At 42.0% G+C, this 144,179-nt stretch overlaps 5 protein-coding genes across 6 annotated transcripts; 2 read left to right on the forward strand and 3 right to left on the reverse strand.

Annotated features, from left to right (window-relative positions):
• Nucleotides 1-2,996: 2,996 nt before the first annotated feature.
• On the forward strand, nt 2,997-7,380 carry ddit3 (DNA-damage-inducible transcript 3). Its single transcript, XM_070840446.1, has 4 exons — nt 2,997-3,118; nt 4,579-4,640; nt 5,147-5,355; nt 5,569-7,380. Exons 3-4 carry the CDS (start codon nt 5,200-5,202, stop codon nt 6,349-6,351), a joined length of 939 nt encoding a protein of 312 aa, XP_070696547.1. The 5' UTR covers nt 2,997-3,118; nt 4,579-4,640; nt 5,147-5,199; the 3' UTR covers nt 6,352-7,380.
• On the reverse strand, nt 7,378-25,338 carry mars1 (methionyl-tRNA synthetase 1). The gene is made up of 21 exons (XM_070840458.1): nt 25,125-25,338; nt 23,108-23,198; nt 22,483-22,561; nt 22,062-22,193; nt 21,308-21,383; nt 20,980-21,164; nt 20,031-20,140; nt 19,614-19,730; nt 18,636-18,839; nt 16,973-17,174; nt 16,596-16,670; nt 16,173-16,343; nt 15,609-15,704; nt 13,190-13,307; nt 12,773-12,986; nt 11,191-11,322; nt 10,851-10,955; nt 10,312-10,507; nt 9,475-9,546; nt 8,726-8,857; nt 7,378-8,136 (listed from the first exon to the last, which is right to left on the reverse strand). Exons 1-21 carry the CDS (start codon nt 25,225-25,227, stop codon nt 7,987-7,989), a joined length of 2,760 nt encoding a protein of 919 aa, XP_070696559.1. The 5' UTR covers nt 25,228-25,338; the 3' UTR covers nt 7,378-7,986.
• A 421-nt stretch (nt 25,339-25,759) lies between these two features.
• arhgap9 (Rho GTPase activating protein 9) lies at nt 25,760-68,887 on the forward strand. Of its 2 annotated transcripts, XM_070841310.1 has the most exons (22): nt 25,762-25,933; nt 34,122-34,207; nt 38,755-39,101; nt 40,087-40,285; nt 40,390-40,784; nt 45,788-46,060; nt 47,402-47,491; nt 51,170-51,235; nt 52,932-53,078; nt 53,239-53,337; nt 54,264-54,325; nt 54,469-54,556; nt 55,182-55,277; nt 55,714-55,812; nt 58,144-58,249; nt 58,649-58,768; nt 60,314-60,412; nt 62,024-62,101; nt 62,449-62,502; nt 63,323-63,457; nt 65,258-65,363; nt 67,335-68,887. In XM_070841310.1, exons 3-22 carry the CDS (start codon nt 38,880-38,882, stop codon nt 67,519-67,521), a joined length of 2,721 nt encoding a protein of 906 aa, XP_070697411.1. In that variant the 5' UTR covers nt 25,762-25,933; nt 34,122-34,207; nt 38,755-38,879; the 3' UTR covers nt 67,522-68,887. The 2 variants fall into 2 exon arrangements, with proteins under 2 accessions (XP_070697419.1, XP_070697411.1); XM_070841318.1 differs by lacking the exon at nt 62,449-62,502 and having other exon boundaries at nt 25,760-25,933.
• A 3,795-nt stretch (nt 68,888-72,682) lies between these two features.
• Nucleotides 72,683-98,079, reverse strand: LOC139218267 (zinc finger E-box-binding homeobox 2-like). The gene is made up of 8 exons (XM_070849834.1): nt 98,019-98,079; nt 78,867-79,154; nt 77,222-77,431; nt 76,080-76,273; nt 75,805-75,916; nt 74,018-75,537; nt 73,700-73,883; nt 72,683-73,323 (listed from the first exon to the last, which is right to left on the reverse strand). Exons 1-8 carry the CDS (start codon nt 98,077-98,079, stop codon nt 72,683-72,685), a joined length of 3,210 nt encoding a protein of 1,069 aa, XP_070705935.1.
• A 5,317-nt stretch (nt 98,080-103,396) lies between these two features.
• On the reverse strand, nt 103,397-112,386 carry gli1 (GLI family zinc finger 1). Its single transcript, XM_070841211.1, has 11 exons — nt 112,347-112,386; nt 111,414-111,515; nt 111,124-111,322; nt 110,601-110,754; nt 110,338-110,445; nt 110,024-110,164; nt 109,737-109,886; nt 109,437-109,601; nt 108,887-109,129; nt 108,383-108,695; nt 103,397-108,202 (listed from the first exon to the last, which is right to left on the reverse strand). Exons 1-11 carry the CDS (start codon nt 112,378-112,380, stop codon nt 105,627-105,629), a joined length of 4,185 nt encoding a protein of 1,394 aa, XP_070697312.1. The 5' UTR covers nt 112,381-112,386; the 3' UTR covers nt 103,397-105,626.
• Nucleotides 112,387-144,179: the final 31,793 nt, after the last annotated feature.

The raw sequence follows: 144,179 nt of genomic DNA on the forward strand, positions 1-144,179 counted from the left end.
AACAAAAGAAAACAACGGCCAAAATTTGATTTAGGGGGATAAGAAATCAACACGTGAAGTGTGGATTTTCCTTTTTTCCCCCCATTGTTAAATGTTGGTTAAATTTCAAGCATTTCTTCTAAATCAATGAGGCAGGACAAAGAGCAAGCAAACATTCAAAATAAATCCAAACAGTTTTAGAATTAAATTAAATTAAATTTGTCAGCATCATAGCAAATTTAGGTTGTTTCACTTGTTTTCTAACAGATATCTATGACATGTATCTGTCATGTTTGGTAAAGTTGTGTGGGTATAACGGGACTTTGTTGTTTTCTTCCACATGATGTAACATATAACAGTAGAACCTATGTGGGTCTGCTAAAAATATCAATTGAAAAAATAATTACATTCCGTTATTTATCACAAGGCAGGCAAAAAGGGCATTTAGTGATGTTGAAAAATTACAGCAACGCCACAACGACTGATGTCTCCAAAAACAACCTTCAGTAATAACGACCACATCTCATTTAAAACCTGATCCACATGACCACAAAACGCTCCGCTTGGAGAACTTGTTTACACTCTGTCAGCCGGCTCAGGGTTGGCTGACAATACACAGAAAATAACAAGAGAATAACAGAATACAGCATTAATAAAACATCTCGTCCACAACGCACTGGATTTTTTTTTTTTTTTTTTTTTTTTTTTACTGTTATTTCAAACTTGTTTTCATTATAAAAGCTCTCAAAGTGAAAAGACAATCAGTCGGGAAACAGGCACCATTATGACCAGACACGTGTTGAGGAGCTGGGAAAGGAGGCAGCCTGGATGTGCGCTTGTAAACAGTGTTTTATAATGAATACAACACAGACGACGGGACTGACAAAATAAACAGACGGCAGGGCTGGAGAGGGAGGGGGGTGCAGAGAAAAGTGTGCTGAACTACTCAGCAACAGCCACTCAAGTCGTGACGTGTTCACGGTGCTTCCTGCAGCGCTTTAACCCGGGTCCTAGAGACAGTATTTGAGCTTTCTATTCGCTGCTTGGCGCTGTTGCTATGGGGGGCTGTGCATGTTGAGCCGTGCATGGAAAACAGTTTGTGTGTGCTGAGTTTGGGATTAGGGCAGAAAGTGTCAGGAGCGGGGTGAAGAGCCCGCATCAAGAGTGCAGCATGATGAAACGTGGCTCTGTTTTAATGTCACTTCTCTTCTTGTTGTTGTTGTTGTTGTTTACCTTATTTGTGGGCATCATCCAACACTACAACCATCGCAGGAGAGACACTGTGGGGCTCCTGGTGTGTCTGACCTTGCTGAACTTTGTAATCTCACATCACTATACATTTATATATACATTTATATATACACACACACACACACACACATATATATATATATATATATATATATATATATATATATTAGAGATTTATTTTAAGCGTTGTATTAAATGTAAGTTTATTGTGACTGTCAATCCTGTGTTGTCACAGAGCTGTAATGTTAGTATGAATAATCCGAATAGTGGATCTATGTTGACGGTATCATCTCTCATTGGATATTTATGTCTGTAAATGTGACGTTAAGGACGTTTCAATAGGAAAGGCGATAGCGATTCTTTAAAATAACAACTTTACGTTGAGTTTTGTTGTGACACAAAACTATGATGTAAGTGTGGACCTTCTAAACAGTGAAATCATTTTGACAATATGGTCAATTTGACTGTAAAGGTGGTCTATATGTGATGATCTATATTGTTTATACCTACATGTGTTATAATCACCATACTGCAAAGCACTTCTGTGCTGCTCAGTATAATACAAAGTATAATCTATCCTAATATGCCCGTAATTTTTTTTTATTGCTGTATGCTGTCGTCTTATATTGCTGTTTTATGGTGATTTAAAGGAAAAGGAGCCAAATAAAAACATGATAACACACTCATCACAGATAATAACGTGTAATAAAAGTTTTTCTTCTTCTTCTTTTTTTGAAAACCTCGGATTAATGAAGAAATCTGCTGGATTTCGTCGCCAGCAGCTGAATTAATAACCGGACCCTATGAAGGGGGACAGCGTGCTGCTGGATCACACCCAGCACCGCCAGCACGCGCTCGTCCGGGCGTGTGTTCTCATGTCTCGCGGAGCTGCGACAGAGCGCGCGGTATGAAATGAATGAGAATGTGACACCACAGCGTGCACGCGTGTGTGCGTGTGTTTAAAGTCTGCTCTGTGGCATATTTACAAACAGCCGACAAATAAAGAGACACCTTGTGTGCCCGAGTCAGTCTGGCCCGGTGGAAAAGTGTCGGATCTGCTCGTGTTTTTCTTCCCCGTGGATCATGGAGAGGAGGGTGTGTGAATGTGTGTGTGTGTGTGTGTGTCAAGTGTCACCGACAAACTTCAGACAAGCACCTGTAATCAAAAGTTAAGTGAAAACAGCAGTGATACGAGGACTGAAAAAAAAAAAAAAAAAAACATCAGCATAGGAGCGCTAAATGGAAACACATTTTTTTTTTACTACGATAAAACAAATCGGAAGAAAATCGATTCAGCTTTTGTGTTCCGGAAACAAACAATTCTTCGACATTAGATATCCATGCATATATGTATATTTTTAGATTTTAGTTAGAGCCAACACTGTTTAATAAAACATGTTCTGATTCTGCTGGTGTTATCCCCAGCTAGAAATTGGTTGCCAAGCATTGCATCATTCCTTTCATGTGACTCCCATACGCCCCAAATTCGTCCTGGCCGTCTTATGACTGCATCACAATTGCCGCTCGTACAAACTATACAGACTGGAGAGAGAACAACCAGCCGAGACGACCAGCCGAGCCCCGCCACGGCACCCGTTCCGAGCCACTCCATTGGATGTCGTCAAGGGAAAGATCTTGACGACGCTCTCCTGATTGGTCCGCTGGAGCGCCAGTCGTCGCCGTGAGGCTAGGTTGTGGCCCAACTGCCTGCTCCGCGCATAGTTCGGTTGACGTCTCCCTCAATATAAACACCGCCGGGAGTTTCCGAAAAATTACATTCAGCCGTCCAGACTGAACAATGGTTAACATGAGCTATCACCAATTTTTACTAAAATATCCACATTCGAGTTCACGACAGTCGAGAAGGCGAGCGAATAAAAGAAAAAGGGTAAGTGGAGATTCTTGTCGATAGTTGTGCTTGTTTGTTAGTCGATGTTTTTTCGGTCTTTCGGGGGAGTAACGTTACTTAACTTGAAGTGGTCTGGTGTGCTGGAGAGAGAAAAACAAAAAACCAAATGCATGTTTATGGCATGTTTCCCAGTGCCGCTTTTAGAAAAAACAGTTGTCTCAATTAATCACAATTTCCATGCAGTTGTTTTAATGTGTTGTCCGCTTCGTCCGACAACTTGTCGACACGGACACAAAGCTGGGAAGTTTTGAGCTTTCTGCTGTTCAGCCTGCGAAACGGGTTAAAATCATTTTGTAGCCACAAAATCCAGGACTTCTGTTTGTGAAGCTTGGTTAGATTTTCAACAATATAGCAGACACTGGCCCATCCCATACTGACAGTGTTTGGTGGGGCTGTTGACTCTAAACTGGACGGCTTTAATTTGTGACAGCTGTATTTATTCGTTTCTCACACTTTTGATTAACCAGTTTAGGGTAAATGCAGAATGAACAGATGTTCATATTGATTTTTCTTTTTTTCCTCCAGCCCACTATTTTCCCCTGTCTGTCCGTTTCCTTTTGTTTCGCCTTTTCCTCCTGCTGGACTTGCATTTCCATGACGTAATTGTCTTGGCTCACAGTGGACATGTAGCCCGACTAAAAAACAAAATACTCCTATTTTTAATATAAAATAATTACAGGAGAATATATTAATCGGTACGTTTTGTTTTCCAAAGTTTTTATGCCGGTGTGGTCGCGCCAACACGGGACGTTTAACATTTGACATCAAGTTAAAGATAATTACTTTACAATTTATCAATTTGTAACTCTGTAATTCACATCACTGCCAACGCTACATCTATGTGTGAATGTTATTATAGAAGATATTTTTTTTATTTTGGCACATCAAATGAATTAAAGCAGATTTTTAAAATGAGAAATGTTTCATCCATAAGCTTTGTCTACAGTAATTCTTATGGCTTTTCTTTGTTTTTGTTCTTTTTTTTTTTTTTAATTTATCTGGCACAGCAGATGGGAATTAATAAAAGCACTACACCTGACTGTCAGACCTGAACAGGTCAATATAAGGAGTCACTCGTCGTTTTTAACCACTTGTTTATCGATCCCAACGTGTTTTGAGGACCGTAGAAAGCAGGGGGCGCAGTAGAGAAGATTTTGGTCTTTGTTTACAGGAATTTAGTCACAAGGATTTTATTTTCTCCATCCTTGATTGATCATTTGAAACAGTTATTTGCGCATTATGTATTTGGATCATTGTTTAAATTTTTGAGAATTTCTCAGAGCAGCCATTCATGTTTCATTTGAGACACCCTTTGTTCCCAGACCAAGCTCGGTTTTTGTGCAAATCATCATTTTGATTCTGAAATCTCAGCAAATTTCAGCCATCAGAGGGGACACGTTTTTTTTAAAACTAACCTATTAAATATTTGTGTCTTTCAGAATTGTTGGGACAAGCTATCTCCAACAAATTGGCAGACTTGATTAACAGAGACTTTCCAAAGGTAAATTGGTCCTCTCATATTTGACTTTCTGAATGCTGCATGTTTGTGAAGCTAAGATTTTGAGTAAATCAATTTGTTTATTGCTATGTCAACCTAGTATTGTTACCAAGTTACCAATTATGATATTTTTATTCATATTCTGAATCTTCAAATTCCTCTCATCAGCAATTTTGGTGCAGTACAGTCATTTCCTCACTTAGTGTCACTGTTATTCCATTTCACAATTAAGTGGATTACACTGTACTTTGATCTAGTCTCTGTTATCATGGTGTAACAGATTGTTAAGGCTTCTTGAAGTATTCTCAGTACTGATATACGCCACCCTTTATCCCTGCATATCTACAAACCATAGATCAACTGGTTGCATAACAGCAGAGATTAAAACGAACACGGCTGAGTGTCTGTGACGTGTCAGTCATCTAACGTGTGGCTGCTCTGCCCTCTCCCCTTTTACGTTTCGCCTCTTCCCAACCCTCCACCCCCCCATGTCCGGCCCCCTCCTTCAGGTCCAGTGTGAACCGTGTGGCCGAGTATCTGTGTGTTGCGACTGACTGGCGAGATGACTGCCGAGTGGCTACACCTGCCCCCGCCGTACCCCCCTGGCGTGGGGCCGTTGTGTGGTGCAGAGTTGGAGGCGTGGTATGAGGACCTGCAGGATATTCTGGGCTCCGACACGGGAGGGGCAAAACTGGCACGTGCCCCCACATGCACCGAGGTCAGTAGCTTGAAGAATGCAATGGCAATCACACCCATGATGAGTGTGAGTGTTTTCGTCCATTGTTCTTTCATTCATATTTCTCTTTCTTGGGTTTGTTTTACTGCTTTATGAAAAAGTTCCATTCACATACTGAGTGATGTGAAATTTATTCATACTGAGATATTTTAGATATTTTTTGAGGTATTGACGTTTCCGTTTTGTGCTTTGTAGAAGGAGCCGGAGTTCCTGGATGTTCTGGAGAGTTGTTCTCTGACGTGGCTGACGGACGGAAGCCAGTCATGGGGCGAGGGTGTTCAGAGGGCAACAGAGGAGATCCACAACACCCAGCCTCTGCATCACACCTCCTCTTCATCCTCCTCTTCCTCTTCCTCCTGCATGAGTCCAGCTGTTGCAGAAGAGCGGCGGGCGGAGGCTGAGAGTGGGAGAAGTGGTGATAGCTCGTCGGGAGGCGGCAGTGACCTGCTGCCTCCTGAGTTCTTCGAGTTGCTGAGTGAAGGAGGAGTGGGAATGGTGGATCCGAGCGGAGCAGTGATCAGCGGCGGTTATTATTACCACCACCATCAACACCATCAGGCTAATAATGTCCATCCTGCGTCTCCCTCAGCCAGCGAGGAGGAACTGCCCTGTGTCCCCGATTCTCCGTCCTGCTCCTCCTCGGCCTCTCAGTCGCCGTCTCAAAATTGTTCTTCTCCTTCCTCACCTGTCTCGTCCCCCTCTGCCTACCCGCCCTCCCGCCTGGGAAAACGCCGGAGGACCACCAGCGAGAGGGCCAACGGTGCCTTGTCCTCTTTCGCCTCCTCCACGCAACGCACATCCTCATCCTATTCGTCTGCCAAAAAGAGTCGCAAAGAAAGAGAGCAGGAGAACGAGAGGAAGGTACAGGAGCTGACGGACCAGAACGAGCGTTTGAAAGCGGAGATTGAAAGGTTGGGAGAGGAGGTACAGAGGACACGGAGGGCCCTGATAGAGAGGCTAGTCAACACCAGGAAATGAGGGGGGAAAAAGACAGGAAAGACAGGATGGAAGAAAGGAATAAAAAATGACAGGTCCTACAGAATTGGATTAAGCAGTAGCAGTGGTGGGGAAAGGTGTACTATGGTGGTCATGAAATGCCTCTTAGACAGGAAAGGACGGAAACCAAAGATATATTTTAGGAGCAAGAGGATTTTGGGGAAAAGACAGAGAGCTTAAGATGGCAAGAAGTAGGAAAGTGATGACAGGAAAGACAAGAAAATGCACAAAGAAGGGGCTGCAACAGCATTGCGGCAAATAAAAAGACACAGCATGTATAAAGGAGAAGGAAGAACAGACAGCTCTAAGTAAGCAGACGATGCAGTGGTTTTCATGAATGTTTGTCATTTTAAAGAACGCGTAACTCTAAATGCCATCAAATAGCTATGAGCATTTGATGGTTTGTATGTAGGACGAAAGGAACTTAAATTCAGAGTGCATTTCATCGTCATCCGTTCCCACCATTTTGCAATAACTGTAACTCCTACGTTAAGGGCTGCAATCTGGCTAGCAGAGATTATTTGCCCCAATTTGTGGAGAGTTTAGGAGCTCAGGAAATGTTTGAAAGTGCCCAGTGCAGTGTGAGTATGAGAGAATGAAGTTTGTTTGTTTTTTTTGGAGAGAATTCATACTCTTTCTTACTTTTTTTATAACCCATGGCTTGTGAGTATGTGTATTTAGATAAAGCAAGTAGGACCCGGCTATACTTTCTAAGCTGACCTTTTCTATCAATATGGGGATTTGTGGTAGATTTACCGCAGTTTGTTCTACCCTGATTTTACTATTTTTATATAGCTCTGTAACATATACATATATATACACAACTGTACTGTAATGGCGTGTACTGTAAAATGCCAACATATCCACTGTTATTTTCTCATTGTAGTCACAAATTGTTAATTGTAGAATAATATGCATGGCTTTTATCACTGATGTCATCAACTACATGTATTTTATCATACCATTTATTTTATCCTTCATTGTAATCCCAAATTTCCAATAAAAGAAAATGTGCAGTTTTTTTGTGTCATGTAATGTTTATTTGTTTTGCCTTTTTATGACCTGGGTTTGAATGATTTTTTTTTTTTTTTTTGGTAGAAAATAGTGTAAATTAGAGGTGATTAAGAAAGGGGAAGGGGGAGAGTACACAGATCTTATTTCCCTTGCTTAACTTAATTCATTTTCTGGATCCAAAAAGGGTATTTGTAGCAAATGGCAAAAAAACACAAATTTCCAGAGGATATAAAAAAAACATCTTTAAATGCGCAACACACCTTCCAACGCTAATATCGTATGCTGACTTTATCACGGGGAAAGTATAAAATCAGTTTCTTTTGGTGTAGGGATTTTTCCAAATCCCTCCATTCTGTAGATGTATTCATTTGACTCTCTCTTTGTGTGTTTTCATTTCCCCGTCGGCCTATCCAGCATTTCATTAGTCCTCGGTGCCAATAGCACATTGTCTTAGATCCTGTCACGGCTTTGCCTTAAGCTAATACCCTCATCTCTCTCTTAGTGTACATCTTGTTCCCATTCTCCACGATCATACCTCAAACCATTCTGCTCTTCCCTTCCTCTGTCAAATCTCCATCTTTTTGCTTTCACTGTTTTTCTGTCTCACTTCTTCTTGCCCTTCTGAGGTGCAGGTTCAGGACTCTTCCCCTCAGCCAGAGCCAACTGTTTCTTCAGGTCCAGCAGTTTGGCCACCTCTGCTGTGATCACGGCCTTCTCTGCCTTCTGGGCTTTTAGCGCTCGCACTTTGTCCCCCTGCGATAGATAAAAATCACAAGGTTTAAAAGATCGCTCGCACCTAAATGCGTCTTTTTAATGAAACACTTCAGCTTAAATGGACAAAGAGGTCGGCAGCTTTCTTGTCAAATAATTCGCAATTAACTGTGGCGACAATTTGTGATTTTTGATTGTACGCATCTGTCGGGGTTTTGAAATACCGAGAATGAAACATTACATTCCCAAAAAATGTAGCCGCCGCATTTATAAAATGAAATATTAAATCTAATCCGAAAACACAAAAAATAATAATTCTGCAAATGAAACAAATTTGATCAATCAATTTCAAACTTAAGCATTGCCTTATAATTCATGTAGTTTAAATGTAGCTTTTAAAATTAGCCGTTACTTATTTCAGCGGCCAGTCGTTTGTTGCGGGCGTGATTTGATTTTTGGAGATCGTATTCATTCCTTACTGAAGAATAGTCATTTTAATATTCTTGACTATTTTTAAGACAAAATAATGCAATCAAAATAAACATATATATTTAAAAAAAACAGATTCCAAAATGTCTAGAAATGTAAGAATTAGCTTAACGGTGTATTTGCCACTCGCAACCGATCTCACCTGCTCCGTCACAGCCTGTGTGAGCTGCTTGGCTTTTTCTGGGTCCACCCCGTTTACCGTCGCCACCTCAGCAGCAGCAGCAGTCGCTGGCACAGCGGCAGGCTGAGCGCTGGCAGCTTTCTGAGCTGTCGTCTGAGGGTGGAAACAGACAGATGATGGTTTGAATTTGATGCGTTTTGATGCTTATTATTTCAAGAGATTACTTACTTCATTTCAGACAATAACACTCATCGTTCAAAACGTCAACAGGATTTTATGAGTCATGAAGTGTGAATGGATGGTGAATCAAACCGGACGTACGGAGATGAGTAAAAATTCCAAATCTGAGGATGTTAGATGAGCTGCTAGTGTTGGTGGAGGCATGCAGTAATCAACATTGACACAGCAGCACCAGTGGAGATTTCACAAACAAATACCACTCGATACCTTTTTTTTAGGTGGTTCATCTTCAGGCTAGAGGCAGGCAGTTGAGGAGAGCATTTACAGAACTATTATTTTGATCTGTATGATGGATGCTTGCTACATAATTTAAACAGTTATAGTGTGTTTGCCCTGCATCAGGTTTCATAAGACAAATACTCAGATTAAGTGCAAATTCTTCTTCGTGATGACAGTCTGACAGAGTCCTGTGAACAGCTATGCATTATCAATTGTTTTTTATTCCATTATTTATAAATAGTCAACCTATATTGCCACAAGACCTCACTGAACTCAAGCACAAACCATTAGGCATGATAAACATCAAGTACCTGCTGTCCAGCAAATCTCTTCTTCAAAGCCTCAATATGGTCCGCCTCCAGTTTCTGGAACAGAGGACTGACCTGGGAATAAAACAGGTTGGCAGTGGGAACAAGGTAGAAATTTAAAAATTTATATATATATATAAATATATATATAGACGAATATTTAACAAGTCTGCAATTGTGGATCCAGCCCAAGGCCAGAGTAGCTGGAAGATTTAACCTGGAGGCTCTGTGCTCGTATTTGAACAGAGAGGATTATGCAACTAAGTAGATAACTATATATGTGAGAAATATGCAGAGTTTCTATCATGATCACCACTCTTCAATGCAGCATTGCAGTTCAAGCATCGCAGACAAAAGATGTCAGAAGACGCGTGCACATAAACGTTGTGTGTGACTTCAGGATAGTGCTGCCTGCTGCTGCTGCTGCTGCTGCTTGCCTGGAGACCTCAGCCACGAATCACGATAGCCTTGGAGATCGAATGCAGCGTTGGCAAGCTGCTGCAGACACAGGTCTCCGAAATTAGGCCTGAAGGGACAAGTGGCCTTAGAGAAACTTGCTGTTCGAAGGCTAAAGCCTCGAAGCACCGTCTAAGCTATTATTGTTGAGTGAGTGTGTGTGTGTGTGTGTGTGTGTGTGTGTGTGTGTGTGTGTGTGTGTGTGTGTGTGTGTGTGTGTGTGTGTGTGTTCACGTGACTACAATGCCCTCCACTTTACTGAAATATTGACAGACTGTTGCATCCTCATTGTATCACCCAGTCAACACACAGGAGGTTCCACAGGTTAGTGTGTCTACACACACATGAACTGGGTGTGTCAGACAGTTTTCAGGTCATACTCACAGTGCCAACGCGGTGACCGGCACTCAGTGTACATACAAAAGTGCCAGTGCCTTGCAACATGGTATTGATGCAAGACTGAGGTGCGTTGAATTGATCCCTGATGGTCTGGCTGACCGCTGGCATGTATGGCAACAGCATCACTGACAGCAAGCAGGCGATATTCACAGACACGCCGGTCACTGTGCCCGCACGCTGCCTGAAGAGGAGAATCACCAATCAGTCAGTCCAACAGATCATGAATAAAAATGTTTTGGTTAATCTTACAATGGTCAGACAAACACATCTTTATTTTTTCTAAGACTTTTATCAATCTGTGCTAAATAAAATGAACTTTTCCTGTGCCGAGAGATGCATCACCTGAAAAATATCTTAATATTATCTTTTTTTCTTTTTTTTTTTTAAATGTAACGATGCATGATTTTTCTAATATAAAATGAGAATTTACTCCTTTGAGTCACAGCCTACAAAGTAAGCACCACAGATCCATCCACCTTGATGGTGTAAGAAGGACTTTGTCAAGCTGGTCAAGACCATCTCACCTTTCTGTGTCTCCTCCCTTGATCTTCTTCCAGGGTTCATTAACCTGAATGTACTGGTTGCCATGGCGAGAGATGTTGAGGATGTGTTTCAGAGCATCACGGATTCTGGTGGAACATTTGATGACAGCACGACAATGGCAGAAATGAAATAATGACTGAAACTAAACTGAGAATTTACATAATACTTTTCCTAATTTTAATTATTTCAAAGCACTCAATTTAACTAATTCTAGGCAAGCTGCATTCGACTTTTTAAGAGTAATGTTAAGTAAATGAGGATGATTTCTGTCTTAATCCCAACATCAACCTTTTGACAGGTATGTGCCTTGAGTAGTCTTACTTGACTTTGTCCATGAGCTGGATGTACTGTTGCAGCTCCCAGCCCACCATAGCCAGGAGCTTCTTATCTTCCTGCTGAAGCTCCATCACAGGCACACAGCCATCAAAGAACTTGGTGACAAACATGCCAGCTCTGGAGGAGAGAGGGAGAAGGGCATTTTAACAAGACAGATAAAAAAAAACAAATGCAGGTCAGGGACAAATGTGGGAGAGAGAAAGCCAGCGCGGGGAACAGGCAAAGAAAAAGAGAGAGAGAGAGCAAAATGAGAGAGGGGCACGTTACTTGACTTGCTAATTGTTTATAAATTATAGATTTTGTTGCCAGATGTAATACAGTGCTTTGCTGGTGTAAACTAAAACAACAGTGTGCTGCATCGAGCCTCTTCATCACCTCTACATTCCAGCTGTGTCTGAAGCCGGGCATTTTAAAAAAATTAGTTTTATGTGTACATCAGAGAGACGTTCCCAGTGAGAAGGTTTTTGTCATATGTGATGCGGTCTGATGCTGATGATCTCTCAGCCTCAGACCAGACCAAAATGCTTTTGACATGACAAATCAATTCAATCATATTTACAATTAACTATGATTTTGATGTGTTAGCATGAACTTTATGTAACCTGCATTCCTAATTGGTTTTAGTCTTTTGATTAGTTAAACTGGCAAGCCCCAAGGTTTTTTTTAATCCTGGCAACAATATGCTTATTGTCACGATGACTGAATCATCCTAATCAATAGAGAAACATTTGCCGCTGGTGCGTATCAAGCAAGGATTTACCCATTTCGGTTTGTCAAGCTGATTATTTGTGAAATTGTCAACAGTCGATGTTTCAGCTGAACAGAAATTAGCTGAACACCTCACTGCCGAGAATCACTTGCGATTTTGAAAAAGCGGCAGAAGATGGACACACTGTCGCTAATGATGTAGTGATTTAGTGACTGGATCCAGGCAAGGACAGAATTTCTTTTCTAAAGCAGAATACTTTTCTACCTCCAACACCTTAGGCTGGATGCAATCTACAAGTTATTTTTGAACCAATTAGGCATCAACGTTGCTGCCCGAGACCAATTTTGAAGATCAAGGTACTTTGAAAAAAAGCTGCTGAGAAAAATCTTTGATGTGGGATTTAACCCTGATCTTTTAAAAATCATTTGAGGCGATGTAATTGGGGCTAAATTACGCCATCCCAAACAAATTTAGAAAACTAGGGTGAGCCTCTTGTAACAGTGCTCTAACAGACTTTTTTCAATGAGTACAACAATGTGAAAACTTAGTTGTTAATTGGACTGGATGACAGTTCTGCTGCGTATTTACTTTGTGAGTGAAACTTGTTATGCACAAAATGTGAGCAACGTGAGGTGGATTGCCCCATTTTTTATTTCACTGGTGACTGATCAAAACAATTAAGATAAAAGAGAAACAATAGCACACAGAAAATGTCACAAAGTCAGATACCAGGCAGACAAGTATGATAAGGAGATGGGTGCAGGTTACCCTGTTGAGGTGATTGGGGAAAGCTTCTACTATTGGCCAATCACATGTGGAGAGCGGGAACTCATTTTAAAACACGTGACTGTTACCAACCTGTTGATGAAGTTGCCCAAATTGTTGAGCAGCTCAGAGTTGTTCTTTGTAGCCATGTCAGTCCAGGAGAAGGCTGAATCCTGTCCCTCTGGACGCACATACAGGAGGTAGAAGCGCCAAACATCAGACGGGATGCCTGTGTCCTTGGCCATGTCTCCGAACACACCCACACCGCGGCTCTTGGAGAACTTAGTGTCCTCGTAATTCAGATATTCTGTGGGGAAGTTACAAAATAAGTTAAAGATAAAAAAGTTAAAGATTTCCAGTGTGACTGTGATCATTCATGTCATCCGCCTTGCAAGACCGCCAGAGTTTTGAGAGCCATTTTATGATGTGCTATAAATCCAAATTAGTCTAATAATATAAGATAATAAATTAATCAAAAGGTGGTATCAGTAAATCAAAGTAAGTGCTTACCGGTGGCAACAAGGTGGTTGACCAGAGTGTAGTTGTCCTGAGCTCCCAGTAGAGAGCAGGGAAACACCACACTGTGGAATGGCACATTGTCTTTGGCCATGAAGTTGTACAGCTCCACCTAGTGGCAGAAGCACAACACTGCACTTTGAGGATGACATCATATTAGATCATCATGAGATCATCCAGTTCAAAGAGGACTTATCAGCTCTCCCCAACCCCCATCTCTCCCTCTCTCTGCAAATACGAGCCATCACACACACATAACAGGAGCTCAACCCTGGGATTTTGGACGGAGATGAGGTGAGTCAGTGAGAGTGAAGTAGATAAGTCTCCTCTTTAAAGAGCTAGCAGTTAAATGAAATGTAAATGAGCAAACTAGCCAACTAGCAGATGTTTTACAGCTTGGCACCGACCTTTCACATCACAGCTAAGTGACATGAAAACTTAAAATATCATCTCATATATGAAATCTCAAGCAGTAAAGCATCATGAGCGACAAAAATCAAGAAGGTTTCTACATACAGTGGGGCAAAAAAGTATTTAGTCAGCCACCAATTGTGCAAGTTCTCCCACTTAAAAAGATGAGAGAGGCCTGTAATTTTCATCATAGGTACACTTCAACTATGAGAGACAGAATGGGGGGAAAGAATCCATGAAATCACATTGTAGGATTTTTAATGAATTAATTGGTAAATTCCTCGGTAAAATAAGTATTTGGTCACCTACAAACAAGCAAGATTTCTGGCTCTCACAGACCTGTAACTTCTTCTTTAAGAGGCTCCTCTGTCCTCCACTCGTTACCTGTATTAATGGCACCTGTTTGAACTGGTTATCAGTATAAAAGACACCTGTCCACAACCTCAAACAGTCACACTCCAAACTCCACTATGGCCAAGACCAAAGAGCTGTCAAAGGACACCAGAAACAAAATTGTAGACCTGCACCAGGCTGGGAAGACTGAATCTGCAATAGGTAAGCAGCTTGGTGTGAAGAAATCAACTGTGGGAGCAATTATTAGAAAATGGAAGACATACAAGACCACTGATAATCTCCCTCGATCTGGGGCTCCACGCAAGATCTCACCCCGTGGGGTCAAAATGATCACAAGAACGGTGAGCAAAAATCCCAGAACCACACGGGGGGACCTAGTGAATGACCTGCAGAGAGCTGGGACCAAAGTAACAAAGGCTACCATCAGTAACACACTACGCCGCCAGGGACTCAAATCCTGCAGTGCCAGACGTGTCCCCCTGCTTAAGCCAGTACATGTCCAGGCCCGTCTGAAGTTTGCTAGAGAGCATTTGGATGATCCAGAAGAGGATTGGGAGAATGTCATATGGTCAGATGAAACCAAAACAGAACTTTTTGGTAAAAACTCAACTTGTCGTGTTTGGAGGAGAAAGAATGCTGAGTTGTATCCAAAGAACACCATACCTACTGTGAAGCATGGGGGTGGAAACATCATGCTTTGGGGCTGTTTTTCTGCAAAGGGACCAGGACGACTGATCCGTGTAAAGGAAAGAATGAATGGGGCCATGTATCGTGAGATTTTGAGTGAAAACCTCCTTCCATCCGCAAGGGCATTGAAGATGAAACGTGGCTGGGTCTTTCAGCATGACAATGATCCCAAACACACTGCCCGGGCAACGAAGGGGTGGCTTCGTAAGAAGCATTTCAAGGTCCTGGAGTGGCCTAGCCAGTCTCCAGATCTCAACCCCATAGAAAATCTTTGGAGGGAGTTGAAAGTCCGTGTTGCCCAGCGACAGCCCCAAAACATCACTGCTCTAGAGGAGCTCTGCATGGAGGAGTGGGCCAAAATACCAGCAACAGTGTGTGAAAACCTTGTGAAGACTTACAGAAAACATTTGACCTCTGTCATTGCCAACAAAGGGTATATAACAAAGTATTGAGATGAACTTTTGTTATTGACTAAATACTTATTTTCCACCATAATTTGCAAATAAATTCTTTAAAAATCAGACAATGTGATTTTCTGGATTCTTTTTTCCTCATTTTGTCTCTCATAGTTGAAGTGTACCTATGATGAAAATTACAGGCCTCTCTCATCTTTTTAAGTGGGAGAATTTGCACAATTGGTGGCTGACTAAATACTTTTTTGCCCCACTGTATTATTCTCTATGTCCATTGTAGCTGAATACAAACTTGAATGCGCATTTTCTGCATAATCAAAGAGGTCATGTCTTCCTCTGTTTCACATTAGGGTTACATGGGGCCAGGAATTACACTGTGCTTTTTTGTGGAGAGTGAAAGAGACCAGATGGGCAATGAAAAAAGCAATCAAGCCCATTCTGTGTTGTGAAGACAAAAAATAAAAATCTGTGCCAAGCCTGTGCTTCAGTACTCGGCTCATAAATTCTGGCGACATGTGTGTTGGGGAGCAAGGGTGGGATGGGGTTACCTGATGAGGATTCTTCCACCACTTTTCCCATTGGTCCGTGTAGTTGGCGGTTATGGACACATAACCAATGGGGGCGTCAAACCACACATAGAACACCTGCGGAGGCAGCGAGACTCATGAATGACAAAGAAAGCATTCTTGGCATTGCTTTGTGTTACAGAAATTAAATATGGATCGCATGAATCGTAAATAGGGCACATGGTGAATGTGACTTCAGTCCATCTGCATTAGTGTTAGGACAAAGTCTTGGAGGTGTGTACCCAACATGTTTAGACATGCCAAACATTGAGATTCACCTACTGAAGGAGAGAGGGCACTGCAGTACCATCAGTCACTGGAGCATTTTTAAACCCTTAATGAAGTGCGTAGTGATTTTTAATGTTTAATGCTTAGATATTAAGTGTTTGCATTCATTATCCTCTCAGCAGGTAATTTAGCTGAGTGGTAGGGTTTCATTATCATTATACTTCAATAAAAAAAGAACAAAGAGTGGCGTGTACATCTTTTCTAATGTATAATCTATAAACAATCCAATTTTTTTTTAGTCTAGTGACAACAGCAGACCTTGTCTTTAAAGTCAGGATGAGGTACTGGTGTTCCCCACTTCAGATCCCTGGTGATGCAGCGAGGCTTGAGTCCATCTTTCAGCCAGGAGCGGGTGATTTGTTTTGCATTTGCCGTCCAGTCTCCTGTGTTCGTCGTCTTCTCCAGCCACTGCTCCAACTGAGGCTCAAGCTGTATGAGAGAAAGAGGAAGAAAGAAAATGCTGAGATGTCTTAACTCTAAACAACAGCTCTAAGAAAGAGAAATTCTGTTTATATAAGAAAATTACCACAGGGATAACTTCCAAAGGCTGTCTGACTTTGAATTCTACTTTACATTTGATGCTTGTGCTTTCAAACAGGCTGACTCGATCCTTTTGACCATAAAAGCACCATCTGCAGAATGGATAGCCCAGGCCTTTACAAGGCAGTGTGAGAAACATACCTTTGGCAGGTCCAGGAAAAGATGTTTGGAGGAGCGGATGACTGGAGTCTGCCTGCAGACTTTACACTGGGGTTCCTGGAACGGACGGCCATCAACAATGATCAACACTAGTTAGGCTAAATGTAACCTCATTTTTACCTTAAATTGTAATTTAGGGGAATTATTCTTTATCCATGAATATGGAAATAGTTTCAAGTTCCACTGTGGCAACTCAGATTGTGATTTTTCCTTCAATATAACGAAGAATGAAAACGGTAGAGAAATTGCTGCCAGCATCATTCTATTTCCAATAGTAAATGAATGGCAACGATCAGCAGAGATTCATCATGATTCTCCTCCTGTTGCCTTTCATCATCAGCGTGATCCTTCCAACTCACCCTGAGCTCCACAGCATTGATGAGCCGCCCACATTTGTCACACTGGTCACCACGAGCTTCTGGGTAGCTGCAGTGGGGACAGACGCCTTCTACGAAGCGGTCAGCAAGGAATCGCTGGCAGTTTTCGCAACGCAGTTGCTCCACTGTGTCTTCCACTAGGAAACCATTTTTGTGGATTTGCCAGAAAATATTCTGGGCTATCCTGAAACAAAACAGAGGACAAAGATGGTTGAAAGATACTTTGGGGGTCTGGGATGCAACAAGAAACCTTTTGTCTTTTCTCATATGTTAAAGGTGTATGAACAGTGACCATTGTGTCATTTAACTCTGACCTAATTTTTATTTTCGAGCTCTGATTGACACTGCTCTTCCCCGCTGGCTATGAAATAGTGTAAATTTTATGGATCAAGAGAGCAATATAGAAAATACAGCAATGTACTGCAAGGAGAAGCTGAAGAAAAGAGAGTCTGTGTCATTGGTTTGGTTAAAAAAAAAGTTCAATGAAAACAATATAATTGTGATGGTAATCTTTGGTGGTGGATTTGTAAATCTAAAATGTAAGGACTAGCGTCCAAAGCACTTATCCTGACTGAAGGACTTTAATCCGTGGGCTGTTTTCATTTTTCAAAGAACATTGTTCTGGTGCACGATGTTTGATGCCTTTTATGTTGGAATCTATCAAAGCAAAGGCCCCAAAACAAGTTTTTTTTAAATCTTTGTAATCTTTTTCTGTGTACAAGAGCTCATGGGCTTTCATCTTTACCATGGAAAAGTGCCTCTCTTTTCTATTCCACTTCCACATGCAAGTAGGTAAAGCCAACAAAAACCTCCTTTCCTTGTTTTATTCAAACACCTTTACAAACAAAACATATCATACACACACTGACAAGAAATCTGACCCACTACATTGCTGTCATTGTTTCAATAATCCCTTTGTGCAACAATCAATAACTGTGAAGCAACTAATTTCACATCCAGATTTTAGTCATCAATATTATAAAATGGCTAACTTTATTGTAGGGTCCTATTCATTTTTCCTACATCGACTCTGTCGATGCCTTTCCTTCCTGCTGACATTTTAAAAAGTTCAGCTATGAAATGTGATATTGTTGCCTGAATAAATACATCATTGTATCACAATGGAGCTTCACTGACACACAACTCTCATCTTAATTAACGTGCCAGCGTTTGACTGATTCACAGGTGACAGGTGTCAAACATGAGAGCTGTAGTGCCACACATACTGCTGCTTAATACAAGAATGAATTCCCTCGTACTAGGATTTATTTTTTATTTAGTAAACGCTGGAAATGTAAGACATAACCTACATTCTACAATCACGCTCAATAATCTCTGAGATTAAATAGTGTGGAATTTATGCCTGAGAGGGCCAGACATCCACACCAGTATCTTCTGCAAGATTAAAGTAATCCTATGTTACGTAATTGTATAGTACTTGTATGGAAACGTGTTTGCCCTTTTATATCAGAACAGCATCCAACCCAGGAGAGGCCCAGTGGTGAAGTAAGCACTTGATTATTATTTGAAGCTTCTCAAGTAATTAACTTTAACTCTGTTGTTTACCTTTAATCATAATGAAGAAAGGCCATGTCTTTCAATTCTCACACAACAGCAGATTACATTTTTTCCTGCTTCTACTTACTCTGTCTGCTTCTCAGTGGTGGTTCTGCCAAAAAAGTCAAAGTCGATCTGGAACCACTTGTAGATGTTGGAATGAATGGCATGGTACTTGTCACAGATCTGCTGCGGCGTCAGGCCCTCCTCTCTGGCCTTGTTCTCTGTAGCTGTGCCATACTCATCTGTGCCACATATAAACAGCATGTTCCAGCCTCTCATACGGCCGTACCTTAGAGGAGAAAATCCACCGAGTCAGTACAGTTACAGAGGAAACACCCAGAGAGACGGGTGGCAAGCAAGGTTAAGTTGAACTAAACTAAAAACTAAAACCAGGTGTGAAAAAAACATTTTAGTTATTTGAAATGAAATAAAAACTCAATAAAAAAAAAAAAACACAGAACAGATGATGTTGTATGCTTTCAAAACTAACTAAAATAAAATTCAAATATACAGGAAATGTCTTTAGTTTTGGTCTTCATCATTTTGGTAAAATGTGTCAACACAGAAAACATGAGGAGGAATTGGTGCATCTGTTTTTTGAGGCTGGGATATCTATTTGACTGTGAGTCACTAATCTTCACAAAGTGTTACACTTCACATATACCCCACATATTATAATAAAACTAACACAGAAACTAATAAAAACTAGAATGAAAAATAATCAATGTTAAACAGTAAAAACTAAACTGAACTGAGGACAAAACTTAAATTAAAATTTAAAAAAAATAAACTAATGAAAAATAATGAACTATAATAATTCTGGTGGGAGTGAGAGAGAAGGATGTAGAGAAGAAAAAATGCAGATTTGACGATGAGGAGTTACACTGACTGAAGAAGAAAGAGCAAAAAAGATGAGCTGGAAAATGGGAGAATGGTCACCCTGTTGGTGACGAGGAATATTATGAACAGCTTTCATTGTGATGCTGAGAAGGCCTCCAATTTAATTTCATTTTGTTGTCACCTCTGCAAGCAGAAAAAAGGAATTGCATGATAAAATTCCCACCTGCTGAAGACGTCAGCGCTGAGGACGCAGCCAATGATGTTGCCCAGGTGGGGGACGTTGTTGACATAAGGCAAGGCACTGGTAACAAGGAGGTTCCGCTTGGCCTCCTGTGGCAAACTGATTAAACAAGAAACAGATTAAAACCCAGATCTGTTTCTCAAAAACTTGAAAATCTACATCTACGTTTGTTCTTTTGCTGTTGAATAATGACTTGACAAATGCACAAGAGTGTAGAAAATTTGGTTGTATTTATTGAGGCTGTGTATAACAGCTGCTGGGTAACGTTTTAGTCTGTGGGACTGTCCCACATGAAGACAACCACAACATCATATAACATCCTAAACTGAAACACACACACTCTGTGTATGAGTATCTGCTTAATGTCTAGAATGGGAAAAAGCAGTTTTAATTGCTTACATGGGGTGTTGTCTTTCTGTAGCCACTGGACCGGGGTTCAAACCTTTACTCCAGGTGAGAGCAGCTGCCTCCATCTCCTCCTCTGAAACCATGCGCTCACCTTCCTCACTCTAAACAAGCAAATACACGTAGAAAATCTCTCACAGATGAATGAATGAATTAAACTAAAACTGATTTGTTAATTAGTAGCCCGAGTATTTTCATGACCTATAAACATGGTGTACAGTACTTGTTTGCCTGACTAGCTGGGGAAAAAAAAAACACACCCAAACGGTCAGTGTTTTTTAGAAATGGTATATTCAATAATAACACTTGTCTCACATATCACAGACTCTCACCTGACCCTTTGACCTCCAACTCTAACCCCAAAGCTAAAAGCATTTAGCAGTTTGAGATACACTCACTCTGCAACTTCCTCTGACAGGGAGCCATAACTTCTGCTGCTAAATTTGACTGACACCTGTTCAAATCCTCCCACGACTTAACAAGAAAGAGAATGGAGGATAAAGAAATGGTGATGTAACCTCCACACGCTGCATGTTCTATATCCTAACAAGGGTGTTAATTTAGCTTTCATAGAGCCAGGTTAACTTTCACATGGAGACTCCATCTGCTTTACATGAGAGCCTGGCTTAGTTTAAGTGAGGTGAATTCGAGCCTAGCAACCCTTTGAATGCTTTAACTTTCTTCCAGGGTAAAGAAGCTACAGCGAATAAAGACAGAAAATGTGGGAAAGGAAACCAGTGACATCATGTGTGTTGTGCAAGTGTTGTTTCTGTAAGTGCATCTACAGCATGACAATACATTCTCTTGCAAACCTCACAGGGCGTACATATTTCCTGAGGCTGAAGCAACAAATGTAGTTAGGCACTGAAGCACCTCTGAATGCTCCCCTTTTTCAGTAAGAAAGCTTTAAGTCTAATAGTTATCCTGATGATCTGGCTGATACCTCAGCAGGATTGCTGTTGGATGATGGTGTGTCTCTGCACTGGCTGCTCTGAGGGGCAGGCTGCCTTTGCATGTAGCTCTTCATGCCCTGCAGGCCTTTTCCCTGCAGCACTTTCTGAGCAGCAGATTGGAAACTGTGTGTAACAGCCCCACGGTCAAACCAAGTCTTCACAGACGTGTGCTTACCTGTAAAAAGAAAGAGAGGCAGGGAAAGGGTTGGGGGTGATAACTGAAAATAGGAAAGAGGTTAAGATATTTAAAAAATGATAATAATTATTTCATGGGTGGACAAGTTAATCATGGCCAGATTAAAGTCAAGTAGTACTTGCCCAATGCTAGTGAAGAGTCAGATAAAACAGGGTACAGCGCAGCCCACAAAACAACATCGGCGACTGAAGCGGCTTCCTGAAACACAACAGTTTAATCAACACTATTTACTGAACTCGTCATGTCTCCTTGCTGTCATCACGCCAAAAACCTAAATGCTTGTTGTTTTAAAAGCCCTAACCAATGCAAAAGAGGGGACCACCTGACCCCCTGCGACTTTCTACATACAGTAGAGCCCCAGAGAAGATTTTCAGCATGATTGTTTAATGCGCAGGTATCTCGCTAAACATGCCTATATGTATCGCTGTGACAGCCTCACTGTGTGCTCACCACAACTTCACACAGGGTTCCTCCAAGCCATGCCAATCACCAAGAGATTTAACAAAACATATTTCTGTACACATGAAATATATGACAGACGCAGATGACTTGTTGCCACAGGGGCTGCAGATACCACAGAGAGCTGATCCCCACCCACACTCAGGCACATCTGCAACATAAGGGACCTCCTCCCCAGATAAATCGTTTTAACTTAAAAATGCATCGCTAGCTCAGCATCAGCAGCCGAAAAAGGCAAAGAGGAAAAGGAAAAGTTGCCGGAGGAGCCTGATGTGGCACACAGGAGACGCTCAGTTTAGCTCAGCTGAGCTTCCAAAGAGGCATCATGAACATTTGACTTGATCATATATTATATAGACTAAAAAAAGACCTCGATTTAGTGTGTTTATTGCTAAACAGGAGATGTTAATGCCGTACCCCGGTTAAATATGGCGTGTTCCCCTTGCTCAAGTTTTGCTCCAAGTAGCCTAGGGGCCCCTGGAGGACCTTGGACACCTCTGATCCTTTTCCCTGCAGCACTGCCTTGTGAAGGGCCTGTAGCAGTGCAGGCTGCACAAATAAGACAAAACAGAGATTAATTAGAATTGATTGAATTACATTAGACCAAGCAGTAAACCTAAAAAGCACCACTGAGGTTAAACAATTAATTTCCTCAAACCCAACATGCTGATAGATTTCTTCTGTACATTTGAGAGGTTTAATCAATTAGGTGCATGGATCTTGCTGTACAAAGGCTAAAACTTAGTACAGAAAGATCCATGTTTGCATCTCGAAGAGATTTAGCATTTTAAACAACAGATTACCAGCAAATTAAAAGGTCTGTTTATGTAGCGCTTACCTGAAGGTCTGTGGCCTCCCATTCAAGCCACTGATTGCAGAGTTCACTGGATTCTTGTCCACTTACTTCAAACAAGTATCTAAGGTGATAAAACGTGGGAAACAGAGGGAAGTCAGAAATTACGTTATCTGCCACAGATGCGCTCCATCTTAGTTACAGTGTGCCTCAAAATGTTCTTCTGAAATGTAATGATTGTCTTACTGGCATTGCATGATAATTTTTGATCACGAGTATTTTCAAAACTTTACATAACCAGATCTGTTTGATTTATCGCCAATTGCATAGGTCATGGAAATGAGCGTTAAAGGTGGTATATAGCCATGCTGACAGATTTATTTGCCCAGCTTTTGCGTTATCTATCACATAGATTTCTGTTGCAACACCAATGCAGTGGAGGTAATGGAAATTTCATTGGTGGGACTCACAGGATTAAAACCTGAGCAGTTACGGCCAAAGCTAACTGACTGAGATGAGTGAAAATATATTTTTGTTGTTGAACTGACTCTTTAGGATTTTGGATATGTGAAAATGTATACAGAGGTAGTGATTAACAGCCTTGACATTTATGCCAACTTGGCACTGGCATTCATACATGACAAAGCAGGACGGATTAGAGTCCACTGACCGGCAGATGGGATTGGGGCTGAAAAGGTGCAGTCCATTGGGCAGGAGTAGAGCTGGCAAGGTTGGACGGCTAAGGAAGGGCACCACTCTCTCTAGAAAAAAAAAAAAGTCACATTGTTTGGTCAGATGACATCAAATAAAATGAGCACAACTGCAGAAAGGATTGTTATACAAATGAGCATGACTCATAACCAGTTTGACTAGCAGGTGAAACGACTGGTCGATTCAATGATGAGATAATCCTTTAGATCTCATTTACTTCAACTCTTCCTGGGCAGAGATTCTCACATTTGAATGAAAGGCTTCATCTTCAAGGAGAACTAATAACACACGACTCCTCAAATGCTTCAAGGATAATACTCATCAGTTAGGTCACTAGAATGATTTATGAAGGTCACGTAGAAAGTCAAGGATTTGATCTTCTTAGTCTGGAATTTATCAGAACTCGTGGCAGATCACCACATAAGGGGATACTGGTAATACATTTTTCACTGATGTCTTCACTTCGACAATACAATGTGATGTATTATGTTGGCACTGGGATTCAATACAGCAGCAATGAATCAGTTGATAAACAACAAACAAGAGGGTGGCCGTCTTAGTTCAACCAATATCACTGTATTGTTCAACATATTTTGAACATATGATGCAAATCCTCTTTCTGAGGTTCCTTTATTTCTTCCAAGTTAAAGAGTTTTTTATGGAGCTTTTGCTTTAGAGAATCAAGGGTCTAAGGATGGAGGGTGTCGTATGTAAAATAAAATTGTCTAAATACATAATGTATTTCTAAGCGCAGTTCACTTCATTCACAAACTATGAATGCACAACAGATGGTTCGGTTACTCATCTCTGTGATCCAGCCCCTAAAGAGGACTAGCTCACATCTGGGACTGGGAATGAAACCTCTCTCACATGTCTGAGACAATCAGACCATAAGCCTGAAGCTGGGATGTGATGGGACCATTTAATTTGAATCTAATTCCTGTATACAGCACCATGTAGAGGATGTTCCACTGGACCAAGCCTTGATGAGAATATACCTCGAGCCTTCACAGTAGCTTAAGCATATCCAGGCATTACGATGCAGCCATACTCGACTTGGTGTTGGCAACAGTGGACCATGTTAAACTCATTGTTGAACTTAGTCTATGGAGGACTACTTGCATTTAAGTAGCCTTTCTATTGTAAATGTTTTAACTGCAGGTTATCCCATTAATGACTATAACTCGTCCTCCCATCCTTGGTGGATTTGGTTAAAATCAAGATCATCATACAGACTTTTGTCACCACCAACACACGTTATGACACAACTTAGATGGGTAAAGTCACACAGCCAACCTGGGTTGCCATGTTGGCCTTTCTGTATCTGTTATCTGTAAATAAGCCAGCCTCTTTTTTTGTGGTTCAATCCAGTCTTCAGGCTCCTGGCTATCTGTCAAGGTTTTATGTTGGGTGCAGCCTGCCCTGCCCTGCCCTGACCTAACCTAACCTGGAAAAATATTTTCTATTTTTAGTCTAAAAAACACACACAAGAAAATGATTTTTGAAAAACATGGTATAAGAAGATAAAACAAGACATTAGCCTGTATGACAAAGACCTTCATCTTTACAATATAATCCAATAGGAGTAAACCTGGACTGTTCCAGGTGTATACTGAGGTGTGCACTGTACAGGTAACAGCCCAACACCTGAAGCTATTCACAGCTAAACAAAGGCTTCGTGACTGAAACAAGACAAACAAAGCAGTGATGTTCAGTAAGAGAGTTTTTCTAGCTGCTTCTCAGACGCAGACTACATGCACACAGCTCACTCCATTCATCACTGCCTGACACATTAGGACTACAGCTAGCTAGCTAGCTAGCTCCCACTGTTAGCTACAACCGCCTGCTAACTAACAGCACAAACTCAACTCAAACTTGACAAAACCTCCTGTAAATATGAGCCAGTTGGCAGCTGTAATAAACTACCACTGTGGGCACACTGACAGACCGATGTTAAGCTAACCACGCTGTCTTACCTTCGTGGTTGACATACTGGACTTCACACTGGAGTCCGGTCACTTCTAAGGCTGCTAACACCTTCAGGCAGTGCGGGTTGCCTTCACTTACGAAGAGCTTCATCTGGCCGCTGTGCTCCGCTGTGCTCCGCTGTGTCTGGACTGGTCACTGGCACTATTTTTTACTTTAAAACAAGACAATGAGCTCCTGGTAGAAACTTTGCCAGTGAGTGCCGACTACACGCTGATGCAAGCAGAGCTGGCCCTGTGACAAATGGCGGAGATGTAGTTCTGGAGCGGTGCCTGTGTCGTTCACAGAAATGGTAGCTGCCTGTCAAATGGACTACACTTCCCATGAAGCGTTTCCGACAGTTGAACCTTAACGTATGCGGATGTGCTTGGTTTTATTTTCAGTTTAGTATGGCCGGGCGGGATCCATCTCTTTTCATATGTACGACACACCGGCAGACGCCTTTTAATTAAACGAGCGCACCACCGCGCAGCCTGCCCAGTCATCTCATTGGCTCTGCGTAAAATCATATTGCTCGCTTGTAGCCAATCTTTAGCCACCAAACCCCAAACAGCCGAAGCTATTTTTTATCCACTTAAAGCGCCAGGAGGATGTGTCATCATGGGCTTCACCGGTCAACTTAGTGCCAATGTGTGACTGTAAATTTGCTTAAGTGCACGAGTTTGTGCTTCCGGCAACCACCTTGATTATGCGAAGTTATCATTTTTTCCAAATTCAACACACGTGAATAGACGCAACTCCTGCTCTGTCTGCAGATCACCCCGAAACCACAAGTGAGCTGTCATCACGCCGCTGAGAGGTGAGTGATGTTGCGTCTCTGCACTAATGCAAAGATGAGTTTTCTGCTGAGTTGTTTAGTCAGACAACTTTTCTGTTTTCTCCTGTTAACCATCCCACCAATGCAGCAAATACATCCTGCAGGATAAAGCGCCTCTGTTGTTCTCTCCCCATCGGTATTTTAATCCACTGTGGGGTTAGTGCAACTATGCAAAAATATTAACCAGACAACGTTATGCTTTTTTAATTAATCAGTTGAATATAGTGAAACATAATGTAAATCCTAATAACATGGTTTCCAAGTTGTTATTTTATCACCACATCTGACTGCAGGCTTTAAAAAATCTGTTATTCTCACTCAAACTAACCACTCACTGTGACCGAAGCAACTCTTATCAGCATGAATCATGGCTTTGTTGATGTTTTTCCTTATTTATCACCATCCTTTACATTTATGGGAATTGTTTATGCTTCATTTTGAAAAATAAAGTTGGGTCTGATCTATTTTAGAGCTGTTTAAAAGTCTTGATTCGGTTGATTACATTACATTGCATTTATCACAGTGCTCCCATCTGCTGGGAAGTTTGTGCAAAAAAGTTGTAAACCAATGCCTCAGCTTTAACATTCAGCAACATAGACACAAATAGGTTGTATGATTTGCTATTAATAAAGTAACAGGACTACTTTTTCCAAAACAACTTATTCGTCCACATCATAGTGTCACACACATGCGGCCTATACTCAGACTCAGCTGGGGCCCTGCAGGAAAGCCTCAAAGGGCCAACTTATATAGACACAACATCCACTTAAAGCACTTCAACCTTCATAAAGTTCTTGTGGAAGATGGCTTTGTACTCTTTAGGGCTCCTAAACACATTTATTTACATGCTTTTTGACATCTAATGAGAATATTTCTATTGATTTATGTACGCCTAGTCCTTCAGACAATGGCCCATTCTCACACATTTCATCACTACAGTGGTGCTTGTCTCTATTGCTCTGTTTTTAGTCATCTCTATTTCCCAGTCACGAAATGCCACACTGATAAGAATCGCTTATTTCACTGCTTTGCATCTGACAGATCTTTTTTCATGCGGAAATATTTGCTTGCAACTGCAGGTGAGTTTTAACTCACGCTTCACCGAAAGTATGTAGATGGACGTGTTAACCACAGAGTGTGATGGAAACAGTTTGACTAACGCATTGCATTTTTACTGTTTCATAATCTTTCTTAAGTCCATGCAAAGCAGGAGATTTTGCTCCCCTTTTCGCCAGCCTGTGACGACACAGGCTTGAAAGATTATTTCTCCAGTTGCAACATTGCTGATTAAAAGTGCCCTGTACCATGTGCAGTATTAACGGGGTGGGGTGGGGTGGGGTGGTTACAAGATCGCTGTAATTGCTCGTGTGCTTCACAGACTGCTGCTGTGGATGTCAAAGGCAGATTGAGAGACTGAAGTGTTTTACAATGTTACTAGTCAGCTTATTCTGCTGCTTCTCTCTCTCTCTCTCTCTCTCTCTCTCTCTCTCTCTCTCTCGCTCTTTTCCTCAGTGTGTGAGATGTGTGTCTGCTTGCATGCACGTTATCAACTGTAGAGCAAAATGCTACAGTAGCAGATCACAAAGTGCAGTAAAACCTCATCCGACTTATCAGCTTTGCACAGTGCAGACCAGGTGACACGATACAACTGTCTCTCCGCATGCAGTTATGTGACATCCTTCAAAATCGTCTTCACCTCCCACATCTGACAGATGGACATTTCTGATATTCATATAGTGATTTGACTTTTGAAGATCCTGTAGTTGTAATTAGCTTGTTGTCATTTTTACCTTTCTGACAATGAATTCCAGCCTTAGAAGGGTTTCTCGAACTTTTTTACCCTTTGGCCCCATTTAAGTGTCTTTAAAACTCCCATGCAACATACTTTTAAGAGCAAAAGGGAGCCTCAAACAGATAGAGGATGTTAAGTTTTGACATGAAAATATCAGTAAGTATGCTCAGTTGTCTGTTTGGTCGGTACACGTAGATACAATAAATCATACCTTCACAGTATAATACCTTACAGTGTTCAGTGGTTGTTGAAACTGTGGTGAAATAGTTGTGACTTAACTTAGTGGTCAATTTGGAGGCTGCTGTTTTTAGTGCTGCTGATCTGTCCTGAGCTATACTACTGTATTTTGTCTACTCTGTTATATCCCTGAGGGGAGACTAAACCGAATGCACATCCCGAGGATCCCAAGTTTGAAAAACTCTCAACTAGTTTAACACATGGTGTCCAGTATAGAAATGGTAAATTACAGTGGTATGTGGCTGGATGTTAGCACTGACTGCACTGTATTGTCTATATGAGAGCGGCTTTTCAATATCGCAACTACTTTAAAGTACAGTTGCTCCCCCTACATTCACATCTGTGCTCTGTTTTAATCCACTTTAATCCTGCGTTTACTTCCAGTGTCTGTGCAATGATCTGTGCTTTCACTAGCTTGCAGCATGCATAGGTAAGGCACTGTCAACATCACCATCTCCGACAGAAAAATAGATGGCAACTATTTTGATAATCCAAAGTAGTTTATCAGAATAGAATATTTTTCCAGCAGAGGTAGTGGAAAAAATTCTCTGATTTCACCTCCTCAAATGGCAGGATTTCTTCTACTCATAAATTATTTTCAACTATATATCTCTGGGTTTTGGACTTTTTGGGCTACTTGTACTGTTGGCTGACATTTTGTTGACAAAATGATTAGATCAATAATTATGATGACAGTAATCGTTAGCCCCAGTCCTCGCACATATATCCAATGAATTTTAAGAAACACTGGAAGGAAAGTTATTCTTAGAATAACCAAACTGCACCAAACTGACCTGAAGGCACCACTCCTCTAATGTCTGATACATTGTATTTTGTGTAATGTTCCTTTATTGAACAAATATCCCCTTTGACCCTGTGAAGGCATCAAAGCAGCGCCTGCCTATGTGCCTCCTCTCTCTGGTGTTTGCCTTGGGAGGTTTAGCTGCTCTTCCTTGTGCCCCAACAGTATCGTGCTCACTTCAGCTGCACAGGGCTGAAAGTGGGTCTTTGACTTGCCTGATAGCTTTTGACAGCTCACTCTCATCCCCGGTGGATCAATGGAGCTCAGCGCTCTTCATTAGAAACATCAATGTACTGCACATTCCCACAGGCTCAGCAACAACCCATGAGCCCAGTCAGAGAGCAAAGTTTTATTTTGTTATTCTCTTAAGGATCATTCCTGACTCCCGCATGCCGTTTTATTTTCTTCCATTATAGAATATTCTGGGAACAAAGTGAAAGAGCTTCTCAAATAAGCAGTTGTGCTGCGTTTCTGAGAAATCATTATAATCATTTTCACTATTTTAAGATTTTTGTTTTCGTCTTGACGATGAATCAGTTATCTGAAATAATGATTGACAGATGAATCGACAACTAACTGCTGTTTCTTGTGGACATTTTCTGTCACTGTGCAGCAACACCATGCTGTAATACTAATAAATTCATGAAAGCAAAGTGATGACAGTTAATTGTGTGAAACATAATACCTCAATGGTACCTCAAAAGTAAAATCATTAGGTGACACAGATATTTTATAGTGTATTTTCTCATACGTGAGAAAAGCTGCTATTTTCATGAGCTTATTTCTCTTGCTGAAATAAGCTTATTATGATTTAACTAGGAGTATACTGGTGGTGTATTTTCACCTTGCATTTCTTTATATAAAATGCATGAGCTAATTAAAAATGTGATGCTTGAATTAATTCTTTCAAGAGTTTAAAATGCCCCCGGAGCAATCCCGCGCCACTGCGGCTAACTGGAAAGCACTGGTCTGGTTGTTGTTTATATTCAAATGGGTGAAATGAGAGCCTCGATATTTTACAAGTAAATCCTCTGAAGAAGTTTGCTATGTGTCGATGCAGGCTCCAGGGTTCATTGTAAACACAAGCATTGCGTCAGCAAACGCTTGAAATGATGGCATCACACATACGAAATGTTTTTATGTGCAACAAGAAACAAATAACACACATAGTGGAGACCCTGGAGATGGCAGCTGGTCATAGATGTTGTTGTCATGATGATAGTACAGAGCATGAGCCAATGGCTGCTTTACTGTCATCATCTGCATTTTGATTGGCTCCCTGATTGAAAGAATCCAGCTCACCTGTTTAATCAGATACACACACACACACACACACACACACACACGCATCCATTCATGCACACGTTCACGCAGGCTGCCAGCCGTCACACTGGGAAACGCAGCGTGTATTTCAGTGTCTCTCTCTGGTCTAATCATCAATAATGCATGGCTCTGGGAGGATGAAAGGCTGTTTTGGCTTGAGGCGTGTGTGTCTCATATGGAGGGAGAGACATCGGCACTAGCAGTTATAACTGTACGTTCATAGACAAAATGAATGCTCCTTCACATCACTGTCCTTCAGTGGAACCGCTCATCAGGCTGAAAGTGGACGGATTTCAGGCTAAACGTTTAGATTGGTTCGTTAACTAATACCAGGAAGGTGTTTATTTTTCTGCATTTAGGTGTCGTGGGGATGTTTGTTGTCTGAATTGAGGATCTGAGGATCAACTATCGTAAAGCATTCTGAGATGAAGATGTTATTTTGGGCAATACAGAAAAAAATGTGACTTTTGATGCATTCACACCAAATGTATTGATTACTAATTTCTAAAACTAAGCATTAAATGTTAATGGTCATCTTGAGTCATCAAAGTTTAAAATTCCACTTTGTGATCATTTAATCTGTTTCAGGTGTACTTTAGTTTTGAGCCTCCTAACTCATGGTTTGGTTCAGAATTGATTTTATGAACATTTCAAGGCACCTCTGTGCTTATTCTAAGATATACTGCTGTGTTACAACTCCTTTTACCCATCATGCATGATGTGGATGTGTGATGCAATACTTTACCTCACACAGCCTCACCTGACTCTAAGTTAGGACTCTAACATCCAGCTGAGTGGACAAACCTCTGGATGCTGCTTTGCATGAAAAAAACAACAGAGATGAAGCAGAGGCTCACGTCACTGTAAAGAACAAAAAGCTGTTCACTGTTTGGTTGACACAGATATTAATTCAGCAGTCCTGTTAACTTTATGTGTCACACTTTTTTTTACTTATTTTCGTGGTGATTAAAGTTGGAACAGTATGCATCATGTGGACCAACTTGTTCTTCTTTCTCATTTTCCTGTGAAGCCTTTGGTTATAGACATTCATATGTAAATACAGTACAGTCTGAGTGTGTGTGTGTGTGTGTGTGTGTGTGTGTGTGTGTGTGTGTTTGCTATGTGTATACGGATGTGGGTGTGCACGCAAAAGCCCTTTGAAGTTCCTCATTCACTATATACTCCTCTTCCCCATGTCTCATCTCTCTTTGAAGACCATGTAGCCATGATTATTAAAGCCGCCCTCTTTCGACTTCAAACGTATGGAATGAATATGGATATGATATGATACCAAACTTTCCACCAACACCCATCACTGCACTCCTATCCTGCCGTGTGGGGAAGCTTGATAGCCCCTCTTAACCAACCTCTGTGGGAGCTGAACTTGTTACCCAGTGGCTTGTCTTCGAGTTGGAGTAGTTATGACATATCCAGAATGATATGGAGTAGCAGGGGAACTTCTTTATTTCATTCGTAAAGCTTGTGACGCCATCCTTTTCTGGCATCATCTCACGTGGTCTGTATTAGGGATGTTAATGATCAACCGTTTAAAGGCACAGTCTGCAACGTTTTAGAAACTTGCAAGAGTAGCTAGTTTTTGAAAGTATCCAGCTGAAAATATCCCACCCCCTCCCTTCAGGCTTTGCTCCAAAGCCCCTCCCCCACAACACATGAACCCGCTGCCTGATGAATGTTACTGCTGGAGTCCATGATAGTGATGAGAAGACAGTTCGCCTCCGCCGCCGGGTCCCTCATTCATTCTGTACACAACTGCTGACTGACAGCATCTTTTAGTTTTTTTAATCTAACAAATAAACAACTCTGTTAAAAGCCACAATCATATTAACACAAGCAAAGCAGTGGCATCACTGTTGCAGTTTCACAGTTTGGCCACTTTTCTGGCTTCAGAGCCAGGCGTACTTGCTGGGGGCTGAGTGCGTGCAGACAGGCACGTCGCCCATCCAATCATTTAATTTGGCCTAAAGGAAATAAACTGAGGTGTTTATTACAGTACAGGCCTGTGACAGCCACAGATACCAAATTGTTTTCTTTTTTGTCAAACTATTTCATTTATTGATTACTATCAGAATATAGGGAATTTCAACAAATGTGACAAAGAGTGCATCTAAAATAAGTTGCGGACCCTGCCTTTAATTGTAATTTATATCTTTATACCAAGAAAACAAATGACTGATTTCTATGATTCCAGCCTCCCACAGGTGTGCCAGAGGGTACCTGTGTCACCCAAAGAGGCAGCTGGCACTCCCAAACATCAAATGCAACGTAGTAAAATGTTTTGTTCAAAACCATGGAGATTAATAGATGGTTATATCCAGTCCTTATTTTCTAAAACAGGACGTCCTGGGCCACAGGGTGTTATAGAGGAGGTCAGTTGGAAAGAACCTAACGTAACCTATTTATTTACATTTATTAATCAGAGCATTCACAATAATCTCTCAAAATCAGCAGCGGGAGGCGCATAGAAAAGCTGTTTACAGTTTGTAGCCTCTCTCTTTCAACACAAATGTAGGCAATAACTTGAATGAATGTTAAAGTAAGTAGCAAGTGGTAACCAGACCCTCTATCTCACGTGTTAATTTAACTCCTGTTAATTAACATTGTACTTTTGCTTTTTATTATTATTTATTTGTATATTTTGTACAAACACCTTGCTTATTTCATATCCGAACCATATCATTTATTACTCTGTAATTTGCATTAATTGTCTCTCTCAGCCTGCTCTCCAGACTCAGGCTGTTATCAAGGGTGCCACAATAACATGAACTTCAGGTGGTTTTTTTATGCAACCATAAACTACATAGTGTTTATACTTGACTTTTTCCAAAGCACACCATACGTTTTCATACCTCCTGCAGATCTAGGTGTGCCCCTGAACACACCAGCAAAGAAAGTTGGTGGTGCCATGTGCTGATGATGCTATTTTAACAAAAAAAGATTATTACTTCTGATAGATGTTTGACCTTTATTCAGCAGAACAGTAACAGTATTTTCATATTCATAGATTTTGTATTTTGAGTGTGTTTATATATAGGCAAAAAAAAGAGCGGTCTCGAACGGATCTGGAGAGGATCTGGAAGCCTTTAAATAACTAAATATTCACTGTGATGATGGTCAACCTCAAACAAGCATCAAATAGATTTTCGTAGCATTGTGGCCGAGCTCAAATCCACAACTGCCTGGAAGTAAAACTAAAAATGTATGCATGCTTCAAGAATTTGGTTGACTTAAACATGCAAAACCACCAGGAGGGCCTATAATAATCCCTGAATGGCCTTTCTGGATTGTTGATTTGACTGAAAATGTAAAATGCTGGTGGTGTAGCATCACATTAAAACTTAAAGCCAGATGTCTCCCCTTAGAAGCAGTTGGACACCCTTCAAATCCTGAGATGGTTTGGATGAACATAGCTGCTCCACTGCTGCCACCCATCTGTGCGGTGGATCTCTGACGTCCAGTGACACTGCTGACCAGCTGACTCTGTTTATGGATCAATAACTCAATCAATAAACCGGGCTGCTGGTTGCTTTTGTTGTTGCTCAGCACACAGGTCCTCTCTCGCTCTTGTTGTTCTATTTTCCTCTCTCTCAAGCTCAAATGTGGTTTATTTGCATGAATGGGTAAAAGCCAGCTGACGCTCTCTGTCACTCCCTCTGTTTTTATCTTTCAGGCAATATGATGGCTAAATGGGGGAAGGTAGGGTCAGCAGGGGTTCAGTGAGTGGAGGCAGGATCATTTCGCTGCATAGGATTAACTGTATGTGTGTGTGTGTCCGTGTGTGTATGAGAGACAGAGATTTTGTGTTTGTGTGTGTGTATTTCTGTTGGAGGGAGCTGCTAACTTGTAGCCATTTTAGTGGTTTTCTGCCCCACCTTTTTCAAAACCCCTCCGTGTTTGCTCTCTAACCTTTTTCAGGCCAGGCAGCAGTGACTCCTCTGTTTGGGAGGGCAGTAGTTTAAACACAAGTTGATAATTTTATTCTTTGTTTTGTTTTTAAGGCTTATCAGTGGGGCTGCACGCATGGATCTGGCTGCAGAGTGAGCTGGTGACCTTGTTGACTAGAAGCTCTCATTTCAGGACCATGGTGAGTCGCTCTTTTTCTCTCTCTTTCTGTCTCTCTCGCATGCATGCACAAATTGCATACTTTCCATTTCTTCGGCTCAGCCTGACTTGCATGCACACACAGTCAAAGCTGGAGTGAAATCACTCGAGCAAACGCAGATGAATAACATGTAGCACTCAGGGTTTTTCCCCTCTGTCTTTTTGAGAGTTTGCTCTTGTTTTTTCCAGTCTCTATTTTTCCATTATTCCTTCTGCCTACGTTTTCTCCATCCTCTCTCCGTTTGTGTTGTTGGTACCACAACATAAGTCCTGTGCCCTTGGCACAAGCTATTATTGCCTCTCATCAGCCGTGGCAGGGTTCCTGTGTCTGTGTCTGACAGCATATGGGCCTCTCTGTATGTTTGGGTGATGATGACGCCAGTGCCCTCTCCACTGCCATCTGACCTGCAAATAGAAACATGGTTTGGACTCATTTTCCCTTTGTAGATCACTGTTTGTTATGATCATAATTTGTTCCTCTAAAAATTCACTTTACTCCTTGTACTAAAATAGTGCTGTTTTAATTGGGTCCTGAATTGGTTAAAGCACTTTCTTTTGTATATTCCTACAACAGGCTTTTAGATTTCTGGTGTGAATCAATCACAAACACTTTAATTATATTCTTGAGTTACGTGGAGAGAGAGGCCAACCAACCTTATTCCTGACTTATCCTGTCTCCCCTTGGTAAGCAGTCTGAGCTGCTACCCTTTGGGAGCATTGTTAAAGGCCCTAAACTCTGAATAATACAACCGGGGACTTTAACCCTGCTGTCTAATTTGCATGACACGATAAAGCCTCCTGTGCCTGTGTAGAACATTTGTGCTGGTGCTGATGAGTGAATTTATGATGCCCAGCAAATGCACCTTAACTCAATAAATGTTAGTTTAGATAAAGGCCCACAGTTGGCCGGTATTGTGCATTCATTCAAGATTTTGAGAGGGAGAAGAAAAGACAAACAGGTGTGTAGCAGTATCAGAAGAGCTCTCCCTGTCTGTGCAGGAAGAAGAAGTCATAAGAAAGGTCATGGACAGGTTGTATGAATAGACACTGCTGTAGGTTTTGGCCTTTCTTTAAACCCAGGGTGTGATGTCATTCTTTGCTGCCCATCTAAAGAATCAGTTACACATAAGTGAAGCTACGCTGCAGGATCGTGAAGACAAAAACAACAACTACGCTCTGCTTCAAGGCTTCATCTTGGCGGTAATTAATTTAGTGCTGGTGGATGCAGCACAACAGACTCCGCTGGCTGTCAGTGCTTACAGGTCGTTGTCAATCTGCCTAAAATGTTTCTCATGAGAAAACCAAACAGCACGAGAGAGAGGATATGACCCAAACTGTGGTTGTACCTTGATGAGTCTATGCAGTTTCCTGTTTGCTTGCTTGCCTTGTACCTCTGGCTTTTGCCTCTGTCCCTCCTGAGTTCAGCTGCAGTTCTTAGAAGAGTGAGATTTGAGTATTTTAGATTTGATAAGATTAGATCCGATTACACTTCAGCTGTCAGAAATTGACGTTGCATCACAAGCATTCCCTATTTTACACAAACAGGAAAAAACATGAATAAATCAAAGAACAGCATGATATTACAAACACAGACAGCTGCAGTGTGTTCAGTTTCATTCAGACAAGCGCAGGCACATGTTACATGGCACCAGCTATCTTGTCATAAATATTAACATCAACATAATCAGTCCTGTGACCCAAATGCAGTCACCTGCGAGTGAAGACGGTGGGGGCATTTCAAAAAATAAAGAGGAGGATTGCAGCACAGCCGAAGACTCGGCTGTGAACCAACCTAAAACTCCTTGACATTTATCTAAGAATCATTCATTGCTAATGTAAGAACCAGCGACACATTTCGTGTTTGCTTCATCAGGCTCACTTGTTGTATGTGTTGTAGGAAAACAACTTCCAGGGGTGACATAGGTGGCTTAACGTGAGATTAAAAGATATTAACACTTTCTGCGTCTTAGAAATTCCACGTTTAATTCATAATTCTCGGCCTGGTACAACCACTAGCTAATGGTGGCTAATGTTAACAAACTTTACACAGTTATTGCTGAATAACATTAATGAATCAATTCCCTGATTTTATGACTCTTCTTGACTTGTGCAATGGTCCCACAATATTTTAGCTTCATTATCCCATAGATGTCTCTGTGGAAGGTTACATATTCTCACTTTGAATCATGCGATCACAAACTTCACATACATTATAGTCACATCACACACAGTTTCTTAGAAATTGTAATATATTCTCATCTACAGAGATTCTTTGATTTACTCACTGATCGTGGGGCATGTTTTTTTTACCTTTATTGGATATCTATCCTACATATTTGAAAAAATATAATATTTTGTCAAGCACACAATTATAAAATGGACTACTTCATGTATGTGTTGTAGTTACACGAAGACCTCAGCTAGTTGTATCCACTCGACCTCAGCAGGTGCCAGTCTAGTCTACCATATTTACACGCTCCTTATGTGAAATGGTATTTATTCTGATTCATTACATTTGGTGAAGTGCCTTGGAAATGCTCCTCGGTGCTTTGCAGTGAGCTTCCTGCCAGTGTTTGCTGGCTCGCCAGGCAGGCAGACAGTCTTTCTGCCCATATGCTGGTAGAGGGGGATTTTACTGTAATTCTCTCTGGCGGAGGGGGGCACAGATTCATTCCTGTGCTTTAATAACAGTGGGATTATCAAGGTTGAGCCAGCTAACCCTACCCTCTTTTCCATCGCCTTCACATGGCTCACAGCTCCATCCAGCTTCATCCATGTTTCAGTCTCTCTCTCTTTTTTATATTCCCATCTAGTCCCGACTATTTTGCACTGTTTTCCGGTATTTCTCTTTTTTCCTCGTTCTTTATTTTGTTCATCTATGGCTTCCAATTCCTCCCTGCTCTCCTTTTGTCCCGGCCCCTCTTACACCCTCAGTCATAACATGCATGTCTCTATAAATTTTCTGGGATCTCTCTTGTTTGCTGCCTCTCCTCCTCTCACCCAGACCGAGATGGGTTGGGCCTGACTGTGACTGAAGCACTGTTGCTAGGTGCCTAGGGATGTTCCCTTTTCTGTGTGTGTGTGTGTGTGTGTGTGTGTGTGCGTGCGAGAATGTGCATGTGGGGGTGGGTGGGTGCATGCATGTGCTATGTGAGGCTGTATTGCTATGTGTCTGGCAGAAAGTTAGATGTTCTCTTATGTAAGCGGGTCTTGGCTGGGTAGAGCAGGGGTTTAGCTTGGGGATGCTGGCTCAGGTGGAGAGATGGAGACAGATGCTATTTTGGGTATACTGCGCTCCTTACATCCTCCAAACGCATGAGTTATTCACTCACACGTGTCTCTTGGTTCTACCAGGATGACAGGAGGACAATAGAAAAGTGGCTTACTCTGGTGATGTGCAGATCTCTGCAGTGACATTTCTTCCTCATCAGTGTCTGTCAAGTGTATAAAATTTGGAAGTGGAAAAAGTGTACATTTTATTAATTTACAAATATCTGCAAATATCACCCAGTGCCTTCTGTCTAGTGCTGAACTGATCAGTCAATTAATTGATTAGTTGATCAGCAGAAGAATTTGCTGCTTTTCTCTTACTTATATCTCTCTATTTCATGACTTCTCAAGTTTTCATTCACAGACACTATTGATGAATCCAAAAAGTAATGGAGAGGTTAAATAATGAAAATAACCATTGTAGCCTCACTTCCATCACATTAGAAAGAGTATTTTAGTGTCATTGAGATATATGTTGTCTGTTATTTGCAATTAGGGCAGCGACTAATTATTATTGTAAGACTCTTTTCATTATTAATTAGTTTGTACATGATTTTCTCAGTTGATGAAAGTAAAAGTTCAGCATTTTTTGGAATATGACTATTCGCTCTCTGGATGAGCACATTGATATCTGTGCATTGAATAGCTGGTTAGCTTAGCCTAATATATGGAATAAGAAGTGCCTATGTCCTCCTTTTACATTTGTTGTACAAATTAAACAACATGTTTATTGATCAGTATTAGAGGTGCTGGTAGGTGGATTTTGTGATGTTTGGACAGAGCCAGGTGAGCTATTTTAACCTGTTTCCGGTCTTTGTGCTAAGCTAAGCTAACTGGCTACTGACTGTAGCTACATACTTAACAGGTAGATATGACAGCGGTATCAATGTCCTCATCTAACTCTCCACCGGAAAGTGAATAAGCTTTTAATCCGTTGGTTTATAATGCCAGAAAAAGGTGAAAAATGCTCAACACAGTTTCCAAAGGCCCAAGATGATGTCTTCAAGTGTTTGAGAAAAATTGAGAATAACTTTCTACTGTTGTCATACATGTCAGTGATTTTCCCCAGATTAACCTAGACTTCCATTTTTATCACTAAAAGGATTCATGCTCTCTCCCTTTGAACCTGCACACAGCCGGTGACAGTTTTTCATTGTTCTCTGACAGCTTCAATAATCTCTCTCTATCCATCTCTCTCTCTATTTCTATTTCTATCTCTCTCTCTCTCCATCTCTCTCTGTTTCTCTGTTACCTTCTCAGTTTCAGAGCATGGCACTGGCCTGGCTCCAGTCTCACCTGCTCTGTGCTAACTCAACCAGCATCACCAGTATCATCCATCAGCACGCCTCCAGCTAAGCTTGCTGAACAGGACTGTGTGGAGAGCCATGCTGTCTGGGACTTGGCGCCGTTCTGTTGGGCACCAGCAGTCTGCTGCAGCGCCTGTGGTGGCAAACAGGGGGATGACAGTGTGTGGGGTCTCCAGTGGCACGGTGGTCCTCGAGGCCCAGTATGACTACAACTACCGCGCCGCTGATGGACGGCAGGTGTGCATCAGGGAGGGCGAACGGTTTATTCTCCTGAAAAAGACCAACAATGACTGGTGGCAGGTGAGAAAACAGTCCGTCGTTTGTTTTGTTTTGTGTTTGGAACCAAAGAGTTTAGAAAACCATGGACACGGTATTTTTTGTATTGCTTACAAATCCCACAAAAAGAAAACAAAACGGATAATGCAATAGTTCATCTCTCAACATTTTCTCTCAACTGTCCCACCCTGTTTGTGGCTCTCAGCCCCAAGCCCACTTGTTCTTAGTGGAGACCTAAATGTTAAAAGTGAGTCACAAATATTTACTTTTTAGAAAAATTCAACTGTGCTCTGTGGTTTATATTAGATATTGTGTGTTTGTTGAGGACTATTTTCAGTCAAGGATTTTGTGCTATAGCAAGTATTAATGGCACTAGAGTATGTGGCATACCTATGGTATGTTTTTTAGCAGTTTAATGTAAATACCTGACAAATTAAGGTAATTGATTACATGAATGCATTCATCCAATATGGCCATAAAACAGTTCTTCTTCCCAGTTCTTTCCCATAATGGTCAAACACAGCTATAAATGTTAGGACATAAGAGATATTTACTGCAAAGACACATCTCTCTGATGGTTTCAATGAAAAGAGTAACGCCTGCAAACCAATAGTTTACTTACATTTTTCAGATGCTATGAAATCTCTGCCAGGTCAAAATGGGCCGTTCAGTTTTCACAAATGCTGTTTTCTGATAGCATTGCACCGACATGTGATAGTGTATAATTACCCTCTCTGACAGCTGACAAATATCTATCACGAAATTGCCACAAAGAAGTACATTAGAGAAAGCGGTCACTAAGACCACAGTGAACTTTGTATTGCAAAAGGGAAGCTGTGGTTTTTCTCCATGCTCCTGTTGGACGGAGAACTGCAGTTGAACTGCAGTGTAATACATTTCCGCACAGTGTTCAGGTCGCAGATGTGTTAGTTGACGCATGGTTGAACTAACTGGATTTATGTGGGAGAAAATAGCAAAAGCATTTTGAAATCGGTTTGTTCTTCAACAGGTGCGGAGGATTGGGGCAGCCAGTAAAACAAAGCCACTGTATGTCCCTGCCACATATGTGACAGAGGTGCCTATCGCACCGATGCCCTCGCCACAGCGCCTGGTCATGTCTGCCTCGCTGAACTCTAACTTCAGGGTACTGCCAAGGGTGTCGCTCACCCCCAGCCCAACAGCGACTACCTGTAACGAACCGCATCACGGTAAAGTCTGAGACAAAGATGGGGGTCATCGGGTGTGTTTTTCAGTTTCACTGACTAATTCTAAGAGTGGAAAAATTAATTTAAACATTTGCCTTCCTCCTCAGTAAACAAACCCATCTACCACTCAATGGAAAACCTCAACTCCAGCAGTGCCTTCCAGGGTCTGGGCAACAACACCAGCACGGGCGGGGGCCGCTATCCCACTCTACCCCTCTCTGGATTCACCTTTACCCCCAACTCTCCCACCTCCCTGTCAGGCCACCTAATGGTCCCCGGCTCCCCCCCGGCTTCCACGACCCAAACAGCACCACAGAACCCCAGGGTGGTCCCCATGATCACTCGGAGCCAGAGCTCCAGCAACCTGCCTGAAAACCTGATGGAGAACCCGTACGATGAGGTGGGCGGTGGCTTCAGCAGTCGTTCCAACCACAGGATGCCCAAGAAGTCTTGTAGCCAGTGGGACATGCTGGGAGCTTCCAGCAAGAACAACCATCTGCAGGTAGGAAGAGACAACATTTACAAACCTCAAACAGATGTTACTCAAACATCTGGTTCACACAGCAGAGCCTCAGTGGGGCGTAAAGGGGAATTCTGGTACTATCACATATTTCTGTCTATTTTGATTTGACGGGGAGTCTGTTTTTGGTCTGCTGTGTCTGGTGTTTGGGATGACTTGTGTTGAATTGATTTTTTTTTTTCTGGAAAACTTTAGAGATCTCACACTTCTTTGCCTGATCCATGATCAGTGGCGTCAAATCTGGAATCTGTGTTTTACAAATGTTTACAACGAAGGTGGTGGGGAAAAAATGATAGTGATAAAGGACAAACATGTAAGAATAACACACAGTTTCACAAATACCAGAGTTTCCATTCAATTAAACCAAAAGAGGGCATGTTGACAGTTGTGTTTTAGAAAAGCTTTGGCTCAGTGAGGTCGATGCCTTTTTACAATTGGGTGGCACAAAATAATTGACAGCAGAAGTCACAGCAAAGATCTGCTCACTGTACTGATAGCCCTCAATAGATTTAATGTAACACAGCAACGTTTCAATCTAACAGAGTGTGCAAAAAGTTGCAGTGTTGACAGTGTGACATGTTATGCTCATCCACACACACATCCCATACATATTGACAGCAGTGGTTAGTTATTCCAGTAAAGTTTGAGATGTCTTTTTCTGCAACGTATTGTGTGCATTTTTCCTGGACTAAAGGACAGACTGAGTTTGAGTTCACATTTTTGTACAGAAAGTAAATCTGAAATTATTTCAAAACAAGACAGTACAAGAGAGGTTCAAGCAACAGATTAATCCAACACTTTCCGTAAAATTTCTTTCAGACGTGCATGCTCTGCACTCACACACACCGTAGTCAAGCCTACTCCCACTCAGTCATCGAAGTTTGACGAGTTTAAGGGGATATTTTCATGCGATATCCAGCAGTTAAGTTAGTTCAACAGGAAATGAACAAAGGTCGAACCACAGTGTGAACTGTCAGCTGGTACTTCACGCTTTCATTGATCCTAATTAGTATGAATAATAGTCAGTGAATGAAAACAGGTCAAACAAATCCATCACATGTACCTGGCACTGAAGGAAGTCTGGGATTTGATTAATTTCCTCTTCCTCTCATTGGCAAAATCTCTAATCTGGTGGATTTACAGGTAATAACTTTAACACTCTATAAAACCAGCTGATACTTTTTAGCCTTGTGACTGTGCAGCGTAAACCTTAAGAAACAAATAAAAACATGTTAAATCATAGATTGTTGTTTTGAACTTTAGATCTTACTTTAGTCTATTATTGAAATATTTGTTTCAACTTCATTCAACTTTTTCAGGTGGAAACAGATAAGTCCAGATAAGTATTTTTTTTTACAATACTGATTAAAATAAAGAGGACCTTGTAAGATCCTGACAGACAGCAGAGGCTGTGTTTGATCTACGTCTGTACTTGACCTTAATAATCCTCCTAGACAAGCAATCAAGTTTGCGTTGTCGTGACGTCAGAGCCTCCCTGTATTACATCAGAGACATCAGAGGGGATTACACACAGCGTTGTTGTTGAGAGAAGTACTGAAGGTTATCTGTCTCCCAGCTGAGGGAAGCTCCCACAGCCAAGTATCCAAACAGCCTCCTCCAAAAGGAGTTTTGCCTCCACTGAACCATGCATGCACCCGTTACTTCCGACTTTGGATGGCTGTGATCTCAGTGGAAATGACAGCGCTCTTTTTTTTTTTTCTATCTCTGTCATTTTCTCTGCCTCTCTGCATGTTTCTGTGCCTGTTCATCTCTCACTGAGACCATTTTTCATACTTCAGCATTAAGTACCAGTAAGCAGGATTATTGCTGTCACATTCAGGTCATAATTGCCTGTTTTACACACAGAAAACACTCCTCTTACTATACATTTTTGTTAGGCCTATTTTAAAGGGCAGTTTTAATGGACAATTTAATGGTAGTTCTCCATGGGGCAAAATTCAATTTTAATTTAAAGAGAGAAGACTTGATTTGATTTTAGATCATTAAAAGCTTGTTTTTATGGCATTTTTACCTTAATTTGTTAGCACATGCCACATGGTCAAAAGTATGTGGACACCTAAATAAAGTCTGTGGCCCACTGAACATTATGTCTTTGCATAACATTGAACATCTCATACCAAAATCATGGGCATTAATGTGCTGCTGTGAGCTCACAGTCAAATTCATCCTTGCTTTACTCCAAACCAAATGATTTTATCAACCTCAATGTTGCCACAAAGATGGAAGCACACTACTGTCTAAAATCTAATTGTTTGCTGAAACATTAAGATTTCCCTTAACTGGAATGAAGGGGCCATGCCATGGTGTAGACAGGGGCGTCCACATACCTTTGACCATGAAGTGTATGACAGAAACACAGAAAGACTGAGAGAGACAGAGGGAAGAAATACAATAAAAGTCTCTAGATAGAATCAAACTGGTAACATTGCAGGTTTGCACATAAGACGGCCCTGAACTTCAACATTACTTTTTAGTTCTAGTGTGCTCTCAGTCATGAATATAACTTACCATAGAAAATGATGTATATAAACCTAAGGAAGGAACTGAGACACACCAGCATGCATACAGACACAAACCACACTTGCACCATCTCCTCATCTCCTATCTAGACCCCTCCACACACAAAAACCAACCTTATAAACAAAACATGCGAACAGAAAACATACAGAGTCGAACTACAGTCACACATCAGAATCAGGTTTATTGCAAAGTAAGTGTTGACATTACAAGGACTTGGCTTGGTATATTGGTGCATAATCAAGAAACCTAAATATAGAATATAAAGTAAATATATTTACAATACAGAATATGAGAAAAATATAATAAAAATGCACTCTTTATCTGTTTTTGAAAATGTAAGAACTAGATAAGCAATGAGAGGTGCTGATACATTCAATAGTCTGATTTGCACAGAAAACTGGAGTGTTGTTTGTTCACTATTTTTTCTCTCTCACATATCCTGCTTTTGCCAACTATGAGGGTCAAACATTTACTACCAACATTTCACACTGGTTAGTTATTAGACTAAACACAGTGTGACTTTTTAATATATCTCACTTCAGTTCTCACATCTCTGGTCTTCCTCATGTCATTTTGTGGTAGAATCACAATAACCATGCAACTAACTGTAACTTCGCTCTTGATCTGAGCTCAAGCTGGAAGAGGAAGTCTTAGAAATAGAGGTCAGTACTGAATAAGATCAAGGAGTCGACTGTTCTGGAAAACAAACAAAGGCCTCTGTCTCACACACACACACACACACACACACAAAGGACAAAATGGTAACTTTTATTGTTCTGGAAACAACAAACAGCTGATGATGTTAGTGATTACCTTTTCATAACCATGTTTTGTCATAATCCAGTGAGTAACTATTGTATCATTGTGTCTTGTCATTTTGACAACAGGCCTTTCTCACTGCAGATGGTCTGACTTGTCATTGCAGGAAAGGTGTAAGTAACAATAAGTAACATTAATGATGGCTCCATTCCATTAAAGTGTGCAAATACGTCATGCCAGTGAGACACTTTACACAATAACAGAGCCCTGATGTTGGTGCATATACAGTAAACAATGTGCATTAACCTTATAGTAGTTGCACCTGTTTTGTTTTTAAATACACATTCCTGTATCCACATTTACTTTGATAAAAAATTTCAGCCATAATGAATAGAAACACAGCTAAGAATATATATGTATCTATAAAATATTTAACCACTGAGGTGAACAGTAGGAAACAGTGAGACAGAAAACTTAAGGTGAGCTCAAGCTTCAGTGCTGCCCCCTGGGGTAAAGTACAGTCACACATGTGCACTGGCACACGCCATGTTCCCTCAGTCATTATCTGTAACAACCATGTGTTACGTAACAGGGATCAACCAGCTAGTCAGTCAATCAGTTAGTGAATTATGTCTCAGCTATATTTCGTGGAAAGATGATCTTCTCTGCATAACTTTTCAATGAATTTCATTGGATTTGTAGATGTCTCCCCTTGTAGCTGTTGCTTTAGTCCCCTGTGTCTGTGTGAGCGCATGCATTTCTATAAGCTCTGTGTTAATCCTAAATCTGACGGTTGTTCTATAGTAAGAGGCAGTGGGCTGTTTTTTCTGTCCCTTCTTTACACACTCAGATGTTTTTGTTCAAAGCACTTCTGTCTGCTGCTTGCAGTGCTTGTTATGAATGAACACACACACATTGTTGTTCACATGATGTATCCAAGTCAAGCGTATTTGGACTATAAACTGTACGATATCTACAGCAACACTTACTGTACAATCCTTTGAACCATGATTTCGATTTAAAAAAAAAAAAAAAAAAACCTTTTAGAGTAAAGATGCCAAACGCCCACACAGAGCCATATAGTAACATGAGCATACATACATTACCTTACTAACACACACCATCCCGCTGCTGTAAATAATCGCTAGAGCACCAAATGTGTATTAATCTCCAACTGAAAATAGTCTCTCTACAAATGCGCTTCTCTGGTTGGAGTAACTTTTACTGAAAAGTACAGGGCCCAGCTGCTTTAGTAAATTATTTAGACATTTATAATAATGGAACTTTATATTTGTGAGCTGTTTATAAAGATTTGTCTACATCTTTAGTATGGACAATTTAGCTTGGGGCTGAAAACCACAGACAGGGTAAAAAGGAGATAAAGTATCAAGAGACACACTAAACTACAGCGCCCCTTCATTGTACTGAAGGACTAAATGAATGTCACCCAATGAAATGGTGTGGCTCATTGTGTTTTTGGGCAACCATGGAGGCCTTATGGCACAGAGGAATACGTTTTATCAGGCTTTGGCCACACAGACAAATCTTGATAGGTGGAAAAATGTGAAGTATAAGCTGATGAGTCATAATGTTTTGTGTTTTGAGAGAGTTTCACATCTCTCGTCCTTTCCCTCTCTCCCTCTCTTTCTGTCCGTTTTTCCGGCTTTACTCTTTCTGCCTACTAGGTCCCTACAGAGTCCTATCTGTCCCAGCTGTCCTGGCAGGACTCCCCTCTTTACACTGAAATGCAGCCAGAGAAACGTATGTCACAGCTGGAGCCGCCTCACCCCGCACCTGGTCAGCAGCCTCTTCAGATCATGGACCTGTGGGAGCAGTACTTGGACACGTCCACAGGGAGATGCTACTACATCAACACCATCACGAAGGAGATGTCCTGGAAACCCCCACGCCGGGCCCGTGGACGCACCACCAACAAGGCAACGAACCCAACACAACAGGTGCTCATTTGCTGTTTTTTACTCCTCCTGAATCCTCCTCCTTTTTTTTTCACTAAAATTGCTTTTAATTCACAAAGATGGGCAAATTCAGAGGTGGATGAAAGCTTCTTTTCTCAGAGGAGAGGATAGAAAAGGGTCAGGATGTAGAGTAAAAGAGCCTACTCATTTATATGCTCACATAGTTTGACTGAATCAGCACTAAAATGGACCTTTTCAGCCAAAGAACTTCATAAGACCTAAAGGAGAGCACCCTGGCTCGCATATTTTCTCTTTACTTAGACACGAGATGATGTAGAGAGGGTTGCACACACGCACAGCGATCACAGGACAGGTTTCCACAGCTGGAAGTTGAAGTATAGTGCACATGGGGAGACTCGTATATGAGTTTGAGTGGTACTTACTCTAGATATTCTCCCTTTGGCATAGGGTCACATTGAACTTAACACTAGAAGAGTTGCTGAATTTTACACAGTAAGTGGGGAGGTCATTGATATGGATGGGCAGCTTTAAAGGACTAGTGCGACATTTTGGGAAATGTGCTCATTAGCTTACTTGCTAAGAGTTAGATCAGACGTTTCATACACTTTCCCCTGTTCTATAAATATACACAAAAACTGGAAATGGAAAACGGCTGACATTCAGAGGTAACAAAGTTCGCCTACTTACACCTCTACAGTTCACCATTTATCACTACCATGAACACTAACATTACATCTCATTTGTTTAGTCTGTGCAAACATACCTGAGAGCAAAGATGTGAAAATGACAATGCGCTGACAATAGGAGGGTTGTCAGCGCAACCAGCAGAGGCTCCAGGAAGTAGCTGCTCCCAGGCTAGAAATAGTCAGTTACATAACTCGCTGTAACCTACATATTCTAATGTTCAGAGCTGCAGGTAGGCAGACTTTGTTATCATAAGGAGAGAGCCAGGCTAGTTGTTTCCCCCTGTTTCCAGTCTTTGTGCTAAGCTAAGCTAACTGGCTGATAAGAGTAGCTGCATATGTAACAGACAGACATGAGCGTGATATCAACCTTCTCATCTGCCACCTTCTCTTGCCACCATTTTGAACTATTTCATATGAGTATTTGAATATTGCATAGCAACTGACAAGGCTTCAATTCAGGAGTTACAAGAGTAGGCGACTAGTTGTATAGAGGACTGATAAAATAACGCAAACTAACAATATTCTAATAGTAGCCCTCATTAAACACTGCCTTTGTGAGACTTTGTGAGTATGTTCAGTGTTTGTTGACCCTGTTAAAGACAGGGTTTGGGTTCTGCAATGTGGTACGTTTGAGGCTTATAGCTGTTTCTATATATTGTTTTCTGTTCCATTGCAGGACAGTCCAGTCCAACCTCAGACATTACCCAGGGAAACCAGCCATCTGTCCCTACCACTTCTTGGAGCTGGCAATGGAACTATGCACAGGGTAAGATTACTGTACATCAGAATTTCAATAAATTTAATTAGATAGATTTAATAGATTTAATAACTAGATTCTGATTTAACTTACCCACAGTTACCTTGGTTAGTGGAGCACTGGTTATCACAGGATATGAGAGTTTTTGAGATGATGAGATCAGGATCAGGTTTGTATTTAGTGACAAAATGACACTTATGATGACACTTAATTGGTGAAACTCTTGGCTCTGCTGCTAGTGTTGTTTTCTCCACCTAAACTGCAGAGTTTAGAAGTGTTTAGAATGAGTGTATTCTGTTTTCCTTCTTCTTTCTTTTGTCTTTCTTTCCTCACCTCTGTTTTCCTTTTCTTTGTACAGACTGAACAAATGAGATGTAGTGTTAGTGCTGGTGTTAGGGTTAAATGATGTAAGCAGGCGAACTTCGTTACCTTTGAATAGAGCCATGTCAGCCGTTTTCCCCCTTCCAGTTTGTATGTATATTTATAGAACAGTGGACACAGTGGCTTTGTAGCTTTTATTCAGTGATCATCAGTTTGCACCGCGGAGGTGGTGAGTAATTTGTTTATGACTTATGCCAAGTCAGTGATTAGCTGAAGGGGATTTTTTACGATCATTCATTTGGTTTGGTCAGAACTTCCTAGAACCGCCTCTTAACTTATTGCTCTGTCCCATGATGTAAATTATTATTAAGAGTATTGAATAAACATCCTTATGTAACATTCGTAAGTGTAAACAGCCATGCTGTGGCATCTGTAAACAGAGCCGGACAGAGCAAACCACAGTGGGACAATAACGAACACCCCCCTGTCCAGTTCTATTCATATGAATCTAATGTCAGCATCTATCCATTGCCCAGAGTGCTGGACTGTGTCCCAGATTAAAGCAGGGGGAAATGCTGAGCACGGCCAAATTAAAAAGGGGATTACATCTTTCTAGTCGCCCCATCGTTTAAAGACAGACTCGCTGCCTTATTTGATTATTTATTAACTGCCCCCTGATACACACTGACACACACTCCCTCTCAAATGGTGTTTTTGTTGGGCTAATCCCTGAAGGGAATAACAAGGTAATGCCCCTTGATCTGATGCAGATGAGCAGAGGCCATTAGAGCCGCAAAGGGAGACAGAGGACTCTTTTAAATCCAAAACATTACAAAACATTGCTAAATTTAAACCACTCTGTGTGAAACTTCTCATTGGTCTTAAACGCCTCCCCGACCTCGCAGATGCCGACACAACGGTCAAACTTCCACTCTATCATTCATTTCACCTCATTTTGTAAACTTAATTCGCAACAGAGCATTTATTCGCTCCCAGTGAGGAAGTACGTCTGTTGTTTCACACGTAAAGTTTTGGGGAATTTATGCAATAGCCTTCAGTAACCAAAACTGACCTGCGTAGCGAATCAGTGACGTGATCGGCATGGTAAAGCGGCGCAAACTGCGTGATCCAGATTGTTAGAGATAAGCATTTTGCATCTCAAGGTTGCATTGCCTCAATGTTGCGTCAGTGTTTCAAATTTAATGTTGCTCATCAAAAAAATACCCACATGATCAAAGCAGTGATTCCCCCATCAAGTCAGTTTGAGGTGCATCCTGTTGACCTATATGTGTCACTTTATATTTTAAAGTACTCGTATCACCAAACAGGAACCTCACCAATGATATATAATGCTGGCTGCATGCCAAATAAGTTAATGACCCAGGTGTTAAAACCCTGGTGACCCATATTACATGTTAGCACACAGCGTTCTCTAGTCTAGATTTTTTTTTTTTTAAATACCACTTGAACCTTTACCCTGTTGACTCCTTGCTGTCTTTTGTGACCTCATGTATACATATTGATTAAAAGTGCATTTGCTCATCTTCTGTGCTTAAATACAGTACCTAAACAAGCCTTGTTTTCTATCACAGTTAAGAGGGAAATCTTAGACTTTTTACCCCTCAACAAGCTGAGCAATTTTTAGGATTGGTCTCCATTCATCAGTAGTTTGCATTTCCACTCCAGCGTCTGTGGACGCTGAACGTTTCTACCATTGTCCATTACTTTTAACTTCTCTGCTCACCTGCTCGCTGGTTTCCACACACTGACTGTCAGCAGCAGCAGGTGTTGTTAAGGTGTTAACACTGACTCATGTTGGTGGGAGGCGTAGCATGTAGTTTACTTGTTAGTGTGGCAATAAATATACTAAAAATGAGCTTCATTCCAATTTGTTGTATTATTTGTGTGCGCTTGTTTCCTCCTGAATACAAATGTGGATATTTTTGGTTCTTTTGCAAAAACCTAATTTCTATTTTTAAAATGCTGCGTACATGATAAGGCATCAGTAATAGACTGTATGGCACCAGTAACAGAAATCCAGTAATATGACAGCATATTATTCATTGTGAGTCATTTTATTTTTGGTATATTTTGTGCACAATGCTTCTGTACTTAGTTATTATAAAGGCTAAACCTTACCTTGTAATGGACTGTTTTAACAGTATAGTATTATTGCTTTTACTGAAGTAAAACATTGTCTTCACTGTCTTTGTCTACACACATTTGCAAACAAAAGCTGTTGGACTGTGGTTAATGTGGCAATGTTAGCAAAGTTCTGGTGTGATTATTTTGAGCTGTTTTACATGAGAATGATTGTACTGGAAGATAAAGGCAGCTTCCCTCTAGAATGGGGAAGTAGATGTATGCTGAGACAGGAGGGAGAGATTAATGGTTTTTACATTTGGCACAAGTGCCATGACATGCAACGACAGACAGCTGAGGACTTAAATCTGACAGACAAAAAGCTCTCTGTAACTAGAGTTGGATCATATAACTGGCTGATCAGAGATAATGAGCACCTACACTGTAAGTTCATTTTAATTTCCTACCTACTGTTACTTACTTACTTGTGTTGTTGTTTCCATTGCATGCCATTATTTAAGTGTCTTTTCTAGTTTACCCTCTTGGCTTTTTGTAGCCAGAAGTGTTGACATTGACTTTGTCTTTCTCAGAGCAAGCTGATCTGACTGTATTTATGTGGATGTGTGTGATTCAGTTCAGTTAGTAAAAGCAGCATGTTTGAGTCAAACAAGTACTATGCAGTGTGTGTTTCAGTCTTTTTGAGCAACGACCTTAACCGCCTCTCTTTAACTTCAGTTGAATATGGGCAGGAGTGTGCGTGTGTGTGTGTGTGTGTGTGTGTGTGTGTGTGTGTGTGTGTGTGTGTGTGTGTGTGTGTGTGTGTGTGTGTGTGTGTGTGTGTGTGTGTGTGTGTGTGTGTGTGTGTGTGTGTGTGTGTGTGTGTGTGTGTGTGTCTTTCCGTGTGCTGAGATGTGGCGAATCAAAGACCATTTTTAGCTGGCAGGATATAAGCGGGCCAGCGGAGTAGTTTCGGTGTTGTTGTGAGCGTTAGCTCGCGCTACATGGCTGATCACATTCGTCAGCATCCTGTTTTTAAATGTTGGTGTGAAATTTACCCAAATTGCTGCCATTTTGGATTTAAAAAATTATCCCACAAATAGCAACAAGTTAAGTTTCCCCAAAAAAACTGACAGAAAGCCTGAGTAAAACATTCTTTTTGCAGGTCAGTTATACAGAAAATGGAGTAAACTTCTGGTTTTACTATTTGAATAAATTATAAATAGCAACTGTCTATAATAGTTTCCTGTCTTTGTCTTCCTGTCTCTCTGTCTTCTTTCTCTCTAGCTGTCACCTGATTTCCTCTTCGGGAGCCACCAGAGGAATACTGATGGTGGCTGGCAGATGAAACAGGTGAAACTCTACCTCCTGCACTCTTTCATCACCAGAGGGCACCTAATACATTTCACCTTGACTTTCACCCTGTAAAAAAAGACTTGTCAAAAAGTAAAGTAGAAGATAAGCACACTTTGCCAGTTTTAGATGTTCTTCCTACATAACAGGATGCAATGACCCCAAAATGGGACGTCATACTGTTCTGATGGTGCAGTTTGTCACCTCGATTTTGTCATTTATTTTTACACGTCTGTACATACACATGTATAGGTTACTTGGACTGTCTGCTCTCCTTTTACAAGGCATTTAGCTAACATGTCTTTCCTTTTTCTGCCTGACTGGGAAGGTAATCCTAAGTGTTTTATCAGTGCTTAAAGGGCTTTTGATGGAGGGTATTTTCCTCATGAAAATCAATGAACTCGAGTCGTTAGATTTGCAAAAACTGCATCTCCACTGTATTACTGTAGAATACATTAAAGTAATGCCAGCTATGCTCTTTAGATTCTCAGAGATCAGCATTTATGCATATTAAGGTGGTGAAATAGCAACTCATGGTGTAAAAAGAAAGGCAGTTACCCAAGCAGTTCTTACTGCAACATGTTGCATCACAGTGGGGTGTGGGTGCGCTTGGTTTAAAGCCCTTTTAAAGGCCTCCTCTTAGCACCGGAGCAGATTTGGCTCTTAGTGCTAATCCTCCTTGCATGAAAAGATAGCAAACATTAGGAGGGATATTTAGTCTGATTGTTCAAACTAGGTTACAGGGATTGGGAAAGGTACTTAATTATGGCTGTTGCTGCATGAAAAGTTAAAGTTGTGTGAATTGCAAAAGTGCAATCATGCAGACTTGTATATGCACATGTGTGGGATTTCAAGCATGAATATTTTGCATGTAAAGTACAGATGCACATATGTGCATCGTTGTGTTTCTGACACTCAGCTCTTCCTGTGAAGTGAAGTGAATCAGTTGGAACTTCTCAAGGAAACTGCAGTTTCCTCCCATTTGCCAGGTTGTAAAGTCTTCAGAATAGGCACTCATGCTTACGCTCAGTATCGTCTCTCAGAGTGCCAGAATGCTTCAGTTCATATGAGCAGTTTACGTGTGTGAATAAGGCTGTGATGCTTCGCTGCTGCTGCTGCTGCTGCAGCATTGTTCTTCCCCAAAGAGGAATGGTAAAAAAAACTGTCATAATGGCTGCCTCTGTATGATATCTAGAACGAGCAGACAAAGACACGAAAACCTGTTGAAGTAAAATGGAGGAGTTAACGTCTTCCTTGATTGTGCTCCAATTTTGCGTGCTTGTTTGCATGAATTGTATTTAAAGTGCAAAGTAAGTACACAAACAATAGCTCCTGAAATGAAGAAATCAGGAGAGGAACTGCTCGCCCAATTTTTGCCCCTGACCTTTCTGTTGCTCTGTACTGTTGCTTGTTTGTGATTTTAATTGTTAACGAATTAATGCACATTGCACTGTTGCACTACTTCAAGGTTGCTCTAGGCAAGAGCATCAACTAAATGCTAACATGTACAGTAAATATAATGTAAATATATATATATAGTCTCAATAGAATTATTCTGAAGAAAACAAACATCAGCTTGTATTTATTTTTCAGTTCACACACAATAGATCAGTGATTGTCGTTTCTCTTGTGTGTCTGTTCCGCCCTTCACTGACCCAAACATTTGCCCTGCCCCTCACCTTGAACCCCTGTGAAGAGCATGCAGCGTGCCGCCTCCTCTGACGCCCTGAACACGATGGCGTTCAACAATGCCGATGCCAAGTTCCATAACTGTGTCCCCATGCATGACGTGAAGCAGCAGCTCAGCCACTCCCAATCTATGATCCTGCCTGAGAACGGCAAGGTATTCACCTCCAGAGCACATACACACACAAGGTCATAAAGTGTGTGTGGAGAGGAACTGCAGACGGACTTCAGCAGACAATTTTCACACAAAATATTGAACATGTGCACATACACACATACAGACAAACGGCTGATGATGCCGACCTCCTGTCTTTCAGATGGTCCAGCAGTGCAGAGATTACTCCTGTAATGTGACCAACATCGTCGTGGAGCCTCCGTCTCCCGAGAGCTCGCCAGACAGTGATGGCTGCACGCCAGTAAGAAAACACTGCTTTTTAAAGACATACCTGTACATGAGTGTAATATTTTATACTGATTTGATATTCAATTCACACAATACCCTCTAAAACATTCTTCAAACACTCTTGTTAAACTAGTAAAACCACCGTTCTCTTACAAGTTCAGTTCTGTTTCATATACAAATCAACACAGTTATTTGTAAAAATCCAGTTCTGACAAAATAGTAATTTTCCAGAATTCATGTGATTTTTCAAATAGGCCAAGAGAAATGTTGTGAATATACAATGTTTACCAGTTTGTTATTTGTAGATAATGTTAGATATCTGCAGCTAGCACGTGCTACACAAGTCTTGACGCCAGAAAATTGTATTTTGTCAAATGAAACATTTACTCAGAATGATCCACATAACTATTTTTTTCTCATTAAAAAAAAAATTAACAAAACTGTCCACAGTAAGGACTTTTGATTCATCAGAGTATCTGTAAAAACATGCTGCAGATTTTCTATTTGAGTGTCAGTGTGGAAATCTTAAACCCTGTGCAGATAGAAGCAAACAAAGCTTTCCTCTTCCTCTGTTGTCTCATCCCTTTGGTCCCCACTGTCTTTATATACTGTACTCAACACTTATAACTTCATAGTTAGTATTAATTCTGTTCTGTTGCACCTTAAACGGGGCCATACCGCAGTGGGAGATTTTAGAGCAGCTCCCCTCCTGCTATTTTTTGAATGATGCAACAGTCAAGTTAAATGGGCTCGCTCAGGATGCAGTACATTACACAGAGGAAAAGCCCTCTGCTGTACTCAGCTATTAAAATTACAGCTTAACTTAACTGTTCAAGCCATTTTTGCCGACTCTGAGTGATAACGGTTTGACAGTGTAGATATCAGGGCTTGAATGTTGCAGATTTGAATGCATTTTGAGCCCTTTTACTGTGTTCTCAGGAGCTGGAGAAAGCCGGCCTCCTGAACAAGACAAAGATTGCAGAAGGTGGCCGGAAACTGAGGTGAGAGGTGTCCCAAGGCTGCTCCCATTAAAGTCAAAGAAGCTAAATTAGACTGCATCTGTTTCTATGAATTACACAAAGTCAAATATGATTTGTTGAACTGAATCCCATCTGACCAGTATACGTGTATATGTGTGTTGCAGGAAGAACTGGAGCCCTTCCTGGGTGGTGTTGGTTGGAAACAGTCTGGTTTTCTTCAAAGATCCTAAATCACAGACACCTGCCAGCTGGGTGAGAGCTCAGACAGACTCTGTGTTCAACGATTTCAGTCCAGCCAGTAAAAACACTGCTAATAAATTACTAGAAAAAAAAATCTTCAATCTTCTGCTAAGTCATGTGAGATGTCAGTTTTCCTGCATGGTGGATTATTTCTATTTTACAATTAAAACATGGTGAATTAACTTTTGAAGTTAGCTGACTCTGATCCGATGCACAAAGGTCAGCAGCTTCTGTCTTACACCCCCAAGGCCATAAAAGTGGCCACTCAGATTGATGTCCGCTATGTTGCCCACATTTCTGTTTGTTTTTCACTCTCTCCTCATGAAAGCACGTCATTTCATCTGTTCAGAAAACAGGTCACACACAAACCTGTCGCAGTTGTTGTGTATGAAAGTTTGTCATAATGTAAGAGTCAAAAAAGGGGACAAGAAATGGTAGCCTACAAAAAAACACCCACAAAAAGTCATTTTTAGAAACGTATGTGGGTCAATTCAGCCAAAGTGTTGAAAAACACATGTTTGTGTGTGTGTGTGTGTGTGTGTGTGTGTGTGTGTGTGTGTGTGTGTGTGTGTGTGTGTGTGTGTGTGTGTGTGTGTGTGTGTGTGTGTGTGTGTGTGTGTGTGTGTGTGTGTGCCAGAAACCGGGGAACAGTCGCCCGGAGAGCAGTGTGGATTTAAGAGGAGCTCAGCTGCACTGGGCCAACGAGCTGTCCAGCAAGAAGAACGTCTTCAAGGTAAGAAACAAGTGGAATAACTATCAAAAAACCCAGCGAAAAGAAAATCAGAGAATCACACGATCTCAAAAATAATCCTCATTCTTGGAGCTGTTTCTCATTAGTAGTGAGTGTAAAATGTTCAGGCTTCAGTGACCCTTCATTTTCATGAGTGCTATTTCTGCCAGCAAAGGGTCCTTATCAGTGAGAGAAGTGAGAGCGGAAAGAGGAAGCTGTAAAAATTGATTTACCAGAGAAATTTAGCAGATTTAGTGTTATATTGCTTTTAAAATCAAGGAAAGTCCTGATGAGTGAGCTTAACACATGACAACTTGTTGAAAGTGGTGACATGTGAAACAAGAAAGAAATGTACTTAAAACTGAAGATAATCGGCTAATTGGGAACGTTTGCGGTCAGTTTGTCACACTTTAATATGGTCTGCAAATGTGTGTTGTAGTTGAGGACAGTGACAGGCAACGAGTTCCTGCTGCAGTCGGAGACGGACTCTCTGATCAAAGAGTGGTACAAAACCATCCAGAGCGTCATCGACAGGCTGGTGAGACATAAAACACACAAAACACGCACACAGTTCTACTTTTTCTGTACCACTTCTCTATTAGTGGTAAAATGGGTTTCTCTTTGGATCAAAATAGCGACATGTTCCCAGTATATAAGGTTTATGTTCTCCACTGCCCTTCACTGGATGTCTGGCACACAGACTTATCTTCATTCTTGAACTCCTTCATGTCGTGTTTGTGTTCTTGTTAACTTCCTCAAGATTTGGCTGCTGCCTTTCAATTTGTCTTCAGAATCTGGTTCAAATTTAATGTAATTTAAGATTAATAAAAGTAAAGAACTATGTACTCAGATTGTTTTGTTTTTTTTAATAAAAGACTGAACGGATTCATATAGCACGAAGGTGCTCTATGAAAGGAAGTAGAATTCAGTTCAGTTAATTCACAAAACAGTCAGCATAAGACACAATGTTTTATATAACTGTACAGTTGTGGTCAAAAGTTTACATACACTTGTAAAGAACATAATGTCATGGCTCTCTTGAGTTTCCAGTTATTTCTACAACTCTGATTTTTCTCTGATAGAGTGATTGGAACAGATACTTCTTTGTCACAAAAAACATTCATGAAGTTTGGTTCTTTTGACTTTATTATGGGTCAACTGAAAATGTGACCAAATCTGCTGGGTCAAAAATATACATACAGCAATGCTAATATTTGGTTACATGTCCCTTGGCCATTTTCACTTCAATTAGACGCTTTTGGTAGTCATTCACAAGCTTCTGGTTGAATCTTTGACCACTCCTCTTGACAGAATTGGTGCAGTTCAGTTAAATTTGTTGGCTTTCTGACATGGACTTGTTTCTTCAGCATTGTCCACATGTTCTCAATGGGGTTTAAGTCAGGACTTTGGGAAGGCCATTCTAAAACCTTAATTCTAGCCTGATTTAGCCATTCCATTACCACTTTTGATGTGTGTTTGGGGTCATTGTCCTGTTGGAACACCCAACTGCGCCCAAGACCCAACCTTCGGGCTGATGATTTTAGGTTATCTTGAAGAATTTGAAGGTAATCCTCTTTCTTCGTTATCCCATTTACTCTCTGTAAAGCACCAGTTCCATTGGCAGCAAAACAGCCCCACAGCATAATACTACCACCACCGTGCTTGACGGTAGGCATGGTGTTCTTGGGGTTAAAGGCCTCACCTTTTCTCCTCCAAACATATTGCTGGGCATGGTGGCCAAACAGCTCGATTTTTGTTTCGTCTGACCACAGAACTTTCCTCCAGAAGGTCTTATCTTTGTCCATGTGATCAGCAACAAACTTCAGTCGAGCCTTAAGGTGCCGCTTTTGGAGCAAGGGCTTCCTTCTTGCACGGCAGCCTCTCAGTCCATGGCGATGCAAAACACGCTTGACTGTGGACACTGACACCTGTGTTCCAGCAGCTTCTAATTCTTGGCAGATCTGCTTTTTGGTGGTTCTCGGTTGACTCTTCACCCTCCTGACCAATTTTCCTTCAGCAGCAGGTGATAGCTTGCATTTTCTTCCTGATCATGGCAGTGACAAAACAGTGCCATGCACTTTATACATACAAACAATTGTTTGCACTGTTGCTCTTGGGACCTGCAGCTGCTTTGAAATGGCTCCAAGTGACTTTCCTGACTTGTTCAAGTCAATGGGCGTTTGTATCCAATGAGCCCTATTTAAATGGCCTCAGAGAAGTCACCAGCTGTAGTCACTCATAATCCCTCACAAGAAGTTAAGAGGCCATGCTATGGAGCTCATTTCATTGACACAACTTTCTAAGTCACCAAAATTGCTAATTCATGTTGCTGTATGTATATTTTTGACCCAGCAGATTTGGTCACATTTTCAGTTGACCCATAATAAAGTCATAAAAGAACCAAACTTCATGAATGTTTTTTGTGACAAAGAAGTATCTGTTCCAATCACTCTATCAGAGAAAAATCAGAGTTGTAGAAATAACTGGAAACTCAAGAGAGCCATGACATTATGTTCTTTACAAGTGTATGTAAACTTTTGACCACAACTGTATAATGTCTTAAATGTGAAATGGGACACTGATAAGCCACCTGAAGCTTGAGAATATGGGCCCAAACACTAAGTAGATCGTATTTAAAATATATTCTTGTTGTCTAGATTTGAAAGTGCATGTATTGTACAGAAACATTTACAACCAACTAAATACGTATGTAGACTTTTTAAAACCTCATACATCAATAGCAGCATCAAAAATGAGGCATAATTTTAGTTTTCTATCAATTTACAGACTCTTGTTTAATGGGTATAGAAGCGTTAAGCATTGTGTCAGTTAACACAATCAGCGTTATTTCACTCTTCCTGCCTTCCAGGACCGTGAAAACCCGCTAGACAACGTCCTTCTGTACTCTCTGAGGCGAGCGGGCAGCGTGGAGATGCTGGACCACAGTGGAGACGAGGACGAGAGGAGAACGTCACGTAAGTCACCACTACACGACGCCTCTCATCGCTCCATCCTGAGTCACATTATCATCACATACAACCGTCCCCGCCCTCTTCAGTTTACTCACGGCCTCGCGCTCCGTCATCATCACTCTTTTTCTCTAAACTTCCACACAGGCCTCTTACATCCCTCCATCCTTTCCTCCATCATCTCCTCCATCCAGCCCACTTACATTTTCACGCGGCCACCATGGCAAATACTCCCCCCGTCAGTCATGTCTCACCTCCGCCGTCGCCCGGCCCTCCCGCTTTTCATCCTCACCACCATCCCCTCTCATCTGCTCTCCTGCCCCGCCGCTGAACGCCCCGCGCTGACCTGCTCCTCTTCCTCTTTGTCTTCCTCCTCCTCGACCTCCTCCCTTCCTCCCTCTGCAGTCCCTCGCTCGACATCCAACCTGGAGAACACAGAGAGGAAGCGGGTGAAGACCCGGCTGAAGAAGCTGATCCTGAGGAGACCTCCTCTGCAGGCACTGCAGGAGAAAGGGCTCATTAAAGGTGACATTTCTTTTGGAAGTTTTGGAACACAAGTATCTTTTATTCACCAGTATACAGTACAGTTTGCTGAGTTGTTACTATTACAAGACGGACTACGGACTTTTGTTATGAAGATGAAGATATTTTTCCATTTAACTGAGCTGCAGGAAATCTCAGCATTCATCCTCAGGTGATGCCACATCCCCAGTGAATGTGCGTCGCAATCCTCCTCGCCTGTTTAGTAAGAGCTTCTCCAAAATGACGAAGTTTTTCACACTGCTTGTCTGCTGATTACAACACTATTATAACATCTTGTAGGGACCTTTCCTAAAACCTGAGGCAACTTTTTGTTTTTTTCCTCTATATTCTAAGCAAAAGAGGTTTTAATTTTAAAAAGATACAAATAGAAGGACCACTGAAGCCACTCTGGTGCCAACAGCTGATTAGGTTTTTCTTTTTAATCTGCCACTCATCAAGTGTGTCACCCATTCGGGCGTGAGAAAAGCTGTTCCTTATTCTCACAATGTTTTAATAACGAGTTTAACAAAGATAAAACAATTCTTTTTTGTATTTATTTTTTCATTCAGCTTCCATAAGACTTGACTTTTAGCATAAAGCAGACAAAGCTTTTTAGACAAAGCAGCAACCAGAAACAGAGGAACAGTTCTAAGATATAGTTAATCACTGAAGGAGCAAAGAAAAGTGAAAAGTTGTACAAAGAAACACGAACCCTTTTACAGCTTTCTGAAAAGCTTAAACATAATTCATGGGTGTTTTTTTCCACATTCAAAACTTATAAATAATTTCAACAAGTATTTTTCTGGCACTTATTCAATAATGAGCAGTAGAGGTGACAGAAAGAGATTCAAACCAGTGACCAACCACTCTTTGGTGTCCCCAGCGCCACCAGGACACCCCCAACATGCATGTCATGATTTTAACAAAAATAAAACAGGTATTTGTTTGGCGTTGAAAAGCTACAGCTCCCTTCAGGCTCTGACACAATGCCAACTGTACGTGTAGCCTCAGTTACATCCTCATCCACTAGGAGGCGTAACATGAGTTTCATTAGTACCGCAGAAGGTGTTCAGATGAATGGGAGCAGCTGTACATTCATAACACAACGATGGCTCCACAAACACTAACAAAGCTGTTTTGAAAATGTGGTTGAAAATAGGAAGCATATGCTTGTATGGTTAATTACAGTTAAACTGACCAAGTGACATTTTCACAAGCAGGTTCATTACAGTCCTCGTCGGTGGTAACACAATATGATCACACAGCGCTATAGTGGTGGGATACTCTGGACTAGGACTACAGCATAAACAGTACAATACATGGGTTGTGTTGCATCATCAAGAGTGAGCTTACGTCTCTGCTGAGAACATGGAGGTTTTCTTCCATTGTGAACAGTAAATTTATCACTGGATTAACGGGCTTGTGGCTCTTACATCATGTGTCGACACACTTATCTTAAAAAAAAAAAAAAAAAAAAAAAAAGGAAACTTCTGAACAGACATGAAATGTGTGTGTGTGTGTGTGCGCCCGCCTGTCATCACCCTTCAGATCAGGTGTTTGGCTGTCGTCTGGAGATGCTCTGTGAGAGAGAGCGGAGCACCGTCCCTCGCTTCGTCAGACTTTGTACTGCGGCTGTGGAGAGGAGAGGTACAGTCACTGTAAACACACAGCCGCCTCCTGCTAATGTGATAGAGGGGACACATGTGAAAACTCCCTCAATCCCGTTTTGAGCATCAGTCACTTGACTGCCGCTCTGCACCTGCTGCTCAGCTCCGTGACGTATGATCATCCGACAGAAATTTAGTGAAAAATGTTTGTGATTGGCCGACGGAGAACAGACTAAAACTCACAGAGAAGAAGTCATGACAGCTGCCTGCCAGATCGAGATCTAAATGAGAGAAAATGGAGATGTTTTGAAACTGTTTAAAGACAATGCTGCAAGTAAATATTTAATACACGCAAAGAAAATTTTGTTTTGGCCACAAGGGATTCAAAAACCTGGTTTTGATGAATTAAATATTTCTAGGGAGTAGTTTCAGATTGAGATATTTATATTCAAGGTTCTGACAGACTGAGAAACTTTACAGACAAAGTAGCTTGTTAGCTTCTTCCTAATAAGCGTGTTCATCTGGAAGAGAAGTCCCTCCTCTGTTCTCTCTCTGACATTTTCCCTTTTTTTGTTCTACTAATAGTGTTTTTTTTAGGCTTTTATCTTAACTCAAGGTGCATGTAAGAGGGTGTAAGGATAAAAATCATTATTGATTAATCTGCTGCTTATTTTAGATTCCTGGTCTGTGCCAGAAAATGGTGAAATATGCTCATTACAATATTCCAAAAAATCTGTGGGAATATTTTCTCATTGCTTATTTTGTCTGACCCACTGTTCAAAAGCAAATACATACAATTTGCCATCATGAAAGACTAACAAAGCCTGCGAATATTCACATTTAAGAAGCTGAGACCGGTAAAGTTTAACCATATTTTTGCTTTAAAAAATTGAAGCAGATTAATTTTCTGTCAGTCGACTATTTGATTAATTGACTCAGCGTTGCAGAATTTGTGATTTTGGCCCATACAGCTGAAATGAATTTTACCAATGAAAATATCTAAGACAAACACAACAGCATGGAAACAAAAGATAATATGATATTAACAGTTTGTTTTACATTTACAGATTTCATCTGCCAATCATTAAGTGGCCTTAATGAATGGCAGAATGGTTTATTGCATAGCATTACCATCGTACATGTCAGCTCCTCATGACTGTGAAGCTTTGTACTTAAAATTCAAAGCCCTGATGGGGTATTAATAATCAACATATCACAAAAGCCTGAGTTGTTCCTCTGACTTTGTAGCCAGTGTGGAAAAAGCATAAACTCAATGTTATAACAACACTTTATAGGCACTTTGTCAAGCAGCACGCCATGAAACCCCAAGAGGGGTCAGAAAGTACTTATTACTGTCTGACACTTTACTTACTTATTCACATGTTTTTGGGCACTTATGCAACAAAAAGAACTTCCGAGGCACACTAAATTATAGATGTGCAGAAAATGCGACTGCCAGGTCCACAAAAATAATTATACCAGCTCTGACTGCCTTGAAATCTGAGAGAACATTTTTTCTGGTGTCTCATGACATTAAATAATGGAAAATGTGTCCGTGTGGTTTTAATACCGACCAGCTTGAGTGTCGGTAGAAGTCCACACACCGCAGTGGACATCCCTGATCTAACCAGCTGTGTGTGGCATGTTGCAGGACTGGACACTGACGGCATCTACAGAGTGTCGGGGAACCTGGCAGTGATCCAGAAACTACGCTTCCTGGTGGACCACGGTGAGGATGAAGGGCACTTTTGATTTATAGCTCTGACATTGACTGAAATCTGAGAGGAAAATGTTGAGTGAGGAGAGAAGTGGTGGCAGGTAGAGGATGAGCTCTTCTTGCATTTGACAGAAATCCTTAAATTGTGTCTTTTCCTCTTTAAACCTCTTAAAATCAAGATAAATGCCATGTGATGCTGTTCTGTTTGTTCTGATTCCATATGATGTTGTATAACCACAACACACACTCACTGTATACCTGCTTGAGACCTGTGATTGCCTCACTCGCACTACACGAGATCCTTTTTGATGAAGTGGGAAGCTGGAGAAAGCCGACTGAGTAACTGTTGGTTTTTACAGAGCGGGCGGTGACTACCGACGGCCGTTACATGTTCCCAGCCGAGTTGGTACAAGGTAGATTGAGACTGACGAGGAAGACAGCCGCCTTCACGTGTCACTCAGCCTGCTTGTTTAGTGCATCGTGTGTTGCATAATGTGAACACCTCAGTCACAAACTCTCCCAAACACCCACACACAGACTGACAGGCAGAGCTGAGCCACAGCAGCACAGACGTGCACTGAACAGTTTGGTGCTTGTGCTGCCGTTTGCTTAATGTATGTGTGTCCCTTAGGCTTTTTCTTCTTTAAGTTTTCTGATGTAATAACACGCAGCAGGTTGTACAGCGAGCTCTCACACAGTCCATGGCTGCCACCAAGTGGACAAAATGAGGAATCAGCTGCTCGTGTGCTGATCCCACAGCAGCACCTCACTGACGAATGTTTCTCATCATGAGATGCTCATTTATATCATAAATATTAAAACTTCTTGACATTGAGGTCAAATCAAAACGCTTCATTTTCTTCCCTTTGGTTCTATGATCCAATTTGAGAAGCATTGGTCAGGCCTGGACTTTAAGAAAATGTGTGCTTTATATGTGTTTGTGCTTCTGTGTCCTCTCTTACTTTCACAGACCGTTTCTATCTCGCTCCTGCAGCTGCAAGCCTTCATGTTCCGCCTCAACACCGACATGAATTCACACTCTGTTCGTGCCAAAACGACTGCCACTCCACTTGTTTCTCTCTTAATTCTAACACTTTGTCTCTCTTTTTCACATTGCCTCGCCTTTTTCGTTCACTTTCCTCGCCTTGCCTTTTCGTTCACCTCCCTCACCGAACCTGCCTCCTTCTCCCCTCTCCCCCCTTTACCCCACCCCCCACCCCCCCTGTCTCCTAGAGGAAAAGCTGAACTTGGACGAGAGCGATTGGGAGGACATTCATGTCATCACAGGAGCTCTGAAACTTTTCTTTCGCGAGCTTCCCGAGCCCCTGGTGCCCTTCGGCTTCTTCACCGACATTGTGGAGACAGTCAGTGAGTGACCAGCTTCAGCCCCACTCAGCCTGTTTATCCTTCATGTACACCGACTCTCACCTTTGACCAATCTGAGTCAGAAAATAAAGCACTTCTTCAGTTACCTCATCATTACTCACAACATGTGTAAAACTAAAACTGAATTCTTATTTAAAAGGAACATAATTACTTTTCTATTTGAGATTAGAAGTTTTTTTCAGGTATTCTCTTGGCATATTGCTGCCTTTTTATTTGATTGTGTGAAGTAGAAAGCAGAGAGGAAAGAGGGGGGGGAAGTGAGAGGAGGGATGATGTGTGTAAAAGTCCCTGACCAGACTCTGTGTGGGATTGTTGCAATTACATGACCAGCATCTTAAAGCATCTTAAACCTCTAGGCCACAAGGACACCCGCACGGGATACTTTTTCATCTCACCTTATTGTTTATCCTCTGATGTGCTTTTATTTTGAATACTCACAACACTGCTGCGGTTTTATTGAGTCAAAACCAGAGCTGTCTTGGTTAGAGAGTTCTTGGGTTTGCTTGGGCGCTTTCACACTTTGTCAAGCTGTGGTGAAAGTAATTTTCTTTATTATAGAACATGGTGTATTTACAGCATTTTTTTCCCACCTCCAGAAAATGTAGCACAATGCCACATATATTATAAAAGATATATGGACACAGGAAAATAAAGTGGCGCTTCCCAAAAAGAAAATTGCACGAATTCCAAGATGAGAGGAGAATAATTACATCCTGACAAAACTGAGATTTATTGAGCAGTATTGAATTAAAATGAAGTGATGGTTTTACTGCATAAAAAGGCCTCAAAGTTTAAATCTTCACGTTTTAGCTGTGTTTTTTTCAGACTCCCATAATCCTCAACGCATATGTGTTTATTTAAATCATATTTTATGACATTGATCAATAAGGCTGCTGTTGTTCCACATTTTCTCCTCGTCCATAAATGTCATGCAAAGGTTATGCATTAGTTAATCTTTTACTGCTTTATGACTTCCCTACTGTGTCTGTGGCAGTCTAAACCGATGTAACCCTTTAAAAACCACAAATATATACAGCGGGACAATATAGGTTTATGCAAAAATGACTCAAAACGAAACAAGTAGTGCATTTTCTTTCTTTCAGCTGCAAATTTAACACACATTTGGTGCTCTGTTGAGTATTTACAGCATTAGGACAGTGTGTGTGGGATTTTCTCAAGATGAACTACAGTTCTCATGTTCTTTATGGCTCCATTATGTTTTAAATTGGACAGAGGAATAAACCAAAAAAATGAGGTTTGCATACCACACCTGTAAGTCGGATCAATCCACTGATCGTGGTTTTGATCTTCTTCTGCGTGAGGTTTTGAAGTATCGTCAAACTTTTCCTTCCGCTCTGTTCTACATCAGATAATTTGCATTAACATCTGGGATACAGCAACATATCATAAAATCTTTGACTTATCTAAAACAGCAGATAGTCTGGCATTTTCAAAATAAATCACATTCAGTAAGAAACCTTGCATGTTAAGAAAAAATGATAACAAATGTAAATACATTGTTGGTTTGGATTCCCTGTTTCTTATCAATCCACGAGACTTTTGTTTTCTCACAGGCAGCCATCTTCTGTTCGCTGCTCATCAGATCACTGTGATGACAGCTGATAATTGCCTGCCACTGTAAAAGATTAGATAATGGATGCTAATTGAGTGCATGTGATATCAGTTGATGTAAATCAGGTTTTCGGATGCTTAAGTGCATGAAATGGAATGCAAATTATGACATTTATTGTGATCCGACATGTCTCTTGCTCTGTGTTGCAGAGATGTCGGACTACATGGATAAAGTGGATCGTTTGAAGTGTCTGGTGCTCAACATGCCTCCTCCAAACCATGACACACTGCAGTTCATGTGCCGCCATCTCAAACGGTGAGAGGGCCGAGAGTAAAAACCACAAGCGGCACATATCTGCTGACGTGTTTTGTCTAAGTGTCTGCTTGTTTGCATTTGTCCGCCCTTCAACGGGCACATTTCATAATGCACAATATTCCCTCGGGACGTTTCGGCACAAAGGAATGAACCAGACGCCCTTGTAGAAAAAAGAAAATCTCCTCCTCATAACTTTTCTTTTTTAACTCTGACCACAAGAGGGGGTAGTTTCCTCGTGCGTCTCAGTAATTTTCTCTTCAGGGACTCTTTGGCCACGTCTGTCAAAGTATGCCACTGCTGTACCAGGATCACACTGTTGTTAACTTCGGGTCCCTGTGAAGTTGAAAAGGCTGGAGGAAGATGAATGGTTCACAATGTTCTGCGAGCCAGTTCCCTTTACAGTACATAAAATTTGTGTTTTTTACCGCCTATGGTTTTTCCTTCCACTACAGGGGTGAGCGTTCGTGTTCTGGGGCTGATGTTTGTGCCAGGGTGTGGTGGGCCCCATGAATTTGTCAACTCTGTGTCTTTCTCCCATTCTCTCCCCTCGTTCTGTTTCTCGTTTATTATCTCGCTGCTCCCTCTCACCTCCGTCGCCTCCTCTCCTGCTCTCGCTTGCTACCTTTGTTTCCTTACTTCCTCTGCATTCTCGCCTCTCTCCTTTATACTCTCCCATCTCCTTTTCTCCCCTCTTCCTCCTCTTTCCATCCCTTTCTCATTTTTTTCTCTCTCTCCTCCTCCTACTCCTCCTCCCCCTCCCACCCCCCCTCCCTGCTCTCCTCCTTGCCTTGAAGGTCCCATGGGAGCCTTGTGGTTCGTCTGCTGGAAGGCATACCAACACCACCGCCGCCACCACTGGAACCTCTCTCTTTTCTCTCCCTTCGCCCTCTCCCTCGCTCGCTCCTTTTTTTCCTCTTCCCTCTCTCTCTTTTTTCCTCCTCTCTTTTTAATGTGGAAGTTTTGAGCAATTGCTGGCTGCTTCTGTGGCTTGGTGGGAATGGCATTTTTAGAAGAATGCCTCATGCTGTGGCTTGAACCCATTCCTGTGTCCCCCCTCAATCACACACACACACACACTCAAACACACCAACATAGGTGGATACAGGCGGTGGATTTCGGCACTTGTGTGCACAAATGTAGATTTTGCAGATACGTGGACATGATTCTTTTAGTTACTGTCCTGGGTTTGTAACAATAATATAGATGTCACACGCTGACAACAACCATGAAGCTGAATGGCCAGTTGGTATTCATCCATACGTCTGCGATCCCAAAGATGAATTTAAACAAGATTAAGAAACCACAGCCATGCTAGCAGCTCTGTGCTTTGAGCTAAATGCTAACATTAGCATGCTAACACACTTGCATTGCTGGCAAACTGGTGTTTAGCAGACTGAGGCTTACCATCTAAGTTTAGCGTGCTAGCATGCTAACATTTGCTGAGGCTAACAGTACAGCTGAGGCTGATGGGAATGCAATTATTTTTGCAGGTTAATTACAAAGCAAAGTATTGAACAAGTTAAATTTGGTTGACCTGCGCTAGCTGAGTCATTACAAATCACCCTGAAGGGTAAATGACTGTGCGTGCGCCAAATTTCATGGCAATCCATCCAAAAGATTTTGAGACATTTCACTCAAAACCACAAATGCCAGCCTCATGGTGGTCCTTGAGGAAATGTTTGGGGATCACAAAAGTCACTCAGCTACATCATCTGCAGACCATTAAAGTTGGCGCAGAATTTCATGGAGATCCATCAAATAGTTGCTGAGATACTTCAATCTGGGCCAAAGTGGTGGACCAACCGACATTGGCATCCCTACAACAATCCTGCTTGTGTGACAACAAATTCAAATCAACAAGCTGCAACAATAGAAAGTTGTTCATCCAGAGCCGGTTTAGTTGTCTTTAATTTTTTCTGATTTAGTTGATGATAAACCTAACCTCTATGTGTCTGTCCTGTCTCCCTGCAGAGTGTTGGAGCGCTCAAACACCAACCGAATGACCACCCAGAACATCGGCATAGTGTTCGGGCCGACCCTGATGCGCCCGGAGCGGGACAATGGCAACATGGCAGTGAATATGATTTACCAGAACCAGGCGGTGGAGCTCATCCTCACCGAGTTCGACCACATCTTTGGAACAAGAGGCCCGTCTTGATCTCTTCGGACAGAGGGGGCTCAAAAAAAGGCTCATCCAGACCAGACGAAAGCACAAGTAGTGCAGCGTTTGTCCTCTTTGCCTGTTGACTCGTGTGGTGTAAAATGGATTTCACATCAAAAGATAATTATGGGGTAAAAAGAACCAGGACAGAAAGCTGCTAATCATGACATCTGGCCTCCATATAAAGCCACGTTAAAACAATAATAGTAAAACAAACCAATTTTAGCTGCAATGCTTGTGTCTTTGACTGCAGATGTGGAGCCCAGCCTCGGTGCTCTCTACTGCTGGAATGGACGCCTCCTTGTCACTTTTCCTTGATGTATCTGACTTGATCGAGATAATAAAAGCCATATAACTGATAAATCTCCTCCAGCTGGCCCAGCTAGCCGAGTATTAATCAGCTATTTATCAAGGAATGTGAGCAAGGATGTGTTTTAAGGTAGCGCTGAAACAAAACTTAGCAGAACCATCTCACTGTGAAAACACACACACCAGCAACTCTTGCAGCGAGGATGGACAGATCCCACCTGCAGTGGATACCGTGGACACACTGTAAAATATGCAAACAAACAGGAAGCCAACTGGGTGTGGAGACGTGGCTGCGTCTCCGCTGAAGTAATACAGTGTTTAGAGGAAGAGTTTTAGGGTCATTTCAGACTTCGGCGGGTGAAGTTCAGCTGGGAGCTGTTCAAACTTAAAAGCATGATTTTAGTGATGGGATGAATGTGCCAACAGGGCAGTAAATGTTCCTTTGTACCAAATAGTACTTTGTAGTGTGTGGACCTTCAAACCTTCCCTTATTGTACAAATCTGAATCTGTCTTCTATTTTTCTTAGCGCAAACTCCTCAGTTTAAGTTAAAAATGTTAACATGTACATATGTGAAATACTGTATTTGTCAACTAGTAGCACTTTGCATACAGTGTGTAACCTAAACATTAAATATTAGTCAAACAGATGCATTTGCTTTGAAATGAACATTGTGTCATTAAAATATTGCTTGGACCTGATTGTTACCTCTCCAGCAATAAAAAAAAAAAAAAAAAGTGAAACAAACCGATTTGATCTGTTTTGTGATATTTGGTCGGTGTGTGTCTGCCAGGTTGGTTGTAGCGAGCGATGGGTTGCGTGAGAGATAGTGGAAGTGTGTGGAGGTATGTGGGCCTCAGAGACACCAGCGGGCGGAGGCATCTTCTGTGATTGGTGCAAATGCTGCTTTTAATAACAGAACAAAAGAGGAACTGGAAATGCATATGTTTAAAAAATGTGGATTTTCCCCCCCAAAACCCTCTCACTCTCTCACTCTGTGGCTTTGGTAATTTTATATTGACTGTGGGTTTGGCAAAAGACAAAAAAGAGCAGAAAAGAGGCACGGGAGTGGGGAGGGAGGAGAGGAGAGGAGAGGAGGGGGCGGGGGTCCAAGATTTTTGCAAAGTTTTATTAGATGTATTTATTCATTTTTATGTTTGTGTTATTTCAAGTCCTGTGAGTGTGTTCAGAGGGGCTGAGATGATGTGTAGCAGATTGATGGAGAGCCATCTGAACTTTTGATCAGTGAGCATTTCCAAGGTCGCCCTCATATTTGATTGACAGAAATATTTTCTACTTAAATAGACGACCGCACTTGTTTATTTGATCCAAATGCATGTGTGCACATACTCATCGCAGTTTACACATTTATTCAGTCAGGATTGCAGTTTCTCTCTGGTGTTGGAGTGTCCCAGGGCCTCCTCACGTTAGATTGAATGTTTCCATTTATTATATTATGCAAAGAAAACATAACTTCCCGAAAACATTAATTCGTTCAATATCTCATCTCAGTATTTTGTTTTGTTCTCGCTCCAAATTTTGAAATTGAAGGGATTTTTCTGTCAATAAAACCTAGTGGCATAAAACTGCTGTCAGTCCAAGCTCTGTGATGTGTTTTATTTGACTTGGTGCGATGGTGCTAATCACTCCTTAAAATAGACTCAGTCCATCAGAGACGCAATCAAACACCCTCCCTCTTAATCAGCAGTGTGTTGGCACGCAAGTCAAACCCTATTACTGCTATTTTCTTCGTTAACTTTCTTTCTTTCTTTCTAATTATATGATATGTGATTTAATAATGGCACTCTGAATAGCCCTTAATAACAATCCATGATATAAGATGTATTGTAGTCATGTGCCGTCATTACTTCAAACAAAGACAAAAGAGCTGCAAACTTTTGGAGGAATCAGATTTTTTGATGCATGGACTGATGAGACGTAACAGCCCGACAATAGTTCCAAACCATTTTGCATCTGTAGGTATTTATATTGTTTGCTGCAACACCAAAACAAAATGTTTTTGAGGATGTGTAAGTATTTATTAAGAATTCGTGCCAGTAAGAGAGTTTTTGCAATGTTTTCATCTGTTTCATGTTTTTCATCCAAGTCTCAAAACTGATTTAGTCCAATTTTTAAATGAATCATGACGGAAAGTGTACTTATTGTATAATAATTTGCTTGGGCAGCATATTAATGAATCTGTATGGTTTGTTCATACAGGAAGAGATTCAACTGTGACGGCAAATGGCAAACAATTCTCCTTTTTTTGTTTACAAATCATTTCTCAGAAGAGAAAAGTCTCAGTGAAATCAGAAAAACACATCTGTAGCTGTGTTCATTCTTTGTAGTCAGGCCGTTTGTTGCACTATTGCACCACAGGGAATCGAAACTTAAAATTGCACCCAGTCTGACAACCTGTTGCTCTCGGGTGGGACTTGCAGCATGTTGCAAGTGATGCTGATGCTGGCTGCTGTGAGACTGTGGTGATTCTCGTACATCATGAACATAAACCGAGGACGTTCTCAATTAAATGCCATCTTACTCACCGTTGAGCCATCAGGAAAATGTGACAACATCACCAGTTGTTGGTGCTACGGTTGACTAAATGCCGCTGATGCGTGGCACCCAGAAACATGTGACCTACGTCACCCGGCATGATTTGTTAGTGTTACGGTTAGACGTCTGTTTACTCAACCTACAGTTAAACCTAAAGCTCTTTGTATCAAATACCAGCAGGGCTGCTCAGCCCCTGCATCCCCCGGCCACATGAACAGGTTCACAGGCACTCTGATGAATCATCCTGCAAACACACTGAGCCACAGAAAGGTTGGTCTGCAGATAGTGAGTAGTGATGGGAACCTTTCTCTGTGAAGAAACACTGATGGGCCAGACCACAGCTGAGCTTCAACACTGTCTTCTTCTTAAAGACACTGAAATTTAGAGAGAACCATAGCATTTCATTGTGTGTTATTGATGATTTAATTGCCCTTGTTTGAAATAACTTACTAATTCACTGGAGGAACATGATCCTGAATATAATCATGTCTTGAATAGGCTGATATTCACGCTCAAATCAAAGGACAGGAAAATGCTGATGATTTTTAATTAGAAAATTCAATGAAATACAAGATTCTGGTAACAAAGTATCTACAATTTTATTACAAATATCCACAAACATGCAAAACATATATATAAAATGTTAATACAAAAGTTGCATTGGTGCCAGTAAAAGACAAGAAAACACTGCTTGATATAAAAACAGACAAAGTAAACCTTTTTTTTGCCCATTTTTTCTGACCCAGAAATAACAGGTGAGGAACTATGCAAGAATAGAGTGGCAGTTGGTGTGTCACATATGCATATCTTTGGTGATAAACACACACACACACACACACACACACATATTATGACCAAGATGTGTCTTTGGCACAAAGTATGCATGAATGCTACGAGCTTAGTCACACCTCATGCACCGCCGTCTTATCTGGTCGTACCAAGGCTTTGTCGGATTACTCACAGTGTCTGAGTACATCTGAGGCACTTTTCACGTTGACTACACTGCAGTCAGAAAGAGGAAGTTAAAAGCTGATGTATGTGTCCTGAGTCTTGACCCTCTCGCCACACCTCAACAAACAACATTATAGCTCCGGGGATGTGAAAACGTTAATTATTATGAGAAATGGGACACATTTTAGCATTAAACCACATAAAGCAGCTCTGCGTGATTGTAACACAAACAGAGAGACAGTGCAACTTTTATTAGCTCCCTCGAAGGAAAAACCCCAAAGACTGATTCATCTTTTGCCCCATTTCACCTCCCATACAGAAATGCAGAAATGACTATCCCCTTGCAAGGCGTACATTTTAAAAATGTGCAGTCCACTGCTTTTTGTTCAAAAAAATAAATAAACAACCTCCTTCCAGTTCTTGCTCTTTTTACTGCTTGCTCTAAACTAGTTAATAGATTGCTAATTAGTTAAAGCCACTGAGCACCACAGTTAACCTGAAGAGACGAGCTGATTGTAACCTTGTGATTTCACAGCATGAATCATAAAACTTCTGGCAACTAATACTTTTATATTTTGTCAAGGCCTCGCAGGCTTTGGGACAAAGTAATAGCTGCATGTGTGTATTTTCATTTCAAACATCTGACAAGTTATTATTCATTTCTTAAAATAGAGGTAAAGATTTGTGTCAAATAATACCACAGGATACTGAAAATTGAATGTTACTTGCACTTAATAGGAAGAATAAATACACAAAGCATCAGGCGATCTGATAATACTGCATCTGTAACATTTAACCTCTAACTTTGATGGCATGTGGAAGAAACAGTAGATGTTTTTCCATCCTGTTTTCGGTCCTACAAACATCTCCTTCTGGGCCCGGTTTCTGCATGTGAGCAGCCTCTGCTTTATGGGCTGTGCAACAGTCAGCAGCAGCAAGCATATAATAAGTGAGACTTCTGCAAAGTCACATCTGGATATGCGATGTGACCTCAGACGAGTCAACCCAAAAATTTTCGCTGTCCTGGTAAACATGAACCGATTAAAAGAACAAAACAATTTTTTTTTAAAAACAACAACACTGTAGGTACATCAAGTCTGTTACTCATGATAAAATACTCTATTTTGTGTCGTCACAATAGATTTTGTTTGCATGGCTTCATCCATTTTAAGGCCATATATGCTTTGGCAGTTCTGTGCATTTTTTCATGTTGTAAAATGGGAAAAAAAAAATCAGTTGAGCTGTTATATATATATGTATGAGAAAAATATGTATGAGAAGTCTTAATATATGTGTGTGTGTGTGTGTGTGTGCGCGCATTGTAATGGCTTCTTAAAGTCACCTTAAGTTTTTATTCTGGGTAAATCTGTGATATCCAGGCTCAGTTCACATTTGTCCAAGTCTCCATTCTGGTCCTCGGTGTCTCGGTCCCACAATTCTCTCTCCGCCTCTTCAATATGGTTTCCAACATCGTAACTGTTTCTCTCATTTTGCACTCCATTCTCCGCTCTGGGTGATACTTGGATGGGGCTTCCTCCCAGCTCCTCTGCAGCCCCTGACAAACCCACGCGTGCGTCTTCCACGTGACCATCGCTGCCTCCCGCCGCTTTATCTTCTAGCTCTTCCTCCTCCTCCTTGAGGGCCTCTGCTGTTCCATCCAGACTGGAATCACTGAGGAAGGAGTGCAGGGTCTGGGCGTCCTCCATGGACAGAGGGGTCTCGTCAGCGAGGCGACCCTCCAGATTGTTGCCCGCGCCGGGGGTGAGGGGCATCTCCTCGTGGTCTTGGTCTGGATCCTGGTCTTTGCTGCAGTAAGCGTAGCGGTGGTTCATGTGCTGGGAGTACGAGCCGGAATGAGAGAAGCGTTTGCCACACTTGTCACACTGATACGGTTTCTCTCCAGAGTGCAGCCGGCTGTGCTCAATCAGATGGTGTTTATGCTTGAAGGCCTTGTTGCATGTCTTGCACTCATGAGGGCGTTTGCCTGTAATGAAGACAGAGAAATTATTTTTAATATCCTATATAAAAAAAAGAGCAATCTTTAATTTTCAAGACATAAAGACATTTAAGACTTAACCAACTTAAATCTTTTGAAAGCTCTAAAGCTCATCAATTAACACCTTATATCAGTGTGTTATCTTTGAACAGAGTCAGGCTAATTGTTTCCCTTTGTTAATAGTCTTTATGCTGGTTTTATGAAAATATAAGAGCCGTATTGATCTGCCCATCTAACTTATAGTAAGAAATCAAATGAGCACATTTCCCAAACTATTCACATAAATATTCTTAACAAATATTCTAGTGATCTCTAAACAATAGGACACATAAGTGTTTTTGCAGACTGTGCAGAAGCTACGGACCTGTGTGCTCGTATTTGTGTCGGAGCAGAGAGCTGCTCTTCTGAAAGGTTTTTTCACAAATGTCACAAGCATAAAGCCCCTCGTCTGTCTTCTTCAGTCTCTTCCTCCCCGGCCCTCCTTCTCCCTCCAGTCCTTCGTCCATCAGAGACAGGTAGTCCAGACCTCCACGGCTCAACACCTCACCCTGTGGACAAAACACGAACATCACTATAACTTAACTGAACTAAACTAAATTATGTACATTTGACAAATTTACAAATTCTTCTCTCTAATTACACATAATTCTTTAAGCAAACCTGACAAAGAGGCCTTACTTACCATGAGAGCTTGTCTCTCCTGGTGGATCTTTTTCAGCGTCGCCTCTGCGTCTGCTTCCATCATGTAAGCCATAGGTGAGAGGAACCCAGGGCTACTAGGCGGCTGGCTGAAGGGAATCGCTGTGATGCCATCATGTCCTGAAAGCCCTAAACCAGACTGGTTGAAGATAGGAAATCCGTTGTACAAGGCACCTGGAAACACAGAAACTCCGGCCCCGCTGTAGACCGGGTAGGGGTGAAGGGCTGGATGTGAAGTAGGACTTGGTCTCTTGAGCTGCTGGGGCCCGAGCTCTCGCCTCTCTCCTCTGGCTGAGTTGCTGTTTCCAGTTTTGTTTCTCCCCTCTTGGTCTGAGAGCTGCTTGGGCAGGGAGAGGTCCAGGGGTTCATTCTGTGACCAGGGGCTGCTGGGCTGGTTCTGAGGAGAGGAGAGTTCAAGAGGACAGCTGGTGAGGTCGAGGCAGACCGGAGAACCAAATCCTGAGGAGGGAACTCTCCGTCTGGCTCGGGGTGATGACAGCTCTGGGGAGCGGTTGATTGGTTGGCTTGGGCTTCCCTTTTCCTGGCTGGACCAGTACGCTCGTGACGACAGGGCATCATGGTGGGGCTGTGGTGGAGAGTGCATTGCGACCAAAAGCTGCTGCGGTACGGAGTGCCAGCTGGGCTTCTGTAATGGTGATTTGTTTCCAGAGAGGCCGTTGGTTGCTTCACTCGGTTTGCTGTTCTCCGCCTGAAGAAGAGCAGATCTGGGGAAGAACAGAGGTGGTGATGGGTGGTCTTTGCTCCGAAGACCCTCTGGCACCTCCACTGCGTCTCGGTTCATCTTACAGAGGTAGCGCTCGTGCTGTAGGAGCACCGCCACGTTGGGGAAAAGCTGGGAGCACCAGCGACACGTCACCCCAGACACGCCTCGCTCCCCTTCACCTGACCTCACTGCCTCCCTTCTCCTGTCAGGCGACGCCTTCCTGTCAGGCTCTCCTCCGTTGTAGATCACCTTCCTTTCCTCCATTGCAGCCCCTCCTCCTCTGTCCTTCTCCTCGTCTTTCTTCGCCTCCCTGTGAAGCATCTCCTGCAGCATCTGCTCAAACTTGGTCCCAGAGTGCAGATAAGGCAGCAGGGTGGTCCCTTTCAGTATACTGGCCCTCAGAGAGAGCTCTGCCGAGGGGTCCCAAAGTCGAGCCAGGTCTGAAGCTCTGGGGAAGCCTGTGGGGTTGTGGTTGGGGTCCTGCAGTGAGAGCTGGTGGGCATCCTCTGAGGCTAGAACCAGAGGCCTGGTATTATCTTGGGAAGCCATCGGAGAGCCCTTGTCGTTACTGTTTCTCCCCCCGCCTGCAGAGGGAGACGTTGGAAATGAATGGTGGTAGGAGCTGTGGCTATGTCCATTAAAAGCACCGCTGGCTCCCCCTGTGTTCCCACCTCCATTTCCTCCGCCACTCAGGCACTTTTTGCTGCTTAGATGGGAGCTGTAGGAGCCAGAGTGAGAGAAACGTTTCTTGCAGTTGGAGCACTCATAAGGTTTCTCACCTAAAGGATGACACAAACACCGGATATGTTAGTCAGAAGACAACGAGAGTAGGTTAAAAATACTTTCAACTTGTTTTTGATCTTTTCACATTTTTTAAAATCCTCTTGTCATGTCATGACTTATTTTAACTCATTTTTTTTTTTGTCAACACATCAAATTAGGTATAATTTCATACAACAGGCACGATAAGTACGGGTTGGTGATACAGTGGAAACAATAGCAAATTGGTGGGTAAGCACAACTGTTATGATGTTATTTTGTCTCACCGCTGTGGATGCGGAGATGCTCTTTGAGGTGGTGTTTGTACTTGAATGCTTTCCCACACTGCAGACATTTGAATTTCCTCGTCTCCATGGCTTGATCCAAAGAGATGGCACTCTAGGATGACAGGACATTGTTATCAATTTTATGTGTTATTGCCCGCTTCATCAACACAACGTTAACCTTATAACACTCTATAATCATATCACACAATACAGAGGGGACATTTTGGCATCATAGCAGTTGTGAAAGTTGCTCCTGCTGTCTTTGCATGTCTCACCTTGTCCTGCACTTGGTTGTGAAGTGCCAAGTGCCGCTCCATCTGTGCCCTAAGGGTGGCAGTGTATCCACAGAGCGGACAGGCCATGTGGCTCCCCTCCCTCTCCTGACAGTACTTGATGTGGTCCCTCAGTGAGGCTCCTCGCTGATACATCCTGTGGCAGAATGGACAGGCCTGCTGGGTCCTCGCTGCATCTGGAGTCCAGAGACAGGTGACGTTTTAAACCCACCATGGAAATGTTCACACATTCATTTAATATATCCATCCATTCATCTGTCCATTTTTCTTTATCTTAACTTGTTCTGTTCATGGTCACAGGGGCTGGAGCCTATCCCAGCATGCAGTGAACAAGATGCAGGGCTAGCATATCACAGGTCCACCAAACATATAGAGCAACATCCACATTCTCTCTGACATTGCACTTAAATACAACAACAGGAAGCTAAATTCATAAAGAAAATCCATTTGGAACAACCTTTTGAGAAGTAAACCTACAGGGATCTGCCTTTATTATCACAGGTTACACACTGAACTGTATGGATGAGGTCACATACTACCTGAACGCCTGTGCTCATGTAACACTGTTACTGTGCAAAATGAGGGAGGTGTACTATTATGTCCTCAGACTCACAGATCACAGCAATGATTCAAATGATCTTGGTACAGACAAGAAAGCCTTTAGTATGTTGCATACTTTCCTCAAAATACATGTTACTTGGTATATGCAATATTATTTGAACCTAATGTTTTTTATTTGATCCATTCAAGTTATTCTTTATGTTATATTGTTATATTTAACTCAATAAACTGGTAGACTATGACACAACCTGCTATATAAAGTTGACATTTTTGAAATAAATGTTGAAAAACTAGCAAAGTAGTGTCGTACTGCTACATGCATGAATGGCTTGAACATGGCTGTGTAAAAGCCTGACGAAGGCTCTTAGTTAAACTATTAGTGGTCGATAAGCCGTTATGAGACAACAGTGTGTTCAGTTTTCTCAGAATAACATTTGCATAAACAATCTGATATGTCCAATATCACTGCTATTTACCATCAGCTCATCAGAAGTAACAACACACTGCTTGGCTCAAGAGCACCAATTTCAGATTTGTTGATTTTCTCTTTAGTGTCACTCTACCTGCTCCCTCAGGTGAGCAGTGCTGAGCTCCTGGTGACCAGATGGCAGGTGGCAGCTCATCGTGCCTGCCGCCCGGTTGGTACACGGCTGACGTGCCATTGTGGTTCAGATGGTCCAAGAGACTGGCTGAGGTAGAGGCCTTCCTCAACTGGGCCAGAAATTCATAGTGGGCCAGGTCCTCAAAGGCATTCTGGGAGTCTGAGTTCTTATCTGGGAACAGAGAAAAAGATACAGAGACACTGAAGTATCCATAAAAAGAAATGTGCTTAGGCAGTTAAGCAGGTTAGTTTTTTACATGAGACTGAATAAAAACACTCAGCCTTATTAGTGACATTTGCAGGAAAATATTTGTATTCCTCAAAGATTCTTTTTTTTCTTTTATTTAAAGGGGTAAAACTCTCGCTGAAGTAAAAATCCTGCCCGAGAAGACAGCATAAAGAGCATAAAAGCCTTATTGTGACAACCAATACAATGCAGACAACAAAAACAGGCTCAGAAAAGTGTCACACACTGCACAAAGGAGCATAAACATATCCCTTTATTATGCAGATTCATGTAGGGCATTCCTACGTGACCTCTCCAAGAGCTGGTTTGTCTAAAAGCCTTTTGAGTTCAACATTTTTAACACTGGTCAGCGTTGTTGCCAGTGTGTGCATCAGTGTGGCTGAACCACACTGATAAAAAAATTCATGAAAGAGGTTTTGCTCGGGTTTGTGTGAGTGCACAACCCTTCTACATATATTCATATGTGTAAATGTGTGTGTGTATGGGGGGGTGGGGATAAACTGCAAAGTGACACTGTGCAACTGAACCTAATGCAACTAAATTGTTTACTTGAAGACTGACAGATAAAACAGCATATTCAGAGACCTCGCTGGTCAGATACGAAACTAGAATTCTTTCGTGCCCTCGAGTGCAGCGACAAGAAGGCTGAGAGAGAGAAAACCTCATGAAGAAGAGAGGGCGCCTCCTATCATGAATCAAGCCAGCTTACAGCGACTTTGAGGAAGATTTTTCAAATGTTTGCAGATGTTGGCATATTTTGAGCTGTTTTTTATGTGGTGAAGGGAAGAGCCTGTGCGGTTGAGTGTTGTAAAAACTCAGCTTTGCCTTCATCAGGCAAGGCCAAATCACACGAGGCGAGGGAGCTAAGTGATTGTTAGTAGGCAAGCCGCGTGAGCCTTTGATCTCTCCTAAATAAAAGGGAAAGCCTCACGTCGCGCAGTGCTGATTTCAGTACCCTAACGTCACCTCTTTGATGCATGGAAATATTGTGACATTGTGTGGGATGACTTCTTTTGTCATGCTTTCAGAAGGCTGCCTTTTCAAAGAGAGGAACGAAAAAAAGGAACAGCTTGTAGGGAAGGCATGGTTTCACAAGGAGCTGATATGAAGGTGTATCTAGAGGGCTCTGGGCAGCATCATGAGACTGGAGGTGTCTTGCATCAGACAACACTGTAAACTTCTTTACACATACAGTAGTGTCCTACACACCGCTCTCATACTGTACATATGTTTATATGTTTACACAGCTCTGCCGCTTTACTGGCCAGGCCTTCATTCTTCGCAAATGCAGAAAAATAAGGGTATCACATAAAATAGCAAAATGCTTTTGGAACAAGACAAGCTGTAGTTTATAACTTACAGTACATCCTCAGTGGCTCCTGGTCTCCCTCCCTGTCCATGGCAGATGCAGTGGTGGCATCCTCTGCGGCCTCGGCCTCTGGCTCCACCTGCCCCCAGCAGTTCCTGCTGCCTGGGCTGAGGCTGTGCGGCCGCATGGAGCGAGCAGGGCTGCCAGGCTCCTCCGTCCCCTCACTCGGCGTCAGGCTCGTCTTGTCCAGGCTCTCCTGGCAGTCCTGGGGGTCCAGGCTCCACAGGCCAACCTCATCCTCCCCCTCAGACCCCAGTGAACTGACCTGCTCAGAATCCACTGTGAGAAAGGGAGAAAAAAAAAAGGGACAAAACTTTAAATGGAAATCTTTAAATGTTAAAAGTCAAATGCAAAGAATACAGGTCTTTAATCTACATCAAATGTGATGCCAATCATTATGTTGTGGCGCCCAAATAATATATTTATTATTTTTAAATGACTCAAAATAGAAAAGTCATTTCAGACAGTATTGGGCTGGTTGAGCTGTACATTATGACTAAAACAAAGCAGAGACAAAGCTACATAATTTTAAAGAACGTATCAGGAACTGAAACCAAACACAACCAGAAACTCAAAACTGTTTTGTAATTTGTAAACGATATCTTACAGGTTGTTTGAAGTGTTATTAAATGTTTTAGTTTTTCTATTTGTGTGTGTTTCTGTAAGCAAGAGGAATGAAATTGTCCTCATGTTAAGTTGTTCAATGTGTTTCTTATCAGGACATATTTTATATGGCTTTGTGTGGTTTGATGTGTGGATTATGATCAATACAAGCAGACATGCTCAGCGTGCAACACACACATTTCTGCAAAGGAGATCCAGAACTGTAAAACGAGGGTCCCGACCAGAAACTAAATACATTCAAATATTTCACTGAGCTTTCTCCACAGTATAAAACCTCAGACACATAAATATGAAATATAACTAGTCACTTCTAATCAATTTCAGTGTAATTTCCAGAGATTGTTAAAGACATAGTTTTACTCCGCCGATACTGAGAGTGAAATATGACTTTCATTCTTAAAACTAAAAATAAAAAATAAAAAAATGGACCAATAAAAATGCATGAATTTAATCAAAGAGATGACTGATAAGAGACGGTCATCATTATTTAATCCAATAAAATGCAGCTTGCTTTAATGTTAATCATTTAATCACAATATTTAAACCTACTGTTTGTCAAACACAGATTTTTAGAATTAATCTTCAATCGAAAATGCTCAAGTGGTGAAATGTTATTTAAACTAATATTGCTTACATGCGGGATAGCTCTTGAAGAACACTATTTGACTGAAGAAAAATCTGTTTTTATATGTGAATTCATCGTTGTAGCACATGCGACTTGTGGCAGGGATATAGTGCAGTAGTAATAAGAAAAGATAAATAACATATTGTAATTTAAAAGTGTACCCTCAGTGCCCAGACTGCTGCAAAACTGGAAAGGCGCATTACTTTTTCCCATGGCAAAGACAATAAATGACAATCACAAACACATGCCTGGGATTTCAGCTGTAGGCTCTTATTTCCAAGGCTTTTTTTGAGGACTCTCTGTTTTCCTCTCACTGATTGGCAATATCTAATCACAACCAAGTAATGACCATTTAAGAACACAAATAGACTCTTTGCCAGTGCCTTTGAAATGTATCATCAGAGAAAGCCAGACCATTGTTAAGGGGGGGTGGGGGGGTGGATTGTGCCAACATAGTGGGCCAATTCTTCCCTTTGTGTTGTTGTGAAAATACAATTTCTGATCAGTGTCTGATGAAGGTCACACTACAACATCGTCATGCTTCTTATTAGTTTTAAATAAATTTTCTTCTTTGGCCTTGAGAGTGAGAATAAGGTTTCGCAGCTCATTAAATTTCACCAAACACAAACAAAGTTTATTCATTAAGCTGTCAAAACAACTCTCAGTCACTCTTGAGAGATTTTCATTTTTGTTTGAGCCGTTCCAACTACACTCTGGTGCTGGTGAACACAATAATTGATGAGGTTTTGCTTTCAACTCCTCGACACATTCAGTTACGCCCTGCAGCTCACAGTGACAAAGGCCAGAGCCTGTACATTGGGGGAGACATTTTAGCAAATCTACACCGTCAACTTTACATCTAGAAAACACAAACACACACAGATAACACACACACACTCACTCTGTTACTGAAAGAGCAAAAGGGGGAGACCTGTGCTGCTGAGGGGGCGGCCTGCAATTACAAACACACACTTAAAACTGCGCCTGTGCCATTTACTCACATTCTGCTGATGAGTATGTTAGCTAATCTCAAAATGTAACACCTACATGTGTATCTGTTTATATCACCGAGCTGTATGTCCTTCCCCGGCTTCATTACACCCCTGCAAAGAGTGAGCTTATGCAAAGCTCTGATTCACCCGAGGCCAGTCACCCAGGCCCCTGCTCCATGCCGTGCAGCTCTACAAACATGGTGAGGAATGACTTGCTCTTAAGTGGGGGGGTGAAATTGGTCATGAAATGGCCTCCCTACGACAGACAGCTATGAAGTTATATGATGTAGTTGAGGCCGACCTATCAGCCCTGCAGGAGTTTCCTGGGATGACAGGACATACTGCTGGGCTCAAAAAGAGCAAAATCTGGTCTGGATTAGCTTGAAATTGGCTCTAATTTTCTCTCCCATGACAGTGAGTGACACTGAGCCTATATGTGCTGTCATTAAAGCGGCACTGCGCTGGGATGGCTTTCATTATCTGGCCCGTTGATTTATTTATTTGGATAGCGATTGCATCCTTCAGATAGATTTTTTTTTTTTTTTGGAACAAGACATTAAAATCTTTGAACAGCACAGGAGGTTTGGGATTGTCTGCAAGTAGAGATTGTTTGTCAAGGTACAAAGGAGCTTAAGAGTGATGAATTAATTCAATGTGCAAGAGTTTTAAGAATGTGTAATTTGCTGGAAGACACTGAGCACAAAATAACACTCAGCGCAGCGCAGTAGAAAACAGTCCCCAGCTATTTTACATGCATTGTAGTGTGCGTGGGAAGAACATGACTCATATCCAGAGAGTGTTAACTGAACTGTGCTGCATCATGCTTGACAATGTCGATCAGTCGGTCTTCTGGGGACTGTTTCTGATGGCTTGACAACAACAGTGTGTTCAGATCAAACACTGCAGCACTATTTTAATCTGTCTGTCGCTTTCTCTGCTTGACAGTCACTGAACATCTGAAAGTTTGATGATGTGCCTGCTAGAAAGGCGTCTACTTTTTTATCCTGGGACACCAGTCACAAATACAGAATTTTACCGTGAGAGGACACACCACTGTTCTTGTTATCTGTGGGCTTGTGATTCTGAAGCCTAAAAAATAATGACCTTCAGTAGTTCTTTGATTATTTACATAGTTTAATCAGTTTTCCAAAGCCATATGGAGACAGATCAATCACAAGCACATGTGCGTGTGACACGGAAAGGCTGAATATTTATACAACCACACTGAAATATAAACCACACCAACAAAAGTCACATAAGATAAAGAAACAAATCTTCTCGGCATGTCTTTTGCACTGGCTTGCACCAGCGCAGAGATAGTTTTAGTGCTGGTCTTATTCTGCACTGTTTATATGCCACAGGGCATCTACTGTACAGCAACACGCTAAGCAGCAGTTTATTTTACGATGCACACATGTGATCTGGTATTGACTTAGTAATTATGTGGCTAAATGGTAAACACGCAACAATTACCTAGAAATTACCTTGTTTGTTTCTTTTGGTTTTAAATGGCAACAAACAAGGCCAGGCCCAATTTACAGCACAGCGTAATTGTTACCGTTCTGTTGATTTTTACAGTTCAAGATTGTCACATAAAAGCCGGAACAACGAAAGATAATCACTGATATTTACTAGATTTTCATTTCTCACATGAGATAGCAGCAACCCGGTAAATAGGTTTTTTAGCAAATATCAGTTTAAGGCATTTTATTAACAGATGGAAATAAACTTTGAGCAACAATCAAACTGAGAACAAATAGACGTCTGTCTGATACACTTCTTAACCGTCTTAGAAGCACTGAATTAAAAGTACAGCTTTTATGATTTACCCAAAATTAGCCCCATTATTAAACACGCACCATATGCAGATCATTAAAATTACCTTTAGATATGGAATGGAAATAAAATCAAGTCCTGTACATATTTTCTATATTTTCCATGTCTAGTTTTAGAACTTACATACACTTTTGCATTTTTTTAAGGTCATTTTCTTATGTCATCAGTTTTTATAGTTTTCATATCGATCAAAGGTTCGCCAGCTACACAGAAGAAATTAATTACTCTCTATATGACATAATGGTTCCCATGCCAACATGATTTAATACATATAATATATAATTTAATACAGCACAAAATGTAGTTGGTAAAACTGTCAGAAACAGTAAAAGGAAGCAGTAAACTAGTCAACTAACTACTACACTGACGCATAAACAAACATCTCACAGAACTCCTGCTGATATTAAAAAGACATTTCAAATCTTACTTTAAAAGTATTTGGTTTCAGTTAACAATAAAACTAATGCATCCACCTTTCACAGATTTCACAAGAAAGTCAACACTTGCAATTTTGAACTCAATAAATAACCACATGAGGGTCACAGACACCACACGCTAAACAACAAAAGTGCAGGAAGATGTGTGCATTGCCATTTTACAGTACCTATGAGAGCAGTTCAGAGCGAAGGTAAATCCATATCCATCTGCAGAGCGCACTCATGTTGACGACGACGGCCTCTCTTAAAATATGTGGCAGAAATCATACCTGCTATTTACAAAGATTCTCACTGTGGCAGCTCCTATTCATACCTGCTGACTGACATTCGTACGATGAGTCAGGGGAGGACCGCAACCAAGAACAAACACCTCCCACCTGATTTCCCTCATCTCAGCAGCAACTTACGCTCTCTCTATCACTCAGGGTGATGGCTCCCCCTGACTTTGACACCCTGGCCTGCTCTGGTTTGGTCTGACCTGCTCTAACAACACTGAGAGGTAAAAAAAAAAAGAAATACACCAAATACATTTCTACACATGTTCTGCTAGAAAAGAAAGCTGATAAAAGAAGATGCCATTTCAAAATGCTGTCAGTTTGCAAGATCATAGGACCATGTGTGATAACAATAATATTCAAAAATTAGTTTAACTGACTTCACAGGAAACTTGGTGCTGATTTTTCCTCTTGGTGGCTGTCTCATTTTGAAATGCAACTCTTAATTTCAATGTATCCAAATGTTTTACAGATTATAATCATGACAGCAAATTGAGGATTAAATGCTCTAAATTACATGTTAACCAATTGGAATGGTGGTAATGTGATGTTTTGCTGAACTTTTATTGCATTTCTGTGGCCAGAGAAGAGGAAGTTCAAACATTCTTGTCTAATGATGGTGAAAATAACCACAAACAGATTGATATGAAAGTCTAACTCAAGTTCTAGTTCAATTGATTACAGTCATTTCTATGCTAGCTGGCAACAAGCCACAAGAAAAAAGTCTGTAAATGGCTGCTGGCGAGAATAAAGGAGACCGAAACTGTGACACTGTGATGGGGATTGTAAAGGTCATATTAGTGTGGAGGAAGAGATGCTGAAGTGTGGTGCAGTATGTGATTATGCATTCTTGTAATGTGTTTGGTATACAGTGCTGTGTGTGTGTGTGTGTGTGTGTGTGTGTGTGTGTGTGTGTGTGTGTATCTATCTAAGAGTGACATAAAGGTGCAGGGAAACCGGTGCATGAAGTGCACTGCACGGAGTGTTAACTATGTTGAGAGCGAGAAAGTGAGAAAGAAGAGTGATGGAGAGAGAAAAGAAGAACTGAGGAATACGGAATTAGAGAAGAAAAAGAGTGAAAGAGACTGAAAGCAACAGTGTCAAACTGTCCCTGACACAAATCCTCCAACTGATGTCGAACTGTGAAAAACACACTACAGAGGGAAATTCCCTCAGTGCGCGCACACACACACACACACACACACACACACATCCAACAAACTAGGGTATAGAGAAACACAGACACACAAACAAACACAACTTGTATTGTGGGTACAAATGGAGATCAAGACTGGCCTGCTGCTGCAGAGGACTAAAGCATGATCAAACCCCGCCAAGAAATACATGACAATAACTCTGTATGTGTGTGTGTGTACGCTATACTCTGTGAATTGCAGTTAGAGATAGAAAACTTAAAGCCTGTGCGGTGCCACAGCAGCAAAGTCACGGCTCTGTGCCTTTAGATGTCCCGCTCATTAGGAGACACCACCCTGTCAGAGCATTTAAACCACCACCACAGAATGTGCAGCCGACGGGCAACATCTGCACTTTGAAAGGCACAGAGGCGCAAAGAACAATCAGCTCGAGAAATAAACACCAAGCTAATTTCCACATTGATTAAGGCTCTGCAAAGACAGAGGCGCCTAATGGCAGAAAATTTCTGCACACTAAGAGGAGATCTTTAAATTGACAACAAACACCGTATTGAAACTATTTTGCCTTTGCTCAGCGTAGTTTTTAATGATCCTGTTCAATTAGGGCCCCTGTGACACAAAAACAGAAACCCTTTTGGCGTTTTATTAGCTTCAAAGCCACTGAGCCATTCACTGATACCACTCACAAAGCTGATTTGTCACCGAGTTGCGCTTTTACTGTTACTGGGTGCTGGCGTTAGTTTCATTATTCACATACGAGTTCTCAGTACGATTTCAGAGGAGCTTCTGTGAATCAAAGCACAGCCCCCAAGACTGTGACTCTAACATGCTGTGGTGCCGTATGGAGCTGCTCTGAAAGAACCCGGGCATCTGAAAATTGATTGAGATCAGAAGTACTGATCTGTTATTCTCTATCTACATGTCACATCACTGCACAAAACACTGAGCCACATCTGCTTAGTAGAAACCTGGTCTCATGTGACTTCAAAAGACAGAGAGATTAATGGAACAGCAAATAAGCCGAAATAACAAACAGCAACAACACCAAACAAATAAAGAAGCTGTGACTTACTGTACAGTCCGCAAGCTTCAGGGCAAGAGAGTCTACCTCATGATGAAACTGAGAGGATAACTTCTCTGCAATTGTCTTTATCTTTCACCGTCAATCCTAAACAAAGCTTTTTTTTTCTTTTTTACATCTGATAGGCCTAATCTCCTCCTACTCGTATTTGCACTTTACCCATGCGTGCTGCACATCTTTGCTTAGCTTTGCCATTCTCTAAATACAGCAGTGTATGTGTGAATTCACTGTATGACTCTGTATGACTGCAGGACACTGCTTTTTTAATGGTTTCATTTGACCAACACATGAGTATTCTACCAATGTGTTTTGTATTGAGATTAAAAACGCAAAGCACAAAGATGTCATGACAGTGAAACAGCATTTGCTACATGTGCTACCATGTCTGGGTGTGCATTTCACAGAGAGTCAGAAAGGCATAAAAAGGTGTAGTGAGAGTGAACAGTGACAGGAAAGGGGTCCCAAATAAGTTGTGGCCTACAGCAGTAATCACACCACAAAGGTGCGTATACGTGATGGTGAAAGAGTGACAAAGCTGTGACTCATGTGGAGGTACAGTATGCTGAACTGCAGAAACAGACGCGCATGGCGAGGCTGTGTGACGACGAAGGAGAAACACTCTCACAGGGTATAGTTTCATACCCTTTTGTAGATTCCCACCCGAGCTATGTATTCTTAGACTGTGGCGAGTTAACTCTAGACATCCAGGATATATTTTTGTAGCCTATAATGATGTTAACTTTCACAGTTGACAGCTGCCTCCACAGGAACTTCAAAACCGCTTTAAGCTCTACCTGCGAGAAATGTAAAGCTATTAATTTTGAAGTTCCTGTGGAGGCAGCTGTCAACTGTGATAGCTTTACATTTCTCGCAGGTAGAGCTTAAAGCGGCAATGTTATAATGTCGACTCTCTCTATAGGGTAAACTTTTTAGGATGCAGCGTCTTGACTGCAGGGGGTGTGCTCATCACCAGAACAAACCACAGAGGGTTAAAATGGATGAGCACATCAGTCTCTTTTTTATGGCTTCTTCTCTGAAGGTATTCGACTAGGTTCAAATGTTTTGTCGATGACAAGTGCTGCCTCAGGTTTTCGCCTGTCTGCTCTGTTGTTTACTGCCATTTTCCCGTCAAAAGCTACTTCATCACCTCATCAAGTGCTACTAAAACAACACAAAGACTAACACCTGAGACTAGTGGTTGTTTACCAAACAGAAAAATCAATTTGCACGCAAAAAATGCAACAATCAATTTTTCTCTTTGCAGAAATGAGGTAAGGTGTGAGTGAAGAGGTGTGCAAAGAGCCTTTGTGGTTGCCTGTGTTCTTCCTTTGGAGGCTTCCTGTATGCTGCTGCCTACATGTTTGCCACCATGTATACCTGTCCTGTCGACCACCACAGTGACATAAAAAAAAACCTTGTTTGACACCGGCCTTTACCTTCAAAGCGATGTGTGTGGCCTTTTGCTTTTGTGCCATTGTTTGAACTTTGTGGGAAAGCTTGTGTAAGTTAACCTGGTATTCTCTATGGTTACACAGTCTAGAGAAGAAGCTTACTTTTGGATCATTTATTATATAGCAATTTTATATCCAGAAAATCATGAATAACTGTATATCGGTTGGCCTCTCTGTACGATAACATAATACAAAACAGATTACGAATTTGGAGGTGTCCTATCACCGCTTTAATCAGGAACATTCACATTGTTCACTTCACTTGAGATGATTTACACCCTCTTTTCTCATTCATGGTCTTTTCCTCACTTCCTCACTACACATCTGTAATAAACTCCCACACAGAGTACAATTTCCACTGACCTGCCAAAGATAAAATAAGAAACGCTGCTGATATCATTCTGGACTTCCCTACAATTTCATGTTGAATTTCATGCGTCATTTGACTCATTTACCACGTCATTGACTCACCAGCAGTGACAAACTGATTTAACTATTGCATCTATACTGTGTGTGGGGCCACGAGGCCTTGTCACCGTCAGAGCCATCGTGCCCTGTGTGCATCTGCTGCACTGGATGCAGGACTGATGTTGGTGAGAAGGAACTCGTTACTCGGTATTTCGAGTTGGCCCTTTGCTTCCTCCTGTGGCCCGCGCTGGTTTCCGTATAGCAAGGGATCGGTGCTGGAATGCAGTTACGGTCACAGAGGGACCCACGCACTCACCACACTGTGAATCAAAACCCAAACTCCACTTCATTAGGCTCCTGTCATTGCAAAGACTCTCACACTACTCTATAAATACCCCTGTCTCCCCCCTCCAAATTTGTTTTCCCTCTTTTTTCTTTACACATGAAAATGCTCAGGGACTGTTCCAGCTTTCTGATGTGGCTCTTTATTTTGTACGTTGGCGCAAGAAACCACACAATAGTGGCTCCTTTTGAATATTAAAACATTCTCTGACGGAGCACAAAGGTTCTGAAGTTTTTTAATAGGGGTGCACGCTAAATAAAACTTCTCTTTGAGCTTAACAGCTATACAATGTGGGATTTGGTTAGTTCAACTGGAGCTGCAGCTTTTAGTTACTTACTACGGGAGATTTGTTTTGAGGGTGAAACAAATATTCATGGTATCCCACTGACTTTGTCTACTTCAAACATCTGTATATAAGATCTGTTAAGAGGTGTTTTGCGTGATGTGGTGTTCTTAAAAAGGACAATTTGCTGCATTAAAAACCAAAATCTCTTAATCTAACCACTCAAAGTAGATTTAAAACACAAGATACAGGAATTGTGAAGAACCCACATTAACACATTAAAGAGCAGAGCAGACTATGTGAAGACGTTCACTACACATGTAGTTACAGCAGCAGCAATCAAATCGACTATTTTTGCAGCTCTTACCACCACTTCAACTGACAGTAATAATAATAATAAACTTGTTCTTGTTATCTATCTACACTTTCACTTTCAACGACAACAGATTCTTTTCCACTGCTGAGCTCACAAGTCAATCAGCAAAATTAGAAAGAACAGGATGTAACTGTATCTAAATATACTTTATTCAATGATAATAAATGTTCTAATAGACACAGCCTGTAGATGAGACCTGGCAGTCAGTTCCCCCCTAGGTAACATACAGACGCAGCGCCATCCTCTGGTCAATATTGACATTACATCCTCCAGCCAAGAGATGATAATACAATGAAACATTTCGAGTGACCACATGTGACCTCCATGGCTTTGAAACATAGAAAAGATGACTTTCTAACGTCTCGCTCTGTTTTTATTGTCTGTCTTTCTCCCAGTCCTTCCTCACATGCCTGCAAATACCATCTTCTCTCTCTTTCCCTGCCCGTCTCTCTGCTTTCTTTAGTCACTTTTTCTGCCCTTTGAGCACTTTGAACACATATAAAGACACATGGGCAGAAAAAAGAGAAGCACACACACACACACACACACACACACAAACACTATTAGACTGGTCTTTCTGTGGCTATGCAGTTCTGATTGGGAAGCTGTATGAGTCATATTGCATTTTAATTTACACGCATCAGTTCAGTTTACTTACAGTTTGATGTATTTGTGTGTGTGTGTGTGTGAAAGAGTATGTGTGTGCTGTGCATGTGAAGCCTGAACCAACGCCTTGAAAAAGAAACTAATTAAAGTCATGAAGAAAAATGCAACGACAGCAGAACCGCACAAGAGAGTGTGTGCATGTCATTACTGACCTGGCCCAGTTGGAGAAAAAAATGATGGCAAGAGAGAGAGAAAGAGAGAGAGACAGAGAGACAGAGAGAGAGAGAGAGAGACAGAGACAGAGAGAGAGAGTGAAACCTCAACCAGGGAAATAATGTATATAAAAAAGACTCAACAAGAAGAAAGGTTTAAAAAGCAAACTTCGGGAGTTTAAGAGGATCTTTGATGTGTATCAGAAGAGGAAAGCAGCCTTGCGACTGGGACGACAGTAATTTTAAGTCGAAGCAGAAGGCTGGCTGGCTGGCTGACTGGCTGCCTGGCTGACTGACTGTGGGCTTTGATGGCGCTGGCTGTTTGAAGTGGTTTTCGGGGGATGGGAGCAGCGTGTGGTGTCAGTGGGACAGGGGAGGCGCTCAGGGAGGGGAGGGGAGGGGGGTGCATGATGGCGACTCTACAGGGCTCGGGGAGTCCCAGTCTGGGAGGAGCAGAGGATGGATAGATGGAAGGAGAGAGGAAGAAAGCAGGAGTGGGAATGAATGGATAAAAATGGAAAAAGAGTGAAAGGGATAAGAGGTATTTCACATGGACAGAAGAGATAAAGAGGAAAAGGATGTTAAAGAAAGAGGAGAAAGAGGGAGAAGACAGAACACTGAAACAATTAGAGAAACAGAGGGAGGGAGGGAGGGAAGAAAGAAAGGCAACAACGTGATAGCCAGAAAAAGCTGCAAATCTGCGGAGGAGGAAAAAAGAGAAGTGACAATGAAGTCAGTGAAGTCAACCTTAAAGGTCTGTTTCTGAAATTCTGAGCGCTGTCCCAATATCAGGCCTGGACATATTCACACCTACCTATTACTTGTATCATTTAGATGACGTTACCTCCCTCTGATATGCTGCCAGACTGCCTCATGACTTGCTTCCCCTTCCATCCCTCCTGCAATGCTGGACGCGTGCACTGTATGATCATAACTACACTGTTTCCCTGAGGTACTAAAGTCGACCACACAGCCAGCGAGGAAAAACTGATTCTGTACAACTTCAAATTGCTTTTTGTTCTCCTTGGATGTTTATTTTCCTTTATGAATGACTGACCTGTTGAATTAAAAACCCTCCCCAGTCTTGTAATTTTGCAATAGCCATAAAAACATGATAACCTGTCACATACCATGAGAAATAATTTTTAAAAGATGAGATAAGACTATCTGTTAGATTGTTACACGGTGATAAGTGACGGAGTGCACCAGTGCGCACTGATAGTTAATTTGCGCTGCTTCCTCTCTCACACAAAACACTTCCGGTGTATGGATCCTGTTCTTTATCATACCTGAGCCTCCAAACATTAATATGAGTGATCTAATATTACACTCTAGCAGACATCAACATCTTTGCTTTGTCTGAAGTAAGAGTTGGGCTTTGAACAGCGTGGTTTGTGTTCATCTGACTTGAAAAAGACTACATTTGAAGCCAGGAGGTCTCTTTTTTGTAATATGTATGCAATATGTGACTGAATGGGTGACTGACTGAATGAATGATTGGAAAAATGCATTGCCTATGAGAAACTTCTGCAGAGGTGACGTCTTCACTGTATCTGTTGGAGGCAAAGTGGACATATGCTGAAATGAGATGTTGCCAGCAAAAGAAACGTAGATAGAGTGAGGGAGTGAGACACAGGGAGTCAGACAGATAGAGATGTGTGTAATATCTAAGACCTAAAGCCTTGACTGTTACAGGTGGGCGTAAAAATCAGCGAAGCGTGTTCGCTTCATGGTGGAATGTGTTTACTCCCTCCCAGGTAGCTCTGTGTGTGTACTGTATCCACTCGCATGTGTGTGTGTGTGTGGGACAGAGAGTGGGATGTGCAGGTCAGATGAAGGTGGTGGTGCCAGGTGATCACAGGTACAGGGAGACGGAGAGGAAGAGGAGTTGGCTGACTGAGCTCTCCTTTCCTTTCTTGTTCTGAGTCCAAGTTTGACTTTTTTTTCTCACCTGGGCTGATCTCAGTACCAGCCCGTCTTCGCAGACAGTTTATGATGGTGGACTGGGTGGACCTGCCCGCCTTTTTAATCATCATGGGGATCACAGTTCATACAGAAGTAACATTACAGGTTGCATTACATAACAAAAGATGTACCTTTGTTATCCATCCGAGCTTAAGCCAGACTGTTTATAGTGTAGTGGTGATGCCTTTAATCTTTAAACAAACCAATGAGCATTACTGAAATGCTTATTTTTTTTAATGATTTTTACATTAATGTGATCATATAGCTCTGTTGGTCAGGTATTTACTCTTTTGTATCAGTCAAAGAGAGACATCACGGCTTAGTTTAGAGTTTAGAGCTGATTACTTGATCAACAGAAAATGAATCGTCAACAAATTGGATGAATTATTTGTCCTTTCATCATTCACCAGGCAAAAATGCCAAACATTCTCTGGTTCTCTCAGCGTCTCCAAATGTGAAGATTTGGTTCTTTTCTCTGTTTCTCTGGACTCTGGCTTTTGGACTCTCAATTGGACAAAAGTTGCAGTTTGAAGTCGACACTGGAAACAGACAAACTTATAACAGATGTTTTTTACTATTTACTGACAAAACAAAAAAAGATTTTTAGAGTAATTGTTATTAGAAATAATCTCTAATTTCAGCCCTGGTCTGATTATTATTTAATTGATTTTCCAGAAAATTTACCAGGTCGTGACATATACTAGTATTGTATTATAAAACTGTGTATATTGTAAAAGACACATTTATCCATATCACTCACTCCTACTGTAGACCTCCTGCTATTAATTCATGTAAAGCATGTTTCATCTATTTAGCCCCGTGCTCTGGTCTTAAAATAGAAGATCCCTTTGTTTGTCAGTCATCAGAAAGTGAATGAAAACGTTTTAACTGATTATTTCTCTTTCAGTACAGCTATTAAGGTCTACTTATCCAATATTTTTAGTTTGCTGCGGTGGTTGGTGTCTATTGTGCTAATGGTAAGTGGAAGGACAGATGTGCATGAGACAAAGTGAAACACAAATTTTTGGTTTTAAAACGTTAAAACAATAACAGAAAATGGACTCGGAGAGAGCAAGAACAAAAAAGGAAAGACAGGGTTGAGGAGAAAGTTAAAAACCAAAGAGTGGTAAACTGCTGAAACCAAAAACACTCCTTCCTTCCTTGAACCAGCCCGCGTGACTCCTTTCCTTAGCTGATACACACCACACATCAAACTGTCCCTCTTTCACCACGCTGCTCTGTTATATCTGGTTCCCTCGCTGGCAAATACTGACACACTCTCAGCTAGCTGAAAGGGTCCGCCTGCCTGCCAGGCTGCTCTCCTCTCTCTCCCTGTCTCTTTTTTCTTTCTCTCTCCTCTCTCTCTCTGCCACCCATCTGGGCCTTGTAATACATGACAGCTGAAGCAGGGTTTCCAAATTTAATTTGAGGTGTGATAAAACAGCACATATCTATAAATTGTGTGCACGGAGCCTGCCTATCTGGATAGTTTTAACCTCTTTCTTCTGTCAAACATGTGCAGCGTATCAAACACATAATACCCAGGCTGTCTGCACAAAAGGAAGATCCACAAATAGACTTAATGGTGAGGAGTCTTGCCAAAGCAGTGACGAAGAATGTTATAATAACACTGCAAATGGAATATGTCAAAAATGAAACGGGATCAATTTGCTGCATCAACCTATACACTATGTAAACCTTCTCCATCAGATAAAATGCCTTTTATGCGAAAATAGAAATGCCTGCATATGAGTGAGAAGAAGTTAGTGCTAACATGTGAAAAGTGCATGCTCAAGAACCTATGCATACGCACCTCATGAGTTCTGCGGCTATTGGTGTGATCTTACATTTAATAGGAGTGAGATGCTTGGACAAACGTTCAGCTGTCAGGTTTTCATGAAGTTGTGTGTTCACCATTGTGCTATTCTAGTCTATTAGGACAATTCAACTCTTCCTGATGACCACACTGGATTGGACCTTCATCTACTGAGGGATCAGATCCTGATTTGAATAAAAGTGGAATTCCTGTGAGCAGTCCACATGGACTGAAAAGTCAAATTGTGTATTTTGTATGTATTGCAATATGCAGAGAGGCAAATTTTGCTGCAGCATCTTGGCAAAACAGATCCTACAACTCCAAACAGTCACGTGCAGTAGCTAATATGGCGGAAAATCCCTCTGTGTGTATTAATCCTGCAATGGCAATGCAAAACTTTCCAAATAATTCCTCCTGGAGTGGATCAACAGCGTGGCAGCCACGCGGCAGGAATGTACAGTAAGACATGGGACTGCTTTGGCTACATCAGAATGAGCAATAATCGAATAAACATGTGAAAAATACCACAGGGACTCAATCAAGGGATTCCCCATTACTGCTGTGCAGTTCTGGCATCAAACACACAGAGTTTGGGTGGAAGAAAGCTGTGACACTTGGAGCTATGGGAACATTAAGGAACAAATGAGGAAACACTTAGGTTTTCCCACATTCTGTCGCCTGTCCCGTCTCTCCTGTCTCTACCCCTCACGCCCCTCCGTGTGTTGTCTTCTCAGGCCGAAGAACTGTTTTCGCTGTCTCCAGCCCTGTCAACCCCATCAGTTCCCCACCTCTGTCATCCGCCTCTCCTTTCTTCCTCCTCTGTCCCTCCCACCCGCTGGTTCTGACGCCTGAGCTGAGCCCCTTGAAGAGTCCTGGTAATAAACTGTGGTGCCTGGGCTCTTCATTGCTGTCTCGCTCTCCCCACCCCTCATCCCTGAGCGCCGATACATCTGCCGTTAAAGTAGGCCCGATCCAAAAGGCCCGGCCCCTCCACTCTGTACAGTACAAGCGCGTCAGTCTTTAATGTTCAAATGTTTTCCCCCTATTCTCTCTTTCTCTTTTTCCCTCTCTTTTTTGCTGCTCAAGTCCTTTGTGTACAGTGTGCTATGCTCACTGTGGCAGCACTGTGCCAGAAGAAACCACACAAACACACACACACACACACACATGTATGCACACACATACACAGTCACAGACACACAGCTGGGCCCCAGCTGCATACAAAGACTGGGGTTTGGAAATCAATGAAGGAGAAAGAAGAAAAGGGGAAAGGAGTTTAAATAAATTGGCACTTGAAAAAAGAAGAAAAATGAGAAAGAGGGAGTGAGGGAAACAGGGAGAGAGAAAGCTCTCTCTTAAAAAGGCACATCAACTCAACAACCGAGTGAGGTTTTTCAGAGACTTAGACTTAGAAAACACAACACACAAGGCAATGGGACTAAATATGTTTGTTGTATGTCTGTTATGCTCACAAAACACAATCCTACATGTGATTCAAGACTGTCTGATCACTTGAGCGGTTGTCATTCTAGCGAAGATGCCTGCTGAGTTTTGACGCCAGGAAAAGCCTGTACATAACACAGCTAGAAGACTTTAAATAAATGACAACAAATTTCAAAACTCTCGCCTCTATTATTCAAACACCATCCTGTAATTTTAGAGATTTTGGGCTCAAACAAAAAGGTGTTAGTACAGTACAGATGATTATAACTATGGGACTTATTTCACCAGTATCTGTCTCCGTGAGGAAAAAGACAAAGGACCCCATGGTGTCAGAAATCACTGATTTAACTGACTGTGTCAAAAGGCCAGAAGGGGGGATGCTATCAGTGCTTAGCTAATGAATTCACACTCTGTGAGACTCAGATCTCTCACTCAAAGCCAGTAAATACGAGTCACCATTTCAAATGGATATGTTTCCTTCCTTTGTCCCAGGACTGTTTTCAATCTGCCAGGAATGAAAAGTAGTAATATCGTCACGTTGCCTAAGTTTGGTGAACATTGACAGTTTTATTAGGGGAGACAGAGACATAATCAATAGGCGCCTTGGAGAGAGAAGAAAAGTCAGCCTATGTTTTTCTCTTTCTTCTGGTTTGGAAAAGATCCCCAAATCGCTGTCTTATGAGTGGGGCCTGCCAAATTCATTTGGTTTTATCAAGGACCTTTAACTCCCTGCTCACACAGCCGCCTCCAGCCCAGCACATTCCAAATCCTGCACAGAGCTTTAAAGCACACTCCTCTACACCGACATGAGGATGTACACGCAGCAAGCACGCAGACTCCTCACATGTACTGATGCATGTGTGACATACACATGCGCTATGTGTCAGCATGCCATCAGCACAGGCATGCATGCAGATTCACTAACAACTCATAGTGCAGCCGGTATAAAAGCAACTCAAACTTATGACCAAACTGATGTATTGATATATGATATATTGGTCTACAACGTGACATTTTCCGATTCTCAGCTAAATATCAATTTAGAATCGCTTCCCTTTTTTTTCACATTTAGTTTTAAATGTCTTTATTTCGCCATTACTTGTGAAAACTTACTGGAGATTGACCAGAGGTGATGTTTATCTCTCCTCTGAGGTCAATGCAGGATTTAAAGGAACTGGACGGTTTTTGCTGGTGGTCTGATAAGTGACAGGCCATTGTCAGTAAGTGTGCTGATAGCTTTCACGGCAGTGTGATGGTGCTGACTTGTGAAACAGAGTGCGGTTGGTCGACAAACTGCTACGTGACAGTCAAAGGTGACAGTGTGCATGTGTGTGTGTGTCCGCATGCACACACACACAAGTACCCGTTATCGTTGAGTGGCTGGAGGGTATCTCACCCTGGTGACACTGCTGAGCTTCACACCTCTCTGAATAAAATGAGGAAACACTTACAGCAAACTAATAAACTATAGAAGTAAACGGACTCCTTGCAGCAAATAGGGTTGTGACAGTTGTGTGTCAGATCAGAGACAAACAAGCACCCTGCATAGTTTTTAATGGCTTTCATATACCTTGAGAAAGTCAAGCATGTTTTTTTTTGTGTGTGTGTGCTATAATTGTGTTTTTGAAGGCAAAATATCCTCTCATGGATGGCGGGATGGCATAAAAACCTGGGTGACCAACTTAATTCATGGCTTTACAACTATGTTTACACGTGGGGTAATAGTGAGGTTTGCTTAGGACATCTCATGGCTTCCCCTGCATCACCCAACAACTTTGAATTAAACACAGAGCCAGCTGCAGGACACTGGCTGGCGTGCATCACCCATAAACCGCATTAGTATTCAAACAACTTAGGTTTATTTAGGTTTTAGCTTAGCTTTACATTTTGGTTATTTAGACAGTTAAATTTATGTGGTCAGAGAAGTGTTCACTGTTTTGTGTTATGGAAGTTAGATTTGATTCTAACATAAATTTCCAGTCCTCATCTGCGGGATAGAGGAACAAATGTTTATATAAGTGTGCATGCACAGCACAGGTGTGTGTATATTTACCTCTGTTTGTGCGTTCAGAGCCACACACAAACAAACAAAGCACAACCTGATGCATGTAAAGTCTTAACTATAAATCCAGCATGCGGCCTATGAGTTTCTCTCAGCGCTGTTAAAGAGTGACAACTGACATCATCTAAAGCTTAACGGTCAACTGATGCTTTCCGCTATTTCCTGATAAGATGATTGACAGCTATGAAAAGTACGGAAAAGTAAAACGTGTCAAATGTGCAGCACAATTAATTCTTTATGCACACGGTATGCATTATATTTTAAAGCATTTATATCTGGCAGAAGACCTAGATAGCAAAATGTGTCATCAGTGTTTACATATTTTATTATTTCACTATCTATGTATATTTTTCTTTTATCATGCAAGTGATTTAGAGATTTGACAAAAAAGTAAGATTTTGAAGATTAGTTTTAAGTCCCATATACGCAGTTTTTCTTTCATTACCTCTGCTGATATCCACTTACTAATTGTTTTTTTAATTATAAAAACAATACCAAACTCGGGAAAATGTGATGCAAAATGTGCTGCACAGCAGTAAACAGAATAAAGAGGAACAATGTCCCAGAGAGTCTGTGAGCAGTAGAGCTTTACAGAGGAAAACCCGAACTACAGCCTACATGTACGAGAGAGACGCACTAAAGCACAACAGAGGACTTAAAGAGGTCTCTCTGTTTGACAAAAATGTGTTTTAATATGTTAAAATAACTAAATCAAACTGATTCCAGCTTCACCAGTAAGAGCAGTCGTTGTTTTACCATTGCCTTAAATAAATAACATTTTCAGGTGGATAAAATATACAAGCGTCAAGAGATTTCACCAAACGCGTGCAGCTACAGGTTGTGGGCTTTTTTTCTCGCACCTTTCAGTCCACCTCAGGGCTTCGCCCAGGTGTACGGGTAGAATAACCTCAGTGGCTGCCAGTCTGACGAAAGTTAACATCTCATCCCTGCAATTTACGCTGAGAGCCGATCACGAGCCATGAAGGCGAAAACGTGCGTCTTACATACGAATGTGGCCACGGTGCTGTGATGGTACAAGTGCTTGAACAAAGTGGAGAAGAAAACCAAACGCGGTTCGCTCGTGTCCGCCGCAGCAACATCAGCCCGCATCATTTACCAACTTATTAAACTTTCCGGCGCTGCACTCCTCTTACCTCGGTTCCTCCTGGGGTTGGCTTGCTTCCTTCGCTTGCCCCTGCTTTCTTCTGTCATCATTACGCTTTATTTCGCTTCAAAAAGTTGTCCAGGGAGCGGCGCGAGTGTGTGTTTGTCCTGAGTGCCTGCCTGAGAATGAATGGTGATGAGGCATCGCCTACGGTCACAGCGGGAGACTCAGACCTTGATGGGACTCCAGGCGGAGGCGACGAGCCGTGAGGCGGAGTGATGTCAGCGGCAGAGGTTGGCCCTGAGGTCAGTCTTGGCATCGTAAACGTACACCTTTCTCATTTACTAAGTAATCGGCGCTGGAAAGACCCGCTCACGTTGCCCTCCACTTTTACCATCCGTGATACTTTGACAGTAAATTGTCCCGTTTTCGCGACATCGCACCTCCTCTTCAGGGAGCGTCGATTTGTCAGCATGTTCTGGTTTTCTCCATCTAAACGTGGGGATAAATACCGCTATAGCTGCTCCTCCATGTATCCCCTAAAGCGATTGGCTGTATTAATATATCCCATAGCTTCTGGGTAGTTAGTTTACACTTGAATCTATAATGTAATTTAGAGGAAATTATAAGAAAGGTGGAGGACTCACTTCTACTTGTTGATAGTGGATTTGACGCTATTGTGACAGTTCATTTCTATTTCTCGTCATTCATTGTGTAATTTCGATGCAGTGGGTGATCAGAGGAGCTCGTTGCTGACTTGTTGATCTGCAGCGCAGACTGCTCACGCGGAGAGCTTTCGGTGGGCACAGCGTCTTAACTGGAAACTACAGGCTGTTTGACGAGGTGCAAATGAAGCTGTGAACTCCAGCGGATCATCTTGCTTCATTTTCACAACGAGGAGATTACGGGCCTGCTAACTGCAGGTTAATGAGAACAGGTATGTGTGCGCCCCCTCCGCTCCTCCTCCCCGCCATGTTTTATGGCTCGACTGTTATGCACGTCGCACCTGCGTTCAAGTACCCCGGAGTGGACCCCGTCCTGCGCCCCATTCACCCCTGGATGGCTGTAGGAAGTGGTGCATTGACGGCCCTTTGTGTTGCAACCTGGACCGTAATCTGTTTTGCAACTGAAAAAAACATCCGAAATAAAACTCTAACGCAGCGTTGAGGACCCCCACCTTGGCTTTTTAGTGCCCCCCACCTCTTAGTAAGTCTGCGAGATAATACGAGCGAGCCGGGTAGCTTTTCACTGCGCATAATGTGACCTGCTATAGAGTCTGTGCGGAGTAAACAAACCGGGATCTGACACAGTGAAACAGATTAGAGAAGTAAAAGACAGATTACCTGCGTGGCACAGATGATTCAACTGATAAACTTAGTAAACTTTAATTATTACAATGATTTTAGGGGTCAACTAACACTATCAAAGCATAAACGCCTCTTGTAACACACCACATAAAAAAAGTCACTGCAGATTAACTTCTTATTGCCCCTGTTGGGATATTATGAATTAAGAGTCGTCCTCAAGAACAATGAGGCCACCACACACTGGTACTACAGCATATATTATGCATTACAGCATTTATTTTATAGAATAAACCCATCTAGTAGATATCTTAATCAAAACACAATTTTGGAAGTTTTAATCTTTCTGTGAAGCTAACAGTGATTAAAGCTTCTACCACCCCAACTTAGTCACCAGAGCTCCAGGTCACATTTTAAGTAAGACCCTTTCCCCCCTGCATTATCAGCTCCTGGTGAAAAACCAGAATACATCCCCCTTCGTTCCCTCGCCCATCATGACTGCTGGGGGTTTGTCTCTTAATGGATTCTGGAAGAGAAAGCATCCTGAAGGTGGGGAGGGAGTAGAGGGCCGAAGAAAGAGAGGGACAGAAGGGTCATCACGGCTCTTTGTGGTAGGATGGATGGAGGAGAGAAAGAGGGAGGAGAGAAAGAGGGAGGAGAGGAGGTGGATGAGGACGGGGGCAATAAACTTTGCAACAGATGAGGGTCACAGAGGTGCCTTAGAGGTCCTGGGAGCTGTTTTTTTTTTTTTTTTTTGAATTATGTTATACGTCCATGTAGTATATCAGTACTTTAGGTTAGGTATATTTTTCATTCAGTGTTTCAATTAAGGCCCGATTTGTGTAAATTCATATTAATGTGTAATTATAGCTTGTTAAAATCCACCTGAAATTTAGAGCTGTAGCTTTTGTTTTATTTTTCATTTAGCTTCAATATAAAGTGACATGCTGCAATTCCTTTGGTTAGTCTAATCAATCAAAGATGAAATAAATAAACCAGCATAGCCCTCTTAGTTTACTTTAAAACACGCACCTAATGCACTTTTTTTTAGATGCACTTAATTATGCGCCGCTGGAAGGGTTTATGTTTTAGATTACTTACTGTGACTAAGATTGGTATTTTGAATGTTTGTGCGCAGTCTTATTTTGGTTTAATAGTCGTGTGGTCTAAAATAAGGACACAGCAATGCTGTGGTGGTATAGTTTGAGCCTTCTACTGTCTTGTTAAAACAACTACTTCTATACACACACACACACACACACACACGAGGAGGAGCATGGAGGAAGCAGTCCCACTGGGGTTTTGTCCCTGACTGTGGTCTATGGGTTCAAAGCTTCTTGCATGGGGAGGAGAGCCCTTAAACAGCATATTAAGCAGGAGTTAATTATATGCCAACCTAAGTGACAAAGGAAAAGAAAAGCCTCCCTCTGAATGGCAGGACAAGAAAAGAGAAAAGTCATTATGCTGCCCACTTCTTTGCATTTGAAAAACTCAGTTCTTATTTTGGCATTTCCATTTGTAACTCTGCAGCAAAGCGGCGATCGACGACACAATCTTTGCATCAGCGTGCCGTCTAACTCTTTACAGTGGAGTCTCAATCTCAAACCTGTTCAAGAATATAGTTTAAATGTACCCAAGCACGCAGACACACTCACTGTCTAATTATGTGGTGAAAAAAAGCTGCTAATTTCGCATTTCAATCCCTTTGGCCTGGGGCCGGCAACAATGTTTCCAAATGTCCATTTTCAGGAAAGGACTCAGTGAAGGTCACTGTGCTGTAGAGTTAATTCACAGTCTGAACATTAAAGAAATACAATATTTACATCAGTCACGTCCTCTTAAAAACACAGCATACCTCTGATTTCTTTTAGTTTGTGCACCGTATGACAGTTTGGGGATGTAGACTCAAATGTGTGTGTGCGCAAGACTTTGGAGGTTCTGTAGGCTTCACATTTGTGATGTACCTATGATCTGGTATACATAAAAGATTATTTGTGTTTGGGCCTATTGTTGCTGTAGCTGTTTCTTACACTAATATTTGTGTTGTGAAGCCATAAAGTTTGCAAAATGGCATCATTTTCCCTTTGATCTGCTGTCCTTCCTACAAACACCCTGTTGACCCTGTTGTTGACATTAAGCTATTGTTTCAAGTAACAAACCAAATTTGGATATGCCAGATTGCAAATCAGTAGTCAGTCAGGAGAACTTCCCTTCGCCTTGGAGCAAATGAGTCAACTTTAGCATCCCTGCCAGGCTGTAGTGGCTGCCGTGAGTCTACTCTGCCATGCCACAACACCACAATGCCAATATAGTCTAAGCACACTGGGGCCCCCGAGCTAAAGTGAGCCAACGCTGTAAAAAGTAATGGTGGGGATACCATTTTAAAAAACATCAGATTAAATATCAGATTAATCATCTTTTTAAGGTAACAAAACACACACAGCGAATTAAATGGCCACGGCGAGGAGAAGCTAACATTTACAACAGGCTTTTAGGGTGCTTAAAAAACGGGTATAGTAATATTTGAGTATACTGCCACTTACCATTGGTGTGTCCAAATCGTCAGGATGTTTCAAAAGTCTGCTTGTATTGAGTTTAACACATGATTCAGTTCCTTAAAAGTGAGTTTGCTAGCTAGTTCAGCTAGCGCGTAGCAAATGTATGCACTGTTGCTATGGTTACCGACGATTAATATATCTGGCGCACCTCTCCAGAAAGATGATACGGCTATTTTTGACCGGGACTATTTTTTATGCTTGATTGAAAACGGACAAACTAAAACTACAAGGCAAGCCACGAGGAATTACCATTGTCAGCAGTTATAGCATTAATTAATAATTACTTAATTTTAATTATGCGTAATCAGGCTATCAGTTTTACTTTGTTGTCAAGTGTACAGCAGTGCTTTTCAACCTGGCGGAGGGATACTTCATTGGATCCATACTTGAGTCTGAGGGGTCACAATATGATTGAAGAGATGAGGGTACAAAAAATACATATGTGACTCTAAATTAAGCCATTTTTTCCTGTTTTTTCTCTCTAGTTTTGCTTCAGGGGGAAAAAAAAATCCCTCTTTGGTTACACTGCTCACAACTCACTTCCACACCACCATATCCCGTGATGTGAGGTCACAAATAGACATGACTTCATTTTGAGGAGTCACGAGCCAAAAAGATTTGGGAACCACTGGTGTTTAGTATCATATGAAACAGTAACACGTGTATGAACTTTTTTACTCCTATTTCTTATCCAAAATGTCCCTCCGCCCTCTTATTTGATGTCTTTTAAAGCAGAGATGTCATGTTGATAGCATTTTACGAGCAAGATTTGTGTAGTTTTTCTTTCTTACAGCATTCAGCAGCCCACAGTGCCAGTCCCCACTGACCACAGAGAGCCCGTCCAGGCAATGAAGTCACCAAGAGCGGCCATTTTTAATGCTCATCCACTAACTTAATGTAGCAGCCGAGCACATCACTGTAGCTCATTGTGGGCTGGCGTGACAGGCAGGTCTAAATCATATTCATAACAAAGGGAGGTTTCAAATTAGGACGAGGAGAGGAGGAAGGATGATTTAGATAAAATGTCCTCTGCTCCATCAGTTGGTTAGACTTTAAATAATTTTGGGGTTAAATGGTGTCCCTGATCATAATCATGCAGAATGTAATTTAACTGTTTACAGGTGTGATAGACTATACAGCGTGTGCAGCATTCAAGTCATCTACAGGGCCTTCTTTTATAGTGAATGAGTGAGCGATGTGCTGGCTATCTGTGCTTGTTCTCAGGCTGTGCTGCACTCTATTGGAGGAAAGGGGTTATTGCATTAATCCACCGGGCACAAACAAATGTTATCCAGAAGACTGTATCCATGACTTTTCCAGGAAAATGAATGCTTCAATGATTGATATAACACGGGCTTAAGACAAACCTTCAGTGGTATAAAAGGTGTGGATATGGTTTAAAGCAGCGTTCGAGTGTTACCAGTGTGTGTTGTAGTCAAATAAAAAGCCACATCACTATAGGCAACAACAAAGGACATGAAAGGAAAGGTTTGACAAACATTCTGCATCCATCCCACTGAGCATGTTTATTCATAAACTGGTAAAATATAGCACATTTGTATAAAAATGTAGAAAATTGTACAGAAAATATAACACTTGGCTTTTGTCTATTATAGTTAATGCTACTATTATAGCTTTCTGTTGCTAAAAGTGATATTCTTTTGCCAGCAAAAAAGTCAGAATGAAGGATGAGTTACAAAAAAAACCAAACACACACACACACACACACACACACACACATAGAAGGCAACAACGTCCATAAAGTTCATTAATATAAAAAGATAACTCTGTACAAAACATCTCATACATTCTAAAGAACAGCATTATCAGTCAATGTTCATGCCCTTATTGCTAGTATTAGTGTTGTGTTAAAATAGACTATTTGTGCATCTTTCTCTCAGTTATTTTAAGGTGTCTTTGGTAGGTTGTGCACTTTTTCCAAAATGAAGAAATGTTCATTCTCGCTAATGCTTAGTAAACTTTGAAGTGACGCTACTATTTTGTTCTGAAAACTCACAAAAAAAATGCTTCAGCAATACATTAATGTGGCCTTATTGACTCTAGCTGTGCTCTGATGTGTTCGTTAATGACAAAATACTGTGATGATTCCTTATCGCTATGAAAATGAGGTTCATGTGAATAGTCATAAGAGACAGAGACCTTTCAACACAGTGCTGTAGTCAGTGCAAAGCCACAGTGTAAAATTAGTTCTCCTACCAAGAGCTGCAGCCTTTTTCCATATCTTACAGCTCAGCAGTCGCACAAAAGTACCTCAGTGTACACATTACAATATGTATTTTACTACAGTGGTAGCAATTGATAAAATTCCTGCTTCTTGATCCCCTATCCTGAATTAGTAATGCAGACTTTTTCCAAATAACTCCTCTTTGGGATTAGAGCCAAAGTGCATCAGCACTGTACTATCAATGTACCTCAGTTTCCTCAAATATGGGCAACTATTACCGATCTGTTGACAGATACAAACCAGCTGACTCGGGTTTCATTCAAAATAGCCGTCATCCTCAGCTGAGTCATGTATGAGTCGTATGTCAGGATAATGTTGAATGAAAGCGTTGTGTTTGAACATATCGGACGTAGTGTAATGTGGAGGGGACTGTTGCACACATATTATATTTGAGCTTTACTCATTACACCCCCCTGCCCTCCCCCATTTATGTACCTTAGAGAGAACAAAGCCCTGTCTGTTTTGTAGATATAAACATCACTGAAAAAATAATAAGTATGCAGCTGCTTTAGGAACAGTACAGTAAACATGTGGAGTGCAAACTCTCTGTCTAGGTAATTACAACATACATGTAATTTGAACACCAAAGATTCAAAGACCAACAAGTCCTGAGTGTCTGCGTGTCGGCTATGTGTGTGTGTGTCTGTGACTGCATTTGTGCATGTGTGGGAATACTGATATGCCACTATTAAGAGTGAGTTGTTCATGACAAGGAAGAAATCCCTAGCAATACAGATTAATATTTAGTAGCACCGAGAAATTATTTCTCCGTCGCCAAAAGCACATCTTTAGTCGTCACTCAGCTCTTCGAACAACCATCTTACAAACTCCCGTCTGAACATTGGCCTTCAGCTTCCAAGCGATCAATTACAAGACAGAATGATTTCTCCACTGTCTCATTGTCATATACACAACATATATAAATGTATATAAAACTTATTTACATGCATCCTTCTCTGCTCCACTGTCACAACCCTACGTGACTGGAATGCCTGTTCGGAAAAAGTTCAGTATCAGTTTCATATCAGGCATATAGCTCTGCGTCTCATAGTAAGGCACAGAAAAATACCAAGTACCAAGGCAGCGAAGGAACAATACAGCGAGGGAAGTCGATCAGGCACCTTTGGCTTTAAGGTTTTGGGTGGGGATTCTTATAATTTTAAAACCTGTGATGGGGTCGCATTAGTAGCTTAGTCTCAACTTGCAACTGAGACGCATTACAACACGTCATTTCAGTATCCTGGCTTGAACATGGGTTAATGTGTTGGGTTTACATTTAAAGGCTTATGGAGATGCATAAAACAGCCCAGACTAATGATCCATTACATGAAATGATCCATTCAAAAGTTTCTTACCCTAAGAGGGCTTTCTTGCAATGTGCCTGGGAAAATCACTATAAGCAACAGGACTTAAGTGTTTTAAACCCCAGACTGGTTACCTCCGGAGACAGGACTACATACATTTCCATGTGGGATCTCAATTAGAACAGGACTGGCCAAGGTCTCTACTTGATTGTTAGTGTGTGGACAAACATGACCCTAAGTCTTCTTTTAAGACAGTGTGTTCAGGTATTTATTCTCCCCAGCCAGCGAGGTAAGCATAGACGTCATGTCACCCACAGCCATGTTGGACAGGCCGGAGCCAGCAGCAAGGCTGACAGAAGTCTGGGGGGTGGTGAGGCGGGATGAGGCCTGGGAGGAAGACCCTGGCTGACCCTGAAGGGGATTGTTGACTGGGCTGAACGAGGAAGACTCAGCATCATCGATGATGGAGGTGAAGTCTATGCGAGCATTGTCCAGGTCCAGGTTTTCTAAGGCATTGGAGATGGGCCCAGATTCAGGATAAGGAGCCATGGGGGCAGACTTTGTGCCACCCGTTGGGTCCAGGTTGGAGCCCATACTGTGCTGCTGGTTGAGACAAGGTCCGTTTTGGGGGTCCATATGTTTCTCCATATCCATGTTCATCTGACCCGAGTAGAAGATGTTGTTGTTATTGGAAGGAGAGAACATTTCATTTTGCGGGTGCTGTGGATGCTGGACCGGAGGAAGTCGGACCACTCGCCTGGGACTTGAAGTAGAGTGAACAGGGCTGAGGTGGGGCGGACTGCCCAGGTAAACTCCTCCTACCTGTGACAGGCTATTCTGGCGGCTGAGAGGTTTCCGTCCCTGAGGAGGCCTGGGGACCACCATCTCCTGGCCATAACATGAGCCTTGGAGACCTGTCAGCTGCTGGTCTTTAGGTGTCACAGAGCTGGGCCCTTGGCTGTGGGCTGGAGGGCTCATGACGAGGTTCTGGTTGGGGTAGGACGGATAGGGCTGGGTGGAGTAAAGATTCTGGTTCTGGTGCTGTGGGCTGTGCTGCATCATTGCTGTCTGGGCACTCATATCCATATTATCAGATACAGGAGGTGGTTTTATTCCACTCTGCTGCTGCTGCTGCTGTTGTTGTTCCTGCTGCTGCTCCCACATGAGTGCTTGCTGGGACTGTACATAGTTCCTCACCATCATTTCCTTCACCTGCATCATGGGGGTTTCTGACCTCTGCCCATCTGCAAGCGTAGCACCAGCACAGCCCAAACTCAAGCCCCCTCCACTGGGGAAGGAATTCTGGTTCTGCCCCTGAAAGTCACAGCTGGGATTGTTCGAATTCCTCATCATGACTTGGCCTGTCTGTTGTGGGTAACCCTGAGTCTGCTGGAGGAGCATTCGCTGCTGTTGGAGCTTGGCACTTTGACAGGCATTTCCAGCTCCCATCCCAGGATGGAACTGCTGCTCGGGCTTGATGATGAGTTTGTGGGTTCCATCGGGCCCGTTGTAGTGGCCTGTCTGGTTGTTGAAGTGGGCCTGTGTCTGTTGAGGCTGCAGGTTAGGATCAGAATATTGCATTCCTCGCTGGTTCTGGAGAGCATGACTGGAAGTTTGGATTTGGCTGTGGGTATCACTCCATGGGCCTCCAGCATCACCCTGGCCTATGCTCGGGTAATGGGGGCCTGAGGGGCTGAGCTGGCAGGTGCTCATACTGTACTCAGCTTGTTGGAGAAGTGTATTAGACATGCCCTCTGAGTGAACAGGCCTTGATTGGCCTATTGGATTTCCACCAGCCCTGGAAGTGACTTCCCCTCCCTGGTTCTGGTAGTGCCCCATGTAAGCCTGGTCAGGGCAGCTCAGAGAGTCGTGGCTTGGGGACAGTTGGCTTGAAAGAGGACCCCCACCTCCGACTCCTCCAAGAGTTTGATGCTGTTGCTGGTATCCCATGAAGTTTCTCTCTCCAGGGGGCATCATCATGGAACGATCCCTGGCATCAACAGGGGCAAGGTGGGGCTCCATACCTATGGCCTCCATCATTACGTTCTCTGTAATGCTAGGCGGCCGTGGGGAGTACATGTGGCGTGAAAGACTGGTGTCAGAGCCACGGTGTTGTAGCGCATTCCTTCGGCCCATCATGGCTACATTATTAAGGCTATTGAAGCGCTTGGGGAGAGCTTGTGGATCTGCTGCTGAACGAACTGGGTCGCTTGCTCGTCTGCTGTTGTTACCTGGAGCCTGGTGAGGGTAGATAACACCAGTGCCATACTCTGTGTTGGCACTGTGCCTACGTGGACCCCCTTGTTGAAGAAAAGGGGGCAGAGGTTGCCCCTGGTACTCGCTCATGGCACCTCTTCTGCCTGGAGTACCTGTCTGCTCCATATTGGGCAAAGGCGTAGGTGGTGGTCCACCAGTTGCTGCGGCATATTTGGCCTTTAGGCTGTATTGCTGGGCGGGTGTTAAATTAGGAAGACCTGGCAATCCTCCTCCTCCAGGACATGGAGCTCCTCTGCGATTGGTCTCAGGAGAGAGGGGGTCTCCCCCACTCTGCTCTGGGCCGAGGAGGTGACATCCACCCACTGCTGTTCCTCCCATTTGTGAGACTTCACTGGAGCGCCGGCTGGACAGGTAAGGAGACACCATGGAGGACCTGCGGCTGACAGTATACGCGGAGCTTAGACTGCTGGTGCCGCTGCCTCTCCTGTCATTAGAGGAGCAGCCAATCGATGTGCCACCTCCTAACTCGTGATTAGACAGCTCCATAACTCGTCGATTTGAGAGGAGTGGAGAAGGAGCGCACATTCCCATATTCTCACCTGGACCTGAAAATAAACATCAAGAAGGAGAAAACAGCTTAGAAACAGTTCATCAATACAAACCAAAATGTTCATTTAGCTGTCACACGGGAAATGTGCAACATTTTAGACTTCATCTACATAAACCAGGAATATGCCCACAACAAAGGTCTGAATAGTATTTTGTTATTTCATCACAGAACATACCAGGAAGTGATGGTAGCTTGTTGTTGATGCAGCGGCCAGGAGGGGTTGGCCTGCGTATTTGCTTCAGCTTGTCAATCTTCAGGTTCTCCAGCCTCTTCAAAGCCTGTGCCGACATTCCCATCGTTCCTCCTACACTTCCTGGCTCCCCTCCTCCTCCTCCACCAGCAACTCCATCCTCCAGTGCTGTGAGATCCTCCAGACTGCCCGCTGCATTCAGGTTCATCTCCACACCACTGTCATTGTTGTTGGCGCTCCCCAATGGAGAGCGTTCGCTACTGCAGGATGACTGACCACCAGGGCTTGGCTGGGATTTCTAAAACAGTAATGTAGTCATGTATACTTCAAATTACTGAAAACCCCTTTCAAATGGCAGAAATGTTAAGCATACACAATTTATCGCTTATAGACTAAAAAACTATGGATGCGGTGCTTTTAAAATTGGAGCTTTGTTTTTTTCTTATATATAAAAGACATTGTAGGCCATAAATAAAAGGCATCACTCACCAGAGCAGTCTCAGGAGCCAACAGTTTGCAGTCCTCCCTGCGTGTCTCCTCTTTCTCCAGCAGCAGTTCGGAGCTCTGGCCTCCAGGCGTCATAGCTGAACCAGGGGGTCGGGGTCCTGTGTCTCCACGATGCTTCTTTGTGATGTGAGCTTCGGGGCCATGCACCGTCTTCACATGTTTGCGCAAAGAGCTTGGATCTGTGTACCGCTTAGTACAGCCGGGGATCTTACATACATAAGGTTTCTGTACAAGAGAAAAGTGTCTGTCAGTATAGACATTTTATTTGTGTGTACAGTCCTGCATACCAAAACTAACTTTGCTGCTACTGAAAGGGTCTCTATACTTTACATTATGGACTTTCATAATATTTGCATAAGTGTGAATCTCTACCAGATTCCTATATTAAATTGTTGAATTACCTCTATACTAACTTATGTAATGTGAAAATGAATAACTTATCTGTTGGAAAGACAAAGTATGGTTTAGTACAATATCACTATTGTTCAAACTAGATTACTTTATTACTTCTCGGTGGTGTACACTATAGTACCTCATTGGAGTGAGTTCGGTTCTGGTGTTTGGCCCGGTCTGAAGCATTGGAGAAGGCCTTGTTGCAACCTTCATGTTCACACACGTATGGTTTCTCTCCAGTGTGAGAGCGCAGGTGGGTTTTCAAATTCTCCAGGCGAGAGTAGGCCTTATTACAGCCCTCAAACTAAAACAGAAATATGTGTAATGGTTTTCCAACAACAGACTAGGAGCAATAACTGTTACTATTAAACTATAAACTAACAAACATAGACAGTCTATGAAAGTTTGAAACAGTGTTACAGAGGCAGAGGACACTCACAGTGCACTTGTGTGGCTTCTCTCCTGTGTGTCTGCGCATGTGAACCACCAGCATGTACTGGGCTTTGAAAGGCCTCTGCTCTCGAGAGCACTCCTGCCAGTGACACACAAACTCCTTCTTCTCTCCATGGATGTGCTCATTGTTGATGTGCTGTTGAGACAAATACAGTGAGCCATTAATAATCACAGTGGTATACCGTAATCAACCTTTTTTACTAAAATGCTGTATTTTTCCTGCTTTTTTGGTCTCTCCATTCTACAATATCTATCAGCTGATCAATCTCTTACGTGAACCAGCTGGTCTTGTGTGTCAAATTCCTTGCTACAGCTCTCCCAGTGGCAGTTGGTTTCATAGATGGCCTCTTGTTCAGGCTTCCCATCTTCTTTGTCCAGGTCATCTCTGCCATCCAGGAGACCCAGGAGAGGGTCCTGATGAAACATAAACATACAGACCAGAAATTCGTGGCTCAGGTTTAGAAAATATTGTAACACTACAACAACTTCACTTACATGTGACACAGGCAAATCTGATTTGTGCATATGTATTCGACAAATCTAATGCCAAAACTAAAATGTAAATGTGAATAAGAGCGTTTCTGTACCTGAGTGCCAGTGGAAGAGGGACTGGCCACATCTCCCTCTGACCTCTCCTCCAGGCTCTTCACATTCATGCCATCCATCACACCTCCCAGCCCTGGCTCTGTCTTTAGCTATAAAGCAAAACAAAGGTTTTCATTCTCCTTAACAGATGTAGCTTCCTATTTCCCACCTCCAATCCATCTTCCCCCAGCTGTCAGAAGCAGAGGGTGCACTGACACGGATTTGCGGTGACTGCTTTGTAAAGTGAGCGAGAGAGCCGTCTTACATGTCCATGCTTGGGCGGAGCGTGGAGCCGAGGATTGTGGGGAGGTAAGCGGGAAGCCTGGCAGGGACCCAGAGGCGTCCCCCCGCCTCCTCCATACATGGAGCCTTGTTGCCTCGATTGGCAGTTTATATTGCTGGAATAGCCGAGGGACGGGCTGCATAGTAACAGACAAAAGAACATGATGAAAACTCAGAGGTACTCAGATCAATCAAAATTATACAACCAGTGGCCAATTTGCTGAAATATTACAATACAGGCTGTAAGGATGGCTTTAAGGATTATTACTCAGACTTGATGGTGTTTGAAATTGGGAAATAAATGTTGGGTGATAACAAGTAGTGGTGGGATGTGGCCAAATGAGCAAAGAGGAACTAACTTCATACCTTAAAGCCAAACATTGTAAGGCTAGTTTAATATCATGGACTGTGCAGCAGATGAGTATTAGACTTACATGTCTGATGCAATGAATATGGATGATTATTTTTAATGCATTTTTGTGCTTAACGTAGAAGAAATATCTGACCTCATGGCGCTCACAGAGAGGTGGCCATAGGAACTGGCCCCATTGGGATTGCAGCGAGAGTTGACAAAGGCCACCAGGGAGTTGGGCGATGTTCGAATCACAGTCTGTAGGTCTACACTGGCATCAGACAGAGGAGAGATGGACAGGGCTCTCTTTTTACTGAGCTTCAGCATGGAACGAGGGGTGGAGAACCTCGAGCCTAAGGAGGAAGAGGGGACAGCAAGAGGGTTAGCTTCGGGCAAGATTAGTATAATGATCTATATAAAAAACCATGGGGAGTGTTAACTTACCATCACCTGAGCCAATCTGATCAGAGTTGGACTGAATCTGGCAGAAGTTGTGATGAGAGGACATCATGTTGTTCTGGTTACAGTAGGGGGTGCTGTTGCCACCTGTTAGACATTAAGGAGAGACAGAAACAGTGAAACACACCACTGCAAAGATATACATCAACGTATTTTAAATTAGTTAGGGAGACAAATGGTTTCTGGGCTCACAGTGTAGCCACTGACCACATGTTCAAACTCCCAACTACATATCATGCTGACCTGCAGACTATTAATTCAGCGGGAAAGGATAGCCACTTGTATTGCCGTTCACTACGCAGCAATCATTTTGCCATTTTAAGTTTTAGATACAGCTGCAAGAATCTTAAAAATCTAAAATCTCTTCTGAAAATAAGGAAGAGAGACAATTGTCTTGGAGTTTTTTTTATAGAGGGACAGAATTGAACTGGTAAGGTCAGTGAAGCAGCATTAACACAAAGGGATTGTAACACCATGGATCAGCATCCACACTAGTAGCTTCTTTGAAACAGCTGAACTCACTTCAGACCTGATTCTTCATGTGTCAAAGACCAGACACCTGACATTACTAGATATATATACAGCACATTATTATACAAAAGCTGCAACAGTAATCAGCTGCCATCTGTTCAAAATTCATATTTAGATTCACTATTTACATATTTTATGTTTACAGGGTCTGTTTTCTCTCCTGTTCATCTTAAATGAAGAGATAAATTTAAATCAGTTCAATCTGCTGTTTCTCTGCAGAGTAACAAACAACATTTATATCACAGCAGTACAACCGGCCTTCTGTTGACTGCCGATCTTTCCTATTGCAGAAATCTGGACGGTTCTTACTCAGTGTCTCAGGTGTCTCTAAGTCCAAATCAGTAGCAGCTGTGGGATTAAAGAGATGTAAAAGATACTCTGACTCACCCTCTGTGGGCGGCATGCCCCTGTGGCCCATCATACTGTGTGGCGGTGGGGCCTGAGGGGGTCTCATATATTGATCCATGCAGTGGCCAATCCCCTGTCCTGGTCCTGATCCATGATTCATACTGGGAGTCATGGGATTGTACATTGTGCGACAGTCCTGGGGAGGGCCGTTGAGGAGCGGGGCACGCAGCGAGGACACATCACTGTATGGAGACTGGTCTGCTGGGACCAGGCTGCAAATATCAAAGAACCACAAGAATAAATGATCAAGAAACTATTTTAAATTATTGTGAGAAAGGTGCACTGCATGTAAAAATAGTAGAATACAGTGCATTTGTTCATGTCTGCTGGTCTGTAAATGTCACAGCATCCAAGACGCAACAAATGTGCCTCTTTCCTGTACTTATGATTTCTGCTTCTCAGTAACTGACTCAATAACACCACTGCTTGCATTCTTCAATAGCGTTACGCCACTTTACCTGATGAAGAACCTTTTTGAGCTTGAAATGTTGTACTTTTTACAATGTAAGAAAATATAGGAGAAGTTCAAGAGTGTTTCGAGTCACTGAGAGCTAGAAAGCAATACAGAAGAACATATTCACAAATAGAAGGTGAGTAGATTCAGGACCAAGGAAATAAAAACATCTAAAAAGACATGATCATAAATAAATTAATACATTCATACATGTTTACCAAAAATTATTGTGCAAATAATTGAATAGGCAATAAATATTGAAAGTATATTCTATTTTTCTTTGTTTCACGAGTCACTTTTAAGTCCAGATAAGTGAGAGATTTTGCTATTTGGAAAACTTCTATTAATACCAGCTTATCTACAAACTAAAGCGTATGAGCTCTCTTGTGATGTCTCTTTCTAGCCACTAGATGGGGTGTAGCCCCTATCATGGTTCACACTGTGGAAACTTACTCATCCGGGTTTTCCCCTACCAAACTAGAGAAGGAGCTTCATTGGAACTTTCCAGCCCTCTCATGAATTTCAATGTTTTCTCTGACCTTTCTTCAGTCTCACTGGTTAGTTCAAAATCTGTCTCCCCTGTTCTTTTTCCTCTTTCTCTCTGTCCCTCTCGCTCCTCTCCTAAAGGGGCAGACTTCATCTATCCACCTTCTCCTAAGTCGTCCTTTCAGTTCTTTAATTCTTTCAGCACACCGTGTATTCCACACAGGAGCTTAATCTGTCCTCTCTAATCCACTGTGCTGGTTCCCCCCTGAACCTACCTCCCTCCTTTCTCCCTTTCTCCTCTCCCATTCATCCCTTCTGTTCTACTTCTCTGTTTCTAACTCTCTCTATACCCCCTCTGTCCTTTCTGTCACTTTCTATCCCCTCTTCCTTTCTCCCTCCTCCTCCCGCTCCTCTGTCTCTCTCTGTCCTGCCCGGCCACCTTTCTCTCCATCTCTCTCTGTCTCTCCCTCATTCTGGGTAACCTGAGCGGGGCGCGAGGCAGTCATGCAGAGCGCAGCGGGGCCTGGTCAGCCTGTAATTAGCAGCTGTCAGAGAGAGGCCGAGTCCACCCGCAACCTGGGTGGCATGAGGAAGGGAGGGAGGGAGGAGGGGGAGAGGGTGGAGAGGGGGAGGAGTGAGGGGCTGAGCTAGCACTGTGTCCATAACAATTGCAACGAGACCTGGGCTTCTGCACCCTCAGAATATCTGTGAGATTAAAATAGGAACATCCCTGCCTTCGAGAGAGGGACTGCTGTGATTGTATGGTTGTGTGAGGTGAGGAGAGTGGAAATAATTCAAAATTTTAGCTAATATTATGTCATAACATGAAAAGATTGATATTAAGACTTGAAGCAGAGGGAAACAGCTAACTTGGCTCTGTCCAAAGTTAAAAGATGTGCTAACTGGGGTACCCTAGTAGAGTCTGAATCCGATCCAAGCCTTTTGCTTTATATCTTTTCTCCTCTCTGTCCTGCCTTTCCTGTCTATTTTCCTGTACTATCCAGTACAGCAGCAAATGCCCAAAAATATATCTAAAAAACGTGCCAGTGTGCCAAGTGCCAATGGGTTGTGCCATTGTGCCCATACAGACATATAAAACCTGTGCCCACGATTATATCTGCAATAGAGGCATCGGGCGGATGGATGACCTGTTGTTTGCTAAGAAGCAGCTCAAACATGATAGCCTGCATTCATCTGCTGGGCCCATATATTAACCAATATTAGCACTTACAGATTTGTTATATTGTTAAATATGCTGTTGCTATGTTGACTGATAAATAAAGAAATTGCGGCACAGAAATGCCAGTAATTGTTGAGGTAGCTCAGAACCAATTGACATTACATAATTTGAGTATGTTATTGGTTTATTTATAATATTGGTCTATATATTGTTATTAGATTCTTTTGACCCTTAGATACCCACATCCATACCCACCTCAAAAATCTAGCATTGGTTGGGGTCAATGTGTCATCTTAAAGTTATTAGTAGGAGCATTTCTGAAGTTTGGACTGAGCTTTTTCCCACTGTTTTCTTTCTTTATGCTAAGCTAGGTTAATCGTGTCCTCACTCTTGCTCTCTACTTGATGTTCAGACATGAGAGTGGTATCAGTCTTCTCATTTCACTCTTGGAAAGACAGCATATAAGCATATTTCCAAAACTAAAGAAAACTTTTCTTTAAATTCTCTCATGTGTAAAATAGTTGTGGAATTCACTCTAATGATAATTAGAGGTTTAAATGCAGCCACATAGTAATGAGTGAGGATGTAGCACATGCTGACTGCTGTCTTACCCTCTGGAGGGCTGGCTGGGTGAGGTCTCGTAGTGATACAGCCCCTGGTGTGGCTGCATGTCCACTGGCATTGGAGCTCCGAGACCTACTGCTCCCCTTACACCCTGGACCTGACACACAAAGACAAGGACACGGTTTAGGTTAAGGAGAAGAAAATCAAACAAACCCAACCAAACTAAACTCCACCAGAAAGAAAAGGCAAATAGACAAAAACAATTGTGGTTATGAAAAAAAAGAAGAATACGTAGGATGTTAATAACAGACCAAACCAAACCAAGGAAAACACTTCAAGGGCAAAATAAGCTCTCTCAGAAAAGCTTGAGTCATATTTATCTTAAACAGAGCTGGTACAAACTACTTAAATCCATCACTTAAGTAAAATTAGAACTGTAACCAATGACGAAATAAAATGAAACACAGTAGAAAATACACCATTCAAAGTCAATGAATTGCAATTAATTTCAGTTAAACTATTTTTAACAGTGTACTTTCGGAGCACTTTAAGGTCTCTAAGAAGGCACAGATACATTGCTAAACAATTCAGAAAATCTAGAGTAAAGAAACTACAGTGCTAGAGTTGCAAGCAATTATAGAAATATAAGGATCAAAAGCTCAATATTGGATAACTTAAACATAATGTAAAGTTAACATTAATGTCCTCTAAATGGTGGCTTGAATTGATGTAAGGAATAGATGGTATCGGCACAAAAGGACAACTCTCGTTGTTACAGAGACTTTAAAAGCAGGTCATGTGATGGCACCGATGTGCCCTGACACACTCCTACAGATTAGACAAAACCCCTGTGACACTAACAGCGGGCTTGGCTGTAATCTCTCTTCTCTAAACAGAGTCGTGCACCTCAAACACTGCTGACAGACACTGAAAACCTGCCGCACCTTCTCATCCTACAAAAGTAATGATCAACATGGAAACGACATACAGGAGAAGAAAATCAGGCATTTGCCGTGAAGCTTAAAAGACAAAGAGTTTTAGGGGAGCTAGCAACACAAACAGAGACAAAACTTAAGTAGAACAAAGCTGCCTTTTGTATGAAACTCATATTGAGATGGCATCTTTCAGCAAGAGAGCAGGTGTAAGGTAATTCTAGCTGAGAGATCATGAGAACAAGCACCTGCTCATTACATCCAACCACATCAGTGCAGGTACTAATAGTCAGGACTGTGGGCTCTTACATGGTTACAGAGGTAATTAGGACCAAAAAATGACTGCATGTCATAGCTACCACAAATGGAAAAAAGCCCAAAATGTGTTCATAAACGACTTGATCATCTTTGAAATCAGTTCATTCAAATATATACTGCATTTTAAAATCTGACAGAACCATTTTTGTTGGTAGATATATATATTTTTTTACCTTTTAATCCTAAACATGCCCGTGTTAATGTGTCTTATTTCCTGTATTTCCTTTTTTAATGTGCTCTGTAGGAATTTTTTTTTTTAAATGGACCAATAATTGCCTATTGATTAAAAAAAAGAGTTTACACCAGTTCTTTAACTCTGCGTTTAAATCCATGCCATCCATGTGGAATTCAAACTATCACATTGCTGCTATTCATGTGACAAGTGCTCAAACCCAAACTGGGAAAGCTCCTGTCCACTGCAGATGAAAGCTCTGTGGTTTGAGTGTAACAGGTTGCCAGGCCTGTTATGTAGTAGCACAAGTGTTAAAAGGGCAGTAGGGACCTATTTAAGCCCACAAGCCACAGGGGGGATTTGATACGCAAAGTTAGCCAGTGGCTAAATGATGTGGGCGGTCCGGAGCTAATTGCACATATTCAGCGCTGTCTTTGGACGTGTGTATGATGATTAGCCGGAAGTGCTAAATAGAGATCTCTCCGAGCACCTCAGCTGTCCAGAAGCAATAAATACCAAGAAGCGGGTCGCCAGACAGCCTGACACACACATACACACATACTGACACACCTGTCAGTCTCGCCGGGGGGTAGCATAATAATCCAGTGGCCACCATGTCTACAGAGTGTGTGTGTGTGTGTGTGTGTGTGTGTGTGTGTGTGTGTGTGTTTGTGTGTGAAAGAGTGAGTGTGACTGAATATACCGAAGCAGTTTGTACTGTGTAAGCCCAGTGGCAGGTGTGTATGAGAAGAGAGATTCAGAGACAAGTGTATGCAGTGCAGTGTGTGTGTGTGTGTGTGTGTGTCTGTGTGTGTGTGTGTGTGTCTTGAAGAGTGTGTCTGACATGATAAATAGCGGTGGATCTCAGAGTAAGAGTGAATAATGTATGAGACCACCTGCACATAAGCAAGCTGGAATTTTTTTTGAAAAATATGTTTGCGAGTATGTCTCCAGGGAGCAAGGCAGCGAGTGAATGTGTGAGTGTTACTGTAGCAGCTCCATGTACACACACTCAACACTGTGTGTTGTGTAATTAGTTTGCATGGCACACAGCTCATGCTCTTATTCAGGGAATTACTGTAAAGTAAGTGCAAAACGTGGAATAAATCAACAAAAATAAATGTTTACCGAGTCTGAGCTGAAGTCATCTGAGTACAAATTACATTTATGCACATTTTTTTTGATAGAAAATACGTTAAGGTTACATTGCTTACCCTTATAGAGAGGAAACATTTCTAGTGAGCATATCTCCAAATACAATATCCACTCATGACAAATGAAGAATGACATTGTTTTCTATAGTTTATATTTAGGCGCCCAAAGCACTTGGACAAGATGAGAGAAGAGAGACCAAAACGTCAGACAATAAAACTCAAGTGCAAATATTGATGGGTTACTATGGAAGCAGGAAACTTCTACAAAATTTTTATTATACTTACTGATGACTTTCAGGTAGAAAAACAACAAGGACAAATCCCATATATGCAATATAACATGCATATATTGGTATTTATCTACTGTATATGTACATGCATGTAGAGATAAATGTATTTCTGTAGAGAATGAAGTGTATATAGGTGGATGACTCCATGTATGCATGGTGCTGACACAGGTGTCGTGGCATTGTGCTATTTTTGGTCAATATTTTGTGAGAAACTCTGAGGGAGTATGCTACCCGGTGTAATTTTGTGGTGCTGGGTTTTAGAGGGATGGGGCAGACGCATATTAAAAACCCCAAGGCCATAAATCAAACGGCTAAATAAACAAGTCTACTCCACTGCGGCACAGCGAGCTGGGCAGGAACCAAGGAGCTGAGGATGAAGACAGGATGTCCAGCCACTTTGTACACCCAAAACCTCTCCATTCAAACACTCAAGGTTCACAGCCCTGCAACATCACCGCCTCATACAAGTAAGCCACACCTAAAAGCCAGACATCTCTAACCTCTACACACGGTTACTTCGTCCTCAACATCATCCACCATATATGGAAATGTGAGGACACCACGGAGACAATAGCAAACACTCGAGTTGCGTTTATTTTAAATACAACTAAAAAATACTATTATCATTGATGAATCTATAGTAATAATTCAGCCTAAAGAAATCTGACAAAAAGGCCACCAATATCACAAACACCAGTGATGATTGGCTAATTGAATTACCTAAGCCATCTACTGAGTAACTAATTATTTCAGTGGTTGAGGTGTGTTTTGCTAAAGAACAAATGTACCATAATGCCCTGCAAATCACATTTTTGTTGTATGAAGGCCCAAAAGTGATTTCTACGTCGTCACCTTTCAGGGGAAATCTGTTAAAGTGGAGCTCCACTGTTCTGTACGATTTTTCCGGAGAAATAAACTGATGGATTTCTTTTTCTTCTTGCTTGTTGTTGGATGGTATCCTGAATGGATGATATTAGCTGAGCTTACCTCAATTACTGGATATTTTTAAACAAGCCCGAGAAGTCCTGCGGTCTAGCCTAATAAATTTCCATTCCGGCTTACCTACTTGCTCACCAAACCGACACAGCTTACCACCAATAAATAAAATACGGCTCGTATCCTTAATGGACTATTACTCATTCACTGTCTGAAGCCCAACCACTGCACTCTAAGCACTCTGCAAAAGTTGATACTAAGTACAACAGCAGATCTGACATATTCTTCCCCATACAAATTAAAAGTTGAATGTACCCTTACTCAATTTAACACATTCAGCAGTTTACATGGTCTGGTATGACCAGTACTTTACACTCTTAGCTAATGTTAACAAACCTAAGATAGATAAACACTATTTACAGTATATTTCAGCATCACTGTTTGCCAAACGTCACTCTTACACATGCACTGCAACCCTGAACTTATCTAGACATCACATAAATAAAGTGTATGTGAGAACACGAGTATTTGAATCAGTTGGACCCGACATTAAACAGACTTTACTCTGCCAGCTCGTACAAACTCTATGTAATGTCCAATGGAGCCCACGTGTAAATAGAGCAGGCCAGTAGGTGTGTCGATGATGTTTCGATCACGCTACTGGAGCGAAACTGGAAGAATACAAACATCTAAAAGGGTGAAGAAGAAGGATCATTTACACAAAAATTCAGAGGAAAACATCTGCTAACTGGAGAGAACAACATGTGCAAAAGGGCACCTCCGGACAATAGCTGGAGCTCATATGAGAAAATGTCTCAAATGATGAACCGTAGTGTAAGAAGGAATGAGTCATTAAGTCGGTGAACTGATCATTATATATCTAAAAGAAGTGTGCTTACATTAGCTAACCAGTTGCCACCAGTTGCTACTGGTCATACCAGACCAAGTAAGGCCATAGCAACAAAACCTGGGCGTATTGTATTAGGCAACGGTGTGTTTTAGTTCTTATGAATTCACCTTTTCACCAATAAGAAGAAGAATATGTAATTGACTCTTTTAAAAGTTTAACAGTCTCGCTTTAAGATACCAAACCACGTTGTATTTAATTCCAAACTTAATTTTATTCTAGTGCTGTCTGATGACATTAAAGTGTAATATTACCTTGACTATTACTCCAAAAATCCACACACCATAAACTCCACATGTGTAGTAGCCTACTTGTTACGTGGCTTCGGCCGGTTTGTCTAATGGCTTTTGGTATTTGTTCGTATACGTTCCACAAACTTCAGCTCTCAGGTTATCGTTTGTATTTGCGGTATACAAAGAGAAACATTGTTTAGTGTTGCACGGTTTGGCCATTTGTGACATTCCCATAAAGCGTCGGTCCTCCTCCCTCTGAGGACGTCTCCAGGGAGGACAGACATTTCCACAGGTCACTGCTTGTGTCAGACAAAAGCCCTGATCCGGCCCTTCTCTGCTCTGCTCCTACACTCCTCTACTCTTGGGTGTAACACTAAACTGGGGCTCACACATATCCCCCCCTGCTCCCTCCCCAGCCTACGTAAAAAGCGGCATTTAATGACAGCCCCTCTCCTCTTAACCTCATTTCTCCTCCACTCTCAGATGGGAATGTGAGTATGCGGTGTGTGTTTGTGTGTGTGCTGATGTGTGTGCTCTCATGCGTGTCTTTGCTGGATAATCTATTACTCAGAAAACAGCCTAAAGAAAACCCAACACACATCTTTGGAACAGGTCCTGCAGTGTAAACACCCATCTGAGAGTGTTTTGTCCGTCTTTCTCCCCCACCCTCTCCCTCAGTCCCTACTTTCCTCCTCTCATTCTGCCTTTTCCATAGCTCAGTATCACTATCTCTGGCTATCTCCCTCTCTCTTCTCCCCCGCTGCCTCCACCCTCTCTCTCTCCCTCTCTCTCTCTCTGCGCTCATTCCGGCTCTTGCGACCTCTCCCTCGCCCCTCCCCCTCGTGGCGGAGCTGCAGTCGAGGTGGGTGTTCTCTGGCTGTTATGACTTGAGAGACGATAATGGCAGCTATAATGTAGCCAGCCGTTCCTGATGTGGCTGGGCTTGTGGGGGATTCTGTTGTGTTAAGGCTGGAGACTGAGCGAGGGAGGGAGGGGGGGGAACGAAGGCGGGGCTTGGGCCCTCAGCCAACCACAGTCCGGCTTCTACCTCATTCTCCTTTTTCATTTTTTCTCTTTCCTTTCTTTCTCTCCTCACCCACCCGACTTTTTTTCTAGCCCTGTTGTTTTCCTTCAGTGGTAAACTTTGTTTTTAAATTCTGGCTTTGTTTTTGTAACCCCTCCACCCAACACAGGCTCTCCTCCTTCCCTGCTTTTCTCCCCCACCCTCCCAGCCTCCCTCCCTACCCTGTGTTTTTACCCCTTTTACCCAGACTCTGTGAATTCCTCACAGCTGCTGTAATGTGATGGGGGCCAATGGTGTGACCACCGAAAGGCCACAGGGCTGGAGACATCACTGTAATGTACAATAAGCCCTATTCACTGACCTGCTGCAGCGAAGATTAATGTCATATCTGCTTGAACAGCTACTTTGACTTTTATTCAAACTGCTTTCATTCCTGTTAAGCCAAAATATTCCCAAAGATACCGAATAAAAATAAGAGTCATTGTGAAGCAAGCTATTAAATGGGCTGGGCAATAATACAACTTTATTTTGACTTAAAGTGTATTGTGATGATTTTATCATGTCATGTTAGAACTGAGCTGCACAAATGAGCAATTCCAAGACACCTTGTCTACATCCATTCATTTAATACTAAGTGTCCCTCTGATTCAACTCTTTCACTTCTTACTTTCTAATCTTAATGTATTAACGTTGAATGCCTGCACACGTCTTAAATATCAGGGACAAAGGTGGAAATGGTCCAAGACTTGAGTCCAAACCAAAGCAAAACTACAATTTAGTGTCTGTTTCATACCCAGACAGACGTGTAGACAAATGTAGACACGCAAACATAAATAAGTAGATTAAAAGAAATATATATTGCTTTCCTGCACACTGGTCAGCACAAGTTTATTGAAAATGTGCCATTTCAGTCATGAACCTTTGCATGAAGAGGTTAAATAAAGTATTGCATACAGTCTATATAGGAGGGGCAGAAATGTATGGATTAGATAAATGGTAATGTTGGGGAAAACACCCCCCAAAATTAAAAGTTATGGATCTGAAATTGGTGCGTGTCCTGAGTGAATCTCCCTCACATGATTAAAATACTTTTAAAGATCTCGGGTTCAAAAGGGGAAGACTACAAACTTGCCAATTGGCAGTTATGGTGAGAAAGAAGAATCACTGAAGCCCTAAACTAATGTTTACTACACTTGCACTGCGGTTTAATACCATCAACACCATGGCCTGCATTTTTAACCCCACTATTCACACCTCACGTATCCCTGTACTGTAAACTGCGGGCTGAGGAGGCTGTGGTGCTGATGTCTCACTGCTGGGGTTCTCACCTTGTCAAAATGGCAGAATGAAACGTTGATCCCTTGTTGCTACACACACGGAGTGACTGATGACAGACATCGAGGCACTAGAGGGCTCGAGTGCGGCAGCTCGACGCAACTACAGACAGTAGAAGCGGAAGTGAAATTGTGCAGAGTAGAAAAGAGTAGAGCGCACACAGCAAAAAACGACACCTGATGAGCCTCTGGTGAGCTGATTTTCTTAAGTTTAAGCAAGGTGAAAGCCATTTTCTTAGGAAGAGTAGCAGCATGAAGTGTGTAGAGAAGAGGTAAAATTCTAGCTAAATACACTGGCAAAGAACCAATTAAGGTGCAAAAAGTACCATAATTTACTCAGGCTGCTTTGTAGTCACATGTAGAGCAACACACTGCACAGTCGTGATTACTGGTTTACCACTTTTCTAACTGTGTGCTTGATCAGTCAGAGACTTGACAGTGTTTGTTTTAAGATTAGGGGTGGTTCACCTCTCCTTGTTTTCATTTGCCTGCACAAGCACAGTTTTGTACTGCTGGCCAATGAGCAGCTTCACTTTCTCAAAGGTGCTGAGATGTTTAACATTTGTCAGTTCTGGGATTTCAACCAACAACTCTATTAAGAGCACAGGCGCAGAGCTACTGAGACATGGGAGAGTGTTTCCTTCCTCTTTGGTCCCTCCATAGCTCGCTGTTCCTCCACTCCTCCACTGTTTCTCTCTCCTCTCTTTTCAGGCCACCCACCCGCCATCCTGTACATACCTGTGGTTTCCTGTACCCCGCTCCTCTCCTCTCCTCCCCTCCCTCCTCTCTCTTTACCTCCAGCCTCTTTTCCTCCTCCCACACACCTTCCTCCCCTCTCAGTCTGCCAAGTAACATCAAACTTTTGTCATGTCTTCCCCTATTCTTCTTCTTCTTCTTCTTCTACTAGTACTTCTTCATGTCAGTGTATCAGGTAGGTATTGCCCCAACCACAAATATTTCTTTGAACTCCTTTTAAGGAGGAGAAGCCGAGGAAACAGGGGGAGGAAAAAAAGAAGGAGAAGGAGGAATGGATGGATAAAGCAGATGAGGAGAGGTTGATTCACACAGCTGGCTCCCAGCTGTAGACTGAGGCAGGAATACTCCATCTATAAACAACTAGGAGCCCAACCCCCATTTTCAAGAAAAGAGGAACAGCTTTGTCATTGTAAATCGAGCTAAGCACTCCTCTTCACCTTTTACCAGCACTCGAGAACGTCACACACCTACTTGTTGCTCTTTTCCTCCCATCTTTTTTTTGCTGCTCTGTATATTTTCCCCACTCTTTTTGCCCACTCTACCCATCACTACTGAGGTTATGCTGTCACTGTAGCAGATAATCAGGGTGTTGTAAACCCTCTCCAGTCAATCATCTCCACAACAAAAGGAAAACGTCCTCTGCAGATATTCACTGGAGCTGGCTGCTATACACTGAAACAGGGACCAGCACCAGGGAACAGAAACCAGATAATAATCTGTTCAGTTTATAGAAAGACCGCAGTGATTATAAGAAAAATAATAATCCTAACAGTCTTGGGTGGGCAGGCGATATTTATAGCCGGCCTGCTGCTACTTATATTCCTTAGCTGTATAACACAGCTGGATGTGAGGGAGGAGAGAGAGGAGGTGGAAAACTCGTGAGGAAAAAGAGACAGAGGAAAGGGAGACAGAGGGGCTCCGGGGAGTGGAGGGGGAGAGAGTGTGTGTGTGTGTGTGTGTGTGTGTGTGTGTGTGTGTGTGTGTGTGTGTGTGTGTGTGTGTGGGCGGATACCGAACGCATGTGTATAGCTGAGACAGACAAAGAAAGGCAGAGAGGCACAGACAGAGAGAGAGTACACTACGCGAGGCTGTGTCTTTTTTTTTTTTTTACGTGTTTATGTGTGTTTGTATTCGGTGTGTGGGAGAAACCGCTGCGCCGTCCCTTAAAACGACGACAGCAGGAGATGAGGCCTGCAGGCCACCAGACGAGCACAGTGACCACAGCTCTGAGAGCCTCTCACCGAAGGGAAACGAGGAGAAATATGGCACAGACAACACCACCACCATAAAACTGACTGGGCAGATTTAATCAAGAGGAAGCCGCGTGGAATTTCTTGACTGCTAAAATGTCATTACTGTGTTTTTTTGTTTCAGGGTCTGAAAGGCATTTGCTGTGCATGAAAACAACAATATGGATGGACAGGGAGATGTTACACTAATGTGTGGATTTGATGGCAGGGTCAGCCTGATACTACAAAAGATACTGTGAAGGCAATAATTATATATATATATATATATATATATATATATATATATATATATATATATATATGATACAAATGTATATGTACACACTAAAATGATACTTTTCAGTACCTTCATTTCTTCATGTAGGAAAATATGTGAAACTTCTCAATATATCAGTGTTAAATGTTGTCTTACTGTGACAGTTGAAAGTTATTTCCAAAGTAGAAGAAAAATCCTATAACATAAGCAACGACCTGAGACCTTCTGTACGTTTCTTAATTCAAACAACATAAATCTGGTTAAGGACTAAATAAACAGGAGTGAAAGTATTTATACAACTGAAACATTTCAGTTGGTGCTTAAGGTTCAATAACCATCTTAGCGTAAAACACAGAAAGAATAAGACACTTGCCTCTGAACAACATCAACATCACTAACCAGTTAAACTTGTACTCTGGTCTGCAATCTTTTACGTTCCTCGCTCCTTTCAGTATTCGTACCATCTGCACAAACTGAGCTGTCACAAATTGAAGTCTCTGTGCTGTAAGAGCAGATGTTAGCTTTAACGTAAATGTGTGTGTGGACAGTGGAGCTGAAGGTCCAGCTTCTAACTGGGCCTCCTTTCTGGGTTCTTCACCAGGAATTCTGATACATCTGACTGCACATCATGAGCAAATCATGTTGTTCTTCACAGCAAACCTCTTGTCTTTAACTTTGTTTTTAGCTCTCTCGCTCTCCTCGGCATGTAATCTGTACTTAAATTTGTCCCAGCGGCTGAGCACACGTGTGGAGACTTGTCTTCATCAGTTCACAGTTGTATGAATAAATGTGCACGCCTTCGTGCATCTGTGTGTGTGTGTGTGTGTGTGTGATAAGGGTCATTGCATTACACAGTGTTATATCATCACATTCACCTTATGCTCTTCCTCAGTTTGCCTCCTCACCCTCTGACCTCTATATTTTTCGCTGTATTTGCTCCCATTTTCTCCTCCCCTCGCTCCCCTCGTCTACCTTAAGGCCAAAGAAAAACGTCATCACAGTTTTTTTCAGTTTGATGCCTGTGTTATCTGTGTTTTTGCAATGTGAAACAACACATGCTGTCCTCCACAGAGAATGTGCTCCAATTTGTCTCAGTCCACAACTCATCTCCCATACGTGCCCACTGGGAATCTGCAGTCAACTATAAATCACCAGAGAACTGGTGACTGCTGCGATCTGGTGACACATTTGTTGATGCAAAACAGTAGGGATGAAAATGATGTTCTTCTTTTTCATTCTGTGTGTCATTTACTTAGACAAACCTCAGCAATTTACACAGTGAACAAATTACAGAGAAACTATTTGGAGACATTAAGTGAAACGTATGCTTCTCCTGTGTGGTCCTACTCAGAGCTGCTGACTTCATAACTAATATATCGCAGGCGTTTAGTTTAATACCCAGATGTTGGTAGGGGCAAGGCATCCGGGCCTGCAATGGCTTTTAATTGGCTGGGATCCCTGAGCTGATGTTTGGGGCTTAGCATGTGACTCAGGGAGACACACATGCACAGACACACACACAGGCAAAATCGCCCACACACACACATGCACGCACACGCACAAATGAATAAACACACTTTCCCTGAACGAATGAAAGGCTTGGCCGGGATCTTATAGGGCGTCAGGCTCACATGCTGTCAGGAAGAGACGAGTCATGGCTGTCCAGAGCAGTCTACAAACTAAACAAACGCAGACAACACACACACAGACGCACACACAAACACACACTCGTGCACATACACACACAGAGTTACATCTTTGAGATCCCAGGACTGACTGACGCCACGTCGCTGACGTTAGTGCCCAGCAGAAGCCATGATGATCTGCTGAGCAGATTATTATAGAGTGAAATAAAAAGATAGATCTGGGGGGGGGGGGGGGGGGGTCCTGCGACAATATGTCAATTTGCACATCCAAACAGGCAAGGGGATTTTTAGTGTGTGTGTGGGTGTGCGTGAGTGTGTGTGTGTGGGTGTGCGTGAGTGTGTATGTGGGTGTACATGAGTGTGTGTGTGTGTGTGTGTGTGTGTGTGTGTGTGTGCGCGTGGGTGTGTGTATGTGTGTTGGGAGACAGAGAGTGTGTTTCAAGTTCCCAGCAGGGCTGTAATTAAGTGGCATTAACATAACTAAAAGGCAACAAATCAGCTAATCAGCTGGCTGTGAATTGGGGGGGCTGAGGAGCTTAAAACACACACACACACACACAAGCTGATTCTTTCACACACTCATACAAACGACTAAAATAAAAAGGCAGTTCTGAAGCCACATTTTAGTTTCTGCACTCAAATAAACAGACGCACAAAAGCGTGAGATCAAGAACATATGAGGAATTTCAACAATCTTAACTGCAGCTAATTTGAGTTGATTGTGAAATCAATCCTTAAGTTGGGAACACATTTTACAAGATTATCTAATTTGTAGTTGTGGGAGACCCCACACATAAAGACTTAATGTCCTCCCCAGTTTTGTCACGTATTGTATCTCACTGAAGTGCAAGCACCACATGCACATTACCCAAGATTTCAGACTGACTTCAGGACTGTGATTCAGACTTTTCTTTTGATTCCTCTGAGCAGCCACTTGGTGTGCGGACACAAGTCGTCCACCACTTGCTTAGTGCACACTACTAGACATTCACGTGGAAAACAAAAGGATGGAGAACATAATCTGGCTCTGAATGAGGCTGACTGAGGAAACTGGAGGTGAGCGTACGTGTAATTTGCTGTTCTTTGCAGGACTTCTACTTCTGTTTGTGTTTGTTGGATCAGTGAGCATCATGCAAAATTTAAAAGTGAATAACTGTGTGCAAGTGTAACCGTAAATAAACATTATAAATAATTGAAACTATGTTTTGCATTCTGTCTTTGCCGCAGGTTTAGGAGCTCGGCTCTGATTGGCCAATCGCTAACTCCCACTCTCTACTGGACATAAGCAAGCATGACTGATCCGAATCAGTGGGCCCTTGACTAATCGACTATGTCATTATTAAATCGTTACAGACTAAATGAGAACCGATGAAGGTAATTGTTTGTTATCAGGTCATGCCCTTCAGAGTGTTGCAAGAAACCAATTTGGGTGCATGTGCAGGGTTGTAACATTCTTGATTCATCAGTTCTTCATTCACACGTGCTGTACAAACATAGGCATGTACGTGATGTGTTACTCAGATGTTGTAAAACAACACAATGAAAGAGGAAGAGAAGAAGACTCAAATCCCACTTAAACAAAGAGGTTTTAAATGTTTAAAAAAAATCTTTGCAAATGTGTCTTGTAATGCATTCAACATGTTTTCTGGGCCTTAAGGATACACAGTTTGTTCTGGTGAGAAATGTTAAATGTAAACAAAACTGTGTTTTGTTTACAGTGAAAACGCAGCAGGGCAGCTTTAACACACCGTATGTGAAGTGCAGGAACGGGTGCCAGACACAAGACTTATCCAGCAGTACAAAGAGGAATTTTAAGCTCTGTGCTCTTTCGACGTGTAAAGACTAAGTAAGAGAGTAAGAGTGTGAGATCCACCACTGTTGTTTCTGAGCCTTGTTGTTTGTCAGTCAATATTAATCAATTCTACTGGTTTCCATCTCCATTTGGTCAAAGACTGGCCAGAAAAAGACATTTGAATGTCTGTGAAATGGTGCAGCATATATCCTAAAAGTGAAGGAGCTGTTTTGCAATCACAGAGGCTTTCTGCCATTTGTGCATGTAAACACTGATCCTATCTCAGCGCGTGAGGAAGGGGCTCCCTTTCACTGTGTCTCAGCCCTGAATTCCAGTCTGCATCTCCATGCAGTGCTCAGTGATGCGCAGGGAGCACATGAACGCACACACATAAAATAAAAAGCACACACACATGTAAACACTCCCTCTCATACACTGACTTGGGCATAACAAGGCAAACTGTAGACAGAGCTCACTTATTTGCGCATAAACTGCCACACAGACACTGGAAAGACATGCACACACACACACAGGCACACACACACACACACACACACATGTATAAGAATAGAGACACACAGAGGGAATTGAGAGGGTGGCGGATGGCCCTGATGACCCAGGGGCCTGATGTGACAAACACAATAAGAAGGGCACAATTTACGTCAGCAGCTTGTAAATGGCTGACTAAAGACACGCAGACACAGTGCGCGCACACACACACACACACACACACACACACAAACACACACACACACACACACACACACAACATTGGGTCTGTCCTGCTCTATTACTGGAGGATTTAAAAAAAAAAATCATTCCAGACAAGGCAATTTTATTTTCTGGGCGCCTTCCCCGGAGCATTCATCACTCGGTTTGCAGGGGATAACGTGCCCGATCACATTTAAAAAGAAAGCTAACAACTACTACAATCTAACAAGTGCCACTTAAGACAAGCTAGCAATAAAAATGAAAACCAGTGTTGACAGTTTTAAAGTGAGTTCATGTCTATGAACAAGTTCCCTCTGTGGCCACTCAATTTCCCTTCATTTCCCAACGTTCTATGGAGTCACGACCGTAATTCTCTCCACTGTACACCATATCAGAGATAATAATCAATACACAGAATGTGCGATAAGCCAATATGAGCACTAACATAAGGCCACACTTTGCAACATACACTCAGTACACATTGTATCTACAACACAATCCATCAGGCCGATCCACTCACACTTCTCTGGATTTCAAACTGGATTGTAAATTTGGGAGCGTTTGAGACAAAAACTCTTCAGAAATGTGTAGGATTTTGTGAGTTTTCAATCATTCTGACTCAAATTTACTTGACCTTGGTGTATAATTGTGATTAAAAACTTTAAAAGATTATTAGGTTATTACGCAACTTATGAGTAGAAACAAGACATTATTTGGGGAGAAATGTTGACATACAGACATGGACCCTGCTTTAGGACTCAAACATCCATAGTACTCTGAGATACTGTTAAAATCTTAGGAGTTGAAATAGGGGAAACTGAAGATAAAAGGAGGACAAGGAGAGTACACTTTTTACCACTGTTTCCTGTAGAGAGAAAAAAAAGGAGGTAGAGTGATTCACTGGAGATGGAAAAAATCTGGCGGCAGTAATGTTGCTGTGCAGCGGGAGACTCAAAGTCTGTGTGTGGTATTCATGCTCTCCTTTCTCTTTGACAAAGCGGGAATGGGGGGAATCGGGAGGGACAGAAAGAGAGAGAAAGACAGAGACGGTAGAGAAAATGAGAGTGACAAAGAGAAACAAGTGAAGAAAAAGCGAGTTGATGGAAGAGGAGAAACAGAAAAAAAAAAGTGAGAGAGAGAGAGAGCGAGCAGTGTTGAGCGGCACTATGCTTGAGCAGTCCTTTTGACCGAGAAGAGAGGGACTGGAGACCTATTGTTGAAATCCCATTCCTCACTGTATTGTCCGACCTTATCAATGCGGGGTCACCAGGAACAACGCTCCCATAAGTTGGCGTTTGTTCACAGTGTCACTGCCCGCAGCGAACAGAAAACGCAGGTGTTTTATTTGTAAAACTTTTTAGGAGTTCATCAAAAGTACAAGTTATCATTTAACACTTGTGCTGTATAATAATGATAGCATTGACATTGATTATGCATTGCTCAGTAATCTTTTTCACTGGGTTGAAAAAAATACAACCATTGGTATAAATTAAGGGTCACTCCACCAGTTTTTTACACACTCTGTGACTCAGGCAGGAATTTTCCACAAAAATAAGCCTGATGATGTCATCAAGGTTAACTCAGTTTGAGTTTGACACTTCAAATTTTGAATGAATCCCTGTATGAAGCTGGAGGCTTCACACGAGGGCATTACACGGTCTAATAAATGACACTACTGAGTTGCATTATGGGAAATGTAGGATCCAGTGTTTTTGGACCTAACCCCTACTAGAAAACTAAAAGTCAGGACGTCTCTGCCTCTGCTGCTCTGAACTTGACTCTATCTTTTTTTTTTTTTTTTTTTAATCAGTCCTCTGAGTTTTAGAAACCACTTCAATACTGCTTTTAAGTATATATTTTTTACCATCTTGTCTTAATGAGATTATTTATGATAATAATAATTAATGTGCATTTATCTACATATCAAGTACCGCTAATTGATAAGCATAATTCATTAGAAATCTGGAAATATAATAAATAATAATAAATATAATAGAATAATTAGAAGTTGACATTTCTGAAGCACCATGAATCATTTTCTTAAGTATTGACTATTGAAGTATTAGTAGTATAATGACTCCATGATGCTGTGCAACCTCGGTGCATTTATATTCTCATTAATATAATGGAATTGTCTCCAAACATGTTTATACTTTGTTACTACCTGGGTAAAAATAATACAAACCTACTGTCTGCCTTGATATTACTGTAAAACACCTCACGTAACAATACACACCGACAGGGCAAATGTAATATTGCGTAACATGTAAAATCCCTTATGAATTTTGGACAGATATGTTGAATTTGTTGTAATTCCTTCAGAGTCTGTATGAGATTTATCCGTGTAACTCGAGGCCGACTCGAATGAAAGAAAAAATTCCACCTGTGTGATGGAAAAAAAAACCTCTCCTTTTGGGTCACAAGACGTTTCTTATTCATTACCAGCTATAAAGCCTGACAAAGAGAAAGCTTCTAGCCCTTCTTCTGCCTCTTCACTCTCTCGGTCCCTCTCTCCCTCCGGCTCTTCACGGAGAACAGAGAGGGGAATCATTCAGTGGCTGAAAAGGTTAAAGTCTAGCCGAAAGGCTGGAGTTCCTGCGTCTGCCAGGGGCACCTGAAGAGGGGCAAACATTTACCGGCAAAGAAAAGAGGGGGAGAAAAAAAATCAACAGCCTGCCCGAGAGCTGCAGGGTCCGCGGTGAGTGGTGGTGTAGGGCCCTTGGAGAGTTTGTCTTGTAATTGAGTCAATTGTTGACCCCTGTTCAGCCTGCCTCTGCAAATCTTGTGAGGAAAAGCCTGCCGAATAATTAATGTTCTCTCTCCTTCTCTCCGTCATGCGCTTCATCTATCCATCTCCTACTCCTCTTCACTTCCCCCTTCTCATTCCCTTGTTTTCCGTTGTCTCAGAGGATAATTGTGCTGTGAGTCAAAGGCAGTCATTTAGAAGGGGTGGGTGGGGGGGAGCTGTTCAGGGATCTGCTGAGGCTTACAATCTTCTTTTCTCCCCAAATCTTACTTACCCCCCCCCCCCCAACACTCACTCACTCTTCTCTTCTGCATTCCCCCCCTTTTTCATTCCTCCTTTTGTTTGCACCGTGGGATGAATTTTAATCACTGCACTCTCCAACTCCGAGCTCAGTCCCCCCTCATTTTTTTCCCTCTCTTTCCTCAGTCAGGCCACTCATTCCCCGTTTCAAACTTATATCCAGCACCGCAGCACCTTCTCTCCTTACCACTCCTCCACTGATCAGCCCCTCAAAAGCTCTGAGAAAACACGGACACAGATATAGCCCTTTGATGACGAGAGGTAGGGACTATTTGTCACTCCAGGTTTAGCACATGCCAAATGTCTTTAACGGGCACGGGGACAGACGAGAATTGGGAGAGAGAGGGAGAGAAAGTAGGCGAGAATGATAAGAAGAGAGAGTTTAGGGAGGAGGGCGAGGAGGAGGGGAGAGGGGAGAGGGAGGGACAGCAGGACAGAGAGAGAAGGGACGCATTCTGTTTGTGGAGAGCGATCATTTTTAAATGCCTCCTTCATTCGAGAACACTTTGTTTGCACAAGGGCTCTAGTGTTGTGCTCCTATTGTGGTGGCTTATCCCGAGGGACAGTGCAAGCCGGGGACACTGTTGTCATTCACATTTCCCACATTTACTTATTAGCAGGTGCTCTTAACAGGAAGAGTTTGGCAAAGTGTGCTAACACAAGTTAAAAAAGTGAGAGTACACGCATATGTTAGGAGGAGTGAGTGTAATGTCCACTGAAACGAGTGAAAGAAATCACAGGAAGTAATCACAGAACAAGTGCCAACAGTAAAGGCTAAAGGCCACCACAGCCGACACACGCTGGCTTCCTGACAAGCCAAACGGTGACACTTAGGGACACTTAGGATGGATTTTTTTTTATGTCCCACAGCCTTCCCCATTTTCTCTCCGCAGACCACAGGCGGCCAGCCTGCACATTTGTCCCAGTCTGACTGGCCTGCGCCAGCTGAAGGCATTTACAAGGGACACGAGAGAGTCAGACAAGCTCCTGAGCCTTTATGGTGATGTCAGCACAAGTGCAGTAACTTATGGGACAAGTTCATTAACCTAAAGACACTGTAAACTCTTGATCCCTGTGCTGATGTTATGATTGCATGTACAGTATGTTTAACGAGGTGGATGGATTTACAAATTGGAGGTACTTTACTTGAGTGTTTCCATTTAACGTTACTTTATACTTCTACTGCACTACATTTCAGAGGGAAATATTCATCTTTTCTTACACGCTACATTTCTGTGACAGCTGTAATCACAAAGACTTTGTTTAACCTTTTACCTAGAGATGATTTTTAACAGCTCTATACGTCTTCAGTATGGATGTAATATAATTGTTGAATAATTACATTTAATAATTTATGAATGCTGGTTTGACAGTATTAAGCCGCAAGTGAAAAAGAACATAGATAAATAAATCTAGGCTTTACAATTCCATATGGAGAAGATTAAAGAAAAAATTGCATAGCCAAGCTAATCTCCAATCTAATGCTTGCTGATACTTTTCTGTTTTTTTACCATTTACACTTTTTTTACCCAGACATCTCACTCTGTCTCTCAGCTCTCTCCTGGTGATCCCAGCCTGTGTGCTAAACTGTCGTCCAGCAGGAGGAAATATTCACACACCCTGCTGGGTTAAAGTGCCATCTATCATCAATGAGCTATCATCATGTGATAAATCACCACAAGTTTTTCTGTCAGTGGCAGCACAGCGCAACGTGCTGTGTCGGCTTTTGTTTTGAGTGAAGAAGAAGTGATTTCCAGGAACAGTTGCTATATGCGGCCGAAACAAATCCATTTTTTTCTCTGGGCTAATAAATTAGGTGATATCGGACTGATGCAAAGACTCATGTAGTCGCTGATACCCGATCTAGCATTCTAGGCTGTATTAGAGGAACTGGTGTTGGGTGAAGGAACAGGAGTGGAGTTTGTCACCATATACAGAATCCAGATGACGCCTCAAAACTCTGAGGATATAAATCTTTTTGAGATACCTTTATCACGGCTACAGCAGTGGTTTATTTTGTACGGTGAAATAACATGTTTTAATATGTTTTTACCATCGACCATCTGTTGGGTTCAGTATCACTCCACAGAGTTCCCTTTCAGCATAAACCAGAATCAGGACTGTGATCAAAAGTAATTTATTTCAGGTTTGCCATTTTCAGGCTTGTGCCTAAAGGGGATGCTGTTGTTGATAAAATATGATGCATTGTTTTAGATGAAACCACCCAAAAGCATAAAAAGCATAATTCAAATAGTGCACAGTAATATGAAAATGAAATAATTCAGTACATCCACTATAATTACATGCTAAATAGGTCATTTTGCATAATGTGATTTTACAGGTGATATTTAAGGACATTTTGCCAATAACAATTTATACCTTAGCACTTTCACATTGTGGTTTTGCTAATTTGGTTTATGTTTTTAACTGTACTGTTAGATCAGCATCCAGTCACTGTAATAGTTCCTCTCTGGATCGTAACGTGATGAGTGACACAATACCCAGAACAATGGTGTTAGACGGGGAGAGTCGAGTCCCTTCCCTCTATCTCTCTCTCTCTCTCTGTCTCTCTTCCTCTCTCTTCACTATCCGTCACCCTCCTTGTGGAGTGTTTGTTAGGAAATCCTGAACAAACCGCAGCTATTTGTTCTCTCTTTGTCAATGACGGGTTTTTATTGACTTCTACTATTGACAATCGTGCGACTCCTGTTGGCCTCACACAAGCTGGATAACGCTGTGCAAATAGGTGTATGTACACACACATTCACAATCTGTCCAAAACATGCTCACAACCTGTGTCCGGATCACCCAGAGCACATCCTCAAGCTCGCACAGCAAATGGTGTAAGAGACGCAACATGGGATCAAAGGTATGAGGCTTTCCACAAGATTTTAGAACCTGGCTACAGATATTTGCTTTAATTTAACCACAAGAGCATCAGTGAGGTCGGCCACTGATACTGGGTGGTAAGGCTTGGCTCGCAGTCGGTGTTCCAGCTCAGTGGAGGCCACTCAGGTTCTTCACATAATAAAACTGGAAAACCATTTTTACACAGACATCACTTTGTGCATTTCATGTCGACAAAGGAAGAGGCTTTCTCCACTAAGTGTTACTTCAATCAAAATAAAAGGGATTGATAATCTCCACCAGAATGATATACATGCATAGCGTGTACATCGATTTGAAACCACACAGAAATATAATTCAACCTTGAACATTGTTCAATTAAAAATGTAATGAGAAATTTTGTTGGTGGTGATTCTGCTTGAAAAATGTGGGTTATTCAGTGTTCCTAAACTGACTAAGGATGTCAGTGTCCACATATTTTTGGCCATACAGTCATACATGTCTTTCACAGCTTCCAAAGCAAATAAATGCAGTGGCAGTTGACGCTCATCATCGCCATTCACAGCCGTTGAACTTACTAGTATGAATCCAGTTCTCTTAAACAGGGGAGAGGAGGACTCTCCAGATTATTTGGCTCTGACTCAGAGCAGGAAGAAAGACGAGGGGAGGTGAGAGACACCGGATTCAAGGGAGTTAGGGAAAGCAAGAGAGGGAGATGGAGTGGTGAGGGAGAGGTTGACAAAAAACACACAGGGAGCGGAGCAGAGCCTCTGTGTCAATGGAGGAGATCATGGATGCCAGTAGGGGGCTCAGCCTTCAGCACAATAGACCCCCAACTGAGCCAAGACCCTTAATACCCATACTCCTATTTCACACATCTTTTCAAAGCACCCATACAAGCCACATCCACCTCCCCCTCCTCCATACTCTGGCCCATGCCCCGTGATTGTAGCCGGGGTGACAATAGCGAGAAAACTCTCGGTGGTGCAACTGGGGGCCGTCCGGGGACTCATGCAGGGGCCATCAGGGGCCATCAGGACACCTTGTCTTTGTGTATTGGAAAACAATGGTGACATCTCAGGAACAGCAGTAAAAGCTTCCCCTGTCCTGGCAGGGAGCTGTTAAGAATGACAGGGGCATCAAGTGTCAGTGATAAATGGGTTATTATCATCTGATCTAAGGTGAAGTGTGGAGCTGTTAATGAGCCGCTGCTTCACAATCACAGTTACCAGTAAGAGCCTGTTGTTCTGCTACTCAAGTGACTGTTGCAACTGTTAGAGAACAATGGACGTTAGTCGAAGTTTCTTAAGAGATAAATATGTTTTTGACAGTGTAATGCCTGGATAATGGAAATTAATGTGCAGAATTATAGTAAAACTTTGTTTGCTTCTGTCTCTACCGATTAAAACATGTAATAAGATATAAATACTTAATCATCATAATTTAGTTGCTTACTTTCCTGTTAACAAGATCCACCACTAAAATATTTAAAAATGACTCAGGACAGTTTTCATTAAAGAGCTTTTGGGTGTGATCTGGACGGTGCAATGAGAGAGATATGCAAACATTTCTCTTCTGCAAAAGAAAACATCTTGAAAAAACTAATCATTGGGAGCGGGGAGGAAAAATATACCTCAACATCCTGGGCAGTTCCAGGGGAATTCTGGCTCAGACCCAAACACTGGAAACAGGGTGAAGAAGGCCGGGCTTTGTGGAGTAACATGGGATAGGGCGCACAGTAAGGGGCGGTAGGCAGGTAGGAAATGATTTATATTGGCAAAAATGTGACTTTCTTATGTGAAGAAAAATGATAATAGTGTGTGCAAGCATCATTTCTCTTAAAATCAGACTTCTTCCCCTAATTTCTACTAAAACTAATACTACAACAAGATATGTCTTTTTACAAGCCGCTTTGCTGCAAAGAGAGATCATTGCATCAGTACCCTCAGGGCATTATCGGGCTAACAAACTAGCCTTTAGTCGTGTCCACCCGGCTACTGGCCTCCACTCAAGCAGACCCCCTCCTCCATTTACAAGGCCCTTCAGTAGGCGGCTGGTTGCTAGACAATGTGCTTGGTTACGTGGGTTATGTAAAGACCCTCCTGCACACAAAAGCCAATGTGGGCGCCTGTTATGTGCAGCTCTTCAGAGCCCCGGGTCAGTTAGCAGAAGAGCTCTGGCGCTAACACTTCAAATTAAAAACGTTTGCTCTTCAATGTGTTTACTGAGAGGAGAGGAGAGGAGAGGAGAGGAGAGGAGAGGAGAGGAGAGGAGAGGAGAGGAGAGGAGAGGAGAGGAGAGGACGGACCACTGAAGTATCTTCTACTTGCTGATTTCACTTCCCCTCAACTTCCAAACCCCACTTGACTGAGGTTAAAACAGCTCCTTTAAAGATTGTGTGTGTGTGTGTGTGTACATGTGTACGTACATACCGCACATGTTTCTAACGCCAGTAACTCTGGTTCTTATCTATCCCACAAAAACACAATTTTTTCACAGTAATATTTCAGTATTATTACAAGGTTATGTGTCATTTCCCTGAGAAATTAGCCAGTAAACCTCATTTAGACATGGATCTCTTTACGTCTGACCAATTTAGTTATTTAGTTATTTATATCAAATCATGTAAACCGATATGTTACATTAAAACAACAGTAAATGAATAATGTTTGGTGACAAAAAGCCGTCACTTTTACATATAAATAAACGCAGAGATGTTACATACTCAGTCCACATTATGCAGATAGCTTCATTATCTTTCATTTCATACAAATACAACTGCTTAACAGGTTGTCTTGCAGAACTGTGTATCAGAATTTCTGCATATTCAGGTTGAGTGTAGGGTTTCCTTCTTTCTGTATCAAACAGAGAGCACAACATCTGTGTGTATCTGTGTGTATAGGTGACAACAGACAGCAGGAGCCCTCCAGGCAATGACATGGTGGTAAGCCACACACCTCAGACACACCACCAGTCTGCTCTGATGGCCAACCAGCAGGGGAAGAAGTACTGAGGTAAAGAGAGCCACTGTGTGCGTGTGTGTGTGTGTGTGTGTGTGTGAGCGTGTAAAGGCTGAACTTACACACAGACACACAGCTTTGCTTACACAGAAATACTCACAGATCCCATTGACGTTTGTACACCGCAGACTTGTCTCCTAACATACTGGCCGTGAGAGATCAGGCATGAAACTGGAACCACATAAACATGCCAAAACCCTGACTGTGAGAAATTATAGTTCAGAACAGTTCGGTTTCAAGAAAAACCACAGAATTAGTTTCCTCAGTGCATAAAATATGATTGATGACGTTTGTTAATGTGACGACTTGTAATGTAATGATAAATGTCTTTCATACGATTAACATGAAACATTAACATGCTCTACTCGAAAACAACATTGAATGAAATTAGTTCAGTTCCGTGTGAATATTAGAGCTGAAACAACTGTTTCGATACGTTTTTTTGATTAATTCTCATGTCATTTAAGACCAAAAATACCAGCACATGATACTAAATCAATAATTTTGGGGCTATTTGAAGACATCACCTTAGGCTTCAAGAAACTGTAACGGGCTCAATTCACTATTTTACGATATTTTTCAGACCAAATGATACATCAGTTGATTGAGACAATAACTATATTCTAATCTTTAATAAATAAAAGATTGTTAGTCGCAGCTCTAGTAAATATTATCTGTAAGTAACTTTTAACTGGGCAAAAATCATAATTTTCACAGGCTAAATCTGAAACTCAAATGTGGCATGTTAGTACCAAAACTACAATTTCAACATCTCTTTTGCTGCGTTTATCTCCGCTGAATCAACAGTTGTACAGTAATGAACAGTACATGCAATTGTGAGCAAGTATCATGAACACGTTCTATTTATTTTCCATTGCAACAAGAGACAGTAAATGTTTTAGCGAGATTTACCGCTGCTGTCCTGGAGATAAAACTCACAAAGACAAAGTTGTGTTTAAGCAATCTGAGATGAACCTGGACTGCAGTGAACTCCTACTAATTGAATTTTTCATCGTGTCCTCGACAATCACCTCCACCCACAGACAGAAAACACCCATATCTCTGAACATCTAAACACACACACTCGCACAGGGAGACAGCCAGAGACACACAGACAAACTGTATAGGCGCTTACATGCACACACTCACTGTGACACCCAGTCACCCTCACACAAACTCGGGCTGACAAGCTGGAGCATGTGTGACCGAGCTTGTTGGCTGGAAACAGACATCCCCCTGCCCCGAGGCTCGGCTCTATCCCACAGGAAGCTGGAGTGTGAGCTGGGACACACAAGACGAGGGAAGAAGAGGGGGGAGCAGCCACAAAGACTCAACTCACCACCAACTGGAACTACATGTGAAGGGATCTGATCTCTTGCTCGTCAGTTTTTTTGTAATTATTCATTGATTTGTTAGTAGGAGTAGGATTTTCCTACAAAATAGTCCCTCTCAATCAGCACTAATGACGCATGAGAAGTGTGTGGTGGTGTCTGTATCTGCAGAGATTCTGCCCTCTGCCTGTTTTTTTCTCATTTTGCTGTGTTCAAGACATTTCTGTGCATCAACCTTGGGGCAGTAGGTATGTAGCCTCAAGCCAATAACAGGCCAGGTTGTGAGCGTGCATACGAGAGGAAGCTGCAAAAAAAATGCAAAAAATCTAGTAAAAACACCAAAAAAACTTAGTATTTAAAATAATATGGGAATATGTTGTATTGACAATAGCTGCAGAATAATGCGTTTCAGGTTGTTTTCATAGAGTGGAGGATAGCTTTCCAAAAACCATCTCAGATCTACCTTGAAAAACGTAATTCAACGTCTATTGTGCATTTATTGCTGCCACTCTACTGGTCTTATCGAGCCAAGGAAGAAGAATCTCATTTCATGGGGTCTTTAACAGTTTTTCTTTTTAAAGATTACCATCAGGACTTAATCACACACACACACACACACACAGATATTTTCAGCAAGAGTGGCCCTAAAATGATCCGATATGGCGATTGGTCTTGCACAGCTAGCCAAATTCTAACAGCCACGCTTGCTAGCAAAACAGAGACAGCAGCCTTTCCAAAGAGCAGCAGTTGTCTCGAGTCTAATCCATTAATAATGCTATAAGACTTAAGACTTAAGAGAGACTTTACTCATCCCGCAACGGGAAAATTCACTTGTTACAGCAACAGTGGAGGCAGAAAAGGTACAGAAACAAATGGTCAGTAACAGAAGTAGAGCAGAAACAAGGGATATAACAAAAATAAATATAAATACAAAATATAAAAATACGAGAAAAAAAACGATATGTACATGCGTGTATTGCACAGGATATTGCAAGTATTGCACTCAAACAAATGAGTAGTGATATGCTATAACCAACCTTATCATGCTCATAATTTAGGAATAAAGCCGTCTAACGCAAGTTATAATAAAAGGTACAAGTTAACTTTATTTATACATAAATTATCTCAGGTACTCAATGACTGCTCCACGACTTTGTGTATGGAGCCTCCATGCAAAATGGATAAAGATAGTTTGGAAAACGTCCTATAGGCACTGATTAATCGGCCAAACCAATGAATTGGTCACACCAATCAAATGACAGCACTAGACACAAGCTTGGATCCAAAAATTCAGCTCAGATCAACGGCTTGAACAAAATCCACATCTGGGACCCTTCGCCCACTATACGCCCAAGCACATGCACACAACACTTAACATTCACACAGACACACTGACACGCACAAGTGCTCACCACATTTCTGCTCCACAGCTGCTGGAGACGACAAGAGACGATAAATAATCCCTTTGAATAGGGTCCTGTGGGTTTTAGCGTTTGAAACTTTGAACATCCAGCGATTGTTCTCTACAGCATGACACATTTCTGTTCATATCCCAAATGTAGTGTTCCTCTCACCACGCTGAGAACTCAAAGACAGTAGGTATCTGTCAGCCTGTCAGCAAACCAGGGCTTTTAATGGACTACAGGTGCGGGCTAATAAGGCCAATAAATATGCCACAGCAGAACAACTGTCTGGCCCGTCCTGAATAGAAATAACGGGAACAGAGTGACGGGCAAGGGGGTTTAACTGCTGGGGAAATAATCAGCAGTCGGGAAAGTCCGACAACCTGCTGCGGAGTCATCACATTAGGAGGGACTACATCATGACCAACATTTCACACACTTTAACAACAGCTAACCTAAACATTAAACAAAATAATATGACCTATGATTCACTGAAGAAACAACAACTGAACCAAAAATGACTGCATGGACGCCACAAAAGCATATAAGCATATTGTTTCAGCAGATTGGATGCTAAACCCTCTTATGTGTGCACTCTATAGCAGTGGTCTCCAACCTTGTTGGCTTTTAGCACCGTACAAAAAAATCAGTAAAATTATTATTTCACAGAAGAAGTCAATGTAGCAGAGGTGTGTTTGTTCTTTCCTACCTCGTTAATCATCTCATGCCCCCTCAGAATATAAAGGCACAATGTCCTGGTTTGTGACATGTATGGACATATAGATATAACAAGAACAGTTTTGGCCGCGTTTTTCATCCATTCATCTTCACATTCTCTTCTGTTTCTCAGGGTCTGGGGTTTCCCAGCATGCACTGGGCGAAAGGCAGGGAAGCACCCTGCATAGGTCGCCGGTCTATGACAGCATGAGCACACAGCGCTGTACTCTGTGTGAAAAGAAAAGTGAGCGTGGATCCCTGTTGACCCTCTGTGTATTCAGCTGAGTCTGGTCCCATAAGCCTCGGCATAAATGCCCAGCGTGGTACCTCGATCCTCCTCGCAGTCCAAAGACTGAGGAACTCACTCTCACAGCCTCCTCTTTTCACTGTGCCCTGCCCTTTCTCTGCCCCTCTCTGACACTCACAGAAAGACAGTATCTCTCCCCCACCAGTAACTCTTCCGTTGTCCCGTGCTCAAACTTCTGCTAGCAGGTGCATTACTGTGTGAGCTCCTGTCCTGCAGGCTGATCCCGCTCTGCACCCCCTGGTATAAAGACAGTGATGACGACAAGAGGAGCATCAAGAGAAAGAAGTACAGGAGGAGGAGGAGGAGGAGGAAGACAACAGTTCTGGACCTGAAACAACAACAGCTGCGACAGCCGCATTGTCATTCCAACATTTGTTTCATGCTGAGTGCAGCAGCAGGTCAGTTCACGGCATGGGAACCACAGAATTAACGCCGTTTTGCATCCTCACTCGCGCCATTTCCCTCAGCTCAAATACTGAATAAAGCTTTTTAGATAATCGGAAAGTATTTTTATAATCAAATATTGGTTTTAGTCATTTTTTACACAATAATGCAAAGCAGCTGTTTCCATCTTCTCAAATGTGAGGATCTGATGCTTTTCTTTATCATACATGACAGTAAACTGAGTATCTTTGGAACTGCTGGTCAGTAAGACATTTGAAGATGTGGAGGCTTGTAAGATGCACATTTCACTATTTTCTGACATTATATTGACAAAATGATTAATGAATTAATCCATAATGAAAATTATTTAGTTGTAAATGTATCCCTCATAAGTAAAGTACATTAAAATAGTTTTAGGACAGGATCTCTTCACAACCAATGTGGACAGGAGTAACAGCCACAACAATTATTAGACGTGAAAACATGTGAACCTATCCTTTATGTGAGCTGAACTTAAAAAAAAAAAAAAAAAAATTGAGATTTGAGCATTTGGAATCCCAAAAGTTCAATATTCAGTATTTCAGGATCATTGTTAATCTTTAAGTTTTTACATTTTCTCCAATCGGGCTGTCACTTGTAACCATTCAAAAATAAGCGCTCCTCAGTAGTACAGTCACAGTGTGAAACCCACCACAGCCATCACACCTACATCCATACAGTCACAACATGTAGGTGAGCCATTTCACCGGGTCTCCTCCAGGAGAAATGAGCCGTCGGGAGCTTTGTGTGTGGCCAAAAACAGTGGCTACCGATACTGAGGAAACAAACAACACTGTCTGAAGATTTTAACATACAAGAACAGAGTTTAACTAACAGCTGTGTTGTCACGTAACTTCACTCCTGCTTTACTCTGAAAATTGACTCTTATGTATAAAAAGAAGATTTACATAAGCTTCATGGATGATCACACACACACTCTTCTCAGCATAACACAGGAAATATAATATACTATGTGGCTTTCTAACCTTGGGCTGCTCTTATATACATGGGAGGCCATGTTTCATGTTTCACCAAACACACTATAATCATGTGCGTCTCAGAGTCCTTCTTTACTGCCTCTCTTTTTGTTAGTTATTGGCTACCAGGAAATGAAGGCCCTCCTCATGTAATTAATGGGCACAATTATGCAATTGAGGAGTGGTCTGCAGTCTGCTGCAAACAGGACCAGATGTCCCGAGGGCCTGCCGGTCGAGAAATTCAGTTGTTCTGATCACTTACAGTGGGGTCACCGCCCATACCAAGACCTGGCTCGCCCCCATGCAGTTACCCAGACCCTCTTTTCTTTCTCTTGTAAATAAAGGCTTAATGGTTTACAAGCCTTCCAATAACCGTAATACCTTCAGAGCGAATTAGCTCACAGAGCAGCCAGACACACAGGTTGGAATGGGCCGAGACTGCTGGAAAGTAGAAATACATCCACATTTTCTTTTCAAAAGCAGAGTTTTTTTGCTTTAACTTTTAGGATAATGTGTGTTTACTTTGGGTTTTCTTTAAATATAGAACATTTTATGATTAAAGCCTGAAGATAAATGATCCCTGTTCATAGTAAAGTAACCACTTGTTTACTTCCTTCTGGCCTCGTGTTGTGTCTTATTGTGTGTATGCATTCATAGACGTGTGTGTGTGTGTGCGCATGCACATGCATGTGTGTTGTATGTATGTATTCTTGTACTTGTTAGTGAGGACTAGAACTTTTTAACATAGAGAGTGAGGACACTTTTGGAAATGTGAGGACATTTTGGACAGTCCTCGCTCACTGCCAGACCTTCAAAGGGCTGTTTGCGGGTTCAGACTCGGTTCGGGTTAGAATCAGATTTAGGTTAGGGTCAGGGTAAAGGTTGGGGAATGCATTATGACAATGAGGGTACTCACAAAAATAGAAGTACAAAGTTGGCTTGTGTGTGAATGTGTGTGTGTGTCAGCACATTGTTGTGGTGAACCAACCAACCAGCCTCTAAATTTGAAGTTTAGATTATGGCTCGGCTGCAAGCTGATTTACATGCTGCTGATGACATCCCCTCGCTGTGTGTTCAGTCCTGTGCTGTTACTGAGGCAGAGGAAATCTCCCTGTTTTCACAAGTTTGAGAACTCAGCACTGGACAGGCCTTTCAGTGCTCGAGTGCAACACAACGTGAGGAAGAACTCAAACTGATGTATATTGTATGAGGCAACGAGGTTTCTCCAGATCAGAGTTTCTACAGAAGACAATCTTGAAATTCATCCTTTAGTATTTCAACTAAAAGTTTCTGTCTACTTTAGACTTTTTATTGTAAGTAATCTTAAACTGACACCACCACGAGCA

Source organism: Pempheris klunzingeri, chromosome 2 (assembly GCF_042242105.1).
Source record: "Pempheris klunzingeri isolate RE-2024b chromosome 2, fPemKlu1.hap1, whole genome shotgun sequence".
In the NCBI taxonomy this organism is placed as follows: Eukaryota; Metazoa; Chordata; class Actinopteri; order Acropomatiformes; family Pempheridae; genus Pempheris; species Pempheris klunzingeri.

Coding starts and splice junctions, on each gene's coding strand:
- ddit3 (XM_070840446.1), top strand. CDS start 5,200: ATGACTGCCGAGTGGCTACACCTGCCCCCGCCGTACCCCCCTGGCGTG. Junction 5,356..5,568: donor GTGCCCCCACATGCACCGAG/GTCAGTAGCTTG, acceptor TGTGCTTTGTAG/AAGGAGCCGGAGTTCCTGGA.
- mars1 (XM_070840458.1), bottom strand. CDS start 25,227: ATGAAGCTCTTCGTAAGTGAAGGCAACCCGCACTGCCTGAAGGTGTTA. Junction 22,194..22,482: donor GGGAGGCCACAGACCTTCAG/GTAAGCGCTACA, acceptor TTATTTGTGCAG/CCTGCACTGCTACAGGCCCT. Junction 16,344..16,595: donor TTTTCCTGGACCTGCCAAAG/GTATGTTTCTCA, acceptor TCTCTCATACAG/CTTGAGCCTCAGTTGGAGCA.
- arhgap9 (XM_070841310.1), top strand. CDS start 38,880: ATGCTGTCTGGGACTTGGCGCCGTTCTGTTGGGCACCAGCAGTCTGCT. Junction 40,785..45,787: donor GCAAGAACAACCATCTGCAG/GTAGGAAGAGAC, acceptor TCTGCCTACTAG/GTCCCTACAGAGTCCTATCT. Junction 65,364..67,334: donor ATGTGCCGCCATCTCAAACG/GTGAGAGGGCCG, acceptor GTCTCCCTGCAG/AGTGTTGGAGCGCTCAAACA.
- LOC139218267 (XM_070849834.1), bottom strand. CDS start 98,079: ATGATGACAGAAGAAAGCAGGGGCAAGCGAAGGAAGCAAGCCAACCCC. Junction 79,155..98,018: donor CAACCCCAGGAGGAACCGAG/GTAAGAGGAGTG, acceptor CCTTTCTCACAG/TGGATTCTGAGCAGGTCAGT. Junction 76,274..77,221: donor CTGCTCACCTGAGGGAGCAG/GTAGAGTGACAC, acceptor TCTGGACTCCAG/ATGCAGCGAGGACCCAGCAG.
- gli1 (XM_070841211.1), bottom strand. CDS start 112,380: ATGATGGGCCACAGGGGCATGCCGCCCACAGAGG. Junction 111,323..111,413: donor TCAGATTGGCTCAGGTGATG/GTAAGTTAACAC, acceptor CTTCCTCCTTAG/GCTCGAGGTTCTCCACCCCT. Junction 108,203..108,382: donor CAAGCTACCATCACTTCCTG/GTATGTTCTGTG, acceptor GTTTATTTTCAG/GTCCAGGTGAGAATATGGGA.